General features: G+C 45.5%; 2 protein-coding genes across 4 annotated transcripts; both read left to right on the top strand.

The window, feature by feature from the left end:
* The first annotated feature begins 2,302 nt into the window (after positions 1 to 2,302).
* ATP2B4 (ATPase plasma membrane Ca2+ transporting 4) lies at positions 2,303 to 92,521 on the top strand. 3 transcript variants are annotated; one of them, XM_007166134.3, is made up of 22 exons: positions 2,303 to 2,723; positions 43,885 to 44,546; positions 56,089 to 56,286; positions 56,907 to 57,164; positions 57,631 to 57,756; positions 58,198 to 58,323; positions 59,468 to 59,503; positions 61,073 to 61,234; positions 63,980 to 64,194; positions 64,517 to 64,759; positions 65,499 to 65,740; positions 66,731 to 66,962; positions 67,901 to 68,080; positions 68,794 to 68,881; positions 69,532 to 69,638; positions 74,212 to 74,403; positions 74,860 to 75,073; positions 76,084 to 76,295; positions 77,294 to 77,401; positions 79,397 to 79,573; positions 83,255 to 83,362; positions 87,985 to 92,521. In XM_007166134.3, exons 2-22 carry the CDS (start codon positions 44,354 to 44,356, stop codon positions 88,297 to 88,299), a joined length of 3,732 nt encoding a protein of 1,243 aa, XP_007166196.1. In that variant the 5' UTR covers positions 2,303 to 2,723; positions 43,885 to 44,353; the 3' UTR covers positions 88,300 to 92,521. The 3 variants fall into 3 exon arrangements, with proteins under 3 accessions (XP_007166196.1, XP_007166194.1, XP_007166192.1); XM_007166132.3 differs by having other exon boundaries at positions 83,255 to 83,435; positions 87,985 to 88,153; XM_007166130.3 differs by lacking the exon at positions 83,255 to 83,362 and having other exon boundaries at positions 2,304 to 2,723.
* Positions 92,522 to 105,736: 13,215 nt separating this feature from the next.
* Positions 105,737 to 109,653, top strand: LAX1 (lymphocyte transmembrane adaptor 1). Its single transcript, XM_007166284.3, has 4 exons — positions 105,737 to 105,822; positions 106,236 to 106,346; positions 107,021 to 107,106; positions 108,910 to 109,653. Exons 2-4 carry the CDS (start codon positions 106,265 to 106,267, stop codon positions 109,651 to 109,653), a joined length of 912 nt encoding a protein of 303 aa, XP_007166346.3. The 5' UTR covers positions 105,737 to 105,822; positions 106,236 to 106,264.
* Positions 109,654 to 141,007: the final 31,354 nt, after the last annotated feature.

A 141,007-nucleotide genomic window follows, 5' to 3' on the forward strand; every position in this document is an offset into this window, starting at 1 on the left:
AAATGTCAAGTTGTTGCAATCCGGCAGGGAGCCTGACAAGCCATTAAATCTGAAGCTCTGTTCTGCTGATTCCTTTCCTTTCATTCCCCTGTCTTCCCCAACAATTGATCTGGGCTCCTGAAACTGACATGCTTCCAAACTCTAACAAGGTACCATCTCTATCCCTGCCATCAGTTCTTCCACTGAAATGCCCTGGGGAGTGGAGTGGGATGGACCAGAGGAGTTGGGAGAGAGGCGGGGAGTGAATGAGAGCACACCTCACCTTTGGTGTCCTCTAAATGCCAAAGAGGAGGAGACTTTCAATCCCTAGGAAAAAAGGACTGCTTGGAAAACAATCCATGATGGCTTTCAAAGAGGGTGACCCTAAACTCTCCTCCACACCCCTGGAACCTTCCATCTGCTGGGCTGGGCTGGAAAGGAGAGGCACAAGGATAGGCAGGGGCTTATTTTGGATTCAGCTCCCAAAATAGATGGCAGTAGGCAATCTCTAGCACCACATTAGGAAACTCTGAGCTCCGAGCCCAGCCCAACCACTCTAAAAAGTTTCTTTACTTTTATCTCTTTAACTTTCCCTGGCTCAGAAATAGGACATAGATGAGTGATTGAGAAATATTAGAATAGAAAAATAAAGAGAGGAAAGAAAGGACCCCAATGTTAGGACACGGGGAAGGGTGTTAATAGGCAGAGGGAAACCAGTTGTGTCTAATTCACAACTCTGTTTCTCCATGTGCACATGGTTCTTCATCCCAGGGTAGGGAGATCAGATGGCAAAGGAGGACAGGTGTGGTGTGAGGTGTTGAGTTAGGATGGGAGGATCAAAGAGGTCTCTTCCCAAACCCTGAAGTTGTGGCCAGTCACCTCTCAGCATAGTTTACAACTCTAGTTTGTAAACTCATAGTTTACAACACACTGAGATGTATGTTAACCTGCCTTCCATTAGCATATGAAGGGGTGTGTGTGTGTGTGTGTGTGTGTATGCGCCTGCTGAGGTAGGTGTGGGGATATATCAGTCAATGAAGACATGCAGCGAGAACCAGTTGATGGTGCATGTTTGCACCTGAAAGCCAGAATTTTTCAGGCAAAATCTAGGAGTGGCACTGTTGCACAATGCTGGTGGGTGTGAGGCTGCTGGGTGTGATTAACAGTTTACAGTCTATGTATAAGTGTGCATGGATGTCTGAGTGTGTGCAAACTAAAATGGAAATGTGTGCTGGAACATGATACAAGTGCAGGAGAGTACACAGGCTTTGGAGACAGTCTGACTTGGCCTTGCATCCTTGCTCTGTTATTTACCAGGTGTGTAATCTTGGGCGAGTCACTGATCCTCAATCTCCTCAACTCTGAAATGAAGATAATAAGACCCTTCAAGAGTGCCATGATCATTAGAAACCATATATACAAAGCTTTTGGCGCCATAGCCCACACATAGTTGAACTCAAAAGTAGGCAGCTATTGGGACTTCCCTGGTGGTCCAGTGGTTAAGAATCCGCCTTCCAATGCAGGGTATGCGGGTGTGATCCCTGGTCAGGGGAACTGTGGGGAACTAAGATTCCACATGCCGCAGAGCAACTAAGCCCGTGCACCACAACTCCTGAGCCCACGTGCTCTGGGGCCTGCGCGCCACAACTAGAGAAGCCCACCTGCCCCAACGAAGATCCCACGTGCCGCAACTAAGACCTGAAACAGCCAAATAAATAAATATTAAATTTAAAAAAAAAAGTAGGCAGCTATTATCATGCACGGTGGATGTGGGTACAGAGGCAAGAGGGAGCAAAATGTGACCTGGGAGTGTGTGTATGAAATCTGGGTGAGGACTGTGTACTAATGTGTGTGTATAAGCAAAGCAGTGTACAGGTGTGTGCATCCAAAGCAATGCCTTCGCCTTCTCCAGTGGGCCCCCTACTCAGACAGGGGCAGGAGGGTGGCAGGGGACGGTCCAAGTTTTCGCAGACACCTTGGGTTTCTAGGTCCTGGGTCTAAGTGAGTAAGAGGTTGAGAGGAGCTGCAGGAAGCCAACCGCCTGCAGAAGCTTCCTTTTTTCCCTCCACCCAGCAACAGTTGAATACCGCCACCCACATCCACTCCCGCTCCACCCACACCCTACTTTGCTTTCAACAAGGGAGAGAAAGGGCGGGGAGGAAACTCCACAGGAAAGAGGATTCCTCCCCTTCTTTCCCCATTCCGCCTTAAAACAAACCAGGAAGCAGCCGCAGCTCGCAATCGAGCCACCTTAACAGTGGAGTAATGGTCTGGCTTCTCGCCAAGTCCCACCCCCGTTCCGTTTCTCGCTCCGCCCCTTTCTCCTCCCGCTCCGGCCGGGCTGGTGAGCCAGAGTCTGCCGGAGTTGGCTGGAGCTGTTGCCATGACAAGCATTTTCTCAAGAAAGCTCTGCTGTTGAAACCGTCTAAAGCTGGGGGTTGAAAGGGGGCACGAACTTCCTGGGGAACCATCCCTCCGAGGAGAGTAAGACCAGAGACACCCGCCCAGCTCCCCTGCACCCTTTCCTTCCAGAAACCTGAGAGGTCCTTCCCTTTGGGAGGGCCGGGGAAGGAGACCCAGCCCACTCCCTGGTCGTGGCTGGAAAGGCCGAAGAGACCAGCCAGCATCTCCGGCGTGGTTGCCACATTGGACCGGTGGGTGGTCACCCCCACCCTACCCCTGTGCATGGAAAGCCAGAGGGAGATTCCCGCGTGGAGAAGCCCGGATCTTTGCTAGAAAGAGAGGTAGGCTTGCAGAAAATGAATTGAATCTTGATTTGTAAACTTAGTTTCTTTCTTTCCTCTCAATGGCTCTAAAACTCCCTGAATGGCTTCTAAAACTCCCTGAATTTCCTCTGACTAGCATATTTCTTGCGACTGGGTTCAGGGTGTGTATATGTATGTGTGTGTGTGTGTGTGTGTGTGTGTGTGTGCACAGATTTGTCAAATACTGTATTTCCTTCCTAGATTCAGCTCTTAGAAACCGTATAATCAAACAAGTGATTTCTCCTTTTTTCCCCCCTGGTTTTTGTCATTCCTGGGCTGTGGGGGTAGGGAAGTGGAGGGACTGTATTCTTCATACCCAAATTGAGCTTTTGGAAAAAGCATTTGTTTTCCCCCATTCGCTCCTGCCCTCCCCCTCCCCCCTGGCTTGGGAATGAGATGCAGAATGGAAAACTGTTGCAAAAATATTTTCCGGGTCTGTTCCCTTTCTTGAAAGCACCAAAGATAAACGGAAAAAAAAAAAAATGAGTATGAAATCTTCAACAGGAAGGAGGGACACCAGTGGGGACTGAGAGAGGGGCTCACTGGGGGGATGGCTGGAGGTAGGAGCTAGGAGAAGTTGGGGGTAGGGAAGGGGAATGTACAAATTAAATTTCCTTGGCTTTGTAGAGAAACCTCGCAATTTCTCTCTACCGCTTGCAAAACATCCTCAGACTTTCACGTCTATAATTAGTCGTGGAAAAAGCTGGGAGTTCCCTCGTACCGTTGTTGTTTGGTTGTTGTTTGAGTGTGTGCGGAGAGTCAAGAACCAACTGTATGAGTGTCTCTGAGGGCACCGCCCCATATATAGCTGTTCCCAAAGGGGAGAAGAGGTGAAGTTGGAAAGTTTGCAATTTCAAGGCTGGTGACTGTGGGGCTGGTGAGTGGTTGGGGGTTGGTCACAGGCATCCTTGGGAGGGTCCCTGAGCATCCTGGGCCACTGCGCTGTCTTGCTGAAGAGCTATAAATTAAGGCTGGGATTGTCCCTCCTGCTTTCATCCACAAACATACTCACTGAAACACTTGGCTTGCTCTTGGTGTGGAAGAGGCAGGCTGGCATCCTTTCCAGACGAGTCCAGCCTCGCACACGCTTCCATCTCACTGAAGGATCCACCACTCTTCTCTTGCTGGGTGTGGGGGATGCGAGAGTGGCTAACCACATCCTGGGAGAGAGTGGGCACTCTGCTGGCCAGAGACAGTACCCTCGTGGGCATTCCTGCCGGACTTACAATAACTTGCAGTAGGTGCCAGCCAGCCTGGTAGGGGGGAAGCTCAGCTGAAGAAATAGGCGGGCACTCAACTGGCACCGCTGGGGGAGGGGAAGTAAAATCCCACTCTACCAGGCTACCTCCTCCTCTGGGTGGGGTGTCTGGCAGGCAGTCTCAAGATCCTCTTCTCCCTCCTTGAGCCTCTCCCCAGAGCTGCCCCTTCTGGTCCTTCCTATTTGGAACCGCCCCCCCCCCCCCCCCGCCACTTCTTCTCCCTCAGCTCCAGGCCCTCTTTACGAGGAAGGAAGGGAAGGGAAGAGACCTGGGTCACCCTAGGCTGCGACAGGCCACGGAGAGGGACCTAAGGGGTTAGGAGGAGCTGGGTGGGGGAAGGTTTAAGAGAAGAAGGAGGCCAGGAAGGGTTGTGGAGCTGGGTTCCCTCGCTGGTTGGCTAGGGGTGGTGGCCTGGGAAGCTGACTCTGGGAGCGGGTTAAGGGTGCTCTATGAGGTGGGTCCTGTACCGAAGCTGGGGAGGGGGTTGTGCGTGGAAAAGAAGCACCTGCCCCCTGCCCCAGCTAGTTTGGCTGGAAGAGTGGTAAAGGCAAGAGGTTAGAAACTGGAAAGAAGGAAGCAAAGAATTGGAGGATAGCAGAAATGGGGGCCGGGAAGCAACAGGAACCAGTTTTCATCCTGAGGTTTTGGATGACTGGTCCGCCTGCACCCAAGGACAGACAGCTCCTCTCTCCCTAGATTCTGCTGGAGAAAGGAATGAGGCCTTACCCAGTGGGCAGGGGACCCATGGCAGGATCCATGCCTTGGTTCTGTAGAAAGCCAGGGAGGAGAACCCATTTCTTTGCTTCTGCCCGGGAGCCCCATCGTCCCTGCCACCATCTTGCAGAGGTACAACCCCGAAATCACACCGCCCGCCACCCCCCTGCTTGCGCCCTCCCATTCTGGGGGCCCATAATCCCACCGTTCCTGTAGCCGACCTTCCCGTTTTCAGTGCTCTGACTAGGGGTAGATTCTGGTAGGCTCGGGAGGACTTCTCCTTGAGAAGCAGGGCGCGCACCGAGGCGCCTGTCCCGTGGCCTTGAGTCGTGGGTGGGTGGGGCGGCGGGGGGGAACTCCCCACAGCCCCCTTCCTTCCCGCCGGGGCCGCGGGGCGGGGTCGGTGCTGCCTCACACTCTCGGCCCTCTCCCCTCGGCGGCTCTGCGGCCACGCCCGGTCGCAGCCACTCCTGCAGCGCCGCTCCACCCTCGGGCTCTGCGGGAATCTGAGTACTCCTTGCACCGGGCGCTCGGAGCTGGAGCGGAGGTTTCCTGCCTCTGGAGCCGCGCTGAGCCTGGGTTCCTTCCACTCCCAGTTACCATCTCCGTGTCCCTGGCTAGGTTCAAGGTCAACTCGAAGGAACACAGCTCGTTTTTACCTCTGGGATTCCTAGCACCTAGGCGCTTGGTCAATGTTGGAAGAAGGAGGTGGCATTTTGGGGGAGTCTGGGAATCAGCAGATCTGAGGATCAACCTCATCCGGGCTGACTCCTAGCTTGCCCTGTCGTCTTCGGTTTACCCCCTGCACGGTGGAAAGCCTGCTCCCGCAGTAATGGTGGGAGGGAGTGCTGAGTCAGATTTGTGGGATTTCTACGGTTTTTGGTGTCAGAGGAAAGTCAAAATGGGAGGGCGCAGTTAGGGGCAGAACTGGCGCAGTTTGCCTGAGGTGTGAGCGCCAGAAGTCAGGTGGTGTGGGGGAGGGGCAGAGGTCCCTGAGCAAGGGTCAGGGGGAGCCTTACTCTTTCCCACTCTGACTGCAGCCTCTTGAAAAGAAGAGGGATCCTGGGCCACTCAGCCCAGCACTGACCCAGCAATTCAAATATTACACAGGAAACTGCCTCTTATTCAAGAATTTAGCTTCTCTCAGCAACCCCCATGGCCCCTTTTCTCTTTTTTTCTATTCTCCTGGCCTTGGACCCAGCACCCAGAGAGAGGGATAAGGCCTGCCCATCTAGGGCATTCCAGATCCACCAAAGCCTTGGAGGGAGGAAAGGAGGTTGTTCATTCTTGGTCCCAGGACCTTAAGAATCATGTTTGGCTTAGGTTGACCCAGGTATTTGGTTTGACTTTGAAGAGGAATGCCCTACCCTAGGCCTCGCTGCTTTCCCGGAGTAATTCTTCCCGCCCTCTGACCTCTTCCCCCCAGCCTACCCTGAGACAGGGCTCTCTTCCCAGCCAGTTCCTTGCTCCTCAGACATGCATGCATTGACTTCTGTCATCTCTGATTGGTATTTGGTGGGTAGAGGTGAGAAGGAGGGAGGGATGAGAAAGGCAAGGTCTCTGGGTCACAAGGAAGGAGAACACCTGGGCAGAGTCAACTGGGATGACATCCTTTCCCCATTCATTTCCCCCTTCTGTAGAATGGGTCAGAGGAATAAAGCTGGCCCCGGGGCTGGAGTCCAAAAGGCTTGTGTGGAATGTTTTGTACTCTGCTTCCTCTCCCAGCATCTCTCTTTGTCTCCTCTTTCCTCTTTCCCTAGTATGAGCCATTCTTGTTCCACTGACTTATTTCCTCTGCACGTGTTAAAACAGAAATGACGGGGACTTCTGCCTCCACCTTAAGCCAGTCCTCTGTGTTCAGCCCACATAAAGGCGGGCTGAGGAGGGAAACCAGGCAGGACCTAGTTAGAACCAGAGGCAAGGACTCCCAGTCAGGGGGGGAGCTTTTGGAGGCAATTTGTGTTGGGAGAGGGGGTAGCAGAGAGGCCAAAGGAGAGAAAAGGGAGGTGAGAACATAGGTGTCAAGGGGCGAGGGTCCCTCCCTCTATTTGGACTCTCCTCACTCTAGTTCTTCTCTGGCTACAGCCTTCAGCCTCATCATTTCTCTCTGCTCTGTTTTCCCAAGTTAAGTAGAGACATCTTTGGGATAACTTAGGGAGATAGACTGCAATGAAATCAGTGAGATTCCTTTGCTTTTACCTTCTTGCCGGATCGCTAGGGCAGAGGGAGCTTGGGGTAGTGTGTTTATTGGTGGGGAGGTTAAGGACTCTCAGGTAAGTTCAGGGTAACTCTCAGCTCAGAACACTTCCTAGCATCTTGCTATGATCTTCCACCTAGGTTGCAAAATCCATGTCAGGAGTACAAATTAGTACGGCCCCTATGGAGAGCAAGTTAGCAACATCTAACAAAACAACATATGCATTTACCCAGCAATCCTATTTCTAGAAATTTATCCAGAAAATGCACTTTCACAAATACAAAAAGATGTGTGCACATTCTTTAAGACATATTTGTAATAGCCTTACAATATTTTTCTTTAAATACCCTTCTAACAAATTTATTCACTTTTTAACCATTCCTGTGTGGTAAAAGTCACACGTTTTGGTGTCCAGTTCTATGAGTTTGGACAAAAGTGATCATCATATAATCACCACCACCATGAGATACTGAACCACGGTGTTTGCCTTTCCTGAACGTCCTATCGATGGAATTGCACAGGATGTGGTCTTTTGTGTCTGACTTGCACTCAGCATGACACAGTTCAGATCTTCCCATGTTCTTGTGTGTCTCAGGAGTATGTTCCTTTTTATTACTGAGTAGTGGTCCATTGTTTCAGTTTGTTTATCCATTCACTAGTTGAAGGACATTTGGGTTGTGTCCAAATTTTTGGAGATTGTGAATAAATTCGCTATAAACTTTGGATTCAGGTTTTTGTGGGAACATCATTCACTTCTTTAGGGTTATAATTTATAAGAAACTGCCAAACTTTTCCAAAGTGGCTGTACCATTTTGAACCTACACTGTATGAGAATTCCATTTGCTCTACATCCTTACAAGCACTTAGTATGGTCACTTTTTTTTTTTTTTTTGGGGTAGTGTTTTAGCTAATCTCATAGGTGTTCAGAGGTACAAAATTAGTTGGTAATTAGACTTATTTGATGTCATCAGCCTGAAACGCAATCACCTAGTAAGAAATAAAACAGGCATCTCTGGATGTTATCAAACAAAAAACAAAAAAAAAGCAAAAAAAGCATCTGCTGGGGTAGAATGAGAGCCATCCAACATGACAACTGAGACTTCAAAAAAGTGAATTCGTTAAAAAAAAAACATTAAAATTATGTGTTTGGGGAGAAGGGTGGGGAGGCGGAAACCAGTCTAGATTTAAAGAAACTAAAGAGATATTATAGCCAAATGCAATGCAGAAACTTTAATTGGATCTTGGGTCAAAAAAAAAAAAGACCATAAAAGACATTCTGGGACAATTGGGGAATTTTTAATATAGATATTAGATGACATGTAATTTTTGTTAATCTTTAAAGGTGTGCTAGTGGTCATGACAATGGTTTTATAGGAGAATATCTTTATGAAAAAGTATTCAAGGGCACAGTGTCTGCAAGTGGTTTTCAAATGGTTCAGCAAAAAATGTATATATATACCTCAAGACAGGGCATACAAGATGCTAACAACTGGCGAATCTAAGTGAAGGGTCTGGAGTTGTTTATTGTACTATTTTTTTCAACGTTTCAAATTTGAAATGTTTCCTAATACCAAGGTATGGAGAGAAGTACATGCTAGGAAGGACTCCCGGATTCCTAGACTGCCCTCACTCATCGCCCTGACTCTGGACCAACGGACCAAACGGGGCATCTTTTCTCAGCTCTCTAGCCCCCACTCGCCACCCTCCCCGGGGAGTCTTTGTTTTCACTCTCACTGCTGTCAACATCTGGCTTTTCTTTCTGGGTGGGAGCAGCTGGGGCACAATGGGCTGGGCAGCTGGGCTGGCCAGGAGCAACGGGTGGAAGCAGGCACTTCCCCACAATGCCATGGGCCAGCTGAGGAAGTCTTCGGACTGAGGGCTTCCAGAATCACCCACCTGCCTTTTGAGGAGAGTCCCCAATTGTAAGAGGAGGAATCCACCAACAGTCCAGAAGTTGTTTCTGACCAACCTTTCACATCCCTTCTGAATTCTATAATGAGGTGCTTCTGAGAGAAGCCAGCTGTGCCTGCCCTGAGCCTTCATGTGTGGGCTAAGCAAGGGCTCCTAGATCCTCCCTTGCTGGAGCCTGCATAGCGGCTGCACTGTCACTGACCCAAATTACTGTGCTGTTCACCACTGCCTTTTCAGCCTGGTCCTAGCTCTGGGGAGATATCAGGTTTCCAGGAGGTGTATCTCTCACTCCCCCTCTCTTTTCTCCCTGAAAACCCTGGGACTAAGGCCCTGTGTGACTCAGGGTTTTTTTCATGTAGGAGAGGGCTCTTGATCCTTTAGTCAATTCACCTTCTGTCTTGCTTAGGGAGGCTGAAAGAGCAGAAACCAGGAAGTTGAAAGGGGGCAGACAGGGAGGAGTTTGTTCTCATGCGCTGCCAGGCCTGCCAGAAGAACATGGGACTGGGAGTCAGAAAACCGGTGATCGTGGGACTTCCCTGGTGGTGCGGTGGTTAAGAATCCGCCTGCCAATACAGGGAACACAGGTTCGAGCCCTGGTCCGGGAAGATCCCACATGACACGGAGCAACTAAGCCCGTGCGCCACAACTACTGAGCCTGCGCTCTAGAGCCCACAAGCCACAACTACTGAGCCCGCGTGCCACAACTACTGAAGCCCAGACGCCTAGAGCCCGTGCTCCGCAACAAGAGAAGCCACCGCAATGAGAAGCCCATGCACCGCAACGAAGAGTAGCCCCCGCTACAAGAGAAAGCCCGCACGCAGCAATGAAAACCCAACGCAGCCAATGAATAAATAAAATAAATTTATTTATTTAAAATAAAAAGAAAACTGGTGATCTGGGCTTTTGACTACTGTGTGACCTTGACAGAGGCAGGTGATGTCTCTGGGCCTTCGTCTCCCCCACTATAAATTGAAACCAAGCTTGGACAAACAGGCATTTCATTTTTTTTTTTTAATTAATTTATTTCTTATTTTTTATGTTTTTGGCTGTGTTAGGTCTTTGTTGCTGCGTGCGTGCTTTCTCTCATTGTGGTGAGTGGGGGCTACTCTTCGTTGTGGTGCACGGGCTTCTCATCGCCGTGGCTTCTCTTGTTGTGGAGCACGGGCTCTAGGCACGTGGGCTTCAGTAGTTGTGGCTCGAGGGCTCTAGAGCGCAGGCTCAGTAGTTGTGGCACACAGGCTTAGTTGCTCCGAGGCATGTGGGATCTTCCCGGACCAGGGCTCAAATCCATGTCTCCTGCATTGGCAGGTGGATTCTTAACCACCGCACCACCAGGGAAGTCCCAAACAGGCATTTCTGATTCAAGATTCTCTTTTTCTACAAAGAGGCAAAACTCTCAACACCCAAACCAAGCTCTTTATCATAGTCTAGCACAATGTAACAGCCTGTAGCTAAGTTCCATCCTTCTTCCCAGGATGACCAGACAAAAGGAGACCTAAAAAGATCTGCCTTGTGGACAACCACACCCTCAAGTTTTGGGACTAGAACAGGTTCTTAGAGTCCCCATCTCCACCTGTCTGTAAGTTCAATTGAGTACCTACTCAACACCTTCTAAGGCCACGATTCTGCTACGTCCTAAGCTAGAGAAAGAAAGATTAGCTAGAGATACAGAAATCCAAGCCTTCAGGTAGTTTACTATCTCCTAAGGAACATGATCCCCCCAAAGAGTTATTAGGTCCAACCATATGAAATTGCCAGTTTGCAACCGCTTTTAACCTATAAAAGGCAATTTAATGTGATTCAACATAATATTAATATTATTAGATATTGGAAATCAGGAGCTACAGTCAGTGCCATGGGATGGAGAGATGAGATTTTCATCTGAACAATGGATTGGGTTTGGAGAAATTTGGGTAAAGCCACCAGTTGCTAGGCCGGCCTATCCTACCTCTCAATCCAGACTTTCAGCCCTGGAGGTAGACACATTGGCCGAGCCCTTGTCCAGACTCTGGTTGAGATTTCAGCATTAGCGTTTCTGGTAACTGGCCAGGGCAGCTGCCCATGGGTAGAGAGGAGAGTGCTGTCCATCTATAGTCCACTATTCCTGTGCCCTGAATGCCCTGCTTCATATCTTGGGGATTGAGAATGGAGGAAACTAAGAAAGGAAGAAATAGGAAATATCCATCTAATATTTCCCCCCTCTAGTGGCAGACAACAGCGGGGACACACACTTGAAGCCTCATCTGGCACAGTGATATAGGAGCTGAAGGGGTATTAGTGGGAATGTGGGGACCAGAATTTGGCAGGGCTCACCTGAAAATTATTCTTGGGGGAGGTGATTGCCAAACAGGATTTGAATGAGGAGAGAAAATAGCTTTGATGAAGGAGACGATGGGGGTGGGGTAGATTGGGAGGAAGGGTGCTGCTGCTGCATCTGGCTGAGGACACTCAGCATCGTGGAGAGTCAGATGCTCTGGCAGGTGAGGGAGGCTGTCTGCTCCCTCCTGCTGAAATGCCTCCAGCCCTCTGTCTGAGCCAGCACCTGGGTCTCAAGCAGGATGGCATCTGGCCTCAGCAGCAGCCTGCTGCCTGCCTGCTCTCCTGGTGCTCATGGACCATTAGGATGATTTTTTGATGTTTTCTCCCCACTGTCTGTACTACAACCTTCTTTGTGGGGAGCACTCATAGGACATCTATTAGGATGCTAGGATAGGCAGAGCTGGCATCCAAACTTCCAGGGACTTTCTGACCTTGGTACAGGGGAGGTCAGTCACCAGGCTTTGGGTGGGGGGGTAGCTCATTTTATTGAGCCAGGCATTTGAGATGGATAGAGTTGGAGAGATGGTCCAATTTCCCTTTATCCCAAGTGAGAAAACTGAAAACTAGAGACTTGCCCAAGGACACCAGACTAGTTGGAGGCCAAGCCCAGTTCTCCCCACTCCAAGTCTGTGACTGGGCCCCTGAGCCCCTCAGTGCATCACTGCGTGAGCCAGATCAATACCAAACCGTGTTGGTACCCAATTTCTCTACCCGTGTAACTGGGAGAATTATTCCAGCCCCTCTTAGGATGACGTGTGACACGATGAAGTCATGTGCTAGAAGCTTTTTGGAAGAAAGATGCTAGAAACCATAAAAGTGCTGTGCTGTGATTGCTATTGTTGCTGCTATTATTAACAATTAAGGTCATTAGGACTAGAGAATATGCAAAGGAGAAGCACTTTTGGCACCACCCTTATCACTGTGTAGCTCCTGATGGACCTGGTTTTCTTCCACAGCCCCTCCCAGGCAGCTGGGCCTTGAGCTGAGAGAGGCAGGATAATGGAGAGGGGAAGCACAAGTCCTGGAAAAGGACCTCCTTCTGCCTGGGTGTCCCCAGCCCAGCCCTTTTCTCAGGATGTGGCCTCTTGGAAGGAGTGTAGAGGGGAAGCGCTCTGACCTTCACTTCTTCCTTGGCAGCTGACTAACCCAGGTTGGCTGGGAGCTCTGATTTTGGGGCTAAGAATCAGCAGGGTTGAGCCACTGTAATGGGACAGCACAGATCGATTTTATTGCCAGAGCCAATCTGTCATTCATTTGCTTGTTTATTTATTTATTTGTTCATTCAACAAACACAAAGTAAGCACAAACTGTGTGCCAGGTGCTATGTTAGTATTTGGAGAGAAGTGGCGTCCAGAAGTCAGGGAACGACTAAAAATCACCTACTTTCAGCTCAAAGGCAAGTATCCTGAGCCTGGGCGCCCACAGCAAGCTCTGATTGTAGCAGTGTTCCAGAGAACTTGCATTTGTGTTCTTGGAGAATACCTTTAACCCCCGAACTCAGGAAGTTAAGGCCTAGATTCCATGAAGGATTGAGCTGGGAGAGGCACCCCTGTGTTACCAATGAGACTGTGGCCTGATGATGAAGGACTTGCCCTTGTCCTTTGCCTTCTGGGCCAGGGCCTGGTGCTGGAGCTGGGTGTTGGTCCACCCTGGTATACCCAGTCCTTGGGCTGGCATCCCAGTGTCATCTGACTTTGTAACCCCCTGCTTATGTTCTCAGAATCTGATGGGGCAGAGACATTCTGTTGCAGGGATATGCAGAGTTCCATCTGAATGGAACCTCGGAATGAAAAAATAAACTTCAAGAGAAACCCTCCAGTTTCTCCTCCAATCCTTACTTCTCATTTCAGCCCTTCCACCCTACTTGGCAGTGTGATATTGAAGGATAAAAGAGTGAATTTAGATTCAGTTGATACATGTTATACACATCTTTATTGAACCTCAGTTTTCCCATCTATAACGTGTATATAATATCACCTTTCCTTATCTACCCTGTAGAGTGTTGTGATGGACAAATGAGATACGGTAGATGACAGCATTGGGTAAACGCTGAAGTGCTGGATGTATGTAAGGCTTATTATTCCAGTGCCCCCCTTCTCATTTTCCAGTTCGCATTTCGGTCGCCTCTACTGCCCAGTCGTTTGACGCCACTTTCCAGCACATCCTTCTCTGATCTCTCACTGTCCACTCCAGATTCTGCTATTACTGTGTCTTCTCTCCTTGCCTAGATCAAGATCTAAAACAACACTTGTTGCGTCTTAAATAATAACAACAGTAGAAATAATAGTCTGAGCTAACATCCATTAATTATGTGCTAGGTATTAAATTTGGATTACCTCATTTAATATTATTTTTTTAAATTAATTAATTAATTTATTTATTTTGGCTGCGTTGGGTCTTCATTGCTGTGCATGGGCTTTCTCTAGTTGCGGCACGCGGGCTTCTCATTGTGGTGGCTACTCTTTGTTGAGGAGCATGGGCTCTAAGCACGTGGGCTTCAGTAGTTGTGGCACGTGGGCTCAGTAGTGTGGCTCATGGGCTCTAGAGTGCAGGCTCTGTAGTTGTGGCTCAGGCGCTTAGTTGCTCCACGACATGTGGGAGCTTCCTGGACCAGGGCTCGAACCCGTGCCCCCTGCATTGGCAGATGGATTCTTAACCACTGTGCCACCAGGGAAGTCCCATCATTTAATATTCTTAGCAGACAATAAAGTAATACTAGTATTATCTTCATTTTACAGATTAGTAAAGATGTTCATAAAACACAGGCTGAGGTGCAACCCAAGTGTAGGCCATTTCTGAATTTCCTCTTTCCATTGCTGAATGACTGAGTGGTTGACAAGAATAGGGAGAGATTCGACAGCATTTGTTGAATGTCGACTAAATACGCTGATTTCAAATTATGTCACAATAACCACCATCTGAGACAGGTACTGGATTTTCTTAGACATCATCTGGTTGCAGAACAGAACCAACCCAAAGAAGCACAAGTAAAAGGGGGCTTTAGGAGGTTACAGAGAAATATCACAGGATTAGCATCAGGCAGTGCAGCGCCCGGTGGACCGCGTCTTTTCTCTGGAAGTGCTAGCACTCTCTTCTCTGCCTCCTGGTCCACATGCGCAGCACCCATTGTGGTTCACCAAGCAACAGGTTCAATCTCCAAATTGATATGACCTTCCTGCTTAGCTCTCCAAAGTAAATTAACTCAGTTTCTCCAATATGACCTTCCTGCCTAACTCTCCAAAGTAAATTAACTCAGTTTCTCCATCCCAATGTCAAGAGATGCTGATTTCCAGCTCAGGTCCAATGTCCACCCCTGCTAATTATCCGTGACCTGCTTGAGGAGAGTGTGGACTAATCAAATCATGACCACCCAGGTCTATCCCTTCAACAGGGGCTATGGGTGGGAGCAGATGTTTCTAGAGGGGAAATCCTTGACCTTAGGTAGATGCAAACCCACGTATGCTCTTTACCACACTGGACTGTCACTAAGGACATCGTGGAGATGATGCCCTGCATGCAGCCCCTAAAGAAGAGAGCATGTGAGTTGTCCCAGAATCTGCATGTTCAGGTGGGCCTGGAAAAATAAGAATACCATTTTTGAACTCTGCTATATGCCAGGCATTTTATGTACGTTATCTTTTATCCTTACAACATCCCTACAATGTGTCATTGTTTCATTTTATAGATAAGAAAACTAACACTCAGCAAGCTAAGTTAGGGCTAGGCTGATATTTGACCCAGGCCTGTCTGACACTAAGACCCTTTCTATTAACCAAGACTCACCAAAAAAAAGATATTTTATGTTGATCCTGCTGTAATGTATGTTCCATGAGGGCAAAGATCTTATTCTTTTTGTTCCCTTATGTATCCCACCTAAAATAGTATGTGGCATATAGTGAGTGCTCAATTAAAAAAATCGTTGAGTGGATTTTGTTTTAGTATCTTCTGTACTCCTGGGCTTCCCATGGTCAGAGGGAAAAGGGTAATATTCTAACTGTTGGAGGATGGGCCACTGAAATAACTGGGGTAACCCTCTGGGTGTGCCTCTGATCCCTGCTCAACTCTACTTTGATGGGAGACATTAGGAACAGTCCCTCAACATGGAGGAGTCTAAAGGAAAGAATGGCCCTATATCCATCTGTGTCTCCTGTCCTGTACATCTGACCTAAGACACTTAGCCCTGTGAAGGGAGCAGGTGAAAGGAGATTTCCCAAACACTGGAAAATTCACTTACTGGAACAGGATTTCCCAAACACTGGAAAATTCACAACCTGGAACAGGTTGCCAAGCTCCTCTATCCCTAGAGAAAATAATGCTAATTTCCATTGGGTTTTCAGCCCCAGGGTCCAGAGTTTACTAAATCCTGAATCTCTTCCCATGCCCTTCTCTATAGCAATGCTCTCTGTCTTCAATCACCCAGACAACCTTCCCAATCCCAGATTTGGGAGAGTCAAACGGAAATGGGTTCAAGTCTGCCTTGCCATCCTTGTGACCACGGACAAATTTTTCCATGTGACTGGACTCAACTTTCTCTGAAAAAAGCGAATAACATATTAATAAATAGTGCTACATGTTCTAAGGTCTTGGCCCATAGTAGGTCCTTGTTGAATTTCAGTTTTTCCTCTTCCATCCCTCCAGTTCTCCCTTCCTTCTCCATGGATCCCACAAGCCTGCCCACCTGCTCCCTGCTAACTTTTGGGCTGACTACCTTTATAAAAGGGTCATAGCCCATTGTCTCCAGGTAACTGAAAGGCCCAGAAGGCCCCAGCTTCCTGCAACTCTCCACCAAAGGACTTTAGGGGCTGACTGGGGACTCCCATCGTTTCCACATGGCAGGTTACCCTCTCAGTGCCAGTTCCAAGATTGTGCTTGATCCTTGCACAGCAAGAGTTCTGGCAAAATAAGGCAGAGTGGCAGGTGGAGAGCTACAGTCTCCTCACCTTGTTTGCTCCTGCCTTGCATTCCTCCCCCGGGAGGTAGATACTGTAAGAGCCATGCCGGGAAATCTCTTGTTGATGCAGAGAGCCAGACTGGGTGACAGTGCTCTACTTGGTTGTAGAAGCTGTGGCCCAAGGATGCCATTGCTATCATGCAGATCATCTGCCAGCTGCCAAGCAGGCTACTTAATAAACAGGCCAGGAGACTTCCCTGGTGGCGCAGTGGTTAAGAATCCACCGGCCAAGGCAGGGGACACGGGTTCGAGCCCTGGTCCGGGAAGATCCCATATGCCACAGAGCAACTAAGCCCGTGTGCCACAGCTACTGAGCCTGCGCTTTAAAGCCCGTGAGCCACAACTACTGAAGCCCGTGAGCCTACATCCCATGCTCCACAACAAGAGAAGCCACTGCCATGAGAAGCCCACGCACCGCAACAAAGAGTAGCCCCCGCTCACTGCAACTAGAGAAAGCCCGTGCACAGCAACAAAGACCCAATGCAGCAAAAAATAAATGAATAAATAAATAAATTTTAAAAATTAAACAGGCCGGAGAGTCCCAGTCTGGGATCTCCTCCTCTCTGCCCACTATGCACCCACACAAACTTTAGCTGGTATGAAGTGGCAGCTTGGCCAAGGTAATGCATGAACCAGAACTTGCCCTCCCTGAGCTGGAAGGGGCTTGGCAGTGAGAGGCTGGGTTCTTGCTCCTGCTTCCTATGGGTTACTTAAGTGCTCCAGGCTCTCTTGGAGTGGAGGAGATTCTCCAGCCCCCTCCCAGTCTCTCAGGGATGGCATCCAGTGACAGGAGATGCTTTCAGAAGAAGTGAGCATGTGAGTATTAACCAAGTTCGTGTGAGCAGGCCTATGGCAGTGTGGTTGCCGGGACGTGTCAACTTTTTCGGCTCTGGCTACAGCATCAGCCTAGCCCACGCACAGCCTGTGAGCTGCTTGAAGGGGGGAGTGGTGTCTTCGTTAGCTCTGTTTAGCCAGTGTTTAGCACAGTTCTTGGTTCAAGGAATGATCATCAGTAAACGCTGGGTGGATGAATGACTGAATAAACAAATAGAAATTTTTCTGTAAACTAGAGTCAAGATCACAGCAGAGTTTACCTTTTTTTTTCCCAGGGTCACCATCCCTGTTCAACACTTCATCATCTCATGCTGAATAATTGCGAAGGACTCCTAATGACGAGCAGGGTGGTCTAGAGGAACGAGTTCTAGATTAGAAGTTGCGAGATGTGGAATTTGAACCCTTTAAGTTGCTCTGTCACTTTGGGGATAGATCGGGGCTGCTGTTTGTTCAGGTGCAAAATGAATAGTCTGGCCTAAGTATACTGCAGGGATGTTTTAACTCCCAATTCTCCTCATACCCAAACAACCCTGCAGATTACTTAGAGCTGGTTAGCAAATTTTAAAAATAAGATTTCCCGTAGAAATCCAAATTTCTTGCCTCGTCTCCAAAAGTGGAAGTCTGACAAAAATCCTACCTTTTTTCCATGGCAACAGTTAGCAGGAACTGAGTACCTGCCGCCCCATTCAGACACGCATATGCTTTCTAGTTTGCCACGGACTCCTCCTCTCCCTGCTGCCTACTGCCTAATGCTCAGCCTGCTTCACTCATTTCTGTGCCTGCCTGGTCTGTGTAGGCATTTGAATTTGCAAACCTAGAATGGGGAAAGCAAAACTTCTAAGGGTGGAGGCAAGGGCACCTAGGAGGGGGTAACAGCTCAGCTGGGCTTGGTGGCAGAGACTGGGGGATCTTCCTGGGAGGTTGGTGACTGGGTTGTGAAAAGAAACAGTAGCCAGTGCCCCAGGAGACTTTGCTTAGGGACTTGGCCTCCAAGAATTGTTAAGCCTGTCTGAGGAAGCTGTCCCCACTTCACCTGTTTCCTTTTCCTCGGACCCCTGCTGGGAGATTGTGAGGCTCCTTGGGGCTGCCTCTGTATAACTTTACGTGGCCACTACAAGGTGGGGAGGAGGGCCGGGGCTCCATCTTAGAACCGTGGCAATGGTGGTAATTCCCTTTTCACTCCTTTCTGTTGTCCAACCTCCACTAGTGTTTTGGGCACAAACAGATCAGACCATTGGAATAAATACAACATGAGGCAACCCAGGATCCCAGCTGTATTCAGATTGGTGAAGTGCACGTTCTCCTGTTAACTTACTCAGCTTATCTCATGCACCTGTTGCTGTAAACAGCTGCACTTCAGAGCTCCCCAGGGCTGGCCAATTCCAAAGTCCCTTGTCTAACTGGAAGCTAACTTGTGCCCCAGTGTAAGTCAGGGCTGTTTCTCACTCAATTCCTTAGTTATCCTGTCTAAGCCCTAGGCTCTCTCTTACCCTAAGCAGGCAGAACATCCCCTGCATACCCACTCACAGAATCTGTTTTTCGTACTTTCTGGTTTGCATGCTTTTCTTAAGGGATACGTAAGACTTCCATAAGTCCAGAGATAATTGTTAACACTTTGGTGTATTCTCTTTTATTCTTTTATATATGTAGGTGACTCTAAACATTTTTAAAACAAAATTGGGACTACATTGAATATCAAGTTTCTGATTCAAATTTTTTCTTACCCAATACTAAGTCATGAGCATTTTCCTACATCCTAAGAAACTGGCCACAAGTCAGTTAAAAATATGGTCCATGGAATCAAATAATAGCAGGCAACCTGAGGCAAAAGGTTGATGTGATTTTGGAAGGGAAATAAAGATAATGTTGCCTGCACCCTTTGCCTTGAAAGTTGGCAGTCTGAAGCCAACCTAGGTGGGGCACAGGGGTCTGAACCTGGGATGAAGAGATCAGAGAGGGGAGAAAGCTTGGAATTCCTGAATTGCCTTTGAAAATTCTTTCCCTCTGTGTGTCTGGATCCCACATGAGGGTCCAGGCCAACTTGTGTTTGAAGTGAGAGTTAAAAATGTAAAGTGCCTTTTACACAGGCTCCGTTAAGGGCCGGGCTCTCTGGAAGAAGATGTGGAACACCCTAAATCAAGCCCCGTATAAACCTATGAGTGGAATTACTCATTAATGGCAGAGAGGCTGGCTCCTCCTCCTCTCACACTAGCCCCTGGTTGGAAAGAACCACATGGCTTTCCTGCCTTCTTTCTCTTAAATGGGTATGTGTGAAAGAGGCTGAGTATATTTTATCTTGGGCTGTATATATTTTTTATTATTTTTTCAATTATTTAAAAAAATTTTATTTATTTTTGGCTGTGTTGGGTCTTCATTGCTGTGCACGGGCTTTCTCTAGTTGCGGTGTGCGGGCTTCTCGTTGTGGTGGCTTCTCTTGTTGCGGAGCATGGGCTCTAGGCACGTGGGCTCAGTAGTTGCGGCACGTGGGCTCTAGGGTGTGCAGGCTTCAGTAGTTGTGGCACGAGGGCTCAGTAGTTGTGGCTCACGGGCTCTAGAGCACAGACTCAGTAGTTGTGGCACAAGGGCTTAGTTGCTCCATGGCATGTGGGAGCTTCCTGGACCAGGGATCCAACCTGTGTCCCCTGAATTGGCAGGCAGATTATTAACCACTGTGCCACCAGGGAAGTCCCATCTTGGGCTATATTTTTAAAGAAAAGAAATGGTTTTTTTTGTTTTTGTCTTTTAAATAATCATTGAGGACTAGATCAGGGAGGGGCAGAGAGAAAGGAGTTAGGAAGAGCAAGAGGCTGTCACCACCACCAAAATTAGCAAACGTAGGGCTGGGGACAAAGACAAGGTCGAGTGCATATGATGGAGACAGAAAGTCCCTGTGCTTTTGGTAGGCAGCTAGCTCAACACCCCTCAACAGTTAGGATGCTTTGGAATGAAAGCCTAAGATGTCAGACTCTTAGAGGTTGCACAAACCAGCAATTATACATTTGAGAGTGACAAAGAGTCTTGGTGACCACCATGATGGATATAGGCTTATCCGAAGAATGTTGGCACTTGTTCAGTGCAGGCTCAAGGGCTGGGACACGAAGTCTTGGGTTCATCCACGAGCTGGTGCCACCTCCCTACGTGACTCTGGGGAAGCCTTCCACCATTTTGTCCCCTGGCCCACAGGGAGGTTTCACCTTTGCACTTTCCTCCTTCCTAGGGAGGTTTCATCCCTGTACCTTCCTCCTTCCTAGGCCATCTTAGGGAGATAGATGAGGAAGATGGAGGGAGATGCTTTGGTTTCCATTATGAAATAGAGGAATCTTTGTTATTATACTAGTTACTCCAGAACCTCCTGCCATAACACAGGAAGATAACAGACTGGGTGTTATCATTGCAGGTGTCACCCAACTGCTAAACTTCAGCCTTTTCATTCTCCTTAAAGTATCAGATAATATAATTCTGAATACCTTACAGGATCATTACAAGAATCATATGAGACAATGGATGTAAAAGTACTTTGTACAACGAAGATCCTTGAGTGGGGAAGCCCCTCCTCACTCATGTGACTCCTCTGAGGTTTGGAAGGCCTTTTCTCCAGCTCATCTAAAATTTGAGCCCTCTTTCTTAGGTAGGGTGGGTTCTCTCCATGCTGTAGATGGAGGGTGAGACCCAGCAAGTGTGAATGGTTTGCTCAAAGTAGGTAAAAAAGCTGGAACTCTAGAGGCACTAAAAAGAGCCCCTTAATGGAGTTCTACTCGACCATGCCACTAGCTAACAGCATGACCTTGAGCAAACCCCTTAACCTCTGAACCTCAGTTTCTTCATTTGTCATTTGTTTCTAACCATGAGAATTGTTAATAGATAATCTAGGGGGACAGTGTAGAATCTAAATAGAAGTGTTCTGAGAAGTTAAAAGCACTATACATGTGTGAAAGTACACTGTTAGAGCTCAGAGGTGTTCCTGAGGATGTCAAGATGAACCAGTGTTTAAGACTACAAATCCTAGAATCCTATTATATCAGAACTGGAAGGGGCTATCACTCAACTCCCTCAATTTTACAGACGAGACAAATTGAGTGCAGGGAATCCACACAGTCCCCACTTGTACCCTGACCAGGTCACACTCTACTCTAGGGCCCAGGTTCCCCACATGAGTGCGGTACCCTCCAGTTTGACCTCTCCCTCATCCCAGCGCGGAGGAGTGAGCACTGGAGATCACGCCCTCTGCATACACACCATAGTGTCCTGTGTCACAGGCTCTCAGATTTAACACAGCCTTCCCTTCCACTGCGATGCTAACATCTAGAATCACCCCAGTATTTGTCCCTGACCTCTGACATCATGCAGCCGCTGAAAATCAACATTCGTGAAGCGCGCGTGCTGGGCAGAGTTGGGAGCTCGGCCCTGCGCCCAGCGGTCACAGCAGTGCCGGGACAGGGCTCTCTGGAGGAAACTGTGCTGAGCAGCCGGCTGAGCCATTGAAACCGCAGGGTTGAGCTCTCGAGTGTTTAGGGAGGCTAGGTGAAGGGCGGGGTGAGACCTGGGAGGGTTCCCGAGTGTGAAGGGTGGCGATTCCTCCCCGGGGTGTGGCACGGGGAGGACAAGAGTCCTGGGGGAGGACCGGGGGCTGCCCGGCCTGACGGCGCGGCGCGATGAGTCACTGCCTCCTCTGAGCAATCCCGGGCGGAGGGGTGGAGGCGCCCGCCTTCTCCCGGGCTTTGGTGCAGAGCCAGACTTGGTAAGGGCCGAGGCATTCGCTGCCCCAGCTGCTGCCGGGGCCGGGCCCGGGCGCGTTGGGAGCCGAGCTGCGACACGTCGGAACCCGGCCGCCCCGGGCCAGGGCGAGGGCGAGGGCTAGACCGGCCCAGCGAGCGGAAGGGGAAGCCCGGGCAGCTGCGGCGGCCCAGCTTGCTACCCTGGGGCTCCGCCCGCCTACCGTACAGACGCCGGCGCGGCAGCGTGTGGAGGCTGGAACGGGGATTTCGTGCTGGCGGAGGCTCGGGAGCTCATCGCTGGCCTCCCGCGCCCAGAGCCTGCATAGAGCTCCCTGTCTGGGTGGGGTTGGTGGCAGCAAGAGGACCCAGGAAGTCTCGGCGGGAAGGGGTGTGGGTTCTCCCCGAGCTATTTTACTTTGGATCCAAGAGGAGACTGGCGCTTAGGCCTCTGCCCCCAGTTGCTGTCTCCCTCCATTGTGAAATGAAATGCCTCTCTTCCACCTCTCCCCACCCAAAGCGGGGGACCAGGTCACTGCCGACTTCTCCCTCCCACCTTCCTTCTGTGCCCCTCCCGTCTTCTGGCTCTCTGGTCTCTAGAGGAATAATGCAAATCAGCCCTCTGCCCTGCTTCACTTTACTCCCACCTCTACCCGCCACCGCGCCCGCCCCCCCACGCCCCCCCACGCCCCCACGCCCAAAATCAGAATTTCTAAATTGGTTGATATGTTACTAGCTAACATGGTCAAACGCAGTATATTGACTGTGTTGTTAAATGGCAACTTTAGACCGTGAAATCGACAACAGAAAGTCTTATCTAAAAGAGTCTTGCTAACTTAACTTTTGGTAGATCCATGACTTTGATCACGCAGATTAAAAACTGTTGCTGGCGGAAATACTGGAAACATTTTTCTTTCTTCTCTCTCTGATCTCTAGCTCTTATCTTTTTCTTCCTTTTATTTCTCTGGTGCACAAAAATGGATGGTTCATGATACATTTTCTTCACTGGTTTATGCATGTCTCTCTTTTGCTACTTATTTATATAGGTTATTAATGTATTTTAATAACCTGTTAAAGACGCCTGAACTCACAACCCAATCCAAAAATGAGATCACTCCCATATTTTGCATCCACCTGTAAGCCCTTTCTATGCTATCCCCCTACCTCATCACCCATCCCAACCACTATCCAGAATTTTGTGTTTACCATTCTTTGGATAAACATACGTATGCCTAAACAAATATATTATTTAATCTTCATATTCTTTATTAAAAATATATACTGTGTACAGTCTTCTGGGGCTTGCTTATTTTCATTCAATATTATAATACTAAGATTCATCCCTGTTGAGTGTAGCTGCAGTTCATTCATTTTCACTGTTATGTAATATTCCATTAGCGAAGCTATCACCCTTTTTCACCATAATGAAAAGTGCTACCACAAACTTTCCTGTTCATGTTTTTCTCTGCAAGTCACTCCTACGTATCAGTCTCAGAAGGGAACTGCTAGGTCTTAGTATGTGAATATTCAGCTTTATAAGATAATGACAGATTGTTCCCAATATGTTTGTAGTGGTTCTGCCTCTACCAGTAAAGTGTAAGAGATGCTGTTGGTCCATGTCCTCTCAAGTGCCTGGTATCATCAGACTTTCAAATTTTTGCCAACTGAATGGTGTAAATAGTGTCTCTTAGTGGTCTTGATTGGCATTGCTCTGATTACCAATGAAGTTGAACAGCAGAAATAACACTTCACAGATCAGACCCACAAAAATTGCAGACATTGGAGTTATTGGATATAGAAAAATTTAAAATATATTTAATATGTTAAAAGAAATAGGAGGGTATTGAAAGAATGATGCAGGGACAGGAAACTCAATTGACCAGGCAGATATCCAGAGAGAACTTCTAAAAATGAAAAAAATACAACAAAAGAAATTAAAATTTCAATGAATAGCTTAAAGTAGTATTTTGCAGCTAAAGATAAAATTAACGAGTTATAAGATATTTCTGAGTAACTATAGACAATGGAAGATGGAAGAGATGAAGATGGAAAATGTGGGAGAGGTATAGAGGCATAGAAAATAGATCAGAGATTGGCCACATAGTAAATATTTTAGGCTTTGTGGCCCATATGGTCTCTGTCATAACTACTCAACTCTGCTGTTGTAACATGAAATCAGTCACAGACAATATATAAATGAATGGATGTGGCTGTGTGCCAATGAAGCTTTATTTACAAAAATAGGCAGAAAGCCAGATTTGGGCCAGGTTGTATAGTTTCCCCACCCCAGGAATAGAGTAAAAAAGATCCCAATATACACTTAATTAATGCTCCATAATGAGATAATAGAGAAAATAAGAGTATGACAATGTTTAAAGCAGCAGTGGTCAAGAATTGATGAAGTATAATCATTATATTTGTGAGGCCTAATGAATCCCAAGAGGGATAAATAAAATTCACCATTAGACACACAATAATGAAACTACAAAACACCAGAGATAATTTTAAAGTAACCCAAAAGATAAATTATCTTCAAGGGAATGACAATTACACTGACAACAGATTTTTCAACCTCAACAGTAAAAGCGAGAAGATAGTGGAATAATATCTTCAAAGTTCTGAAGCAAAAAACTGCTAACACAATATTCTGTCATCAGTGAAAATCTTCCAAGAATGAGGGCAAAATAAGGCCCTTTGTAGACAAACAAAACCAGGTTTCTACCAATAGGCCTTCCACAAAAGCAACTTCTAAGGGAAATAGTTCAAGAAGAAGAAAAATTACCCACAAGGAAGGTACAAGGAAGAATGATAAGCAAAGAAAATTGTAAACATGGTGCTAAATCTAAATATTACTCACAAAGAAAATAAAGATAACAGTGTCTAATTTATAGCAATAAAGTGAAGCTGTAATTAAAATTGCCAGTAACAATAGCATATAAATTGGAAGATAAGTAGAGTTTAAGTGTTCTAAGGTCTGAGTATTGTTTGGGAAGAGGTTAAAGATATTGATTATCAGAAGTTTTTAAGTTAAATATACATTCTAGGATTCTTAAGATTTCTAGGCTAACACTAAAAAACTAGGAATAATATAACTTCCAAACTAATGGAGGGGAAGAAAATGGAAAGAAAGAAAAGAATGAAGACAATAGGAAATGTGACAGTTTAAAAAGGTTAAGGCTATGCTATGGAAGAAAATAATAACTGTTACCATTTTTTGAGTAGATGTCATGTTAGTCATTGTGAATCATTAATCTTCATAATTTCAGGTAATATACAAAAGAGTACCAGGCACAAAGCAGGCATTAAAATGTCAGTTTCTATTATTGCTATATGTCTGTGCTTAAAACAAGATCTGGAACTTAGTAAGCACTCATTTATTGAAAAATGAATTAAATGGGAGTGAATATTGATCCCTATCTAAAGGTGAACAAACTGAGTCTCTGAGAAACACGATAAAAAGAAAAGCATCAGGCAGCATGAGAATGAAACTCGGCGGCTCTTCTACTTAGGAGCTTTGTGGTTTTCAGCATAAATGCCCCTCAATTTTCTTATCTGTGAAAATAAGTCAAACAGTGATTGACACATGACAATGCTCATTAAATGCTTAGTGCTCACTAAATGATAGATACTATTGGTAGGGAACTTGTGCAAAGTCACAGAGCTTGGATTCCAATCCAGGTATTTGGAATTCAACCACACCTACTTTCCCCTCTACCATGTAGTAGACTTTCCCTCTCTTCTCTGATGCAGAAGTATCCATATAATAGCTGAGAGCAGGAGCTTTGGATTCAGGCAGACCTGGGTTCATGGCTGGGCTTGACCACTATAGGACTTTAGTTAACTATAGGACTTTGGGCCTCAACTTCTGCAACTGTTGAAAGGGGATAAAAAAAAAAAAAAAGCTATTAAAAAAGGTGGTTGTAAGATTGTGAGACTGCATGCCAATCACTTTGATGGTGGAGATCACAAATTAGATCCCAGTTTAATATAAGAGAGAGTAAGAGCTTTAGGGAGCAGTAAGAAGAGAATGGTTTCTAACACTGGAAAAGAGATTAGTCTGGATGACCTTAAGGTGTTCATTTCTTCCTTAAGCAGAAGCAAAGGAAATACTGCAGTGCTTCTCCACTCACCTTCTGAAGGTGAGCAGGTCTCTAGTGACTCCAGACCCAACAGTTGAAATGGGCTGATTGATAGTGTTAAATAATAACCACAATAATTATATTTGAGTGCTTACTGTGTGGCAGCACTGTGTGCCTTTACATGGATTATTCAATTATCTCAAAATCTTTTGAAATATTTTAAGTGGGGTTACTCTTATCATCCCCATTTTATCAGTGCCAAAATGGAAAAACAGAGACATTAACTAACTTTCCCAAGGTCAAACAGGTAGTGATGGTGGATCTGGGGTTTGGGCCCACCTGCCCACAGAGCCTGTGCTCTTGATCACTGCACTATACCTTAAAAGGTGACTGGTCCCTGAGAAAAAGAACCCTCATGTCTGGAAAGCACCTTCAAGGCAGTAATGTGGGAAAAGTACGGCCTTTGCCAAACTCGGGTTTGGATTCTGGCTCTGCTTTACTGTGTGGCCCTAGACAAGGTATTTAACCAGTTTTCTTCTCTGTAAAATAAGGGTGGTAGTATCCACTTAGTTTGTTGGATCAAATGAGATCATATATGAGGTCCTTAGAAAGACTGGATACCCTGTATTTCCATCATGGGTCAGGAAGGCCTTAGCTGTACCTGTTCTAAGCAGATGCCTATGCCTATATTTATTTTTGGCTGCGTTGGGTCTTCGTTGCTGCACGCGGGCTTTCTCTAGTTGCGGCGAGCAGGGGCTACTCTTCGTTTCAGTGCGCGGGCTTCTCATTGTGGTGGCTTCTCTTGTTGCAGAGCACTGGCTCTAAGTATGCGGGCTTCAGTAGTTGTGGCACGCGGGCTTAGTTGCTCCGCGCCATGTGGGATCTTCCCGGAGCAGGGCTCGAACCCGTGTCCCCTGCATTGGCAGGCGGATTCTTAATCACTACGCCACCAGGGAAGTCCCTGCTCTCTTTTCTTTAATCGAATTTCTTTGGGCATATCATAATTTGCAATAATATGGAGAGAACAGCCTCTTGCAGCAGAACACGGAGGGGTGTCACTGTCCCAGATGGTGGGAGAGGGTGCAGCCAAGTGTGCTGTTTGTAAACTCTGCTCTGAAGCCTCTTCTGGGGTTTCACCTTTCCAGAGGTCTCTTCCCAACAGGTACATAATGTGCTGACGTCACCTGAACCCAGAAGTGCTAGTGGCAAAGGAGAGAAGGGATTATCTGGGGCTACAAGCTTGCCTTTGCCTGCATTCTTGGGTCCAGAGCCTACTGCTGCCCCAGGGATGCTCTGTTTTCAGTGCTGTAGGCAAAGGGTCTAGAGACTCTAGAGCAACTTTGGTTTTCCTGTTTATATTTTTAAGTTTTTGTTCGTATGTTTTTGTTTTTTATATTTCTTCTCATCACTCTCTGTCATTTCTGGTCTCCTGCTTGACACGTCAGTATTTCTGTGTGTACTATACTATAATCGTAGGGTTTTTTAATAGAGACGTATCCTGTCTTCTTTATTTAGACTTCTGTATCTGGGAGTTCCCTTAAGGGAAGGGCTCTCTTCCTTTCTCTGAATCTTCCTCCACCTTTTTTTGTTCTCCCTTCTCTGCTTCTCTCCCTTTCACACCCCCTCAATGCACCAGAGCTGCATAGCCTGTATGTGGACCACAATCTGTACCCTCAAGGTGTCCGTGGCTAAGATGATGACACACACCATCATCACACATACCCTCAGCATGTCTCACAGTTACTTCTCAGGGGAAGTGGGAGAACCTATACTAATCCTCTGAGCTCATCAGGACAGGAATCTCCCAACATCCTGGGTTGGGCCTAAAATCATCTGACTGTTTTATATAGGCTGCTCTCTTATCTCTTATTCCTGTTTCTCTCCACTTTCTTTATAGGAACTTGTAGCATGTAGTATGTCTTAGCTTCTAGGCTCTTCCTGTGGTTGCGTGGCCTTAACTGAGTCATGTCACCTTTAAGACCATGTGTTATAAAGTCTGTAGAAGGAATAATATCATCAGTCCTGTTTATCTTAAAAGACTGCTTTCAGATCACACATCAAAGTGCTTTGAAACTACGAGGCAGTACCCGGATGTGAGTTCTTACCACAATCTTCTTTGACTCTCATGAACTTTTCTGCCTTTCTCCTCAGTTTTCCTGACACCACTTAACAGAAAACCTCAGGCAGACAGATTCCCAAGATAAAAATGCAAAAGTTGGAGATTATGGAGAGGTCCATGAATGGAGAGTATCAATGTCTTCCTGGCACACAGAGCCAGGATCCAGACCCAGTACTGGGAGGTATAGGAACAAGGTGGCCAGAGGCACTGTGAGCCTCTGACAAAGGGGCAGCCTTGGTTGCCTCCATTCTGCAAAAGCTTCTTAATGCAACTGATCTTCATCCAAAGGCAATGGGCCTTTGGATACAAAAGAAGTAATAACCCTCTCAACTTCATATGAGGCCAGTTACTCTCATTATCTCCTTTTTTCAGATGAGGAAATTAAGGCCTAGGCAGAATGGATTTGGAGGAGAGTGTGCTGAGGGGAAGGCAAGCCTAGTGCTACTTGGGAAGAACTGTTAAGGGAAAGCCTGTGAGCTGTGAGGGGCCGGAGCCTGGCCAACAGTGGGCAGATCTGGCCCCCAGGCAGAGCTCCATCAGGGCCTGGGCCCACAGGACTGGCTGCTTCTGGTGTATCCTCTGGTCACACTGGATTCACTTCTGATTTTCTTCTTTAGATATTTCTTAGGGTCTACTGACCCAAGGCAGTGTGCCAGGTTGACGGTTAAGCGCAACTGCCAGCCCGTAAGACACCTTTATAAAGATGTTAGCAAGATGCTCCCTTCAGATGAATGCAGCACATGGGTGCATAGCCTACCTGGCAAAACTTAGCATGTCTCATCTCCCAACCCCCTCCTTACCATGGCTCATCATATTCAGGGCACACTCTGCACACCTGTATGTAGCAGCTCTGGAAAGCTGTAAGAAACCTCTGCTTTGCTCAGGGTGTGGGCTGAGCGCAGAGTTGGGGGGTGGGGGTGCTGTGAGTGAGCGCTCCCTGGCAGTCACGTGATGGCTGCAAGCTGGCCTGCAGAGCAGACCCTGGAGGTGTTGGATACACACAGGTGAATGGGTAAGTGAGGTATTTCCGCCCTTCATTTGACACCTAAGACAGATTTCTTTGCATCATCTGCCCCCCGCTTTCCCATCTAGATTTTTTTAAATTAATTAATTAATTATTTTAAAAATTTATTTTATTTTTGGCTGCGTTGGGTCTTCGTTGCTGCGCGCGGGCTTTCTCTAGTCGTGGCGAGCGGGGGCTACTCTTTGTTGCAGTGCGCGGGCTTCTCATTGCAGTGGCTTCTCTTGTTGCGGAGCACGGGCTCTAGGCGCGTGGGCTCAGTAGTTGTGGCTCGCGGGCTCTAGAGCACACGCTCAGTAGTTGTTGCGCACGGGCTTTCTTGCTCCAAGGCATGTGGGATCTTCCTCGACCAGGGCTCAAACCTGTGTCCCCGGCATTGGCAGGCGGATTCTTAACCTCTGCGCCACCAGGGAAGCCCCTAGTTTTTTGTGTTTTTTTTTTATATTTACTTATTTGGCTGCGGCAGGGTCTTAGCTGCGGCACGTAGGATCTTCGTTGCAGCATGCAGGATGTTTTAGTTGTGGCATGTGGGCTCTTAGTTGCAGCATGCAGGATCTAGTTCCCTGAACCCAGGCCCCCTGCATTGGGAGCACAGAGTCTTAACCACTGGACCACTAGGGAAGTCCTCCATCTAGATTGTATAGTCTTTTTGTCCTAGTGCCCAGCACAGTGTTTGACTCATAGAGGCTTCAGTGTAAAATGAGGGGATTTGTATTAGGCTTTCCCCAAAGTTCCCTGCCGGGCTGTGATTCTGGGATTCTGTGAGGTGTTTGCTGTAGCTGGTAGGAACTGCAGAGGATCTGCTCCCTGAAAAGCCGAGGAACTTACTCTTGAGTGCAGTTACTAATAATGAAGTTGTGATTAGGTCTGGCCTGCCTCCTAGCTTGTGGCCAGTCAACCCCTGGCCCCACTCTGCTTTGAGAAGGTAGCGGGGCATACATGGTACTTAACCTACAAAGGTGCTGCAATCACTGCTTCTGGGTGTAGTGGAGTCCTGAGCAGGTCTGTCTCCTTTCCATCTCTCCAGTGTGAGTCAAGCTGGCAGCAGCTCTAGAGGAGGCATCCAGGGGGTTCTTGTACAATGCAGAGAGCTGCCCACGAGCATGAAAGGGAATTCCTAGGCCAGGTGGCCCCATTCACCTGCCAGCTCCTGCTGGAAAGACATGGTAGCATTTTGGCACTTGACACCACTTTGCCCCAGCTGGCTCCTTTTGGAACGAGAGTAAAGAGTCCTGACCAGGGGGCCTGGAGAGGCAGTACACTGATGCTGGTGTAGGGAGCGGCCAGTGGGGTGGGCCTCAGTTCTGGGGAGCAGCACCTCTACGCATCACTTCTGGGAATAGTTGTCTCACCTGTCCTCTTGCAGGCAAAACTCAGAGGCTTTGGAGGTCCTTGCCTTTCCCAAAGCAACTCAGTTTCAGCCTCTGTTCTCCTTGCCTCCTAGGTTAGGTTGGCTGGGCATTTGATATAGAAGAGAAGTTGCTCATCTTCCTATGTAATTCCTAGGTTTATTTCACCCCCTACATAGTGCCTTATCCTAAAAATGGGGCCTTCACCCTAGCCTCCCCAGGAAGAATGGGGACTATCAAGTCCATTTTCTGTCCCCTGTAACCTTCTGTAAACTTCTCTTCATTTTACGATATCCCCCTCCTGTCTTGGCTCTTGAAACTACTCCCATTGGAAGAAAAAGGCAGTTTACCCTCCTACCCCTCTTTAGGACCATATTCTGTTTGTTCTCTTGGAAACCATGGCAACTTGGCCTAAGAGGCCACTTCTACCACCTTGGAAGTTAATGCTCCAAAGCCTTGTACTCACAGCTGCGAGGTCTCTAACACGTTTTTCCAAAGTGGGACAGGAGCCTCTGAATTTTCAGTTCTGCTAAAGGAAGAAAGTTTCAAACAAACCAACCCCTATATAATCCTTTTACAAGTTGGTTAGGAATGGGAGAAACGTTCCCTGTGAGATCCAGAGTATGAATATAGGCAGCATTAGCTGGGAATCCTGAAGCATATTCTGGAGCGTCTGGTCCACACTTATTTTTCTTACGCTCTTTTCTCCTTTCCCTTCTCACAACTACTCGGTTGCTTAGAAAACTCTGTTGGAGGTGCTTATCTTTTAGCTTATACCAACTTTTTTTTCTTTTTCTTCTTGACATGTTTGTACTTCTTGCTCTGGTGCTACCTTTTAAAGCCCCAAGTAGGGAATCCAGGGAGCTGTGATGATTAACTGCAGGAGCCCGGTAGAAGAATTCCACAGCCTTAGACGGCAAAGTTTCCATAGCCTCACTGCCGAGGGACTTCCCCCACGAAGGAGTCCTCTTTCTTGAGTTGGCCACTGGAGGTGGGAGGGGAGAGAGTGGGCTGGCCTGTCCTTGGCTTCTCTTTGGACTTGGAGGCTTGCCATGGGAGGGTTTAGTGGCTGAAGCCTTGAAGGAAGGGCACTGACCCCTCCCCCCATGCTGAAAAGGATTTTCTCTGGAGATAGCGGTCTTAACTGATTTGGAACAGCTGGCCAGGGCATGTGAGACTGGAGCTCCCACAAACCTTTGCAGAAGCAAATGTTAGGTAAATAGTGTGAGATGCCTACAGAGTTCTGGCTCTGCTGGGTTAGGATGCCTTCTGCTGCTCCTCCTCTGGTCCCCTCTGCAAATCCTTGAATCCTTGCACGGTGGTGGGGAGAGCTAGGAGAAGGTGGCCATGTCACCAGGGAGCTGAACGTTTGCCTCCATCTGTCTATTCCCAGCCCCAGTTTTATAGGTTCAGAGTGGAATTCAGGTGGAATAGTGGAGCCACCTTGCAGCTTGTGGTTGGGGAAGACTAGTTTATCATGTTCAGTTCTGAATTTTCACCTTCTGTGGGAGTACTGAAAGGAGCCAGAGTCCAGTTGTATTTTACATCTGTCTGATCTCCCAGCCTCTTCCTCCATCAGGCCACTTCCTATTTATACTGGATTGGGAACTTGGCTGAGCATACTAAATCCTGACTTTACTTTTTAATCCATAAGAATAGTCTCATATCCTTCCTCTCCCCCCATCTCTGTTAGGGCGTCTCACTTCTGAGTCCTCAGTGTTTGCCTCTGCTTCAAGCATGGTTAGATACTACATATTTGACTTATCCAGGCAAGCTCCAGGTAGATTTGGGAGAATGCAGATTGGTTCAAAGTGTTCATCCTGTGTGCCTTTGGGCCCATCATCCATGACCCATGACACAGATCGGCCCTGTGTTGGCGCTAGCTGTGGCAGCCCCATGAGTGCCCGGCTTGCCTCTCAGCACTTCCATACTCTTTCACTATTTGAGCCAATGTGGACTTGACAGGGCTGATTGGTTTCAGAAATTACCCAGGTAAGGAGAATGGAATTCTGTCCAATTAGGTTGTCCCCGGAGATGTGGAAAAGAGAGAATGAGAGAGATTTTGAGAATGAGATAGATAGATAGATAGATAGATAGATAGATAGATAGATAGATAGATAGAGGAGGTGAGAGGAAGAGAGAGAGAGAAGGAAGGAGGCAAGAAGAGAGGGAGAGATGGGGAAAGGGATATACAGAGATGTGAAAAAACAAAGTGAGAGGCTTGGAAATGAGGTATAGAGAGAAAAATGAGGAGGTGGAAAGAGATTGGTACTGGGTATTTTTCCCATGATTTCTGGTAGCTCAGTGCTTCAAAAATAATCCAGAAAACATCCTTTTTTGCCACTTCCTACAGACCTCCCCCCAACCACCATCATCATAGTTCTCCCAGGTTTTTCCTTGGAGGTATGGCAGCGATGTTCAAAATGCTGTGTGTGGGAGTTTAGAATCAAATGGGTGTTAGGAGAACTTGAATTCTTTATAGTTTACCTTTGCTTCTGCCTAGAGAGCGGATGATTCCTACAGTGATGGCTGGTTTCCCTTCTGTCTGCACCAGAAAAGCCCCGTGACTGTGTCTTGGAGAACAAGGGTGATGTCCCTCCAATACACCAACACGATATAGCCCCAGAGGCAAGAGGGGGAGATGGGGCCTGTGCTGAGGGAGTGTTTCTTGGGACTTACAGACAACTGATTCTCTGTGCAGATTGGGTGTCCTTCTGGGCCTTCCGTCTTTCTCCTTCCCTTAGAAACAAAAGCATACTGGAGCAGAGAAGGGTGGTTCATTCATGAACTCCACATGTTAGGTTGGACACTGGGACAGACACTGGGAGAGAGAGGTGATACAACCTTTCTGCTCGCTCAGAAGAATACACAGTACCTTCCTCTTTCTCTCCCGTGAGATTTCCATAAACAGCCACCAGCTGGGGCTGAGTCACCTCTCTGCCTGCCCGTTGTTTCTTTCAACAATGGGCCCTGTGTCCATCACTGTGGATCTGAGCCCTTTTGAATAGATGCTCTTTCTAACCATGATTTTTGGAAGCTTACTCTACCTTGGGGGTTCGGAGACATGTCTGTTTCTTTGTCTTTTATGTATTCCCAAGTAACGGCCACTCAGCCTGAGTAAATACCCTGAGACTTAGGAACAGAAACACTGGTGTCTATGATGCTATCAGCCTACTCCCGACAATCCAGGACGGTGCCCCATATTGGGCCCTTTCCTTACCTCCTCCCTGCTCCCTTCCTACCCTACAGGAACAACGGGATGCTGATGACAGTTGGTTTGACAAGCCTAGAAACCATGCCTGCTCTGCTCTTTTGACCTCAAGGTGCTGCCAAGACTGATTTGTGTCCCAAGTTCTGATTTTCCCAGCAAGATATCAGCTCAACCAGCTGTCAGTTAGGACTTTGACCTTTCCTGGGGCAGCAGAGGGTGCTTCCCTTGTGGAATCAGCAGCAGCTTCCCCCTTCTTCCTCTCTCTTCCCCTTGGGGGCTGTTCTCATTGATAGCCTTTCTGAGCCATAGTGGTATCTGCAAGACATTCAGTTATAATCTGAGATGGACAGAATTGAACAGTGTGAGATTTGCTCTTCTTAACGCTGCCCTAACTTTATTTTTTAATCTGATTAATATGCCCATCAGCAGTGGGGTTTTTTCTCCTACTAAGTGTATAACAATCCAAAAGGAACTGGAATAAGGTGGAGAAAGAAGAATGGTAAAAATCCTGCAGCATCTTTTGTATTCCAAGCAGCTGTTTCTGGAAGGTGTCTCTCTATTCCTTAGATATCATTTAGTGGCTGACATATTTATCAGTCAGCACACACTTTCAGCTCAGTTGTGTATGTGTGTGGGTGTGTATATGTGTGTGTGTGAGATTACCACATGGTAATCTTCCACTCTCTTGCCCCTCTTGAGCTGCCTATGCCTGATGGCCCATTTCTTTGTTCTCATTTGTTACTCTAAGTTTGACTGGGCAAGTGGAGAAGGTAGGAGGCTATAGTGCCCCATCCAGTAGCTGGAGGTAGGAGGTACTCGCTATTTCTACCAAAATCTTTTCCCAAGTGCCTAGTGCCCTGGAGACATATGTGTCCAAGGATAAATCAACCTCGCTTTTGGTCATTCTTCAGCATCTGACTCCTTGGTGCTGGTGAGAGGTCCTCACCACCCTGACTAGAACCTTGAATCTTGTTGTGCAGGAGTATCCCTTCACCCCAGAGCTCCCTGAGGTGTAAGAATTGGATGCAAGTTCTCTGTACAAGTGGCGGAAACATGTGTCCCTTCAGAGGTACCTCAGAGGTCATTTCCTGCAGCCCTCCAGCCAGGAGTGACCAGGCTCCATGCTGGGTGGCACTGCGCCCAGGTTGTAGGGGGTGGGGCTTGCTTTGAGGCTCTCTTCCCACGACCCCTGGTGGAGGTCTCCGTATCTTCATCCTGATGATACAGGCAGCCAGTGGGGCTTGATGGGGAGTAAGGGGCTGCAAGGAATGCTGCTGGCTGGAGCCAGCCTTTGACAGGAAGGAAGAGGACAAAGCGCCTTTGTCTCTTCTCAGTGTGAGTGGTGCAGAGGTGAGAAAACCCTGAGTTTGGGCCTTTCTCCTTGATGAGCTGAGGCAGAGGCATGTAGGGGCAAGAAGCCATACATCCCCTTCTTCAAAGGAACTTACTTACTCTACTCCTCACTTCGGTGTTCCCCTTGCTGGCTCAAACCGCATGCTCTATATAGTCTGGCCATACTCTTTTTGTTCCTGAGAAAGTTGTGCTGACTCTTTTTTTTTTTTTTTTTTAAGCTGTTTTAGGGGGTTGGGAAAGGAAAACTTTAAAAGTAAAATAATACAAAACAGACCACTCTGCCATTACAGGCACATAAATAGCTGCACCATAGCCAGGCTGCAGACTCACTTTGCCATAGCAACCTCAGCGAGTGTTTATAGCAGCCTGTCGCCCCAACTGGAAAACAGCAGCTGCCTTGGCCTCAGCACAGCAGGCAGGCACCCCCCCGAGAGGTGTTGCAGGGGCCACAGGCCAGCCCTTCTGCGGGGACCGTGGGAACTGACAGAGCAAAAGCAGCATGGGGGGCTTCCCTGGTGGCGCAGTGGTTAAGAGTCCTCCTGCCAATGCAGGGGACACAGGTTTGAGCCCTGGTCCGGGAAGATCCCACATGCCACGGAGCAGCTCGGCCCGTGCACCACAACTCCTGAGCCTGCACTCTAGAGCCCACAAGCCACAACTACTGAGCCTTCATGCCACAACTACTGAGCCTTCGTGCCGCAACTACTGAAGCCCGCGCACCTGGAGCCCGTGCTCCGCAACAAGAGAAGCCACAACAATGAGAAGCCTGCGCACTGCAACAAAGAGTAGCCCCCTCTCACCAGAACTAGAGAAAGCCCGCGTGCAGCAACGGAGACCCAACGCAGCCAAAAATAAATAAATTAAAAAAAAAAAAACAGCATGGGGTTCAGATGTGCTGGGGGGCAGTAATATTTGGGGAGCCTGAAGTGAGTGGTGGGTCTCTTTTGTGTCCGTTTTTCCCCACCCCTGGGTACCACACCGTCTCTCATCTCCTGCCAAGTAGGAAACAGGAGTGCAGAGGGTGCGTAGCTGCACCAGAACCTGAAAGGGGTCTGGGTTTTCCTCTGACTCTCACCAGGTATCTTGTTTTAACTTTCTGAATAAATCTTGGCTTCAGTTGCAGCCTGTTCAGGGAGGTCCTCTCAAGTCTAATTTTCTCAAGGACTCACAGGAGAGGAGCTTTCCTTGGGAGGATCATGGGTCTCTCTGGGAAAGGGGGCTGCCCCAAGATGAATGGAAGCAGAGATCAACATTCTGGAAGGACTAAAGGAGGGCGAGATGTGACGAGAGCCTCCTGTGCGTCCCCTGTCAGGCTGGATCTGAGGACAGTGTCGGGACTGGGCCCCCAATCGAGGCTCTCAAAGTGCTTTAGCCTGGTGTTGGCTGGAGATTCTCATGACGTTGGAAACTCTGCATCGTTCTCAAGTGTGGTACCCAGACCAGCATCAGCATCCCCTTGTTAAGGAGCTTGTTATAAATGCACATTCCCAGGCCCCACCCCAGACTTCCTGAACCAGCAACTCTGGGAACCCTCCTGGGAGTCCTGAGGCTCACTCAAGTTTCAGGATCACTGCTCCAAGGCACAACAGAAGTGCAAGAGAGTATGGTCTGCCCACTTTCTAAAGACCACAACTGACTTAGCGCCTCCTGTGTGAAGAAGGAAGAGTGAAGCTGGGGGATGAGGCGACAGCTATTCGGGAATGCTCCCGGCTCTCTTTCCTGGTGAACTCCATCTTCTCAGCATGGAGCCCTTGTCCATTCGCCTGGGAATCCCGGGAAGCAGCTGGGCTGAGAGAGGCTGGAAGAGGCAGTGGCGGGGGCTGGCTCTCTGTACGCTGTACCGGCAAGACTGCCGTGGAGCGGGGGAGGCGATGGGACGCCGGCAGGCATGGTGTCCAGGGGGTGGTACTCTGGCTAGTGTCTGGGTCCCACAGGAATGTTATTTTGCTTCCTCTCCTGCTGAGCCCCTGGGACAGCTGCCCCGGCAGTCTCTTTTGGTAGATGCCATGTGGCCTCCTCAGTCTGAGGCCAGGCAACTTCCCTCTCACCCCGAGGCCTCCCCAGAGCCTGCGGCCCGGGAGCCGCGAGATCCTGACTGACTCCAGTAGTCAAGGGAGATTGGCCCTCCCCCCGCCTCCACGAGCATGGCGTGATTCTGCTGAAATTTGTTTCTAAAAATAACACAGGATCCAATCCAGCTGCTAAAAAGCCCCTTGCTTCCCTTGGGACGAAAATGTGGAAAAACCGCCGTAGCCCCAAGAAAGGCAGTCTGTGTTGCCCAGGAGAGTGTGTGTACTCGATATTTGAATGCTGCTGCCCAAGGGTCTGCCTCTAACCGTCCCAGTTTCGAGCAGCTGCACCTTAGTGTTAGAGGCAGGTACCCTTCTAACCCATATCCTGAGCATTTCCCACAATCTGGCCAGCACTCCCTTCATTAGACAACAGACCTTCTGGATGGCACTGCTGCTCCCAGCTGAAGTCAGCTCTTGTCCTCCTTAATCAGCTGAAGGAGTGGGAGGTTGCTCTTCCATCCTCTACATTTTTTTGAGCTCTGGCTTGCTGTGAACATTCCCTCAACACCCCTGAGTCACAGGAGGCCACGGAGGTGACCCGGGCCAGTATGACTCATAATATTTGGAAAAGAGGGTATATTCCCTATGGCTCTAGGCTCAAGGGACTGCCCATTTTCATCTTGACCTATTGATGCTATTATTAGGATGAATGCAGGGGGGTGACAATGCCCCACTAGGCACATGCCAGCTTCCGTTTCCCACCTCATGCTGTGAAGCTTCCTGTCTTCATCTTGATGGTTCCTGGAGTCTCTGAGAGGGGCTGGATCAACAGGCCAGATGATCAGGAAGAGACTGTCATCAGCCTTGGGTCAATTCTTGGTATCAATGTTTAGAGAAGGCTGTGCTATCTATGCGCTTGACCTTCTCCCTGCCCTCTGAAGGCATCTGGCCAGAACTGATAAGTTTTGTCCTCATTGTCATAGCATATCTTAGACAGTACAGCCCCTCCAGGCTTCAGCATCATAGTATGTTTTATTTTTTTTAGACCTCAGGTACAGACTATTGAGTCAATCATACTATGGATTTATGGCCCAGTATTATCGTTGGTCCATGCAAGGCCCTTCCTGTGCTCACTGTTTCCCCGTATCCCATGTCTTTTCCCTTCCTTGCCTAGGAGCAGCATTCTAATGTGTTAATATGTATCTTTTTGTTTAAATACATCCCTTAAAGTGTATAGTTTTGCTTTAGATGCATGTGTTTTTAACTTTTGTTAAAGCACCTTTTTTACCCCCACTAAGCACTGTTTTTAAGATAGCAATATTGTTGTATGTATATCTGATCCGTCTTTCTAACTGTGGCATAATATCCCCCCTTATCTAGCTCACATATTTTACCTGTCCATCACTGGGAGAGGGGATTCCAGGTTGCCTTCAACGCTCTGTCACCACAAATAATGTCCCAGTGAACATCCTTACACATGCCCCTTTCTGAACCTGTGTGAGAATTTCTTTGGGAGATGTACCCACTTGATGACTGGATCCAGGGTATGCATAGACTTAGTTCGGTCAAGTACGAGGTGGCTCCAAGGAGGAGGGGAAATTCTGGATCCCTGAGACCCAGGGTTGAGGACAAGACATTTTCTCCAGATAGATGCTTTGATTCTAGCACTGCATTTCTGCTGCTGAGTTGAAGAAGACACTCTCAGGGTAGCAGACTTGGGGAGGGGGAGGGTAAGGGAGGGAGCCTCATGTATACCACCTCCTAACCAGCAAGTGATGTTTTCTCTTTAGGAAGGGAGTACCCACCAGAACCCAAATCCTAGGGGCTGACTGAGAATTAGCATCGAGTTCCAAGACCAGGAGCAGAACCACAGGCTACAGTGTGCCATGCTGTAGTCAGTACAGAGGCGTGGTTTTGGTGCCTCAGCCCTCACTTGGCTTCCTGGCACCGGCATGGCTATTGCTGAGGATGACAGGTGGTGCCGCCCACTACCTGAACTTTAGCCAACATCCTCTGCCTCTGACCTTCTTCCCATATGCCTCCAAAGGGCCTCAGTAGACTGAAGGAGGGTATGTGCGCAGGTCTGCTCTGCAAGTCAGCAGGCATTAGGGGAGCAATTAGGGCAGGGCGGGCATGGGGAGGGAAAGAGAACCTGGGACCACGATGAGGATGGCTGCCACACCCAAGTGGTGGGAACTAGCACAGGTGGGCTAGACTCTGGGTTATGGGAATAAGGGGCCTGTAATGAGGGGGGAGCAGAGCAGCCTTTGTGTAGAATTTAGACCTTCAGAGAGAAGGGCCAACGAGGGATGTTTCATGCTGGGCAGCCTGCCATGTTCAGGTGCTTGCCAGCTTTCTTGAAAGCCCCTCTAAGAGGTATGACAGTGCCGAGAAAAGGAGTGAAGCTTAAGACACTGTAGGTAATGGCTGAGGAACTGCCCCTGCTGGAGAAAGGAGGGAGAGAATCTAGAGCCGGGGCTCTCTGTGCCTCTCCCCAGTCCCTACAGGCTGCCAGGCCCTGGGTGTGAGATGAGGAGTGTGGGGAGCCCTCAGCCCCACTCCTTCAGTCTCTAGGTGGGAACTGGATATACTTGGAATCATGCCAATCCAGAGCTAAGGGCATTCTGGCTGGGGGGATACGTATGTGTGGGGGTGGGGATGGAGTGGGGAGTGTCTGCCCCTCACAAACTGTAGCTCTGCCCCTACGCCTGCCCTGATGTGTTGTAGAGGCTTCAGGGGTTGTGGGCCAGGGACAGATAGATAGGTTTATATGGGCCTTCTGATCAAGCTTTAGAAAGTAAATCTGTAGCTTTGTTTCCATTTTTCTTACAGGATTGTCCTTGTACTTGATGCAGGGTGGCTTTGGATTCAGACTAGGACACAAATCCTGGTTCTCTGAATCTCTGTTTCCCTGCTATAAAATGGGGTGCCCTCCTTATAGGGCTGTTAGTGAAGATTCAGTGAAGCAATATGTAGAATAATGATAAATAACTACTATTTATGGACCAGCCACTACATATCAGCTGCTATGCTAGGCTGCTGCCTATACAGTACACACGTGTGTGCGCATGTGTGTGTGTTTACATATATGATTTCTCTCGGGGAAGTGTGGGCTTGAAGCAGGTTTCATATTTCAGTTTGGTGCAATCTAAGGTGGGACCAGCCTACTCCTGTGCCACCCCCCTCCCCACCCGCACAAGGTCTTCCCTTCTTGGCACTGACGCTCCAACCACAGCATCTCCAAGTGCTACCAACTCACTTCTGAGCAGAGGCTCCCAGCCCAGCGAAGAGGACAGGGCATGAGAGTCCGCTCCACTGAACAGCCCCTGCCTGCAGCCCAGAAGCCAGAGTTGAGCATAGCTACTTATTATTCCAGGCAGGTCTGGCTGCAGTGCTGCACCAGCCTGAAGCCCTAGGCCCCTGGCCCCTCCTGTTTCCTTTCTCCTCTTTCCATTCATACTTCATTTCCCATGCATCATGCCAGATTCATTAGGAGCCTTTGGCAGGGGAGATTCAGGGGGTGGGTTCCTTTCAGATTCTCAGAATACCCTACTCCCTACATAGGGAGTTACCTTTTTTCCTCATAGCCTGGGGATGCACCCCAGGACAGTTAAGAGTAAGGGATTTCTTGACAAAATTGGAGGAAACAGTGTCTGACTGTTGTTTATGGTTTGGTGACTTAAGGCATGAGGTTTCTGTCTCTGGCAGCGCCTCGGTTTAGAACTTGCTAGGGAGCTCAGCTGCACATTGAGTCATCAGGAAGTATAGGGTGGTCTGCTTCTCAGGTATGTGTAGGAACAGGAGGGGGTCTCTTTCACCCTCATTGCCTGTGATGTGATGTAGTTGATTCTGAAAGAGAAAGAGCAAGTGTAAGAGTCAGCATTTCCTCTACGTGGTTATGTGTATTCTCTGTACCCCAAAGCTGCCTACTTTTTAAAGGACTTATATTTGTCAGAAAATGGGGAGGTCCAGACTTGAGGGAAGGAGTAAGGTATAACAAAAAGAGGACCAGGCAGTCAAGGCCACTGACTTGCCAAAGAACAAATCACTTTTTATGTCTTTGGACCTCAGTGTCTTCATCTGTAAGGTGGAAGTCACAGCTGTCCTACCTAAAATTGATGTGACAATCCTTTTACATGTCACTGCAAGTTGTAGAACAGATGTTGCAGAACTTTAGGAGGAAAAAAATTAAAATGATTTAATGATCATATAACTAGTATGATTTCTTGCCCCCGCAGGAAGGGATGAGAGTTTGCTCTTCCATCCCATCATCATTAAGCTGGCAAAATGCTAGAAACGGGGAGTGAGAACATACCTAACCCAGGAGACCCTGAGCCGAATGACTGACTAATCCTGACCTGACAAGAGGTGGTACCTCCTAGGCATCTGAGCATTGCATCTGAGGCTGAGCCTGTGTGAGCATTTACATACTATTCTTTGCCAGTTGCCTAATAAGGTTAGGGGCTAGGCAAGCTCAGCAGTTGCAGAGAGCTCTTATTCTAAGAGCTCAGAGAGAAGTATTGGCACCAGCTATGCCTCTGAATTCTGGAAGAACTTTCACGGAGAGCCCAACTTAAGAAAGGGTCCCAAATGGGCACTGTCCCTGTGACTTTGTGCCAGCAGCTTAGTGCTTGACCTACATATGTGTCTCTAGAGCAACCTGAAGCAGACAAACCTCATTCCTTTCTACTTGTCCCATGTGTTCTAATCTTAAGTGACCTTTTCTCATTGGTTGTCTACGTGAGTGGAAGAATCTCTCCTCTTTGATGTCTTCAGACTGCCCCTACTTGTCTAGAGATCCCAGGCCACATTGCCTAGTGGTTATAGCTAATGGTTCTAACCTAGCTAATGGTTACTGCTAATGAAGCTGCCTTGGAATTTTCCATTCTTTTGGGGGTGTGGGAGTTCCCCCTGGCAAGGAAAGATGGAGGGGCACGTGGAAATTATTGCTCTTCTGCTTTAAGGGCCAGATTTAAAAAGTTCATTAAGATCATATCAAGCTTTTTCGCATCACTTGAGTGTCCTATACTGGACACTGGTCATCTTTCATCTAAGATTTCAAAGCACTATTTCTATTTATAATCCCTTTCCTTTATCAGTTTCTTAGGATGGTGTGAAAAGGTAGGGCTGATTCTTCCCCCAGATAAAGATGGGAGGAGCTGAGCCCTAAGAAAACTGAGCACTAAGAAGGCCAAGTGACTTGCCTGAGGGGTACCTGGGAAGATGGTGAATCTGGTTCTGAATCTACTACTGGTTTTTCAACCAAAAATATTAGCTGAATGCCTGCTCCATGCAGGTGGTCATCTAGGCACTGGGGAAAAAGCAGTGAACAAGACACATGAAAAATCTCTGCCTTCATAGAACAAACATGGCAGTGGGTAGAGAGTAAAAAAAAGTAAAATCTTCTGATTTCCAGTTAAGCTCTCAATCAGCACTGTCCTCAACATCCTCTTGAAAGGTTAAGGTGTTCAACTTAAGGGTCAGCTGGGCTTCTTGCTGCTATAGCCCTTCCCACTGCTTCCAGACTTGGAGAAGAAGGTGAATTGGAGAGAAAAGTCTGTGGTACTGTTTATCCCTATGCCAGTATGATTGAAGGGAGTTTGACACTCTGCCTCAGGTTCTCTCCAGACCTCCTTGTTCCCCAGGATTCTCTGATGACATCTAAAAAGAAAGGGAATATGATGTTTAAAAAACAATAGCAACAACAACAAAACAAAACCCTGCTTGTGTAACCCTTTGTAAGTCAGAGTAGCTCTAAAAATTTATAGTAGAAGGAGGAGGCAGAGGGCAGACTGGGAGAGGGAGGGGTTTAACCACCTCCATCCCAGTGGAACCTGCCAGGAACAGGATTGATTATAATTAGCAGGAACTTTGGCCACATGTGATTTTTGGAAAATTAATTGATAAAAGAGTCAAGTCCTTATCTGATGGTCCTTGTGCTCCTTTGTTCACCTTCTAGAAGCAAGGATGTCATCCATTTATTAGAGAGGGGCTGGGCCCCCAGTGTTTGGGTGCTGTGTTCAGGAAGAGCCCCTTCACATTTAAATAGCCAATGTGTGGCAGTCCTCCTGCATGCCACACAGCAGCCCCTTTCTGACGCTGAGAACGGAGCTCAGGATAAGCCTTTTCACCTTCATCCTCCCTGTTTTCACCTGTACATACTCCTGACCCTCTCTCCCTAGTGAGCACGTGTAAGAGGTAACACATGCCTTCCTGGGGAGAAATGCTGGTTTGAGACCCTCTGGTGTCACTCACACGCAGACTAACTTTGCTCCCCTACTCACCCTGTTGTGGCCCTAGGCTCTATCTGAATCAGTAGCTGTCGTATTCCTGCCACCTCAGAGGAACTTTAACACTCATAGGCTTCAAATTCACTATCTTTCCTCCTCAGAGGTCCTTCTGTCCCCTTTATGTAAAAAGGTTCCACCCTGTATCGCCTACTGACAGAGCATTTTACTCATCCTTTACCCCAAAAGCTTTTTGGAGCAGTGGGGGGCTTAGCTCCTGATCTATGGACAACTGCGGCATCCTGAAGAATTTCTATACAGCATCAGGCTGAGTATTCTGAGGGGCTGCAGAGGATTGGGCATCTTCTACCAGGTTGTCCTCCTGGTTTGTAAATGTGTGTATTAGGAGTAGGGGAGGGTGCAGGGTATGGGGGAGGGTGGCAGACTGGCAGGCCACCCTCCAGATCACTCTGGTCTGGACTCCTTTTCTGACCTCTTCTCACCTCTTAGAAGTAAGGTCAGACTAAAAGATTCTGTAGCAGGTCCCTCAAATAGACAGGGAGTGCATTAGAACAATTAGAGGTCATAACCTTTTATTTCCAAGTTTCTGAAGTTGTAGGATTTTTGTTGCTTGGTTTGGAAGAGGTGAGGTATGAAGACTGGGGTGTATCTGAAATTGTTGGAGTCTACAGGCTGCTGGGGCCTCCCAGGGAGGAAGGGGCCTCAGCTCAGGCCTCAGCTATCAGTTCAGCTCAGACATCAACTGTCACCTAAACCCTGTGCTAGAATGAGTACCTCTTGCCCTTGCAGATGCTGGATCTCCATGCTGCTCTAATTGTTTCTTTTTGTCTATCTTTGAATCTTTATTCCAGAGATCCCGTTGTCATCGGTATCCAGGGAACCCTCCTCTTCCTCCTCCTCCTGCCGCCTCTCTACCACTGCAGTCGCTGGTTGTTGCTAAGGTTGCCTCCATGGTAACATGCACATCCTGTTTACACCTCCATCTGGGCAAGTTGGTCTAAGCTAGGAACCTACCTACCCTGGACAACCACTTCCATCACCACCTGGGGACACCAATCATCGTGACACGTGGTCCGGTTCCACTCAGTTCCCCCATCCTCTTCCTCCTCCCACTGCCAAGCTTCATACTCAGAAAAGGATCTGGGCTACGGGTTGCTACTCTGAAGCTTATTGCACAAGATATAGTCGATCTATTTCCCATCTGGGCTCCCAGTGAAGCAAAAAGTAAGAAGAAGTGAGGCAGAGAGGCAAGAGACCCTGATCAGTGGAAGGGAAATTTCACATTTTCTCTGGTTGAGGGGCTTGGTAACAGCAGGCAAAATGACGAACCCAACAGAACACGCCTTGCCAGGCAACTCGATAATTGAGAGCCATGAAGGGGAATTTGGCTGCACAGTAATGGACCTGAGGAAGCTCATGGAGCTGCGTTCAACTGATGCAATAAACCAGATCAATGTCCACTATGGAGGAGTAATGAATCTCTGCAGTAGACTGAAAACCAACCCTGTGGAAGGTAAAGGCCATACCAGGGGTGGGGAATTGGAGGAAGGTGGCTAGTGTTAAAATATATTATTTTCCCAACTTCTAGAGAAGGAACATTTCTGGAGACCTTGCTGGTATATCTGTGTCTGGTGGGTAAAGTATAGTATCTGAAGAGCTGAAAGGAGGTGCGGCTATGGAGAGAAATGTCATTTCTTTCCCAGAGATGATGTTGAGTGACTGTGGTATTCTCTGAAGATCATTCTTTCCTCCTTTTTCTGTATCAATGTACAGAAGGCAGAAGATCTCTATTTTATAAATGCTTATGTTAGAGATGCTTTTATCAGTGATCAAGTCCCTTATTCTGTATCAGTCTTGATTGCGAAGGGTTGAAGATATAATTCTTCCCCACACTGATCTTACAGTGTAATATGAAGAAAAGTGGGTGAGTCCATCTACCTAATGTAGCACTTCTCTATGGTACACAGTTACAAACAGGATGGTAAGTCATAACCTAGAGAGTTGTACCCACCATATCTTTGGATTACTCACTCTGTTTTCTTTCAGGGAATTATTGATGACTTTTTCAACCCTGTCCTATGCACTTTTAGTATAGTTGTTCTTAATCTATTCTTAAAAGAGAATGAAAAATCCAGCTTCATGCTTACCTGGCTCAGCCCAGTTGCCCAGTGAGCCATGGTAATTTTGCCTCATTGAAATGGAGAGAGTACCAGAGGAATCTTATTTTCTCCTTTGCCTGGTTTCAGCATCTGTTACAGGTCCTTGCTTGGTCCTATCAGTCAGGCAGGCCACGGTTGAGTAGCTTGAGATAGAGCAAAGATCTTGTCCTTTAGATGCCTTCAGCCTCTTGAGGTATACCATTTCTGACCCTTCCTTGGAGGCCACATCATACTTCTTGCCAATTCTACGAAGTTTTGACCCCTAGCCAATGTTATAAGTTAGTGACTTGGAGTCCGGACTCTCTAGGATTAAAAAAAGGAAGAGATTTTTATCTAGATATCTGTACATTGCCCATGTCTTATTTTATTTTATTTTATTTTTTGCAATCAAAGAGAGCTGCCCTACACGTTCTCTGTACTTCTAGAATTCAGTTTCTTATCTCATAGGCTCTAAGTTCAAATATTAGCTCTACCATTTACTAGCTGAATAGCATTGAGCAGTTTGCTCAGCCTGCCTAAGTAAACATCATTTTCTTCTTGGAAAATGATGTTAGTATCTAGCCTGTAGAGTTATTGGAATTAAATAATGTAATGTTATGTACAATGCTTACGCTTATAATGGGTGTTCAATAAATTAGTCGTCTCACATTAAAATGGAGTCCATGTGTCTGAAGATATTTGCCAGAATATGAGTGCCTATGGAGTGCAATGTGTTATTACATCTGGAGAGGCTGCTGCAGTCTACTTGCAACCACTGTCCATTTTCTCCATTCACCTGTTGATGTCAAAAAGCTGTTTAAGATGGCAGTGCTTAGTTGCTTTCATGTGGCTTAGCAAAGGCCTTCTGTTTAGTATCTAATGACTGCCCTTTGGATAATGCCTACTTCTTGTCAGCTAGATTTCTTTATTCTGCCACTTTCACAGTAGCATTGACCTTAAAGAGAGGGTATTCTATTATGTTTAACTGAGATACTGCAATACTTTCGAAACATTCATCAGAATTTAAGCAGGATCTTTCTTTTCCCCTTCCTCTTCTGTTCTTATCCCTTGGGTCAGTTGTTTCTCTCACAAAGTGAAACTCAGAAGTCCAAATAAGCTGGAACCTAAGAAACTCCTAAGAACAGGGTCCAGACCTTCCTCCCGATTTTCCAAACCCTTTCTCATAGCTGTTATTGTTAACTTCCTGATTCCCAGAGAGCTTCCATTCCCAAAGGCCAGCATATATATTGTACTTTAATCTCAACATCAGATATCAAATGCTTAGATTCATTCCCAGTCCTGGTTTCAGACCTGTAGTCGAAAGTCACCCTTCTGATGTCAGGTGCCTCTGTTGCTACAGACCCTGGCCATGCCTATATCCCAGTACCCCTACCATTGTCACAGTTGTCCACTGCCATTCTCCTGCTTCCTTAGATCACAAATATGTATCCTGATTTATTTCAATATTGCGACTTACCCATAGGGCTGGTCCTGGAGCTGCTGAGGCAGGGTGTCAGAAAATAACTTTTCTGTGAGTAATTTTTAGCCCCCAGCGCCAACAATGACCCCCTCATGTGTGAGAAGGGTAAAGGGATAGGCAAAGGAGACACAGAAGAGCTATGACACAGAAGTCTCTCCCCAGACAGGGATGGTGCTGAGCAGTTTGGTTGGACAGGCTGAGAAAAGAGCATCAATATCCAGGTGCCATAAAAAAACCGCCTGTTCACAGAAGACCACTGAGGTGCCTGACAGCCTAGCATAGCTGTGGGAGGCCCCTGCAGGCTAATAATAAGAATAAAGAAATTTTCCCGGTGTTAGAATTCTGCTGATTGGAAACCAAGGTGAAGTAAGATAGGGGGGATTGGTTCCTAGAATATGACTCTTCCCCTTAATTTTCTGTTGGATTGATAGTATCTTTAGTATAGATTGGTAGATTGTTTTAAACCATAGCTACTAAGGGGTCTTATGGAACTTGGAGTTTATAACATTTCAAACACTAACATGTTTTTTTTATTCTGTCTCTCTCTCTCTCTCTCTTGCTCATAACAGACCAAAAGGTTTAAATGACTTGCCTAAAGTCTTACCACAGGGTAGAACTCGATGGAATAATTCATGTTTTCTGATTCACAGTCCATTAATGTTCTGCTGCCCCTTTGGCTAGAGCAGCAACACGGAGAATCTCAGAATCACAGATAATTGTACAATTTGTTTTGTATTCCAACGCCTGATAAAATGTCTAACCGTGACCCAATGCTAATGTGAATTTAATGTTGGCTTGTGTTCCTTGAGTACAATGGCTAGTTGGAACAAGAGGGTATGCCCCAGTGGCCAAGAGTTGGTTACATTCGAGACGACGTGGAGGTGCTCAGCCTCCATGGCATTCAGCAACGACCAGACACAAGGCTGAGTGTGAGCAAAAAAGGGAAGGAAAGTTGGGGAAACAAAAAAGGGTGGGGGAGACGTGAAAGACGACACATGCTTTCATCTAAGCCACTAAAGAGTTCAGCCTTCATGGCCGGGTTAAAGAGAAGCAGAGAGGCAGAGGTGAGGCTCTAGTTCCTGGATAAGTGGTTGTGTTGCCTGAGGTTTATCAGTAGGGAAAACCTGAGCATTTTGCGCCAATGGAATCTTTTTAGTTTGCTTGCTTCTTTCCTCATTCCAATTTCTTTATTCCCCCTCTTTCTATTGCCTCTTCTTTCCCCATTACATCCCAACCCCAACCAATCTCTCCAATCCCCAAAGAGCTGAGCATTTTGGATGATACCCGCTAGAAGATAGCCTTTTATCTTCTGATCAGTTTTGTATGCTATCTCCTGGCTTCCAAGAGCAAGCGAAACCTTTGTGAATCTGGAATGAGAATTACCCATGGCTTAAGGGGAAGAAAGGAGAGGTATTTTCCTTAGTCTCAGTCTCCCTTTGTGTGCAGGAAGAAGAGAGAATCCTAGTTGAGAGATTCTTTGGTCTAGATAGAAAGTTGTATGAATTCTTCTTCCCCATAGAACTTTTCCACATTGGTCCTCAGCTGTGTTACCGTTTTTAGGAGGAAGAATGATGTTTTCTGAGGAGGAGCTAGGCCAGCAGTTAGGGGGGAGGTCTGGGCCCAGATGAGAAAGGGCAGAGAAGGGGAGCCTTGACTAAACAATGAATCATTACCTGTGGGCTTCTTTCAGAAAGCTAAAGACTATTTATTTTGAATTTGGATCTACAAGAATGTTGGTGGGAACTTCTGTTTCATGTTCCCTCTGTACCCTGCTATTCCTTTTCTCCTCTGCAGAGTTGAGGGTGTGACAGTGGGATACAGAGCGTTTCTAATTTCTTTTCAACCACATTAAACAAATATTTAATGTCCAGCAGGTGCTGGGGACACAATGGTGAACACGACAGGGACAGTTCTTCCTTCCATAGAACTTACAGGCAATAAGAGGATACACAAAAATTAAGGCAATTTCAGAAATATTGTCATAGTGCTATGATGGTATTATGGGAGCACATAGTACAGGGACCTAAGCTGAGGGGATTGTAGGGAAGGAAAAGGGGGCCTAGGAGTCAGAGATAGGACTCCTCCATCATGTGATTGCCTAGGGAAGCTCTGGCCTGGCCATGCTCTGTGGTAATTGCTACCACTTACTAAATGTTCCTGGCATAAGATGCAAGCATCTTTGCCTTGCCTAATTACTGAGCACCTACTAGGTTTTGGGAGCTGAGATTCTTTGGGGAGTAAACAGCAGGAGGGGGAAAAAATCTGTTTTAAGACAGCCCAAACTTTGATTTTGGTTCATTAACTGCAGGATTTAGGTTAATATCTCCTGCCATCTTAAGGTCTCTGGGGTTTAGCTGTGTTCCTGTTGCCATGCCTTTTGAGGTCAGTGGCATGTTCTACCAAGAACTATCCATTTTCCCATAAGCTGGGACATACTGGGATTGGGCTCTTCCTCAGTGTGGGAGATTGAAATTTCTAGTAGCATTGTCAATCTGAAAGAAAATTGCACACGTAGCCCCAATAAATGTTCACCTACAGTACTTCTAACACTAATATTATTTACATAATGGGATCTACAAGAAATAGAAATGGATGAAGTAATACAAAAAGTTCCAGTACCTTTCCCATGCTCTAACAGATGAATGCATGCCCCCCATTTAGAGACCACTGCTTTAGAGAATGTTGATGTTGCAGGGGATGTAAAGAAATGGGCAAGTGGATATGGGATGGAACGGATATGAGAAGAAGATGGGCAACTGGCTTCTCTGAGATTTTCCTCCCTATCTGTAGGGCTTATAGTCTGTTTTAGAAAATCCACTTTTAGGAGTCCATCAATTTCAACTTAGAAGCATAGCCAAGCTACCTCTCTTTCCTCATGCCCTCTGCCCCATAGCCGTCACCTGGAAGATGCCAAATAAATTATTCTAAAAACAATTCATGTGGGCATGACTGCTGAGAATAACAATCTGTGGTCCTCTCTGCCCATCACACTTTGGGCAGACATATTAAGTTTAAGGTATGACAGAGACTCATGCCAAAAGAATATCTTAGAGGGAGGAGAAGGGGTAGAGATGGGCAGACCAGCTCAAACAGCCAGAGAGCAGCTACGCTGTGATGTGAGTAGCTGTGAAATATTTAGTACTTGGCAGAGGGGTGGGAAAGGTTTTCACAAAACCTGGGGGAAGCAGCATCAACAGTGGGATGGTAGATGATTGAGAAAGACAGGAGAGAAAAAGCGCCCTCCCTCAGTCCCTCCTCCCCCTGCAGGGAATTCCACGTTGCATCCTGGGAGTTCCCTGTCTGGTTTGAGTTATATGCCTAGGGCTGAATTAAGCCAACCGTGCGTGACAGCTGTGGGCCTGCTCTTTCCCAGGCCAACCCCAGGCTCTGTGAATTCTTTTCTATCCAGCTCCTCCTTGCCCAGAGTTGGGCTTCTGGCTTAGCTGGCATAATGCTACCAAGCAGGGGGTAGAGAAGTCTGGAGGCAGGGAGAATAGTTACATCTCCTGAACCTGAGAGCCCTCCCTGCTTTCTCCCCTTCCACCAGGCCTAGAACCTTTTGTGCCACATTCCTTTGGCAACTCAGCAGAAACTCTTGCGAGTTTTGTTTTGCTTTAAACCTTCTTGTCATTGCCTTGCACTGAACCGTCAGCTAGGGGAGGGAAGAAAGATAGCATTCCCTCCTTGGCTGAGGCAGATGTTGCATCCACCCTTGGAAGTGGAGCTTTCGCTCTTTTTATTTAGCTCTGAGGTGTGAGTACTGGGGGGTGTGACACCGGAGGGGAGTGTGTGCATGCAGCGTGGGAGAGGGCTGCCGAGCAGAGGGTGAGGAGGGCACTCCGGGGAGCTGTCTCTTCTCTATGCCGGAGTTGGAGTGTTCAAAAAAGGCATACAGCAGAGGGCCAGATAAGGGGAGACATTCCCTGAGGAAGCTGTCCACCTAGGGCAGGGCTTTAGGATTGAGAGTGAGAAAGGGGCATTCTTCTCTAAGTCCATCATCCTCTCGTTGTGACCTTAGGGAGACTGCCTTCTCTCTGGGGGCTGGAAGGCCAGCAGGTACAGAGCACATCTCCAAGCTGTGGGTGTGTTAAGCTAGAGATGCAGAAGCAGGGAAACTGCTCTGAATCCTCGGAGGAGTGGCAATGGGTTAGCAGCAGGAGCTGTCAGTCCTTATGTTGATTTTAGGCTACTCTTCCCTTTTGCCCCCTAATCCAGGGTTTTTAAGGTAGGACTTGAAAGGTATTCTGATGTCTGTTCTTATATACCAAATAGGATTGCCTTCAAATCAACCCAGAGAAACCTCTCCCTTATACTATTTTTGTAGGAGAAGATTCTGCTGTCCCATTGGCAAGGTATCATAACTCAGACAGCTGGGAAGTCCCTCATGATGTCTAACCTAGCCCCACCCTTTCTGGGCCTGAGCTGGCTCTGATAAGGGGTGCCTCTGCCGACAGTCCTCGGCCTCCTAGGGAAGCTGGCCCTGGTCCTTCCCCGCTGGAGCCAGGCCACTGAGGGCTGGGCTGCCGCTTCTCTTCCCAAGCCCTGGGTCCCCGCACAGGCTCATAGCAGACACAGATTTTCCACTGCTGCTTATTCCGTCTCCCGCCAGCCTGGGCAGGGCTGTGTAATTCCCCAGCGTGGGGTGGGGGCGATGACTTCACAGACTGACATTCTTGTCACCTCTCCTAGCTCATGTGTTAAGTCTGGCTCTTGGGGCCAGATGTACTCCCGATTTGGGTGGATTTTCTCTCTTATGTTCTTGGGGACAAGGTTTCTTCTCATTTTCTTGATGTATTTTTAGGGGAAACCCTTTTCCAGTGTTTCCAGCATTTTCTCCCTGCCAAGTCTTCCTTCCCCTCTTCGGGAAGCGGTATATTTTAGAAGCAACTGTGGAGATAAGGGACTAAAACCCCCTCCTGGGCTGGACAAGTATTTATGTGAAATCACAGCTGCTGAGATCAAGGCCTGAGAGCCTCTTGGGGGCAGGAAGAATGGGAATGGAAAGCCCCAAACTGGGGATTGGCCGAGCTCCCGGTCCCACATGGCTTTCCTGTGCCATGCCACATGTCAGAGAGGATTCCCAAGGCTACTACGCTGACAGCCCCAAACTGCCCCTCCCTGCCACACGGCATGCCGGGAACTTGAGCAGCCACTTGACTTCTTAAGGTAGCTATTGTAAGAGCGTAGGGTGACTTAAGGTGGAGCAGAGAGATGAGAGAAAATGGCAAAAGGGAAGTAAATGTGTGACTTTGAGGGCATCTAGGTAAGAGCAAGGCCTGACCTTTTTTGTTTTCCATAACCTGTCTTGTTTCATTTGCTTGGGTCCAAAAAAGGCCAATAATGAACCTTTTATTGAATACAAAATTCATAGGTTAGAGTCTGACAGACCTGGTGTCACCATCCCTGAGGACAGGAAAAGATGGGACTAATTCACCCCGGTTGTAAATAAAGAGTGGGAACAGGACTGATTTGCCTAGAGGTGTAGAGAAAAGCAGCATGTGGGCCTGCCCCGAGGTAAATAAAGGAGGGTGGGTGACCAACCATCCCTGTTTGCCTGGGGCTGAGGGGCCGTCCCAGGAGGCAGGAGCTCCAGTGCTAAAACCTGGAAAGCCCTAGACAAACCAGGACAAGTTAGTCACACCAGAATGAAACCTCAGCTGAGTGCAGCTGCCTCCACACCCCAGCCCCACTGTGTGTAGGCTGGCATCCAGCTGCTTCCTGTAGAGCGGTATAGACTGCCGCGTACTTACTTGAGTAGTTACAAAACCTCTCCAGGCCATAGTTTGCTTATATGTGAGGTGGGGTTAATAGCAGCTACTACATAGGGCTTTGCAGTGTTTCAGTGAGAAGACACAAATGTGCCTGGTGAAGCATCTGGCACAATTGTGATCGCTTAAATGTTCACAATCTTATTTATTACTCATTCATGCAGTTCAGTCAATAAATTTGTGTGCATACTATGTGTCAAGCACTGTTCTAGACCTAAGGAACAAAGGCAAAAATCCTGCCCTTGTGGAGGGGGATAGACAAATGTAGGATAAATATATAATCTGTTCTGAGAGAAGACCTGTAGAGGGAAACAGTTAAGCAGGATAAGGGGATCAAATGTGCTAGGGGCAGAAAAGTCTGTGTTAAATACGGTGGTCAGGGTGGGCCTCATGAGGAAGGTGGCATTTGTGCAAAGACCTGAAGGAGGTGAAAGGATGAGCCCTACCTAGTGAAGAGGAATCTGAGAAAGGAAACGTGTGCAGGGGCCCTGAAATAGAAACGTGTCTAGTGCACGCAGAGAATGGCAGGAAGGCTAACTTGACGGCATCTCAATGAACAAGGGGAAAATGGTAGGAGTTAAGGGGTGGGGGGCTGGGGGCTCATAAAGGGGGCTTATAGGCCATCGTAAGGTCTTCTGTACCCAGTTTCATTCCAAGTAAAAGGCACCAGAGGATTCTGGGTAGATGAGTGTCATGGGTTGGGCTGTAAGAGATCATTCTGGAAAGAGAAGAGACTGAGAACAGAAAGGCAAGGGTGGAAGCAGCAGGCCAGTTAGACAGTCGCAGTGGTCCAGGCGAGGGATAACCGTGGCTTAGACCAGGATGGGAGCTGTGGAAAATGAGAAGTGAGGGGACCTTGGATATATTTTGAAGGTAGAGCTGACAGATTCCCTGACTAAATGGATATAGTGGATGAGAGAGAGAGAGAGGAGTCAAGGGTGATTACAAGGCATTAATATGAGAGCAGGGAGAGGCAGGGCTACCTCAGATGGGGTGCTTTTAGCTAGACTGTTCTTGTTGTTGTTGATGTCATTTTGGCCTTCATTAGACTTATTGGGATGTCCCTTGATGATAACCTCTAATATCTGATGTCTTGATTTGCCCTCATAGTCATCTACTCACCTTTGTTAAGGAGGGAATAACATCTCCTTCCTTTACATTGTGAATCCTGCTTTCTTGAGAAACATCCTAGGTAGATTAACAAATTAGCAGAACTCCTATTTCCCTCCAGCAAGCCTGGCCGTCCAGCACAGCAGTTCCAAGTTGGCACAGACTTGCTATCTCAGGTCCCTGAGAGAGAGAAGCAGCAAGGCCCTGTCCCCTGGCACCTCTGCCTCTGCCTGCCTGGGGATCAAGATGCCCTGCCCAGAAACACTCCTTTCCCAGGCCCTGGATTTTCTTTCCTGCTGAGAACTGACTCCTCAGAGTGGTGGAGGCAGGGATTCTCTGGCAAGCAGCCCAGCTTGCTTCTAGTGCTTTGGCCAAACCTGCTCCCCTGCAGAGCTCTGCTGTGCCTCTCAGATTTCCAGCCAAGGTGGTGCTTTTGGGTCCAAGGAGGCAGGAGGCCCTGGATAAGAGCATCAGGTGCCACTTCCCCTGTTTCCCTCTTCCGAGCACTGGCAAGAGGAAGTGATCTGCAGTCCCCACTCCACAATCGTGGGTGCCAGTGCACACCCCCACTTTACCTCCAGGCAGGGTCCCCAGGTAGATTTCAAGTAACTCTCCTGATGGTTTTTGTTTTTAGGGTGGAGAAATGGACCCTACAAACAATACTCCCTTGGGTACCTATTTTCCCATTTTCAAAATCTTGCTCTGTCTTCCTTAGTTCTAACCCAAATCTCTCTCCTTGCCATTTAAAGTAACACTCTTGCATCCTATTCAGTGGAGATGGAGAATAGATGTCTGCCCTCCTGCTAAGCCCCCATTCCCCACCAGTGGAGTAGCCCTTCACGTTGACCAAAGTGTGAAGAAGTCCTCTGGCATCAGTATCCCCATTTTCTCCTTGCAGCTTCCGGTCATTTGCTTTTCTTGCACCTCTGTGTGAAGCTGTGTTAAGTGTCCCCATCCTTTGATTCTAACCCTCCTCAGCTGCTGATCTTTTTTCAAGACAAAGGTTGCCTCACCCTGCCTGTGGGGAACCCACAGTTAAGCCAACAATGTCCAGTGCCAAAACCAGGGCTAATTTGCTAATCAAGTTGTGTAAACAACTTGATAAATGTCACCTGCCATTAATTAAAGTTAGAGGCTGTCTCCTCTACCCTTAAAGTGTAACACCCCTGGGGCCCAGGAGAAGGGCCTAAATATAAGGAAGACACTGGGAATAATTCTGCCTCACTCTTCTTCTCTCTGGCAACATGCCTGGACTATGTGTGCACACTCACACAGGTATGTAAGCACACGTGTGTTAGTGGGGAGCATGCTGATAATCAAGGACTGAGTACTAACTCAGTGGCTTCACCTTCATTGTTCTCTTTTTATTCAACCTGAATAATAGTGCTTCTCCTAGTACTTTGTCTAAGTAGTACTTCTCTTAGCACCTAGTACATCTCTAAGTACATAGTACTTAGCAGAACAGTAGTACCTCTTAGCGATGTGTGTGTGTCTATGCATGTATGCCTCTGTGTGTGACAGAAAAAGACGGCTGTGTGCAAAACAGGGATGCCCAAAGTTGAAGTCTCGAAGCCTCTACTCTGTTGATCTCCTGAAACCACTGAAACTTGGACAGGACAACTGGTTGGGCTCTGTCTCCTAGCCTCCTAGCATGACCTTGGGCAGATAGCTTATTCTTTCTGGCTTTTGTGTATAAGCCAGTGGGTGGAAGCCAGCTCTGCTTTTATTTTTTTATTTTTTTTAACATTTTATTTTATTTTATTTTATTTTTTAATTTTTGACTGTGTTGGGTCTTCATTGCTGTGCACGGGCTTTCTCTAGTTGCGACAAGCAGGGGCTACTCTTCGTTGCGGTGCATGGGCTTCTCATTGCGGTGGCTTCTCTTGTTGCAGAGCATGGGCTCTAGGCACACGGGCTTCAGTAGTTGTGGTGCGTGGGCTCAGTAGTTGCGGTGTGCAGGCTCTAGGGCGCGTGGGCTCAGTATTTGTGGCTCACAGGCTCTAGAACACAGGCTCAGTAGTTGTGGCACACGGGCTTAGTTGCTCCACGGCATGTGAGATCTTCCCAGACCAGGGATCAGACGCATGTCCCCTGCATTGGCAGGTGGATTCTTAACCACTGCGCCACCAGGGAAATCCCAGCTCTGTTTTTAAATCATGACCAGCATTTACATGTTAATGTGAGAGGAAAGTTCTGTGTGAGTCTCAGGAAACATTTTAATGTTTGTGCTCTTAGAGCTGGAGCCTGGAGCAAACTCCATGAGGAAGAGATGAAGTTTTAGGTCTAGGTTAGCTTACCCTGGAGACCAAGAGGAGGTAACCAACTTGTGACCAACTTGTCTTGGTTTGCCCCCATTTTTAGACTGAAAGTTTCACACCCCCTGAGTCTGAGCAAAAAGTCTGTCAGCCACAGAGACCAGTCACCGTAACTGGATCTCATACTTGGGCAGATCGGGAAGCAAGGGATCTTTTTTAAAGGGATCTTTTAACTGCCTTCTTCTGCCATTCATCCCTACCCCTTTTTTCTCACTCATTTGCTCCACTCTTATGTCTTTTTCAGGCCTATCTGGAAACCCTGCAGATCTGGAGAAACGTAAACAAGTATTTGGACAAAACTTGATTCCCCCCAAAAAGCCCAAGACCTTTTTAGAATTAGTGTGGGAAGCCCTTCAAGATGTCACACTCATCATCCTGGAGATCGCAGCCATCATCTCCCTGGTCCTGTCCTTCTATCGCCCCCCTGGGGAAGAAAATGAACGTGAGTATCTTGAACAGACCAGCATGACTCTGATCTGGGTTCTTTCCAGCACCACCGAAAAGCACTTATTATTCACGTTGACAGATTATAGCTTAAAAATGCCCCCCCATTATCCAGAGTGGGTTCTCCAAAGGAAACTAACAAGTAGCTAGTAAGCTATTCTTCCAACCTATCCTGATTCCAGGGTCTTTTCCCCCTTTTCCCATCAAATCCTTATTCAGAATGTCTTAAATCCTCTATGCTCACTCAACCAACAAAGCCCTGCATCTCAGAGTTCCCCCGGTTGTGTGAGCATCTTAGGAAGTAGTAGTGGGAGCTACCATGTTGGCGGTCACAAGTTCTTTATATGTGACTTGCCTGTAATTTGTATTGACATGTTTCATGCTATTTAGTCATTTGCTTCTTTTGGGTAAACATAAATAGTTATATTGGTGGTGAGATGACGCCCAATCCTGCTGTCCTCCAGTATCCTCAGAGGAGAGCTATTCTACCCAAGAGAATAGCTGTTATTCTCTTTCCCTGATTTTCTATCCTGGGGGGTTGCAGAAGCACAACCCCCATTTTTAATGTCAACAAAAGCCCCTAGGTGACCCTTCTTTTCTCTACTTTCCCTGGGCTAGAGTGTGGTCTAGCCGTAACTAGCCCAGAAGATGAAGGGGAGGCAGAAGCCGGCTGGATTGAGGGGGCAGCCATCTTATTCTCAGTGATCATCGTGGTGCTAGTGACTGCCTTCAATGATTGGAGCAAAGAGAAGCAATTCCGGGGGCTGCAGAACCGCATTGAAAAGGAACAGAAATTCTCCGTTATCCGAAATGGTCACATCATTCAGCTCCCTGTGGCTGAGATCGTGGTGGGTGACATTGCCCAAATCAAATACGGTGAGAGCTCTGTGTTTCTTGTACCTGTGCCACCCTCCCTATTTGAAGGCTAGGTCCTTTGGCATAAGGGGGCTGCTTGGAATTGCTGAGGACCCAAAAAGATAAGACCCCAAATTGTGTTAGCTTCTAGGTTAGAGTTTAAGGAGGTTATGGGAGAGAAATTCACAGAAAGCAGTAACTGAAACTCCCAAAGACTGTTAGACTGTACCCTGTGTGTCTTAGATTAAAAGTATATAATATTCAGTCCATGGGAAGGTGTTTGGGGATCAGTAACTGTTTGAATTTATAATACCCGGAATGGAGTCTTATCCCAGGTTGTCAGAGCTGAAGTTGTCTTTCAAAGGCTCTCCAGATTCTCCCTGGGCCTTTGCCCTGTAGGCAGGGCCCATGGGAGCAGCCCTGAGATGGGGTTGGATGGTCCTTACCTACCCTCTTTCCCTGTTGCCCCTTCACCTCTGTGTACTAGGTGACCTGCTGCCTGCAGACGGAATCCTGATCCAGGGCAATGATCTCAAGATTGACGAGAGCTCTCTGACTGGGGAATCGGACCATGTCAAAAAGTCCCTGGAAAGAGACCCCATGTTGCTCTCAGGTATGGCCTCTGGCTACACCAGTTCCTATTCTACCTCCCCCCCAGACAGTCAGCCACAGAGACCATATCCAGACCTTGCTCTCCCTTCTGGCCCTGCCCCAAGGTTCAACTGAGGCAGTAGCATATTAGTGGGTTGAATACAAGGATATCAAGCAACCTAAAAGAGGTTGCCTATGAAGCAAGTGCTATAGGGACCTTGGAAGGGCTCTGCTGGCTGGGGATGGGTGGTGGGAAAGGAGCCTTACCCTAAAGCAGTTAGACACATTGTTTTCCTTACCCTCCAGTTTGCTTGTTCTTGATCTTTTCCTACTATCTGCTGAGTATATCACTATCCATGGGAGAGGAAGAAAGAGGGATTGCTTTTTTCCAGGTTTATGTTTCACACCAAAGAATGGCCAGGTATAAAAAAACAACACATCTCTCGTCTTCTTTCTCATTTAGGGACCCATGTCATGGAAGGTTCTGGCCGAATGGTAGTGACTGCTGTGGGTATCAACTCTCAGACTGGAATCATCTTTACCCTCTTGGGGGCCAGTGAGGGGGAAGAGGAAGAGAAGAAGAAGAAAGGTAAAGGGTTTTCGGGATGAGAGTCTTTTCCCTCCCACCCCCATGGACAAACTAGGAAAGGGAGCAGATCTGGATGCAGTACCTGGTTGGAAGAATCTGCAGGATGATGAGTGCAGATATCCAAACCCCTTGTTGAGCTAAGGGTATCATCCCTGGCTCTCCACGGTGCTCTAATGAAAACCAGATCCTGACTCTAGGCTCCCCAGTCAGGTTGCATTGATTCCTGTGTCTATTGGTGGATTGTAAAGGGATGAGGTAGAAAGCCTGCCCCAAATGAGCTGGCGAGGTGCTCAACTCCCCTCTGTGTAGTCCTCCAACCCTTGCCCCTTTTTGCCTCAGACATGGGGGATTATATGAATCATCAAGGCTAAGGGAAAACTGTCCAGGAGAAGAAACTGGATTCCTGCTGAAACTATGGGCTGTCAGTGGAAGAGAGACACGGCCAGGAGAGTGGGAACAGAGAGGGAATGTCTACCCCGAAGTTAGCCCTGTCTTTGCCATTCACTTGTTCCTGAAAGAAGGAAAAACAGAAGGCAAAAAAGATACCAAACCATATCTACACCTTTCCCTAAGCATTCCTTCTTCCCTTGGAGGAGAGAAGGATTTCTACCAGTTGGCTGGAGGACCATCTTGGGCTGTTTAGAGAAGGGCAGTTAATGAGAAGGAGACAAAACACATTCACTCAGGAACTAGACTATCCGTTTCTGCAGCTGCCTGCAAGTGAATAAGGAGGCCGCTTGCTTGGCGCTGGTAAACTGACATGGAGGCACCTTGCAGGGCCTTTGCCACCAGGCAGAAACAGTTCAAACCTCTCGCTTCCTAACCCCCACCCCATTTCTCCAAGTGGTGTGACTCGGGCTGGGAGCACCCTCCCAACAGCAACTGTGCTCCAGAAGAAAGCAACTCAGAAGTGGGTGTGCACTCACCTGCATGAGTGGCGTGGTCCATACCCCAAGGAGTCATGAGAGCCCCTAATGAAGATGGAGGTAAACAGATGTGAGCTTCCTTTACATTCCCTTTCCTGCAACTCATCCCCTTTGCTGTTGCCCTTTTGGGCTCTGAGCAGGACCAAAACATTGGATATCTGATCTCTTAATAGTCACTTTGGGTCTCCACCCCATTTTTTTCTTTCTTGTTCAAACAGGTAAAAAACAAGGAGTCCCTGAAAATCGCAACAAAGGTAACCTTTCCACCCACTCATTTGCCATCTCTACCTGCCCACACTCAAACCAGGCCTTCCCAGGCCATCTGCCTCCTCCCTTTTCCTCTCCATAAATTTGTTATCTGCTGCTGTGGCCCAGATGCCTTATCCTGAGGAAGGTGCAGAGATTTGGGGGTGGTCTCAAGCTCTCAAACCCAATCTAAGATGGGACAACAGCATCCTCTGCTGTTGGCTCAAGGAACCTCATGTCAATCTTGGAGAGCCTGTGAGATTGATCTGCTCTTCCCAGGGTGCTGAACTCTTTGCTTCACTGCCCTAGGCCAGATGTAAACAACAACGGTCATCAGTTTCTGGGTTGGAAGACTTCAGGGTCCTTATGGTGGAAGGAGTTGGGATGGGCAGTCCCTGCACCCTCCTCTTGTTGGCTTCCTCATCGGTGTCCTCTTCTGATCTGGATTCCTTCTCAGCTAGTCTTTTCGGGGCTGGAGAGAGCCCTTTCTCCATAACCTCGCTCCCCACCTCTCTCTTTGTTCTCTCCACAGTCTGTTTTCTTCCTCCTAATCTGATGTGTGTTGCTTTTTTGGTGGCTGTGTTTACATCCTGTCTCTGTCTTGTTTGTGAGTCTGACAGCAGAGACAGTATCTCAGGAAGGGCATCTAACCAAAGGGGTCGAGCTCTGCAGGGGTGAAACTGGAGGGGTGCCAGGAACCAGCAAGAACTGCTCTCTTGAGACGGCTCCTAGAGATTTTTTCCTTTTGTAACCCACATCATAGTAGTTTTTAGAAATAAAGGCATCATGTCGGAGAACCAGGGCTCCACAAAAATAATTCTTTAATTTTAGATTTCTTTAACTCTTCTTTTTAAAGCAAAGTGGATTTATATGTCTGTCTTTATCCTGGCTTTCTCTTATTCCAGGGAGTCCCTCGCACCAGCTTCTTCCCTTTTCCCCTAGGTCCCACTCTGTACCTCCCTACCTTCATCAGACAGGGGAGAAAAGAGATTTCCTTCCATTATCGTTCAACTAATATGAGAGGGAACTGGAAAATACCCTGTGTCTGGGGTCTGTGTTTCTTCCTTGACAGTCTATATATATATAGATATAGCTATAGATATAGTGAGAAAGAGATGAACCTTTCAAAGAGCTGACTAGGACCCTTATGCTCTAGGAATATCTACCAGCCTTCCCCTTCAGCCCCTTTCTGCAGTAAAGATTCACTATATTAAGCACTGAATTCCAGGAAGGATGGTTGTTGGTAATAGCACTTAGTGGCAAGACTAATCTTCTTGCTGTAATAAACATGGCTTGGGGCTCTGAGGTAGTGCCAGGAAGCTGCCACTGAAGTGGAAATCCATACCCTAAAAGCACCAGATTTCACCTCCAGTTGTTAAGATATCATTCCAAAAGCCCTAATAGAGGGTCAAAGTCAAGTTCCCTGTCTGGCATGGGGTGAGGGTGGTCAGATCTGATGTCAGGGGTCCAAGGTATATTCCAGGAATAAGACAGAAGGATTTGTTAGTTTCCACTTGCCTGCTACTCAGTGCTACTACCTTGCCTGCTTACCTGTCCTATTTGTGTGTACACCCTAGCAAAGACTCAGGATGGAGTGGCCTTGGAAATCCAGCCACTCAACAGCCAGGAGGGGATCGACAATGAGGAAAAGGAGAAAAAGGCAGCCAAGCTGCCCAAAAAGGAGAAGTCGGTGCTGCAGGGCAAGCTGACGCGCTTGGCTGTTCAGATTGGGAAAGCTGGTGAGTAGGGTGGAGCCTTCTTGGTTTGTTTATCAGTGCTATTCTGGATCCTGGCTACTCTGATTGCCTTCTTTCTACACCAACCAGGTCTGGCAGAAAGAAGCTAAAAATTCCAAGTGGCTAGTGCAGTCCAGGTAGCTGTGTCTGTCTCTGCGACTGTTTAGCTTTTGCAGAGAGAGATGTTTTCCTGTGAGTTAGGGTTAAAGGGGCAAACAAATGGGAGATTTACATTAGCAAGAAGGAAGACTTTAATAGCTACTCACCTGCTTGTGTATTGGCTTATAAACTCCTTACATAGGAATGGCCAGGCATAGAGCAATCAGTTCAGAATAAGGACTGGAGGGAAAAGGAAGACAGTGATTAAAGAGGTGCTTTGCAGAGCAGAGGTCAGTAAAGGCACTCCTGTGCATCGTGAGAGGAAGCAGCTTCTCCATCGCTTGCCTCTGCACTCTCCTCTCTCCTGCCTTCTTTCAGTGGTGGGGTGGGGCGGGGGATTTGGAGGAGGGAACAAAGGAAGATTGCTCCTTCAGTGTACATATCCCTTAAACTACAGTCTTTTCCCACGGTTTATTTGCTGACCTCACCTCTCTGTTTACTACAGTCAGAGTCTAGTCCAGTACATTTCTGTGTGGGGCCTGAGAGTCTGCGTTTCTAACAATCCCCCAGGTGACGCCAGTGCCGCTAAGCACACATTGAATAGCAAGAACCTATGCTGTCCACTACTGCAGCCACTAACGATGTGTGGCTGTTTCCATTGAAATTAATGAAAATTAATGAAATTAGTGAGAATTAGATATAGTTAAACATTCAGCTCCTCAGTCACATTAACCTATTTCAGTTGGTCAATAACCACATGTGGCTAGTGGCTGCCATATTGGACAGTGCAAATAGAGAACATTTTAAGCACCACAGAGAGTTTTATAGAGCGTCAGTCTGGCCTATTCATCCAGTTCTAGTACCTAGCTAATTTTGACCACCATGAAGTCTCTTGCATATAAACAATACACAGATGAGGGACTTCCCTGGTGGCGCAGTGGTTAAGAATCCACCTGCAAATGCAGGGGAAATGGGTTCAAGCCCTGGTCCAGGAAGATCCCACATGCCGGGGAGCAACTAAGCCCGTGCGCCACGACTACTGAGCCTGTGCTCTAGAGCCCTCATGCCACAACTACTGAAGCCCGCGCGCCTAGAGCCTGTGCTCCACAAGAGAAGCCACCTCAATGAGAAGCCCGCACACTGCAACAAAGAGTAGCCCCCACTCGCCACAACTAGAGAAAGCCCACGTGCAGCAACAAAGACCTAACACAGCCAAAAATAAATAAATTAATTAATTTTTAAAAAAACAATACACAGATGAGATAAATTGCAAGTGTGGAATCAAATTGCTGAGCCTGGCACACGGGTTTGAAACATTAAACAGATCCTACTGTTGTGCTCCTAATCCCTACCTTATTCTTTAGGGAGTACAAGCTACCTGAGGGCTAGCCACTGGTCTCCTCTGTTTATTCATTTCGCATATTATCTAGACCAAGGACCGGGGGAAACGAGTGAGGTGCCTTGCACCACCCTGAGAGTGAATGCCTCCTTAAATTTTGCAGCCTAGGTGCCTTGCTTGCCTCACCTCTTAGGCCTGACCCTGATGAAGCAAAGTACAAAAGAATATGCTTTCAGTGATACAGTCACCTCTAGCCTTGTTCTGATTCCTCTGAATCACTGGGCCCTCAGGAAAAGCAAAGACACAAATCAAACTATGATTTGAAGTGGAACTTTTCCCAGATATTGTGCCACAGGTAGATACAGATGCCCAAATACTGATCCCCTCAGCCCTCAGAGTAGCCAGGCAGCACCCAAGGCAGTTGGAGCCCCTAGACCAGTTGTTTTCTGATCTTGAGCAGATTCTTCCATTGTAGGATATGTAGGATGACCAACTATCCCAGTTTGCTTGAGACTTTCTCAGTTTTAGCACTGAAAGTCCCGCAGCCCAGGAAACTGCTCAGTCTCAGGCAAACCAGGATGGTTGGTCCCCCTCCAGTGTGCCATACCAAAACCTCTCTGTGCCTTAGAGAGACACATAAAAGGGGCTGATAATAGTAACATCTCACAGGATTGTTGTGAGGATTAAATGAGTTAATACCTGTGAAGTGCTTGCCTGACTCATAGTAAGCACTATATTAGTAGTTGTTATTATTGTCATCTTCTGTCTATGCCATGTCAGGAGAAAGGTTGGGAAGCACCGCTCTAAGGGATAGTTATGTAGGTGATGTGCTAACACCATAGGGGCAACACTGTGAACAAGTTGTGAATTGCCTGACATTCTCAGGCTACTAGGGAAGAAGTTAAAATTGATAAACTACTAGGAAATAGGCACCTGTAGTCACTACATTATGATTTGTAGGAAGAGAGTAGGTCTGAGATAGAATCATAGAATACTATTTTAGAAAACTAGACCAATCCTCTTATTTATGAATGAGGAAATAGGCCCAGAGAGGGTCAAGACCAGTCCAAAGCCACGAGTCAAGTTGGTGCAGTGCTGAGAATAGCACCCATGTCTTTAGAATGCAAAGCCACCTCTTTCCCCTACACTGTAATGTACAAGCACCAGAGAATGGATAGGGCCTTTGGGTATGACTTAGATAGTCATTTTAAAAATGGATAGCAAAGGCTACAATTTATGCTAATCCATCCCTGACTAGGGCCCTAGGAATACCCTGAAGCCTGGGTTCATTTGACTTGTTTCCTGGACAGGTCTGATCATGTCTGCAATCACAGTTCTCATCCTGATTCTGTACTTTGTGATCGACAACTTTGTGATACAGCGCAGACCATGGCTGGCTGAGTGTACTCCCATCTACGTCCAGTACTTTGTCAAGTTCTTCATCATTGGCATCACTGTGCTGGTGGTGGCTGTGCCAGAGGGGCTGCCACTGGCAGTCACCATTTCACTGGCTTACTCTGTGAAGGTGAGACTGGAATGAAACTGTGTCTTCTTTCAGAACAGAGACCGGAGGGGAGGGTACCATGTAGCCTCTGGTGAAAGGATGGGCCACTCTGTCTTCATAAACTCTGGGTGATGCCTTCAGGAGCAGAAGCCACTGGCACTTTGGAAGGACCGTCTGGATCAGTTGCATCAACATTTAAGTAACCCAGTAGAATCTTAAGAGTATTTACAAAAATGGTATCCTGCATTTTTGTGTGGGACCAGAGAATGAAATGTGGAGAGATGCTGGCTAGGAAATGGCCTTTGACCTGTATTTGGGAAGTCTTTTCTCTTCTCCTTTGTAGAAAATGATGAAAGACAATAACCTGGTACGGCACTTGGATGCTTGTGAAACAATGGGCAATGCCACAGCCATCTGCTCTGATAAGACAGGCACGTTGACCATGAACCGCATGACTGTGGTGCAGGCTTATATCGGAGAAACCCATTACCATCAAATCCCAAGCCCTGATGTCCTCGTGCCCAAGGTCCTGGACCTTATTGTCAATGGTATTTCTATCAACAGTGCCTACACCTCCAAGGTTCTGGTAAGCGTTTCCTTTGCCAGGACACTTAAAATGGGTAGGTGGAGGGAACCATTAATTTTTTCTTGTTTATTCTGCCTGAATTGCCATCCCACATCCCATTTTCCACTCCCCAGTGAACATGTTTGGGGTGAAACTAGGAAATAATCCGTGGGAGTAGATTGGGAGATGGGAGGGAAAGGGGGAGGCAGGTAGGAATCTATAGCTATGAAATGACTTCCAATCACCAGGTAAAGGCACTATCTCTAAAAAGATCTTGGGACTCCTCTGGCGGTCGACTGGGCAAGACTTCGCCTTCCAATGAAGGGGGTGTGTGTTCGATCCCTGGTTGGGGAGCTAAGATCCCTCCCACATGCCTCGGGGCCCAAAAACCAAAACAAAAAACAGAATCAATATTGTAACAAATTCAATAAAGACTTTTAAAATGGTCCACATCAAAAAATCTTTTAAATAAATAAATATATAAATAAAAAGAGACCTCATGCTGGTCAGGAGTAAATGACTCAGTTTCTAGAAACTAAGAGAGAGTGTTAGAATAAGACCCACACAGGGTGAGACACCAGCACCACCCCCAGGGCAACTAAAAAATCCCCAAGCCCTGGGTGGCTCAGGGACCACAGTCAGCACCCCCACGGGCCCTGGGTACATGTGTGAAAGCCTCGAGCGGAGTCCTTCCCTTCCTAGGTTCTCTCCCCAGCTTCGGCACCTCATCCAACACTCCCACGTGTGTTTTTCCTCTCAGCCTCCAGAGAAGGAGGGCGGCCTGCCGCGGCAGGTGGGCAACAAGACCGAGTGCGCGCTGCTGGGCTTCGTCACGGACCTGAAGCAGGATTACCACGCCGTGCGCAGTGAGGTGCCCGAGGAGAAGCTCTACAAGGTGTACACCTTCAACTCGGTGCGCAAGTCCATGAGCACCGTCATCGAGAAGCCCCGCAGTGGCTACCGCATGTACAGCAAGGGTGCTTCTGAGATCATCTTGCGCAAGTGAGCGCCCCTCCCCCGCTTCTTCCTCCCTTCAGGATCCTCCCCTCAGGGAGGTCAGGGTGCCAGGCCTCACGCTGAATCCACCTGGATGATGAGCAAACCCTCCTTCCAGGCGGTGACATCGTGACTAATATCTGAGCTTGGTTCAGGCCAAGCCTTGCTGTTAAGTACTTTGGATACTGTACTTACTCTTCACAGCTCAGCGAGGTAGATGCTGTCATTATCCCTGTTTTACGGATGAGAATTCAGAGGTGCCTGGAAGTTCAGTAACTTGCTGGAAGTGATACAGCTCTTAGTGGCACAGCCACGGTTCAGACCTAGGCAATCCAAACTTCCATTTCCTATTCTGAAAAGAGATAATAATACCCACCCATCTCACAGGGTTACTCTGATTAAATGATTCAATGTATGTAAAATGCCTTGCACATAGCAAGTATTGATACTAGAAATGTTAGTTCTGTGTTCCCTTCTCCTTTTTATTCTCAATTCTGATCACAGGACGTTGCATAATCAAAGTGGCTAGATGATCCATAGGTCATTAAAAGGTGACCTACGTGGATCACCTACGTGGATATAGGGCCAGTAGCTAAAAACCAGTGCCCCAGCTTGGCTTTCGCCACCCCCTTTCAAGTGACACGTTCTTGTTGAGAACACCCTCTGCACTGAGCACTCTAGATACTGAGGACTGAGGAAGTGTCTCCACCTTTGCGAAGCTCAAAAGAGCAGGCGATCCACAAATGAGCCTTGATATTGTATTCACATATGAGTAGGAGCAGACAACATGGGAGAATCAAATGCTCTGCCCACCTAGACATTACCCACCTACTGGCCACCCCACCTTGGAAAAAGGGGCTCAGCTTTGGGTTATGAGTGGAGATTTATGGCCACAGAACAGTGTCTTTAGGAGTAATGCAGAGTGGCCAGAATGTCTGTAAATGACTATGCAAGCACATAGGGGGGATGCTGCTTTCTGACTGTGTGCCCTGCCAGGTGTAATCGAATCCTGGACAAGAAAGGGGAAGCAGTGCCATTCAAGAATAAGGACCGAGATGAGATGGTCCACACCGTCATCGAGCCCATGGCCAGTGAGGGACTCCGGACTATCTGCATAGCTTACCGGGATTTCAATGACGGAGAGCCCCCATGGGACAACGAGAGCGAAATCCTCACTGAACTGACCTGTATCGCAGTGGTGGGCATTGAGGATCCTGTGCGCCCAGAGGTGAGGCTTTGACTTGAAAAAAGGGCTAGGAAACATGAATGGAAGTCTTCCAGTGGCCCCGGTCCATGCACCAGCCCAGTGTGACCTAATGCGAGGCCACCCAGGAGTCGCAGGAACTGGGGTACTAGCTCCATTTCTAGTTGTAACTTAGGAAACTTAGGCAAGTTACCTGTTTCTCATTTGCTGGGATAGATGTTTCTGTGCTTCCTGCTTCACAGAACTGCTGTAGAGTACTTAACTAATAGAAAGTGGCATTCCTACGGTTCATGCTGTCTGACGGGTAAGAAGCATAGGTTTTACTGGGCTTATTGTTTGGTACTCAAGAATCATCAGGAGATGGAATTAACTGGAACAACAACTTTTTCTCTAGCCACCTTCTTTCAAGCAACACATTCTTGTCGAGCACCCCTAGAATAGCTGCGCGTTACTCTCAATTCTAGAGCATTGAAAGAGTCTCTGCTTCTAAGGAGTTCAGACCAATGGACTATCAACCATCAAGACCCAGAGGCATGACAGTGTGTCATGCATTTGGGAAACTTAAAAGAATTGATATTGTTGGAGTATGTGCCAGGGGGGTGGAAGGTGGTTAAAACTTCTGCTAGAAAGGAAGGCAGTAGCAAAATCTCAAAAGGCCAGGCGTGCCCTGCTAAGAAATCTAGATTGTAAGTGGGAGAGTAAGCTTTTACATCTGGCTCCTGAAGCAAATTTCCCCTTCAACTCATGGTACAATAAGGCAAATTCAAATGTGAGTATCATGGATAGGACAGAAGGGAGGTGGCACCAAGCAATATAAAAATGACCAGACTTAGCCCATGCCCCATGGTTCTGCTTTCAGGGTGCCTCTCCCCTGTCCACAATGAAGGGACAACTGAACAGGAGCAGCTTACCAGGCCTCACCACCCCCACCTCCTCCATTCCTCTTGCCTCATTCTCCACAGGTACCGGAAGCTATTGCCAAATGCAAGCGAGCTGGCATTACTGTCAGAATGGTGACAGGTGACAACATCAACACAGCCCGGGCCATCGCCACCAAATGTGGCATTGTGACACCTGGGGATGACTTTCTGTGCTTAGAAGGCAAAGAATTCAATCGACTCATCCGAAACGAGAAGGGCGAGGTGGGTCTTGGGTGGGAGGAATCAGGGCCTCTTTTATTAGCGGAGGGCTGGTTCATGTGTAAGGCATCTGGGACAGGTGGGAGAAAGTGGGTGGTTTTTAAACTAAAATCTATTCATAGTGAGAGGTCCCTTTTACCAAAGCTGTTAAGACAGTAAAATTGGATTTTTTTCTTCTATCTTCATTCACAAGCTATCTTTTGAGACAGTGTCACTAACTTTTCATGTCTTTCCATTTTTTTCAATTGTGGGATGATTTTGTACTGATTTCCTTCTACCTCACCCCTCCTATGTCACTGCCTTGTGACTGACAGTGGCACAGGTTGATAAGAGGACATTGTCTGGGTGTGGAGCAGGCCAAAGCTTCCTAGTCAATGTAGAAATTGAACCTAAGACCTCAGAAGCACTACTTTAGCCACCTGAGCCAACAGCTAACCCTGGCCCACCTCTATCAAGGGTCTAAGAAATACGGAATTGGCTCCCAGGTAGGGAATTGGTAGGAAAAAGAAGACAAGCAGGGCCTGAATAGTCACCATCCATGAATCCGCCCTGGAGCCTGAGTTGGCTGCTTCACCTCCACTGGAGGCCAGGATAACACTCCCCCGGGGGCCATGGAGTACCAGCTCTCCCAGAAGCTCAGCATGGGTAAAGAAGTAAGATTTTCCCAGATGGCTGTTCTGAGCTTGACTGACCCAGGTGTGGTCTGGTGTTGGCAGGTAGAGCAAGAAAAGCTGGACAAGATCTGGCCTAAGCTCCGGGTGCTGGCGCGATCTTCCCCCACTGACAAGCACACACTGGTGAAAGGTGAGGTTGGTTCCTGAGTAGGTGCCTAGGATAGAGGAAGGCAGGCCGGGATGAGCACAGATAAGAGCCATCAACCAAAGCAACTCTCCCGTCCTGAGTAGGGGGGTCCTGGGAGAGCTTCCCCGCTCATGGGACAGTTTAGCAAACATCTGAGGCCCTGGTGAGTATAAGGTATATAATATAATAAAGTTGTTTTTAAACATTATCCTATCTTGTTTGTTGATAGTACTGTGAATTAAGCAGTACAGGTTAAGCTAGTCCCATTTTGCAAATAAGGAAGTTTGAGGCTGAGACAACAAGTAACCTATCCAAATTGCCCAACTGGTAAGTCGAAGTGTTACCATTCAATCCCTGGGTCTCTGCCTTCAAATCATCCAGTGCTTTTTCTACCACATAATAGCTGCCTTGGGGCACTGGACAGGATATTCAACAAGGTCAGACTTTCTTAGCTTAGAGTGCTACCCGTGAAACAATTTACTGCCATCGGGTGACACTATAGAACCTGTAGCATAGGGAAAAAAAGAAGGAAAGAGCGTAGAAAAGGAGGTGGTGGCAGGGACCGGAGAGGAAGACCAAAAAACTGCCTTTCATGGGGAAATGGCCTCAGATGGCACGTGTGGAACTCACTGTAGTGTGTCTGTCTTTCCCAGGCATCATCGACAGCACTGTTGGGGAGCAGCGGCAGGTGGTGGCTGTCACTGGGGATGGCACAAATGACGGGCCGGCTCTGAAGAAAGCAGATGTTGGTTTTGCCATGGTAAGCAGCTCAGCGTAGTGTCTCTCTCTGCTGCAGGCTGCCTCCTCCAGTGGGAAGCCAGGACAGGCTTCTGGTAACCTGATGCTTCCTGTACCTTCACATCCCCCTTTGTGCTCTTTCTCTAACTCCATCTCGCCTACCTACCCGGCCAATAATAATATGTATAATGAGGGACCCATCAAGTATAAAGGCAGGGAAATCATGAGGTATCATTACCCAGCAAAGCAAGACCAACTGAAACTTGCCCATGAACATGATGATATTGTCTGCCTAGGCACACTAGAAAATTCACATTCTATATGGAAAATGTGCACTCTATAGTTAGCACTGTTCGTCACTCTGCTTTTCACTTGTGAGGCCCGGAGCATCAGAGTCACTTGGAAAGTTCATTTAAAATCATATATTCCAAGGTTCCACAGTCGGCTATCTTGATTCAGTAGCATCTGAGCTGGGTCCCGGAAGTGTTTGGATTTTCTGAACAGGCACACTTATTGATTCTAATGCTCAGGAACATTTAGAAGTCCCCGGATTGCAAAGTACATTCTCACACTCAAGTAACTTATGATTGTAAGCTTCCCATACACATTGAACTGTTGGTGATTTTTAAGCAGGGGAAGAAGATTCAAGAAGAAATCTGTCTTTAGGGTGCTCTCTTTAACCAAAAGATAAATTTAAAAAGTTTTTACTCTAGGAAATTTCAAGAATATACAAAAATAGAATAGTTTATTGAATCCTCATGTATCTGTCACCCAGCGTCAAATATCAACACTTGGCCAATCTTGGCCCACACATACACATTTCCCCATCTCCACCTGAATTACTCTGAAGCATATCCAAGATATTATGTCATTTCATCCAGTATGTGTCTCTGAAAAATAAATATGTATCAATAAAATATATCTAAACGAATCATAGTACCATTGTCTCACAACAAAATTGATTCCTTACTATCATCAGATACCTAGTCAGTGTTCACATTTCCCCAAATGCTTCATAAATGTTGCTTTTATAGATTATTTGTCTAAATCAGAATGCAAACAAGATCAATACATTGCAATTGGTTGATATATCTCTTGAATCTATTAATCTATAACAGTATTTCCTGAAGTGTGCTCTTCCTTCCAACTCTACCTGGAAACCTATAGAAATGCAGATTCTCAGGCCTCACCCCAGATCTACTGAATCAGAAAGCTTGGAGTTGGGGCCCAGCAGTCCATGTTTTAACAGTCCCTCTGGGTGATTCTGACACATCCTAAAGTTCGGCAGCCACTGACCCTATAGGATCTATGTGTTAGGGGTCCCCAAGACCACCATTTACATTTGTGCATTCACTGGAAGGACTCAGGGGACTCAGCATATAGTTGTCCTCATGGTTAAGATTTAGTCCATTGGTACAGTAAGAATCTAGTAAGGCAGAAAGTCACAGGTAGAGTCTGGAATCCACACACAAGGTCCCTTACGATCTCTTCTTCCCGTGAGGGGTCACAGAGAGCACCTTCTTCCCCCAGCAATGAAAATGCAGCAATACATGTGATGTTTCTGCCCAGAGAAACCCACCAGAGACTTGGTGTCGTAGGTTTTTATTGGGGTTGGTCGTATAGGCACCTTCTGCCTAGCACGTGCTAAGATTCCAGACTTCCAGAAGGAAGCAGGTTTTCAGTGGAAACCATATGTTTGGGCACAGTCTAGGCACAGTGAATCACTAATTAATTTTCAGTTAATTGTTGACTGAGGGCCAAGTTTCCAGGTGCTAGCCGAGGGCCAACCTTGCAAACAGGACTTTCTCAAGAAAGCAGTCTCAGGCCTGCTATGTTAACTCTTTTCTGCACAATCCCTTTCCATCTTTTTTTCTAGCTACTTAGTTTTGAAGGAATAAGGTTGTTTTTCTACATAGAATATACCATGGCAGGGATTTTGTTGATTGTATCCCTATAGTGTCCTTTAACCTGTTCTTTTAGCTCTTGTATTTCCTATAAACTAGTACTTAGTTCTATGAGCAATCAGATTCTACATCCCATCTTTCATTAGGGGCTGCAAAATGACAATTTTCTGATTTTCTTTATTTATTAACTTGAATACTTCTGTAAAAAGAAATTTGCCCTCGTCGACTATTTGGTTACCGTGTGGTTCAGTTCCTACATGAAAGACAGGTTAAATGCTTGATTTTTTTCCCTTTATTTACCAGTTTTCAAAATAATGAGTTGACTTTTTAGGATCCTCCAAAGGTGACCAATGAATTGTTCACTTTTTAAAATTTACTAAACTACTCTACTAAAAGTTAATTGTCTATTTTTTTTAAATATCATTATGAGCTCATGGTTTTAAGTATATGTGATATGTTTTTATCCATTGCCCTTATTATTATTTTGATGTTTATGCTGACCCATCATTAGCCTCTTCAACACTGCTAAGTACTTTGGGTACAACCTCAGCTGTCTGTCTTTAATAGCTTTCTTGGTCTCTTGTATGATAAGATGTTCCAGATTCATCATGCATATTTCTTGTCCTAGATCTAGAATCATCCACTTCTCAAAGGAGTTCTGCTTCATTTCAGTGAGAAATGATATTTAGAGAACACAATCTGAATGTCAGGATGTTCCTTACTTCTGAGTAAATTATTGTTTCTAGAACTTTTCAGTGGACAAAGCTAGGAAATATGTCTTTTATGTCTCTTTTTGTTTTTGTGTTTCTTTGTTTTAAAGATAAATACTTCATGAATTCATATTGGCATTTCCAATTCAAATTTAGAATTCTAGAACTCTAACTTCCTATTTTACTTCCCTGATTTTATATTTATCTCTTAAGCTGAAAAGTTTGATTCCTAACGGCATTAACATAATTATTATTTGCTTTATCCTAAAATATATGTAATAGTCTCAAAATAGCAATAATAATACAATTACTCTACTAAAAACAGTTAAAGATTTTTCTTGTAGTTCTTTTTATCCTGTAGGTATATCCTACTGTATCCTAACATCAAGTTACTGTGTTTTTCAAAAAGTCATTTGGAACTTTTCCCTTGGTATGGTTGTGCTACCAACTGGTTATATACCAGTTCATTTATATTATGGGTTTTTTTTTTTTCTTCCATTTTTGAGATTGCTTCTTTTAAACTTAATTTTGTTTTATACTTGTATAAAGTAGTTACATAATTCTAAAGTAAAATATACCAACAAGGTCTATTCATAGAAGTCTAGCTTCTATCCCTATCACCTCTACCCTGTTGCCTCCTTCTTAATCCCACAGATAACTTACTTCTTTGATTTTTGGTTTATCTTTCTGTTTGCTCCTTTAAAATACAATCAAATGTGTAGTTTATTTATATCCCACTCTCTTAGATAAGTGATACTTATCTATATTTATCTATATACACACCATATACTCTTTTTTCCACCTTGCTTCTTTTCATTTAACAACCTAACTTAGAGATTATTCTGCAGTAGTACATATATAAAGATACTCTTTCTTTCTTTCTTTTTTTCTTTCTTTCTTTCCGTCCTTTCTCTTTCCAGTGCATGGTACAGCATTGTGTGGATGTGTTAGAGAACTTTTTGATGGGGAAATTGAATTGTATAGTCTATCTGACAGATATTCATTTGTTGCAATCTGGATAGGAAAATAATACTACCAGGTAAACAGTACAAATAATCTACTAGTGCAGGTCAGATTCACAAACAAGCCCCTCTGTAGGTTATAGGGGTGGTAAGACATGGAATAGAAGAATAGGCTGGGGATGTTAGGGACAGCTTTGCCAAGCAAGCAGGGCTTAATTAATTTAATGGAACCTTAAGGACAGATAGGATTTAAATAGATGGGGAAAGAGGATGTTCCAGGCTTGGAGAAAAGGGTGTAAGTAGAAGACTGGACTCTAGAAGTGAATGAGAGATTCAGGGAATTGTGAATAAAGCAGTAGGTTTTGAGCAGAAAGATATAGCAGGTTGGAAAATGAACCAGAGTTCACTTGTTGAGGGCTTTGACTACCAGACTAGAAAGTTTATTGTTTCTAAAACACTGCTTTCAACCACTGATCTGTCTATTTAGAAACCTTTAGTGGTTCCCCAGTGACAGGATTTTGGATAAGGACAGGACATCTGAACTGTACTGCCAGACTACTCCTCCTGGGAAAAAATGTAGAGTAACTTCAAGGTGCGGGGGAGATAAGGATTTAAATTAGATATTGGCAGTGGCAAAAGAAATTTTAAAATTTAGAGGTAGAACAGATAGGACTTTTCCCCTATCTTCTAATTATTTTCTAAGATGGGGAAGTAGGAGGGACGGGAGAAAGGAATATCAGAGATAACTGTAATTTCCAGTCTGAGTTCAGGAGTAAGGTGGTGGCATCATGGCCCAGTCCCCTTTCCCACAGAGTGACAGTGACACATTTTCCCTTTATTTTCTTTGGGAGAGAAGACCGCTCAAAATATGGTGGTTTAGTCTGTAGGATTTGTGTGGCTAGTGTGCCCTCTAGTGTTTATGCTGAGTTCTGAAGCTTCTTGGAGGTCAAGATATGAGTTCAGAATGTACATGAATTTTGTCCAGTTCCTCACTGTTTTCCTTCCCTTTCTTACCTCAGGGTATTGCAGGCACGGATGTGGCAAAGGAGGCCTCTGACATCATCCTAACAGATGACAACTTCACCAGCATCGTGAAGGCAGTGATGTGGGGACGAAACGTCTACGATAGCATCTCCAAGTTCCTGCAGTTCCAGCTCACTGTCAACGTGGTGGCTGTGATTGTGGCCTTCACTGGCGCCTGTATCACCCAGGTGAAGGGAATGTGGGGTGAGCTGAGATGGGAGGGATGAGGCTGGGGCTAAGGAACAGGGGGTGCGGGGTACAGTATGTCGACTGAGGAGTAAGGACCAGAGTTTCCGAAGGGGTGTTGGGGCAGGAATTAGCTCTACTAGGTCTCCATCTGCTCATGTGGGATGATGATAATTTATCTACCATTAATGTAGCACTTACATGTTAGCCAGTGTGATGAGCACTTATATGTAGTTTCTCTGTTCTTCAAAAACAACCTTGCAAAGTAGGTATTATCCCCATTTTACAGGTGAAGAACCCAAGGCTCAAAGAGGTTAAATAAGTTTCTCAATGTCACTCAGCTAATAAATGGTGGATAGCAGGAGGTAGGCCATTTCAAGGGCAAAGATGAGGCTGATGAGTGAGGTGGGGGGTGGTCTCCAAGGAAAGCTAAAAGGAGTGGTTCTTCTTCCCACCAGGATTCCCCACTGAAAGCCGTGCAGATGTTGTGGGTTAATCTCATCATGGACACTTTTGCCTCATTGGCCCTGGCCACAGAGCCTCCTACAGACTCTCTGTTGAAGCGTCGCCCCTATGGCCGAAATAAGCCTCTGATCTCACGCACTATGATGAAGAACATCTTGGGTCACGCCGTCTATCAGCTCACTGTCATCTTTTTCCTTGTCTTTGCTGGTGAGCCGAGGGGGGGTGGGCGGCGGCGTTTGGAGTGCTAGAGGGAGATGGGGGCAGACAGCGGCCCAAGGAAAGAAAGTAGCAGGGAGCAAGCTGAGCACAAGATGGGAATGATAGCAGCTTCACTTAGTGAGTGCATCCTCTGTTCCCGCTACGTGGTGCATTGTGCCATTTTATTACTCCTTTTAAGAATCTCCAAAGGGTGGCTTTATGTTACCTTTGTTTTAGATCATAAAACTGAAGCTTAAGTCACATATTGAGTAAATAGTGGCACAAAGATTCAGACCTATGTCTTCCAGACTCTCGTGCACATAGTTCTACCGCAATGCAGCACTACGAGAAGGCAAATAGTGATGGAGCAAACTGAGAGAGAGGGTCAGAAATGTTGAGGGACTTCCCTGGTGGTCCAGTGGGTAAGAATCCACCTTCTAATACAGGGGGCACAGGTTCGATCCCTGGTCGGGGAACTAGGATCCCACATGCCACATGGCACAGCCAAAAAAATTAAAAAAAAGGGGGGGGGGGCTTCCCTGGTGGCACAGTGGTTAAGAATCCGCCTGCCAATGCAGGGGACACGGGTTCGAGCCCTGGTCTGGGAAGATCCCACATGCCGCAGAGCAACTAAGCCCATGCGCCACAACTACTGAAGCCCGCGTGCCTAGAGCGTGTGCTCCGCAGCAAGAGAAGCCACCACAATGAGAAGCCCACGGACCACAACGAAGCGTAGCCCCAGCTCAACACAACTAGAGAAGGCCCACGCACAACAACAAAGACCCAACGCAGCCAAAAATAAATAAATAAATAAAATAAATTTATTAAAAAAAAAAAAGAAATGTTGAGACCAGGGCTAACACTGAAAATATTTGATGACTGTTGTGGTTCGGATACTGACCAGTTAGAATGGACACCAGTCATAAGCAACCAGTGAGGTCATACTCAAGTGTTCTGACTCAACCTGAACCCTCCTTGAGAGCATACTTATCCTCCGATGCATCCCTTCTCCCAACTAGGTGAGAAATTCTTTGACATTGATAGTGGGAGGAGAGCACCTCTTCATTCACCACCCAGCCAGCACTACACCATTATTTTCAACACCTTCGTGCTGATGCAGCTCTTCAATGAAATCAACTCCCGCAAGATCCACGGAGAGAGGAATGTCTTTTCGGGCATCTTCCGCAACCTCATCTTCTGCTCTGTGGTCTTGGGCACATTCGTCAGCCAGGTGGGATTCTAGCTGGAGTTGGGATAGGAGGTCTGGGAGGATAAAGGCCAGAAGCTGGGGGCCAGGATTCCCTGAGCGCCCGGGGAAAGGAGTGAGGGAGTGATGGGGACTCAGGCTGTGGGTTGAACACTTTGGGGTTCCCAAATGCTTCTGTTTGCTCATTGCTCTAGAATTGGATCCTGCTGTGTCAAGTGCTCCAGTGCAAGGCAGCATGTTGGTAGTGAATAAAATAAAATTTGTGGAATCCTTTCCTTATCTTTCTAAAACACAGCAATTTCACATAGTGACCAGGAGGAAGATCACTGTCTTCTAACCCCTTTCCATGCCTCCTGCCAGCATACTTGAAATGTGCATGCAAGTGCTATATGGGATCTCTCCCTGTCCCTCCTTGCCCCTTTGTTCTGAAAGGGCTCATGGTAGATAATGGTACGCAATTCAGAGAAAAGGAGAAGACATGGAATGTTGCCATATGTAGTTGACAGATAAGCCTGATGTAGGCTCCTTCTGTGGGAAGTGGGGTCAAGGGCATGGCTGCCCTGGTGGTGAAAGGATTGAGCCCCTTCCTTCTTGCCCCAGTCAGAGGTACACTAAGACATCTGCCAATACAAGAGATTATGAGCCTGCCCTGTAACAAATGAGCTCCTGCCTCACTCTTATTTGCCCGCTCCTAAATTCCTCTTCTCTATCACTGTGCCTTCTCTTTGTCACCTACTGGCTTTAGTCACAAGAAGCCTCCAGCTCCCCTTGATCCCCCAGCCTTTGCATTAATAATGTTCATAGTAGCTGTATCTGTCTCCCCATCAGAGTGCTCTATAAAGACTGTGTCTGTCTTCCCTTCTCCCCACCTGGATATCTTCTCTCTCCTTTCCCAACAAGCAGATCAGGGTTTACACCACAGGGATCCTGGGGGAGGGGGCTGACGTGGCTTTGATGGCCTTGACTGGAGGGCTGGCTACCTGTTACCTCCCAATGATGGGCTGCCTCTCTCTCTGTCCTAGATTATCATTGTGGAATTTGGGGGGAAACCCTTCAGCTGTACGAACCTCACCCTGTCCCAGTGGTTCTGGTGTCTCTTCATCGGTATTGGAGAATTGCTGTGGGGCCAGGTGAGTACGGGCACACCCTCCCCGTGCAGTCACAGGGCCGGCAGACCCCCCCTCCCCTAGATGAGATGGAACGAGCAACTGTGGAGACGCCCAGCTCCTCGCCTTCATATTCTTCTTCCCTCTTCTCTCTACCACCAGGTTTGCAAGTTCTTTCCATCTTGTAGGATCCCAAAGCAGAATGATCAGTGCCCACCACTTCAGAGGCTTCTGTTCTCTTCTCTAATCATGCCTGGAGACAGACAAATCTCTTAGCTTCTCTGAGATGGAAGTGGAAATTTTCAATGGAATTTTGCTAAAAAAAAGTTAAGGGTCTTAGAAGTAGAAGAGTTTGCAAAGCATATGTCTTCAATGAAGCCGCAGTCTGGCCGTGAGCTGCTGTGCTGTCATAATGTAGGGCTCCCTTGCCTCTTCTGTCTCTCACCATCGCCTTATCCAGGATGGGTGCCTGACTGTCATCTAAGATAAATCCAGACTCACAAGGTCTCTAGAGAAGCAGTATAGCATATGGTTCAAAGCACGGACTTTGGAACCGACTATCTAGGTTTGAATCCCGGTTCTTCTTTTTACAAGCTGCATCATAGTGAGCAAGTTTATTAGCAACTCTGCCTCAGTTTCCTCAACTCCGGATAACAGGATCATTGTGAATCATTGTTAATCAGCAAATCATTTTCAATACAGAAATGACTTAGAACAATGTCTAGTACCCTGTAAGTACTCAATATATGTTAGCTATTAATATTATAATAATATAATCAGGTTTGATAAGAGTTTCATTCCTTCCCTAATACCACTTTGCGAGTCCCTCTCATCCTCAGCTCTGGCCTGGCCTTTACCTCTGCTTGCAGACCCCAGGTCTCTACTGATTGGTGCCCAGCCACCTGGGTAATGGAGGCTTTGCTCTAACTGGCCCCAAAGATCCCTCCCTAGAGCTGCAGGCTTTCCCCCATAGACCTGCTAGTTGTTTCTTTCATAGCTCCTAGATGCCTCCCTGATTAATCCCTGTCCCCGTTCCTAACAGGTCCTTCCACCCTGCTCTGTTTGCTGAAGTTTATTTACCAGTGGGTCCCTAAAGCACTTCTACACTTGGGTGGAGCTTGATTATTTCACGTACTGTTTGAAACTCTCACCTGGGTCTAGTCTCACATGTGGCCATGTGGCCTTGATGCCAGGTAACAACAGCCTTCCTTCTGTATCACAACAGCTCCTTCTAACATCTAAAAGCAGAACGTGGACATTCTTTCTATTTCAAACACTTGACTCCATGTTGGACTGCTCACACAGTCCCCCTTTCCCAGCTGAGCCCTTGTCTTATTTGTAAAGGAGAACTGACTGACAGCTTATAGAGTGATTTATTTTGAATTGCAAGTCCCAACCTACTGCTCCATGTCTTCTGATAATACTCATATGTCCCTTATTCTATGGGCTATCCCACCCAGTTCCTCACCCCAAGCCCAAGAAAACTTTTAGTATCCTCTCACTATAGTTTTATAAAAGAGGAATTACTTAGCATATGGTAACTAAGAAGAGGGTCATTCCCCTCCAACACCCTTCTTTTCCCCTTGCCCATGCACATACATTTTGACCATCCTGTCTCCAGACTTGTTTTCTCCTAGGTCCTTGTCTCTGTCTCTTCCTACTGTGTATCATGCATTATGGTTCTACTTCCTTTAAGAGACAGATGGCAAAATGCAAAGAAAGAACTGAGACAGGAGGAAGAGAATGAAGTATATAACAAGGCAGATGGCTGGTCAAATACTAGAATATAAGTTCTCCTTTGTACGTCCACAAATACAGAAAATCTTCCTGAGGGCCTGACAGCTGGTAGGCACTTGGCAAACGCTTGCCTGAATGGGTTGGCACTTTTCCCACTGCTTTCCCAGTGGGAAGGTTGATAGGGCAAAGAGTGACCTACCCAAGGGCCTGACCCATAAAGTTGAGTGACAGCTCTTCTTGCCGTGATTCTGGTGTCTACCCTTTTGCTGCACCTGTTCTCAGGTCATCTCCACAATACCTACCCAATCCCTGAAGTTCCTAAAGGAGGCTGGGCATGGCACCACCAAAGAGGAGATCACCAAGGATGCTGAGGGGCTGGACGAGATTGACCATGCAGAGATGGAGCTGCGCCGAGGCCAGATCCTCTGGTTCCGGGGCCTGAACCGTATCCAGACTCAGGTACTGTGATAGTGGCCTATCCTCGCCCTGGGAGAAGGAATCTCCACCATCTTTCTTGAGAGGTGTTGGGAGGGCAGCAGTTCTTGCTGGCCAACGTCTCTCCCCTTCCTAAGGCCCTCTCACTGGTGGGCGGCCCGAGCTACCTTGCTTCAGGACAGACAGGCAGAGGCAGTGGTATGGGCTCCTCTGAGAGGAGAGTGATCATGGGGGGCCGAAAACACGGGACACTAAGTGCTAGCATCATCCTCTAGCTTTGGGTTCATCTGAAGCCCACTTCCCACCCTCTGTCGGGTGGGCCATCTTCCTGCATAAGGTCTCTTGTAAGCACTAGGCCTAACCTCAGGGTGGGAAATGTTCAGAGTCTTTCCTGACCCTGCAGAGGGAAGGATTTAGACAATATCTCTATGCCAGCATCCCCAGCAGACATTTACTGTATATCCTCAAGCTGCTATTAGGGGAATGTAGGTGTTATCTGGATTGATCTTTGTAAAAGAAACTCGCTCTCTTATGTCTTCCCCACTCAAAATTTAAGGCCATGATGGGGAATCTGATGGCTAAGTGTATATAAACGACAATAGTCTCTAAGTGCCTGAGTATCTTTTACAGGATTCAGACTTGCTTCCCAGAAAGGAAGAAGCTATAATTTCTTCAAACCTTTTCCCTTCCTGCAATTTCTAAAATGGGATAGAAGCTGCTCCTGCTGCTATTAAGTCCCCTCCTATAGCCCTACAGTAACTTTTTTTTCCCCACTGCCTGCGCAGCAACTGTAACTACCTTCTCCTGGGTAAATGGGCTGGTCTAGACATTGATAATCCTATCACTTTCCCTGTTCTTACCCCACATACCTCTATTGTGTTAGTCCTGAGATTTCCCATCTCAAGGAATTGTAAATCTCCAAGTTCTCAAAGGTATTCACCAGAGAACAGGCCTATCCCTCTTTGCTGATTGGCTAGAGATCCCAGAAGTAAATTTCACTCTCTAAAATTAGCCTTGCAGATAGATTCAAAAGTTCCCTAGTGGAGCCCACCACTTCCTAGGGAAGAGGTGAAATGAATAGTCTAAGCTAAATACAGTAGTACCCCGCTTATCCGTGGCTTTGCTTTCCTTGGTTTTAGTTACCCGTGGTAAACCACAGTCTGAAAATATTAAATGAAAAATTCCAGAAATAAATAACTCTTAAGTTTTAAATTGCATGCCGTTCTGAGTAGCTGATGAAATCTCACGCCGCCCACTCTGTCCTGCCCTGGACATAAGTCATCCCATTGCCTATCACATCCTCGCTGTATACACTACCCACCCATTACTCTAGGACAAAAACATAGTATATACAGGGTTCAGCACTATCTGCAGTTTCAAGCATCCACTGCGGGTCTCGGAACATATCCCCCATGGATAAGGGAGGACTACTGTAGCAGCTGGGAATTTGCTATAGACAAGACAACAGATGGAAATGGGAAAGCAGGGCTAGGGAGGGAAGCACTGGGGCTCCTTTCCCCTCTCTTGAGTTCCCCCTCCCAGAGAGGGAAATCACATGGGACCTGCAAACACTACCTCAGCATGTCCAGAGTTTCCACACACACTCCACCCTCCAGGCTGCCAAGTCCATCACGAGCAAGGGCCTCACGTGCCCAGAGAACTTGGCATCTTTGGCTCATGTCTCTAAGGCCTCGGTGCTTCCCTGTAGGTCTGCTCTTTTCAGAATAACCTGTCTGCTTTTCTTCCCTTCAGGATCATCTGCCTCCTCTTCTACTATGTAATTTTTTTCCTAGCCAGAATGCCCTCGTTCCAGTGTCTCCTGGCTCCTTCCCAATCTTCTCTCCCGGGGCTGAGATTCATGGATCTTCCTTCCCCTCCACTACCAATTTCCATTCCCTCGACTGTATACCTCTCTAGTTTCGCTGTCTACATAGCTTTAGGTATACTACCTTTCTCTGTTGGAGCAAAAGGCGGTTGGACCAGAATGACGTTAAAGCCTAAACTTAGGCAGCAAAGGCAACCTGTTAAAGATGCCATGATGAGCATATCTATGCCATCCCACCTGACTCCATAAGCAGATGACGGTGCTAACCTGCATCCTGGATCCTAAAGCTCTCTCCTGGCATCAACTCTTCACCTCAGAAGGGTTCTAACGAAATTCCCTGCCATCCGATTGTTGTTCCTTGTTGTCATTCTTGCAACACTTATGGGTGGGAAGTGTTGCCAGGCTATTGTCCCATCCTGGTCCCTTTAGCTGTGGGAGAGCTAAAAGCACTAGAAAGGAGAAGGTTGGGAAACTTGAGGTCTAGAATCTTGGGAAGGTAAATCTAGGGTCCAGTTTCATTGTGGAGGTTGAGACCTTGTGACCCTAATAAGCACTGAAGAAGGTGACTCTCCAGCCCCTTCTTCCGTGTGGCTGAACCCTCCCCACATGCAGACCTTTTCCTCTTATAGCATCAGGCTCCTCGGTCCCCTGGAACTGAAAACTGTATCATGTGATGAAGAGTGGTATTTTAGCTCATACTTGGTCTGAGTCCAGAAACTAGCCGTAAACATTTCATGGCTTCTCAGGAAGCTTTATAAGTAAGAACAACTATCTGACTCACAAGGTACCTGCTTTCCCACCTTCTCACCTGGGGAAGTAAAGTTAGATGAGTGAAATCAGCACCTTTCCTACATCCCTGGTCAACTGGCCCTTGGTCAGGCAGAGGTCAGGGATGAGGATGGTAGGTTTGACTGAGGCCCTAGATCAAGACCGCTGTCGGAAAACAAATGGCATTCATTGCCTCTGTCTCTGAGGAGTAGGACACTGAAAACCAGAGACAACTTGTATGGGGCTGGACTTGCAGCTGCTGACCACTGCCACCACCGCCAACCAACTCTTCCTCCCCCAACCCCGTCTAACTGCTGAGTTCTCATCTGCACTTGTGCCAGCCTCTCAGGGTCTCCAGTGCGCGAATGCTGCTAGTGACATTCTCTCCACAGAGCCTGGCCACTGGGTTCCTGAGCTCCACTTTCAGGGGCCTTGTCCACTTCTGCCCAAGGACAGGGAGTCTCAGAGAAGAACCCAGAAGAGGGTGAGCCCAGCAACTCATGGTCCAGGAGCCTTTCCACCATGGCACCTGTGTATGGACTACTACATGCCTCTGTTTAAACACATGAGTTGTTTTCCTGGAAAATCTGCAAAAATAGGTAGTCAATTTAATTGGTTTAGAGGTTCCTGAGCCTCAAAATTCAGTAATATATACACTTTGCCTACTATCTTAAATTGCATGCCTTATTTTTTTAAGAGTACAGGTCAAAAACAAGAAGACAGTACAGGTCAGAGCAATGAATAAGCTGTCACTCTCTGTCAGGAATCATGAGTGGGAAAGTCCATTTAAATTTTTAGATACTTTTGGATACTAGCACACCTAAAATGTCCATCATAGGCTAAAAGGGAAGAGAAGACTGGATTCTGGCTGGGTATTTAGACTCCATGGCAAATTGTTCCTTAAATGAAGTGTGATGTGCAATTAATATTTTTTCCCCTTCTCTTCACCATTGTTTTGTGTGTAAGGGACTCTCTCTCTTGCTCTCCGTCTCCTGTCCCCTTTTCCCAGCTCTTTCCATCCCCCTCCCTAACCTTCTTGGACCCTCCCTTCCTCTTTCTTCGATTGTTTCTGACTGTGGAGCAAAGCTGTCTCACTTTCTGATTCTTTGCAGATCGACGTAATTAACACATTCCAGACGGGAGCCTCTTTTAAGGGAGTCCTAAAGCGCCAGACCATGGGTCAACACCTTGATGTAAAACATGTTCCTAGCTCATCCTATGTAACAGTTGCACCAGTCAAATCTCCCCCCACCACTTCTGTTGCTGCTGCTGTTTCATCTCCTACTCTGGGCAGTGAGTGATGGTCTATTATGATGCATGATTTGCTAAAATGACCACAAGAGAGCACGTGGCATTCACTTTAACCAGCTGTGGTTATCTTTTCCTTTTGGTTTTTCCCTTTGATCTTTGACTTAAGGGAAGAAAAGCGGGGCAAAAATTCCACTCCAGAACCGGGCTGTGTGCCATTTTATTTAATTTTATTATTTTTTTTTAATGTTGAAAAGCTATTAAACCGTAACCATTTTAAAGACAGTAATCCTGTTTTCTGATTGTTCCTCTGCATTGCCTGGTCCTTCCTTGAGTTTTGTTTGTTTGTTTTACTTTACTTTGTTTGTTTGTTGCTTTGTTTGAATATGTTGTTGTTCCTCTTCTCTCCTTCTGCTCCTTTGAGTCTCAACTCTATCTCCCAAGGTTAGGTGTAAGGTTAAGCCAAATGAAGACTCAGGAAGTCTTTTGTTTTCTTTTAGGAATTTCTGAAGAGCAAACTTTTTTTTTTTTCCTTCTCCTTTCCTCTAGTTTGTTTTACTTATAGCCAGCACTTCGTATCTTATTTTGCATGTAAAGTTTTAGGAACCCCTTTCTCAGCCAGCCTATCAACCGGAAAGCTGTGAAGGCTCAACCTAAGATCTGGTGGATTGTTGGTAGATTATTGGATTCTTGCTAATGCTTATGCCTTCCTATTCCTGATCTTTTTACCTTCCCCAAGTGGGACACAGAGAGGAAATGGAAAGCTCTTTGCTGATAATGCTATTAAGTTATTTGGTGGGGAAGGAGTCTCTCTGTGTTAAGTATATTGTGGGCTTCAAATATCTGAGTGTTTAGTCTGTTTCTTCCTCCCCCACTCCCAATCACCACCACCGTAACCCTGGGATGGGGGATAAAGAAAGAACAATTGCACTATCTGTGGTTCACTTGATTGTGAGGGTGTAGGCTGATCAGACTTAGCTTATCTGTTTTCTTTCTAGCCAACTCTAAGTGTTCTCGTGTGAGATATGAGGGGCAGGGGGAGAGGAGATTTCTATAGATGCATATTCTTTAGGCTCAAAGGCAGTCAAAGAACTAAGTAAGTCTTACCCTACAAATATACAAGAGCCTCTCATTCTAGTCCTTCCATATTCCTCTCATTTCCTTTTTTCTTCTAGTTTTGTCATGTCCTTCTAACTAGTTACTGTTCTTTCTTAAATCATGCCTCTCTGTTAGGAAGGGTAGTGTCAGCTGCCCTGGTAACTTGAAGGTAGAAGGAGACTAAGGAAAAGACAGAGCCCACTGGGCTCATGTAGTAGAGTTGCTGGTGGAGGATATGGTGCAAACCCTCAAAGACTAGAAACTCAGGAGAGTCAGGCCGCACCTGCTCTTTCTCCAGCTGTACCTTCCTATTGGAGGGCCTAGAAGTTATAGTCATGCATTTTAAAACCCATTTCCCATTCCAGAGTTCCAAATGAATTCATTTATTTATCTAACCTTCCAGTAGATAAATCTCTAAGATTTCTCTCTGTAAGAAGGTCCTAATCCCTTCTCTTCCCCTGGTTTCTGACAAAGGAGCAGAAACCTACAGAATACCAGCTGAGGAAATGGAGTCTTCATCTGCCCATTCATTGAGCTCCAGAGAGTGGTCTTTAGTGCTCATACCTAACCTAAGGTCCAGCCTGGTTTGGGCTTCTGAGCCATGAGAAAGGGTTGTCCTTCAGTCATCCACTTTCACCTGTAGGATAGGGGCCACAGAAGAGACATTTCCCAGAGACTTTGAGAGATGATGACTGGGGAAGGAAGGGTTGATTGACTGAGTGGAGAGGACCTGAAGCTTTCACAGCACCCGCCTCACTATCTGTGTCTTATTCCCCATACACTGCTCATGCACGAGGCACCATGCATCAAGAAAGGAAGATGCCACCACTTGGGGTGGATTGGTGATGATGCAGCTGTGTGATTGTTCATCGGCACGTACTATATAGTCTCTGAGGCCAGTGTTGGAGTTGAGGAGCATTCTGGCGCAGCCCCACCCTTCTCTCCACCTGCCAGGCCACAAGATGGTGCTTCCTAGCTCTCTGACTCCTCTTCTCTTGAGCTTCCCTTACAGGTGGCTGCTTTCCCTTTAGATTCCAGAAGCCCTGTTATCTAGCTGGATGACTGTTCCTTGCTCCCCCAAAAGAGAAATTGTCCCTATCTTTTCCATCTACCCATCCCCAATGCACTCTTATCTCCCTTATTGTTTACCTGTAACAGTGATTGATCACCCCAACAGGTGAGAGGAAAAGCCAGCAAACAGGGCTCCAGACCCCCATTCCAACTCCTATTTTTAAAAATCTGTTTTCTAGATAGGACTTCACATATAATTATTTTAACAAAGTATTCAATTGCTTCAAAAAAAAATAGAAGCAGGAAGTTTGGAAATCACTGATATTGAAGATGATCAACTCATGGTATAAAGGTACCTGTTCTCCTGTAGCACTTGTTAGAAATGTTGAGATCTAAAGAGTGAGTGAAAAGTATGGGCTATATTATCACTCCTACAGGGGGTGGTATGGCTTTGAGCCCATTTCTTGACTAGGGCCAGGGGAGAAGGCACTGGGTTTGGGCTCACTTAATCCAAGTTGCCTTGCTCTAAGATGTTTGACATAGATCCATTAAAACTTGGGATTTCCTGAAAGCCAGATGGAACCTATATTCCATCTGATCTCACCTAAAGATGGAAATGTAGGTCCTAACTTTCTGTGCAGCATGGTGAATGTGTGCCCAGGTTCCTTGATTCTTCTTGGCTGAAGCGTTGAGTGGATTCCATTGGGTGACAGAGTCCTTTGCCTTCTGAGCTCTGAGCACCCTCCATCCTGGGTGAGTCTGCCAGTCTGTTGTGGAGTGAGGCAAGGTAAGGAAAACCTTAGCCGGCGGAGACACAACTTTAATGAACCTTCTTTGTGCATTACTTTTGAAGGTTCTGTACAGTGATAGGAAACACTGAGACAAGCAATCCAACCAGTTTATTTGCCTGCCTCTTTGGGTGCTCTGATGTCTCCATATTCTTGCCTCTTTTCCAGGAACATATTCTTTGCTTAAAGAGCAGAGTAATGAAAGATGTGCCCTACCCCAACCCTCATCATTCCTCCTTATCCCCCTCCCCACCTCAACAATTTCTCCTGCATTACTTCCATTTCTTTTCTGAGGAAAGAACTTTGGGGCAAGACTAGGATCAGCCACCTCCCAACAACTAAAACTGTCCTAGGACCACTTTCTTTTCCCCTGGCCTCTCTCTCCAAACTCTCAGGATCCAACCTTCTCCCCTCCTCCAATTCTACCAACCCAAGTTGCAAAGCATCCCTCAGCGAGGCCCCCAGTTCAGAAAAGCAGCTGCCAAAGGAGCTGCTCCCTCCCTGTGGATAAGGTGAAGGCTAGGCCCAGGGATCAATTATTGTCGATTTTTCCTCTTCTCTAAACTGAATCCCTTCCTTTGTTGTGCAGTAGAACAAAGACTTTGACACTTATAGGGCAGTGCATTTCCCTTTGCCCAGTCAAACTGCAAATTGTTTCCTTTCCCCCATCCTCTTGGTCCACACCATCAGAAAAGCCTCTTGTTTGTAGCACTGCCTGCTGGATGGGGTGTTTTCTGTCCTGGTCCCATCCTTTCCCTTCTCCACATAAGATCACATTCCTCTTCATAATTTACAAACAGCTGGAGAAAGCTGCATGACTGGACACAGCTGCTGTGTGTCAGAGACATGGCCACGCGTGTCCGGCCTCATCTGAACTGAGAGAGCGGGCCTTCTGTCAGCGTCAGGGGGAGGCATCTTTTGATGCCTGTATTCATTCACCTCTTCCAGGGGAGGGACTGAAGGAATGGAGTTCTACTTTCTTTGGGGGAAGAGGACATGGTGGAGGCTGTGGAATATAAATATATGCATGTTTCCTGACTGAAAGAGCAATTATTAAATTGGAGAGTATAAGAGTTTTCATTTCTTGCATGCTGCTGACACAAATGAAGATTGGTTTGTCTGCCTTGCTGAATGGTATTCATGGTCACTTATCACCCAAAGTGTATTGTGTGTGAATTGATATGTGTTTGGCTCTTTGAGGGTTTTAAACAGATAACTAAACTTCAGTGTGTAATTTTCCATTCCACATTCACAAAATGTTTGGCTTCAACACAAAAATCCACATGTCTGAATTATCTTTTAAGTTCGGCTATTAATTTGCACCTAGTTCCAACGTCCTTGCCCTCCATCCAAAAGAACTAATGAATCTTTTTGTTTCCTGTTTCATTTTAAGAATGGATTGTTTGGGAATGCTAACTTTGCTTTGGGTTTTCTTCTTTTTTTTTATGCAGCTTTTGAAATATTCCAGTTGTTTGCCATTACTCACTCTCCCCACCCCACCTCAATGCTTGAAGTTTGAGCCACGTGATGTTTCTAGTGTTTCATGATCTCCTCTCATATGTTTGGTTTTGGTTGTTGAGTAATAGTGTTTTGTAGTTTGGGTTTTGTTTCTGTCCTCAAACCCCCCAGTTCCTTGTTCTACTAACCAATTCTTGCCTCCGTATTTTCTCATCCTCCTTTTCCTTCCCCTGGTGTAGATCAAAGTGGTCAAAGCATTCCATAGTTCCCTCCACGAAAGCATTCAGAAACCCAAGAACCAAAACTCCATCCACAACTTCATGACCCACCCTGAATTTGCCATAGATGAGGAGGGGCCACGAACACCACTCCTGGATGAGCAAGAAGAGGAAAATTTTGAAAAGGTCTCTAAGCCTGGGACTAGGATGCTTCCGTTGGATGGTGAGGTCACTCCACAAGCCAACAAAAACAACAATGCAGTGGATTGCTGCCAAGTGCAAATTGTTGCCTGCCACTCAGACAGCCCTCTACACAGCCTGGAGACATCAGTTTGAACTTCATTCTCTGACTCCCATTCCTGCCTTCCTTATTTCCCTTTTCATCTACCCCGTCACTAAGGGGATGATGGGACTTTTCACTGTCATGTCAGCTGCTCCCAAGTATGTGTGAACCCCCACCTGGCCATGAAGAGGCAAGAGCACAGACCTACGAGGACTTCAGCTGAAACCTGAGTTGGGGTTTGTAGCAGGACCCAGTTAGACCCCAGGCAAGTAATGAATGGTAGATCTACTCCTTGCCTGTATCAGTTGTCATTTTTAAAGAAATGACAAGAATCCTTTTGGCATTTACCCCAACCCAAATTCTCACCAGTATTCATACCTGTGTCATCCATCTCCTCATTTCTGGATTTTTACCCTATGAGTCTGTGCTGTTTACAAGCTCAGTTAAAAGTTCAGAGTGACAAATATCCTCAAATGAAATGTGTTGAGGTAAGAATGGAAGGTATAGAATCAGCCTATAGAGTGATTGTTTTAAAACAATTTTTCCATTTTGAAAACTTATACCTAAAGCCCTTTACCTCTTTCTGCCCTTCCAGTCAAGCCTCCCCATGGTCTCTTGGTCTTTTGTGACCATTGTCTTCCTTAGCTTCACTATTTTTTTTTTTTTAAGTTGTGATGATTAGAAAATGGAAAGGACTTGGATGAGTTAAGTCGACTTTGACCATTCTCCCTTCTGGCCCCAGTGGAGCCCTTGATTTAGTTCTAGAGGCAGATAAGTTTCTTTGCTAACAGGGTCCTTTGGAAGCAATTGAGAGCTAGTAAAAATATATTCCTGTTGTTGCCAGGTTATCTACTTCTAAACTGCCATCTTGTCAGGTGTGTGTGGTTTCTAAGTGCCAGGGAGATCAGCATTGACGTGAAGCTTGCATATATGCGGTTTGTAGTTTTTACTTGAAGCCTGACCTTTCTCCTGTTCCTAAAGTGGTGGCAAAGGAATGAATTAAGAATGACCTTGCCTCCTAACTGGACTTGGAAAACAGACCATCAAAGTCAACTCTGTGGAGTCCTCCTCAGGGTGACCACTACTGCTTTCAAAGCCATCCACCAAGGCTCTTCCAGGGCAGGACCTGATTGTTGGGAGAGTAAGTACTGAGCAGCCTTGGGAGAGACCAAAGTGCCATTCCAGCAGCATCTGAGCAAACCTTCCTCTCAGAAACCAGAAACCTTGAGCTTAGATGGCTGGGGACCAGCTTTGACATGCCCTTTAGTTTTCTAATTCTACTCTTTGCCATGTCCGCTAACATCAGTCTCTGAAAAGGCCCCAGCCTTTCTCAAATATTCTGATTTTGAAAACATGTATCCAAAGTGGGAGGCTTCAGTGACGCTTTGCCGACTTAAAGGAGCAAAAGACCCACCCTGTAAAGCTCGCCTCCTTCCACCCTCCCTCTTGCACACCCCACTCAAGCCCCCTCCAGAATGTGCTCAATGCTGCACTGTTAAGCCCTGTGCCTTCTCTCCCTGAACACTGCCCAAAGCATCCCCTTCCCACCGGTCTCTCAGGAGCCAGGGACTTGGCTAGGAGATTTGTTAAGTGTTCCTTAATGCAACAGGGTGGAGCCGCGTTTGCAGGATCTCCATTTCTATCCCTACCATGCTGCTGTAAGCTCTTCCGTGTAGGGGTCAGCTCATGTCTGCCAATTCCCATCTCCCACTGGGTAAATGAAGCCTACCCCCTCTTTCTAGAGTGATGGGAGTAGGGAGAAGGGGCTTGAGGCTGTTAGGAACTGCCAAATTTCCATTTGGGAGTCAGGTGACCCGAACCTCTCCTCTCCGGCCTTTTCTTCTGGATCTCTCCTCCCTCACCCTTTCACCTGAGCTGCCCTAGGAAGGAAGAATAAAGAAACAGTATCCCCTGCACATCCCTATTACTACATCAGCTACCGATCTGATTTTGGTTTTGTAAAGGTTACATGTTTCAGTGATCTTTTCTCTGTCTTCAGTACTAATGGGGGAAAAAATAGCTCACCCGAGGCGTTAGGTGTTCACATATATATTTATTAAGTACAGTGGAAGATTTAGTTCTGTCGAGTCTTTTTATTACCTCAGATCAGTTTTTAAAACAAACTTTGGAGGCTATTTTATCATTCCTGCTCCCAAAAGACTCTCATGGTGCCTGACAGGTTACTTGTGAGGGCTTGTGTCTACTTGTTTAAAGTCAATGGGGATTTTGTGTGTATTCTAGTTTCCATAGTAGGAGAGAAAATATAGACATATTATGCAAAAAAATATAGTTTTCTTTAGATGAGAAACTGATATTTTTTGAGTCAGCCATATGTACTTTGTTTAAAGGATTTAAAATAAAGTGCTGTCATGTAACCCTGTGGAAGGGAGCACATAACCAGCTGTTAGACATGGCAGGTGACTTATAGTATATTTGCAATTGGTTTTAAAACCAATGCACCAAACTTCCTTTCTCCAAACAGCCATCTTTATACTTAGGGGAAAAAAAATTTGTTGGGTTCTAGAATGTTTTTAATATAAATTTGCTGATGTGGAATTAAGTTTAAGTGTTTATGTGCATATATTTTTTATATAAATTTTTTTTTCCTGTTCAGTTTCAGTGATCCAACTGGCAGTGAATAAATATGGCATAAGTTAATAAAGCTTTCCCCAAAAACGGTGCTTTGGATTTGAAAAGGGTCTGATGGGGAAAAGGGGGAAATATTTTCCTAGATTCCTCTCTTGATAAACCTAGAAGAATGGGCAGTGGGTTACGGATGGGAAGGAAGCCATCCAGGAAGAAGGGACAGCCAGCAGGAAATGAGTGTGCACCCCCATGGAAATGGGTACCAGGAACTCGTGATCAGGATCAGGGACCTCAGATAGATTTATATTTCTTGAAGAACAGCTGGCAGAGTGGTACCCAAGACACTGGGCTGCAAGGATACTCTCTCTGATTTGGGGTTTGCATTTTTTATGGTTCTTTTCACCTCCTGTTTCCCCTGGAGTTTTCCATTAGCGACTTTTTGTGCAAGGATTTGATTTGAGACTTCCTTCCCTGCCCTAGAAAAGTTTCACGTAATATATTAGTTGGGAGGTAGAGCTCTAAGTGGAAAAATAAAGGCTGGTTCTAGCCTGGGTGACAGTCTTGACTAGATCCTTCCCACAGGTGCCCTCTGCCCTCTGAAATGACTCTCCAACTCTAAAGGTTGTAGAGAGACCACCGAGAAATCCCGCCAGCACTTGTGAGTTCCTTAGAGTTTGCGTTCCTTCTTCCCGTTGAGCTTCAGAGGGGGGAGTCTGCACACTTAAATCTGAGTGATGACCTTACTGCCAAAAACCAGAGGGGTGTGGCAAGCTCACATGTGCCCTGAAACCTCTGAACACGTCACTTCCTTTCTTTCCTCCTTTCCCTGCCTAGTGATTGAAGCAGCCCATGATGCCATCACGAAGTGCGTACTTCCTCACTCTTCCTCACTCTCCGTATCTGAGGACCACCCCACTACTGTGGTGGGGGTGGGGCACTTATAAATGTCTGCTCTTCTTAAGCCATTCCAGGCTCTTCCTCAGAAAAGACCAGACACCCTTCCATTTAGCTCAGTGCTGTCCTTTGCCTTCCCAGCCCTGCTGTTGGGCCTGCTGTCCCCTTTCCTCCTGATTAGGAGAGATGGAGGGAAGTGAGCTCCCCATGGCTGAATTGGCCTTTCGTTCATGTTTCTCCCCATATGTATATATGCCATATGTGAATATGCCATATATATGTGCCAACAAATCTATCTGTGTTGTTCTTTTCAAATCAACAGATAGGAATTTTGAGTTTCTTCTTTTTTTTTTTTTTTTTTTCTTCAGTAACTAGTATAACAGGCACTGGTATTTTTGTATAAAAGGAAAAAAAAACAAAACAAAAGATTGACTATTGTGATCTGCATGACATAAACAAACAAATGGTGATATCAAAGCAACGTGTACCCCACTGTGTGTTGCCGTAATCTGCAGTTCAGCTAAACTGTGCACCCAATCTGTATTTGCATTTTGATATTATTTAAGCTCTCTGTACAATGTTTTGCATGTATTTATAGGGTTCTTAGAAAAAAAATGCTATAAACTGGCAAATCTGAAATTCAAATATGTTGTTCCATTGAGAAAGGAAGAATAGAAGGGGAGTTTTAAAAGAAGGGGGAAAAAAAGGATAATTTTTTTGGAACCAATAAAGCTGTTGCTGACGAGCAGAAACCAAACTGTTGTGCACTGAGAATAAAAACCCATGCCCACTTGAGACTGTGCTGTGCTCAATGTGTATCCACTTTTGGGTAATGTCAGTGGTTGTCAAAGTTGAGAAGGGGTCTGCCACGGCTACGTGGAGAGCTTACCTGTGCAAGCCCAGAACTTAGCCTGTCACTGGACCCTGACATGCTTCTCTGCCAACGCTTGCCTCTGGTGACTCGCAGCCCTGGTTGCCAGTTTCATTCCCTTGGAGTACAAGCTTTGCTCTGCCCACCTTGGTTAGAATCTGCAGTCAGAGAACTGTGAAGCTGAAGCTTTTGAAGAAAGGATGAATTTGGAAGGATGAAAAAGAGTCAGGCTTGGCAGTCCTTTCTTTCTTTTCTTTGTTTTATTTTTTTTGTTTTTAACAAAACGCTTATCGGGAAAATTAGTTTCCCGTATAGCAGCTATTCCCTGTCTTCCTTCTGGGGTTCTCCAGTTCCCACCTCCCCAAAGATTTTTGGAGAGGTTGGGAGTTTGTTTGTTGTTTGTTTTAGCTGTTCCATTCACTGGGTCTCTAGCATGACCAATAGTAGGCCTTAGTTTCAGGTCAAAACAGCTTCCTGGCAGGTCATTTAAGTTCTGAGCTCTCATATCTGAGAAGACAGAACTCCTTCCAGCAACTCTCATCCAGGCACACAATCAAGTCCCCTTCTCTCTTTTAAAATAGCAAGGAGGATTTCCCTGGTGGTGCAGTGGTTAAGAATCCGCCTGCCAGTGCAGGGGACACGGGTTCAATCCCTGGTCCGGGAAGATCCCACATGCTGTGGAGCAACTAAGCCCATGCACCACAACTACTGAGCCTGCGCTCTAGAGCTTGCAAGCCACAACTGCTGAGCCCACATGCCACAACTACTGAGCCCACATGCCACAACTACTGAGCCTGCACTCTAGAGCCCGTGCTCCGCAACAAAGAGAAGCTACCACAATAAGCCCACGCGCCGCAACAAAGACCCAACGCAACCAAAAATAAATTAAAAAATAAATAAATTTTTTTAAAATAAAATAAATAAATAGAACAGCAAGGAAGGAAAGGACTTTGTTGGCTCCCCAAGGTATTTTAGGAAAAGTATGATGTTGAAGAATAGCCCAACTCTTCTGGCTGTTTGAACAGGCTGGTTCCGAAGGAGGAACGAGCCCTTGAAAGAGTCTTCTGTAGTGAGAAGTGTTATCCCCACTTTTCCTGCCTGTCCCATGTTGCTCTCCACAGGCACAGCCACACTGCCTTAGTTTCTTTGAAACATGTTGGGGAGAAAATAATTAATAACCAACCAAACAAACGGGCTGGGACTTATTTGATAACAAATCATTCACAAAACAGAACTAAAGTCTCTTTCTTTCCACTGTAGCTTCCATCCCAAATACCCTTGCTTAAAAGGGGTGCAAAATACACAAAATACACACACACACACACACACACACACACACACAAAACTAGAGTCCTTTCTAAAGCTTGGCCCTATATTTCCCCTCTTACTCTCACCTTGTCTTCGTTGGGCCCTAGAACTGTGCCTCTCTGCTACGCCAAACAGGATTTTTTTTTTTTAATTTATTTTTTGGCTGCATTGGGTCTTCATTGCTGCGCGCGGGCTTTCTCTAGTTGTGGCGAGTGGGGGCTACTCTTCATTGTGGTGCACGGGCTTCTCATTGCGGTGGCTTCTCTTGTTGTGCAGCACGGGCTCTAGGCGCATGGGCTTCAGTAGTTTTGGCACGCGGGCTCAGTAGTTGTGGCTCACGGGCTCTAGAGCGCAGGCTCAGTAGTTGTGGCTCACGGGCTCTAGAGCGCAGGCTCAGTAGTTGTGGCTCACGGGCTTAGTTGCTCCACAGCATGTGGGATCTTCCCAGGCCAGGGCTCAAACCCGTGTCCCCTGCATTGGCAGGTGGATTCTTAACCACTGCGCCACGAGAGAAGTCCGCCAAACAGGATCTTAAGGATCCATACCTCCTAACCCCAGTGTGTGGTGAGGCATGAAGGAGAGCTACAAAGTAGCTTTCTGGCAGATACCAGTGTTTCCTAAGACATTGGTTTCATGGGGTGTAAAGCCAGCTCAGCTCCTTAGGCCTAAATTACCATATGGAAAAAAAGCATGCTCTTTCCTTCCATCTTTTCCCTACCCCTGCTTCTAAAACAAGTAGTTTCTTTGCCCTCCATCTTTAATAATGGCTTGTGAATCTCCTCTTTCTCAGCTACCATATCCTCTCCCTGTGGCCATCGGGTTTGTTTGAAACTCTCCATCAAGACTGACTGATTTCCCCCACCCCCAAGTATATACACACAACTAGGAACTCCCTGACTTGAACTCTGCGCAAATCCAAGGATTACTCACTGGATTTGAGTGAGTAAGCTGGTTACCAACCAGTATGCTGGTTACCAACCCCCTGACCTGGGTCCATGTCACTGCAAGCAGGATAAAAATGCTATGTCCTTTACCAGCAAACTTTGAAACCCTGTTGTAAATAAAACACACCTATTACTATCTCTGTGTTATGTTGTTAACATCCAGTTGTCCCCAACATGCACCTAAGCCCCGAGAAGTAATAACTAGCTAGATTCATAGACCAGAATACTTTTAGCCTTGACTCTTAGCCTTTTAGGCAGTGACTTCTGGGTTCTGGGCTTGCCCATATCTTGTTGGAACTAACTGTAAATCTTCTCTGAAATTTATTTCAAAGAACACCTCCCAATCCTCAGTAAATACACACATAGAAGGGAGTGGTCTCTTGGGAATGTCCTCCCAGTGTCACCTCCTGGGAGGCTGGTGTCAAAACCAAAATGCCACTTCACACTTACTTGCAATGAGAATTTAAATGACCCACGTATTTGGAAGCCCAAATTAGAATCAGAAGTTTAACTGATGCTCATGAAGTACTTGAGCTGTGTGAGTGGCTGGCGCCATCACATTCAGAGCCAGTTGCACCGTCCCTACTCGGCTAGACCTGGCCCCTGCGTTCAGGCTCAGGCCCCACTTGGTTTCTCTGATGTCCCCTGGACTAATGGCCATGCAGACCATCCTCCAAACAGCACGGTTGATTAGGTTAAGTTTCTTGTTTTAATTCCAGATCTTCATATCCTGGCCTTATTTAAAGCAAATATAGGGAATTCCCTGGCAGTCTAGTGGTGAAGACTCCATGCTTTCACTGCCGAGGGCATGGGTTCAGTCCCTGGTCGGGGAACTAAGATCTCACAAGCCGCTTGGCGTGGCCAGAACAATTAAATTAAAAAAATAAAGTAAATATATATGAAAACTTTTGAAAGAGAACGTGAAGGTGAGGAGGGAAGGTCTGGAAACCAGTGATTGTCTTCAGCCACGGTTATCCAAACCCTTCATTTGAGTCAAGCATTCCTGCACCTTTTGCATTAAACCTTTGAATTGAAACTGCTGCTAATCAGGTAGGAGAGAAAAGGGGTTGGAATGTTCTTCTGCTCACCCTTTGGTGGAGGAGCTTAAACAGAAAAATTAGATAGAGTAAAATCCTGATGTGAAGTCTGCTTCTTGACTGGCTTGATTTTCCATCTCTACAATGAGAAAGTGGAACTACATCAATCATTTTCCAGTTATACTTTGAAGACCTGAAAGGGATTCCTCAGCAATGATTCAGAGCCCACGGTGTTCATTTTTTCTTTTTTTTAAGTGTTTGGCTTCCAGGTCAGCTGTAGCTTTAAAAAATGACTTAAAAGCACTATGAACTAGTTATCTCTAAGGTCCCCCGGCTCTGGAATGCTAAGGTTCTAATTAACAAATCAAATAATCAGTGCTGAAATGATCCAAACTTAGGTGACAATGTCACAAGTTGTGTGATTAAACACACAAGCAAGCCTAATTGGGTTCCTGTCTTCATCGTCTCCCATTATAATTATCAACGTTAAGCATAAATAATATAGAGTAAAACTTAGTGATTACAGTGCATTCTGCAGAGATTGTTATCTGGCTGTTCTGCTTTGGAATTTGCTGTGAAGAAGAACAGTAGTTCGGGAATCCAGAGATCTAACCCAATGGAATGGCATAAAATTAGAGAAGCAAAGTAGCTCATTTGAGCTTTGGTGGAAAGAACTGGCCTGGGAATTAGAAGGCCTGTGTTATAATCCCAACCCTGCTGCTAATTTACTGTGTGACCTAAGGGTCTCTCCAACTCTGACACTCTTTCTTGCTCTGGTGTCTAAAATTGCTATTAATAACCATAAGAGAACGTCTAGATGGTGTTTCTCCATTGCTTTATCTTCCCTGAAATGCGGCACTGTGTGTGCATTGAGCACTACCGCATACTGGGACAGTACCTGCAGGCTTCACTTGGGGCTCAGCCACTCACACCTGCAACAAAGACAAATTGTTCCATAGCCCCTAAAGTACAAGAAATCTGTTTCTCTTCTTTTCTAAATCAAGTCAAATCTAGCACCAAAATAGCTAGCACTGGCCAAGGCCTGTGAGCGGCCTCTGCTAGTCATTTTTTATGGTCTCATCTCCTCCACTTGAATATTGGTCCATTCATTCATTCATCAAGTATTTATTATGCCAGACACCAACGTATGCACTGGGGATACAACAGGGAACAAAACAAAGACCTTGACCTTTTTGAATTTAGTCTTGTGGAGAGAGCCAAAACAAACAAGTAAATACAGAGCATATGGAATGGTAACAAGGACCAAGGAGAAAAGTAAAGTGGTGTAAGGAAAATAGGGAGCACAGGGCAAGAGGGTTGCTCTTTTGTAGAGTGGTCAGGGAAGCCCTCTCTGACAAAGAAGACTGTGAAGAGAAGCGAAGGAAGTGAAAGGGTGAGCTAGGTAAATATGGAGAGGAAAGAGATTCAAAACAAAGGGCATAGCAAGTGCAAAGGCCCTGAGGCAGGTGCTCTTGCTTTGTTTGAGGACATGCAGGGAAGCCAGGGATTGGCACTGAGTGACCAAGTGGGAAAGTGAAGAGATAAGTTCGGAGATAGAGGGCTGGAAGTGGACGCAAGAACCTATAAGCCAGTATAAGGTTGGCTTTCATGAAACAGGAATTCATTGGAGGGTTTTAACTGAGGATTCCAATGATCTATCTTACAGTTTAAGGGGATCACTTTGGCTATTGTGTGGCTGCAATCAAGGGAAAATGGAAGGACAGTAATGCAGCTTTAGCTAGCACACATGCCACACATGGGCCTAGGCTAATACTAAGGGATACAGGTAAATTCAAGCCCCACTGTCATGCTGTTGTCCTATGACACACAAAATAGTGAAAAGAAAATGCTTGTTCAGAAAAACTTGCCACCCCAGCTTGTTCAGGATGTCCTAGTTAATGAAATGATTGAAATAATATTTTATTCACTCACACAAGAAGGAAACAAAGAAAACCATCTTGACCTGTGCCTTCCCCATTCCAGCTTCCCAATCCTGTTGTCATGCTGCTGCCTGGTCCCCAGGCAGGCCCTCTGCTCTCAGCGCCTCCTCTGACCTGCGCTGTGCTCTAATCTGATTCTTGATGTGACTACCCACCCTGCTCCCTCTGCTGAGGAGTCATCACCCTCCTGCCAGAGCCTCTCTGCCTGTATGGGCTCAGGGGATGGAGGCCAGCTCTCTCACAGCTCTGGGGCTGAGGGAAGACCGGGCTGTCAGCCTCACAGCTATCTATGCTCCGTGGCTCTCCAGCTGCCAGGACTCAGGGGGAGGCTGCCAAACGAAGAACTCCAGAAGGACCAAGCTGGCCGAGGTCGGCCTTCTCTCAGGACACCAGGCTTAAGGAAAGGGCTCGCTTACCTGTCGGCAGTGCCAACCCACCTCCTCCACTGGGGCTTAGCGGAGGGGACAGAAGCTATCCCCTAGTCTGGTCACACTCCTTGCTTCCAAATTCTCCTCACTCTTCCCAAGGACCTTTGGTTGAGTGGGGGCAGGGAGAAGAGAGGTGAAAGAAATATTTCCGTACTTTCTAAATCGTTTTGTCCTAATCCTGCTTTCTCACAACGTTAACTTAAAAGGAAGGTATTCTCTGCCTTTGTTCTGTTTCAGACATGCCTGGACTGGAGAAGGCCTCCAGGACACGAGCAAATGAGCATAGAGGGGTGGGATTGCTGCCATTAAGGCTCCAGCTGTCATCCTGCTCCACTGTCCCAGCCCCCAGACCTTCAAAAACAAAGCCTGACTGCAGTTGTCTTTCACACAGGGCAATTTTGGCATTCTGGGGGGCCCAGAAATACAAAAGCCACCGTTAACCCCTTCCCAGGACAAAGGAGACCCAACACAGGACCTCAGGTTGCCCTTCCTGTGAGGTGCAGGGAGAGCAGTGCAGAGATGGCTTTGTCCTTTGGCCCATTAGTGCACAGCAGGAAAAAGACAAGGACACTCATTTCTTTCTCAATATCTCACCCTGTTACGCACTTAAGTCATAAATTCACAGCAGCAATAAGCGCCTGAGAGAACTTCTCCAGTCAGGCACCGTGCCAAATGCCAGAGATATAATAAATTAAAACACAGTCTCTGCCCTGAGAGGGTTCAAAGTCTACTTGGGGAGACACACATTTAAACAACTAATCCCAACAATTGAGAGGTGCTGTTACACACGGTGCCACGGGGACACAGAAGACCAAGAATCCAGTTCCAGGTGCAAAGGGCTTCACAGAAGTGGTGATGCTTAGGGCACATTTTTTAAAATAATTTTGTTTTTTATAAAAATGACACTTGATCTTTGCAATAATTCAAACAATGGGTCTGAAAAAGAAAATAACAAAATACCTCAGGCCCCACATCCCAGAAATAACCAGTATAAACTCTTAAAATGTGATTTTATTGGAATTCTACAAGAGAAAAAGAATCTGCTGGTAAAATGAAGGAACTAGTGCAAAGGCCTAGAGTCCGAAAGTAACAATGAGCTGGGTCTGCTTGGAGTGCAGAGTGCCTGCAAGGGGGTGGCCATCCGAGACTGACCACGGCAGGAGAGCCGGGACCGCTTCTGTTTTATGTGCAAAGCCAGTGCCTGGTACTGTGCGGTGGGAGATGTCCCAGAGATATGTGCTTAAAAAATAAAGGACCACGCAGAAGGTAGGCAGACTAAGCATCGAGAGAGGAAGAAAGGCCTGAGAGAGCAGTCCATTAAGTGTAAAGAAATGAGTCTCATGCATCAGGAGATGACATGATAATAGCAGCCCCATTTAATGAGCTGTTGCATAAGCCAAGCATTTTTCATTGTTCGACCAATTAATTCTCACAACAGCATTACCTAAACACTATTTTTATCGTCATTTTGCATCCAAGGAAACAGCCAAAAAGATTAGAGGACCTGCCCGACATCACCCAGGTAGTAATTTAAGATCTGATACTCTTAACCCAGTGCTCTGTCTTTCCTGAGAGGATTCTGAAAGATTTTTGGTATTAGCAACAACGCTTAGCGTGTAGCCCCGCCCCCTCAAAGGGCTTTGCTTGCTTGGACACGTAAGTTCTGTCTATTTAAAACCAATCTTAACACTTTAGAATCATATGTCACATTCAACCCCTCAAGTCATTAAGAGTGATTAAAAGCCAACACTAGAGCAATCAGGTTTAAAACACATACCCTGTCACCCAGGAGTGAGTAGTTTTCTTCCGCTATCACGATGAATAACTTCAGGTATCTGTTTTGTGTTTTGAATGGTGGGTTTGATTGGTTTACGTACCATGGGGAGGGAAAGGAGAGCAGGGGAAAGTGGCGCAGCCAGGGCCTGGAAACCCAGAGCTCACTGTGAAGCCTGGGAACTTTCTATGTGGAGGCTGTCTCACTCAAGCGCGGGGGCAGGAGAAAATCATAAGACCGGAGAGATTAGTCTGACTCAAGCTGACTGGGTAGATAAGATAACATAAGACCTTGAGATGATCACAGGCAGGGGGAAGTGCTTGAAAAAAAATTTTATTTTAAGTAGCTGTCAGTGTGCTGAGGTTTGGTTCTATCTGCGCTTCCCATGTACCATCTTCCAAGTTCCCAGTTCACACACCATCCCCTATTGGCACCAATGGCTCCAGACAGGCCTGTAGAGCCGTCTCTCTTCCTTCGGTCCCAGCCACAAGTGTGATGCAGCAATGGATCTTCTTCCCCTGTGAGGAGTCCTAGTTCTTACTCAGACCCATCCAAAGGAGAGGTGGACAGAGACCCAGGTTCCAGCTCCAGAACCAGCTGCCTCTGAGTCATCTCTGCTTCCTGCCAGGTAAGGCTACTTGGAGGGAAGGCAGCAAAGACCTGCACTGGCAGAGGCCAACCTGCAGGCCTTTCCCCTGGGAACCCTCTGGGAGCCTGGACACCGGGCAGGCACCGACACCTCAGGGAAGCTGAGGCCTCAATGTCCACTGGGATGACATAAGAGAGAAGCATGTGATGAGGCACTGGCTGGCTTCCCTGCCATCCAGCTGGGAATCCATTTCCTTGTGGAAAGTGACATCAGAGGCTCTTCTTCACTAGTAGTCTTAGTGGCCCCTTTTCCTTGGACTCTCCCAAGACGAAAGAGTGTCAGGAAATGCGTAAAAGGAAGAGGGGGAGAAAGCTAGAAAAAAAGCTTAGAACAATCTTTGAAGGGACTTCCCTTGTGGCACAGTGGTTAAGAATCCGCCTGCCAATCTTAACAAAAAAAGAAATGGTTCTGAAGAACCATAGGGGCAGGATAGGAATAAAGATGCAGATGTAGAGAATGGACTTGAGGACACAGGGAGTGGGAAGGGTAAGCTGGGACGAAGTGAAAGAGTGGCATGCACATATATACACTCCCAAATGTAAAATAGATAGCTAGTGGGAAGCAGCCACATAGCACAGGGAGATCAACTCAGTGCATTGTGACCACCTAGAGGGGTGGGATCAGGAGGGTGGGAGGGAGACGCAAGAGGGAGGAGATATAGGGATATATGTATATGTATAGCTGATTCACTTTGTTGTAAAGCAGAAACTAACACACCATTGTAAAGCAATTGTACTCCAATAAAGATGTTTAAAAAAAGAATTCGCCTGCCAATGCAGGGGACACAGGTTCGATCCCATCCCTGGTGGGGGAAGATCCCGCGTGCCACGGAGCAACTAAGCCCGTGAGCCACAAGTACTAAGCCCACGCTCTAGAGCCCGCGAGCCACAACTACTGAAGCCCACGTGCCTAGAGCCCGTGCTCCGCAACAAGAGAAGCCACTGCAATGAGAAGCCCGTGCACCACAACGAAGAGCAGCCCCCTCTCGCCACAACTAGAGAAAGCCGGCGTGCAGCAATGAAGACCCAACGCAGCCAAAAATAAATAAATAAATAACTAATAAATTTATTTTTAAAAAGCTTTGATGTTTGGGACACTGGGTAGACACGGGGAGTGAATCTTCCAGCTTCTGAGACAGGTGCACAACAGGCCAGACTGGGATGGATCTTCTCTTGAAGAGCCCTGTAAAGCAAGCTAGCCAGCAGCCGGGGGCCCCGAGGGCAGGCCCCCGGGGCCAGGCCCCCGGGGCCATGTCAATCCGGCTTCATTCTGGGGCTTCATTCTGGGGCTCGTACCCAGAGCAGAGGTCCTCAAAATGTGAAACACAGACCAGTTCTGTCAAAATCACCTGGGAAGTGTTTATGAAAACCACCGGTCCCCCTCTGCACCCTCCGCCCACGAATCAGCAGCGGGTGCCAGGGATCTGCATTTGTTTCTAAAAAGCACCTCCCCAGTGCTCTTTAGGTCTGCTGAAACAAACATGGTAAATCTGGAGGCTTATAAAACTCAGTGTCTCAGAAACCCAGGGCGAACAATCACAGATCCCTCACCACATTGCCCCATCTTGAATCACGCTCCGCCCAGAACACAGCGCGCCGGCCAGCCCAGGGAACGGGGTGCAGACATGATTGCTTCTACCTTATTAAGAGCTGAGCAGCATTTCCTGGGCCCCGTGCTTCATTAGCACGTTGGCGGTGTTGCTTCCTGTAGCTGACTCTCTGTTTCCATTCTGGCAAAGTGTTTGCTCTCTTCTCTCTGCTTTGGGGGTTGGGGGAAGATGAGCTTCTCACGGAGCCTGTCTCTGCCTTCTTGGCAGTTTCCCCATCAGTGCTCCTCACATCCCCGCAACAAGGCAGAGACCCTGGCTTCCCCCTGAGCCTCTCTGCGGAGCACCACACCCAGAGGAGCTTGCCCCTCCTGCAGTCGGCATCGCAGCTACATCCAGGTAGAACCAAACCTGTTGTTTCATATTTTGGGTCAAGTCAGCCTGACATTTAAGGGATAGAGGCAAGGTAGGGAGTTGATTGGGCGGTAGAAAGTTCTAGAGAGATAGATGGGAAACTTTAGAAAGAAAGAAATAAAAACCAATAGACTTTATTTGTGAGGGACTTTGGTAAATAAAGATTTAAGAAGATGAATTTTGAGAGTAAAAAGTTGTATGTTAGGGAATGTTCGGAAGACATGGAGACCAGGAGGAGTTCTGTCATTCTTATCTACTACAAAAAGTGGTTATACCACACAGGATTATATGTAAAACACAAACCAATTCTGCCTTTTCTCCTAGGAGTCAGCAATTTAGGAAGAGCCAGGGAAAGTGGCAGACAGGCTGGCAAGCAGATGACGATTAAGAGAAGGCTTAGAAGGAGGAGCTGAAGCCAGAGACGATCCTGGGATAATGGATGTCACCATACCGACCCGCTCAGAAATCAGAGGGAGGACCTCACAGCCCAGCACTCTGCAGGGAACCCTCAGCAGCCCAGACAGGTAAGTGGCCCGGGTGGTGAGCTCTCCCCTCCCCTGATTTAGACAGAGGGCCCTGGTCTACCCTGGGAGGCTTCTACCCCAGCAGTATTGCCACCCCTCACCAGAGTGGTCCCCTGAGACCAATAAACTCTAGGCTCAGAGAAGTTTACTCAGAACTGCTTGGAGGAAAGAAATGGGTATTGAGGAGAAAAAGGAGTTGATAGGAGGAGACGAAATATGATAACACTGCATTTCCTTAGAGCTGTCTGCCTGCCCTGGTTGGATTTCTCATGCTCAGAGGCCCTGATTGCTGTCCTCGATCATTTCTGTCTCAGGTCCCACCAATCACTCCTCAAAGAAACAAAAACAAAAACTAGTTCCCACTCTGATGGAAACAAAAAGCCCACTTTTTTCATGTGTTTTAGGCCCTAAAAACTTGCCATGAATAAAAATGGAATCATAGATATGATAAAGATATATCCTTAGAACATAAAACCCCACAGAACTAATCGTAGATATAAATTTTACAGCTAAAAGCTTCAATATTATATTAAATAAAAAATTCATCAGCCGTTGAAACTTTGACAGTGGGAGGTATACATTTCAGTGCTATCATAACAGCACAGCTCAAAATAATAAATTTTAAATCACTGTAGTTTGGGGAGGTAAATATCATTACCATGACAAACAAATACATGTCACTTGCAGGTGGACAGAGGCCTTGATGGAGAATGAATTCGTAAAGTGTCAGAACCCTGCAGCTCCCCCGGCAAAGAAATCCTATTTCTATATTCATTCATTTGTTTGATAATTTACTCATTCATTAATTTAACAAATATTCATCAGGCCCCTACTGAGTACCAGGCACTGTTCCAGGCACCAGGTGAACCGGACAGACAAGTTCATAACCTCCTGGAACTTACAGTCAAGTGGGAGAGTCAGATAGAAACAGATGAACAAATGCATGGATAACATAATGTCAGTCAGTCATAAGTGCTATGAGGAAAAACCAAGGCAGAGTAAGGGGATTGAGAGTACCAGGGAGGCTGTGGCCAGGGAGGAACTGTCTGAGGAGGTGACATTTCAGAAGAGACCTGAATGAAATGAGGGACTGAGCTATGGGAGAGGGAGCAGCAGGTCTGAGAGACCAGACTGCTTTGCCAGGAACAGCACGGAGTCCTGGCGGTCAAGGTCAGAGGGAAAGTGGTAGGAAATGAGGTCAGAGGCAGGCAGAGGCCAGAATAGAAGAGGCCATGAAGTCCTCACTGGGTAGAGACTATGGATGTTATCCCAAGTGTGATAGGAAGTCATGGAGGGTATCATAGCAAGCAGAGGAGGGACGTGATCTGATTTACCGTTTAGAGGATCACTCTGGCCCGTGTGTGAAGATAGTGTGTTGGGGCCAAGAGTGAAAGCAAGGAGACCCATTAGAGAGGTTCTTGCAAAGGTCCACTTGGAATGCACGGTGGTTCGGACCAGGGTGGTGGTAATGGAGGAGCAAGAGGTGACTGGTTTGGATAGATGCCCAGGGAAGAGCAGACAGAATCTGCTGGTTTACTAGAAGTGGGGTGTGAAAGAAAGAAAACATTCAAGGATGGCTCCAAGGTTTTTGGCCGAGTCATTAGATGATGGGAAACACCAGAGGAGCAGGTTTGTGGGGGGAGAACAGGAGTTCTGTTTCAGACATTTTTGGTTTGAAATGTCTATTAGGCAACCTTGTGGAAATGTCCAGTACAGAGTTGGGTAAACAAGCCTAGAACTCAGGAGGACAAAAATCTTCCCTGATAGATGACCTGGTTTCTAGTAATTGGGGGAGCAGGTCTGCTAGTGAGTCCTTCTGTAACCTCAATTGGCTGCTTCTTATAGGCAAAGCAGAGCAGTAACTCCGTGCCTGCCTGGGAATTGCATGTAACCCAGAACTTGCTCCATGCATTTGCATTGGTTAAATTCCGCAGAACACCAGAGTGTTGCTTAGAGACCAGCTCCACAAGTTGGTGCTACAGGGGTTATTCAAGTGCAGGCAACCTGGACTCTTGTCCCAGAGCTGCTCCCTAATTGTAAATTGGGTAATCTTCTCCTTCGAGCAAGACAGAAAGCCCAGGAGCAGGGAATGGGGGAAGCAGGAGCAGGTGGACTTGACATTACAAGTTTGGAAGACAGCGTGAAGCCATAGAAAGAACAGTCTTTGGGCCCAAACAGACCTAGACTCACGTTCCATCACGCTCTTTCCTACCTATGTGATCTTTGACATGTTACTCTACCTTTCTGAGTCTAATTCTCGGATTCCTTGGTCACAAAGAGAAATGGGATTGTTGTACAGATTAAATAAGGTTCACATGCAAAACACTGGCATCCAGTAGGCATTCAAAAGGGATAGATTCCTTCTCCCATGTCCTATTTCCCTCTCTCCAAGGGAAGATGACCCTCTCTTCCACCACCCAGTCCATCCCACCTCAGCTTTCCTTCCCCGGGCTCTCATTCCAAATCCTCGAGCCCTACCTCCTAAAGGAAGCATCTTCTCCAACTTCCCACCCTCCTATGGCTGGGTCATGGCACTTGGTTTTCCTCGCAGAGCTAAAGACCACTACAGCAGCATCTTTTCTGGGTTGGCGGGACTCCTTGCCATCCTCCTGGTTGTCGCAGTTTTCTGCATCCTGTGGAACTGGAGTAAATGGAAGAAGCGTGAGTCCCTTGTTTGTCCAAAGTTGAGACACACTAAGATCAATCAACTAGCCTGGTATTTAAAGCCCAGTTTACCCTCCAGAGATAAACTGTTGGGCTGGGTAGTCCTCTGTTCTTACCTGGCACACGGGTCATGGTCTCCCCTGGGATCCTAAGCCGTGGCTCCACAAGGCTCAGTGCTGAGTGGAGTTCCATTTTGAAAGTCATTGCCCTGGTATCCCTGTGCCCTGCTTCTGTCCACCGAGTCCCCTATGCTTCTAGCTCAAAGGGAATTGGTCAAGTCTGAAAACGTATTTTTCATGATACATGGTGAGGGTGGGCAATATTTTCAGGGACCATCTCATCCCCAGGGGGCCCCTCATTCTGTGTAGCTGGGCCCAGCCATGACCTCCGTGTCTCTCATTGCCTTGCAGGGCAAGTTCCTTACTTCCAAGTCACCGTCATGCCCTTGCTGACTCTGCCTCGACCCAGACAAGGAACCAAAAATATTTATGACCTCTTGCCCCGAAGACAAGAAGAGCTGGGTAGGTTTTTCTTTCTAATCCCTGGAGTCCAGACCTACAGAACTTCTACCCCCAGAATGTACCTCTCACCTGGAAGCAACTTTCTCTAAAGTTGCAGACCTTTCTGCCCTTCAGGGAGCATGAGAGAGAATGGGATAGATAGACTGCAAGATGCAACTCCAGTGGGGGCTTGGAGAGCTCGAAGAAGGGAGCGGGGGGTCATCTGGGTTGGGGGTTTTGTTTGTTTCTTTTTCCGATTTCATTGATAAAAAATGGACATACATCACCGTATAAGTTTATGGAGTACAGCATGATGGTTTGATTACATAGACAGCAGCTTTGGTTTTTCTTGACGTAAGTTAGCAGGCGACAGCTGGGTATGTCTAGCGTTGGGAAAGACATACAGAAGGAGAAAATGGCCTCCAGCCTCAAGGCAGGGAGGGTTCGCCCCAGGAGCCTCCTTCCCAGCCTCCTCAATTCCTGTGCTAGTGTCCTTTTGTCCTCAGCTAGCTGAGGAGGGTTCCGGGTCTCCTAGCACATCATCCCTGTAGCCCTGACCCTCTCCCCACAGAACGCCAGGCCCCAAACACCAGACATCACACAAACCCACTTCACCCAAGATGCAGGGATTGTACAGGCTGAAGCACTCGGAGGACTGGCTGACTATGTTCAGGGTTTGTTCTCTGTCCTTTCAGGAAGACATCCGTCAAGAAGTATTCGTATTTTCAGTACCGAGAGCCTCCTCTCCAGAAATTCTGACAGCCCTCCCTCTGAGCATGTGGTAAGAGTCAAGAGAAATGACAACCCGTTTGGGAGAAATGATATGTCTCTGGCAGAAGAGCTGAAGTGCAAGAGTTCTAGGTCTTGGCTCTTGTTTCACTGCAAATAGCATGTCCTTTGGCACACACACTCTCCCCCTGCCCCCCGCCCTCGAGGCCCTATTAATAAATTGGGACGACCTAGCCTCAGGACTTCCCTCCCAACCGAGGCAAAAAACTTAGAAAGAGAGGAGCAAGCACTTGGGATTTTAGGAAAGGCACCAGGGCACATGTATTCAAGGACACGATGTTAGAACTGAAATGTGTTTTCCAAATGAGTGTTGTCCCCGTCAAAGTCATCACCTTGGGAGGGTACCTAAATATTCCAGCAGTGCTGTTCGTGCTCAAAATACTCTTAAAGTCCTACTTTGGCAATTACTTCTGAGCCTATGTCAAATTGTTTCAATCCTCCTCCATAGCAGAAATACTCGTAAGTTCACTCAGCACTGTAACTGGTGTAGAAAGCACTGAGCACGTCGGGGATACCTTTGAGGTTACAAGGGGACTATTGCAATTAATAACAATAATCCCGTGTGTCTTGTCGTCTGGCTCTGAAGGCAGCTCCCCAGGAGGAGTCACACCAGGGACAGTAGAGGGACTGTTTTGAAGATCAGGGTGCTTATTTCCATAGATAAGTTCTCATTAGCTTGTGAAAAGAATCAGTTCCTTTGGTTTTGTGACCGTCCTTGGGTAAGTACAGCCATGCTGCAGCTGCTGCTAATTCGGTTGTTACCCAGCCTTTCTTTACTCAGGGGCTTAGGTTGATTACCATGCGGCCACTCCATGTCGCCACCTTTGCTTCCTCTTCCTCTTGCATGTCCCATCCTTGGGCTCTGCTCCTGCTTCTAAGACTTCCTGGGGCAGAAAGTCTAAGTGGCTTATAAAAGGAAGAGCAGAGGAAACTCCATTGCTAAAGCTACTTCTAGGACTCAGGTGGGCCCTGAGGGAATTTTGCATCTAGAGTTTAGATCTCAAACTGGCTTAAGCCCACAAACGTGTTTGGATTGTACTCTGTAGTGTTTGAAGGACATTTTGAACCAGTTGGCAACATTTAAAAACCTAAATGATTTCACATTAAAGTCCAGATGTCCAGCTTTTCTTGAAAATCAGAAGTTCTGGAAACAACAGACTAGCATCTCTAATTGGCCATAATCAGCTGATCTGCGTGTCAGCTGCCCCTATACTAATGTAACAACAAGCATTTTTTAGTGTTTTCTTGTTCCAGGAGTTATTCTAAACACTTTACAGTCAGTAATCCATTTACTCCTCACAAAACCCTCATGGTGTAGATATTATTATGATTATACCCATTTTATAAGTTAGGAAACTAAGGCACAGTGAGATTAGGTGACTTTCCCAAACTCAGCACAGTGTGGTGAGGCCTGGGACTTGCACCCTCAGTCTGAGCCTAAGCCTCTACCTTTAACCACTATGCCATGCCTCTCAGTGTGCTCTGGGGTGGCAGGTTCTCTCCAATTCATAATACTTCCCCCACTCCCCATTGAAACCCCACAGTGTGGCCAAAAAACAGTTGCAATTTATTGTCAAATTTACACTGCTGCTTTCCTTAAACTCAACCTACTTCACTTATTCCTACCTAGCATCTGAAGCCTTGAGGTTTGAGACCCCTGATTCAGACCTTTTCTCCAGAGTGAAGAACTGAGAGAAAGAACCATTAGATGTAGTAGTACTGGGCGGGGAAGAAGAAAGGTTTTGTCCATGTTTCTACTTCTATCCTGTCACTGGCTTTCTCTTCTTACTCATAGCCCTCCCAAGCAGGTGATGTCCTCCATGTGCACAGAGCCCATACTCATGCCATGGGGTATGCAGTGGGCATCTATGACAATGCCATGGGGCCCCAGATGTGTGGAAACCTCACTCCCTCAGCGCACTATGTCAATGTCAGAGCTTCAAGAGATTGCCCAAGCACTTCTTCAGAGGATTCAAGAGATTATGTCAATATCCCCACAGCAAAGGAGATTGCTGAGACTTTAGCTTCTACCAACAGCCCTCCTGGGAACCTCTTCATCCTGCCAAGTACCAAGGTGCTGGAGTTGACTGAAGAAATAGATGAGGGCTGTGGGAACGCCAGTGACTGCACCAGTTTGGGGTCTCCAGGAACTGAGAGCAGTGATCCACTCAATGATGGGGAAGGGTCTTCTCAGACCTCAAATGATTATGTCAACATGGCAGTGTTGGATCTCGAGACCATCCAGGGGAAGCAGCCCTGGGGAACTTTTCAGTGCTGCAGAGATTATGAAAATGTACCACCAGATCCCAGTGGAAACCAGCAGCAGGAGGAGAAGGAAGCGACATCCTCAAACACAGACCGTGTAGAGGGCAGGACAGATGGTCCCGAGACCCACATCCAACCTGTCGTGCAGTCAGGGAGTTTCCTGGCCTTAAAGGATTATGTGACCTATCAGTCATCTGCACAGAGTGAGAACAGTCAGATGAAACATGGAGAGGAGATGTCAAATGAAGACTCTCATGACTACAAGAATGTGTGAGCTGCCAAGGTAGGAGGTAGGGACTTTGAGCAGGGGCCTGACACATGGCTCCTTCCTGATGAATTAAGACCCAGCCACCCAGCTGGAAAGCCACATGGAGTGGTCTATCCTGCCAGATCCATAGCCATTACAGGGTCTAGTGAAGACCCTTGACCACCCTTGTATTTCAGTGGATTCATTTGGTTACGCTAAATAGAAGCTGAAATGAGTAGGGAGCTAAGAGGCTCACAAAAGCAGAGGTTTGAAAAAGTCAGAAAGAAATTCTTCTCAGGCAGGGTGCTGTTATCTCTCATACCAACTTAAGAATGCTGAAACTGCCTTATAGGACTGTGAGGAGGTTAAAAATGGAAGAGTACTTTAGCAGACAGTGGAAACATGAAGTAGTCTAAAATCATTACCTTCACTAATACCAGCAGGCTGCAAAGCAGGAATACAGATTATTTGGTAATCCAGGCAGAGGCCAAAAGGAACGAGGAAGTTGGGTTGGGGTGGGGGGACAGTTGCCGCTCTCAAATGAGTGTGGACAACCAAACGCTGGAGAAAATGCAGAACAATAGGAACTCTCACTCATTGCTGAAGGGATTGCAAGGCATAACATTCACTCTGGAAAACTGTTTGGCAGTTTCTTATAAACATAAACCTATTATACAACCCAGTCATTCCACTATTAGGTATTTATCCAAGTGTGAAATTTGTATTCACAAAAAAAAACCATACATGACTGTTTATAGCAGCTTTATTCATAATTGCCAAAACCTAGAAATAACCCAAATGTCTTTCAACAGGTGAATGGATAAACAAGTGTCCTATATCCACACAATGAGTTTATCCACACTCAACAGGAAAAAGGAGTGAAGTAGGTTCATGCAATAACATGGACAAATATTAAACGAATTTTGCTAAGTGATAGAAGCTAGACCTAAAAATCTACATATTGTATGGTTCCATTTATATGACATTCTGAAAAAGGCAAAACTATAGGGGTGGAAAACAGATCAGTGGTTGGCAGGTTTGGGGAGAGGGAAGGGGTTTACAACAAAGGAGCTGTACAAGGGAATTTTTAGGATAATTGTTCTGTATTGTACTATGGTGATGGATACATGATTGTATTCATTTGTCAAAACACACACAAAAAAAGCTGTATAGCACAAAGGGTGACTTTTATTATATGCAAATTTTTAAAAAATTCACCAGGCTGTCAGGGGAACCCACAATAAAATGCAGATTCTAAAAAATGAATCTAACTGCTTCACAAATGTATGACATAATCTGACTGAAGGGAGTGGGGGAAGAAATGAACGGGCCTAAGTAACTTTGGAAAACAATGTTTTGCTTGAAACTGTAAGATAAAGACACAAAGAACTGAAAACAAACACTGCAGTCTAGTTGGTAAATTTGTAGGGCATACTTGAACAAATAAGTAAATATATTACAGGTAGAGAGAGGCAGGTTTCTTACTGTCAGAGAAAGAAGTGACAAATAAGCAAGTAGAAAAGGAAATATAGACGTGTATATACACAGGCTAGTATACATATATATTTCCTAACTGTCCACTGGAGGGTCTAGAAGCAATCATGGTCCAGTAGCAGTGAATGCACTTAGCTCTCAGACCTTGGTTTCTAAACTTGGTAGACACCACCTTAACCATGTGATCAAGGTCAACTCACCAGTAGTAAGTTATATTGCTATATGATCAAGGAGAAGGGTACTTCACCTCTGTGGTATTCTTCCCCAAAATCCACAACCCCAGTCTTATCATGAGAAACATCAGAAAACTCAAATTGAAAGACGTTCTACAAATACCTGACTGGAACTCTTAAAAGTGTTAAAGTCATGAAAGACAAGGGAAGACTGGAGAAACTGTCAGACTGGCGGAGACTAAGAAGACATGACGACTAAAATATAACATGATGCCTTGGATTGGATCATAGTACAGGAAAAGGGCATTAGTGGAAAAAATAGTGAAATGAAAAAAAAGAAAGTCCATATTTTAGTTAATAGTATTGTATCAATGTTAATTTCTTAGTTTTGATAAATGTACCATGGTTATATAATTAACATTAGGGGAAACTGGGTGAAGGGTATACAGGAACTCTCTGTACTATCTTTGCAACTCTCCTGTAAGTTATGGCAAAACAAAAAATAATTTTAAAACATGGACAAAGCTGGAAGTGAAGACATCTAGGCTCATTCCACTTAAGTAAATGTGCCTTTGTTCCTTTTTCTGCAAAATGGACATAATATAAAGCATATGCTACTGTAATTGTTCTGGATATTTGTCTGTTTTCTGCATTGTTCTCTTAATGTATGTACTCAGTCTCTCCTATCAAGCTGAAATCACTTTGCCTGTAGGAAAATATAATTAAATCCTTTGTATTCACCCTAGTTCTTGGCACAAGGCCCAAGATAAAGTCAGGTTATCGATGTGACAGTTGATGATGTGGTTTCAGTGCATGTCTTTATAAAATGTTGAGTGAGGTTTTTCTGTGGTTCAGGAATGGAGACTAAGGCTTAAAGCTAAGTACCCAAGGTATAAAAACATCCCACATTCTGAGTTCAGAGCACCACCAGCTGTTAGGGGTCTGCCAACACCACTCAAGGCTTACTGAGAGTAGGAAAATTAGTCCTACCATGTACTGCTCTCCACCACATCGCATCCCTGCTCCACAGGAGAGGACTGAGATGTGACTGCGATTAGCCTTTGAGGACATGCTGGTCAGGAAGAGTTTCTTTCCTCCTTCACTGCCCCCATCCCCAGGGATGCTAACCATCTCTTCTGCAGAGTACCTGATGCCCCAGGAAAGGGAGAAAGAGCAGTGTGTTGCCAGAATTGAGAGAAAGGGCTGTGGAGCAGCTGGCCACCCACCGTTGGCCATGGCAACAATAAAAGTGTCACCAGAGGAAGGCATCTGGACCTGGGTCATTTTGTTGGCACCACCTCAACAGGGTGCCAAGGCAAGGGGCCTCTAGGATAAATCTGTGAGGTATAGACCATCTGAGGTGGCTTCACAAACACTTGGGTGGGTGCTATAGACTGAACATTTGTGTGCCCCCAAAATTCATATGTTGAAACCTAATCCCCATTGTGAGAGTAGTAGAAGGTGGGGCCTTTGGAAGTGATTAGGTCATGACGGTTGAGTTCTTGTGAATGGGATTAGTGCCCTTGTAAAAGAGGCCCAAGGGAGCTCCCTCACCCCTTCCTCCCTGTGAGGACACAGCAAGAAGATGGCTGCCTATGAAGCAGGTGTCAGGCTCTCACCAGACACCAAATCTGTGAGTACTTTGATCTTGGACTTCCCAGCCTCCAGAACTGTGAGAAATAAATGTTTGCTGTTTAAGTCACCCAGTCTATGGTATTGTTGTCATAGCAGCCCAAGCAGACCAAGACGGTGGGATAAAGACAGATTTTTACAGGAGCTAGCTCTCTCATACCTGGTGGCTATATTTTGGGTAGATTTCTTCATTGCTCTCAGATTCACTCACCATGTGACCAGCATTTAAATTCCTGCCACACAGAGGGCACCACATCAGTCTGATATTGATGGCCAGTAAAGGTTGGCCTGGGAAGCAACAATAAGCACAGAGGGAGGATGGCAACCTCACTCAGTCAAGTAAGGAGAGATTTATGTCAGATGTGAGATGAAGATTCAGACAGAACTGAAAAACACTGGCATGTAAGGATTCTCATAACCAAGAGACAGTTATGTAGTTGAACCCAAGTCCATGTGCCCGACATACAGTGAGGCCAAACAAACTGAAATGTCAGCGTTTGGAGCAGAAAAAGGTTTATCGCAAGGGCCATGCACGGAGAATGGGTGGTTCATGCTCGGAAGACCTGAACTCCCCAGTGGTTTTCAGGGAAGAGTTGTTTTGTTTTGTTTTGTTTTGTTTTGGCTGCACCGCTTGGCTTACAGGATCTTAGTTCCCCAACCAGGGACTGAACCTAGGCCACAGCAGTGAAAGCGCTGAGTCCTAACCACTGGACCGCCAGGGAATTCCCAAGGAAGAGTTTTTAAAGGCAATATTTGGGGTGAGGGCTGCAGGGTGTACAACTTTCTTCGGACTAGTTGGTGGTGAGGTAAACAGGGTGGTGTTCCAGGAATCTCAATCATCAACCTTCTGGTTCTCACCAGTCTGGCGTCTCAGCATGTATTTACCATCCTCCAACTGGATGGGGGTCTTAGTTCCTGCAGAACAACTCGAAAATATGTATCAGATTGTTATGTGTATTCCCTGAGGCAGAACTAGGACTCTTCTATCACTGAATTATTGTTTCTTGACTGCTTTTCCTGTGTTTCTGCATTCTTTAATTAGTAACTGCTTGAATTTGAATCTGTTCTTTGGAACTCAGGGAAGGCCTAGGAGACTAAAGCCTTCTTCTATAAACAAGAAGTGGGGGGTTATCTTTTGTACCTGGGAGGGCCCCACAGGATCCTGCTCGGTGTCAATCCTCGCTTTTCTTTGATACTCCTCAATCTTGAGGGGAACAGGGGCGGGACAAGAAAAGGAATAAAGTTTTGGATAGAGAGGTTAATCATAAACTCAGCAGAGGAACTCAGTTTTAGGGGGACTCAAACCCAGCCAAAACCTAGATGGGACTTGAACCCAGGGTCTCTTTTTTTTTTTTTTGTCTGTTTTTAAATAAATGAATTTATTTATTTGTTTGTTTATTTGTTTATTTTTGGCTGCATTGGGTCCTTGTACTGCTCACAGGCTTTCTCTAGTTGCAGAGAGCAGGGGCTACTCTTTGTTGCAGTGCGCGGACTTCTCTTTGCGGTGGCTTCTCTTGTTGCAGAGCACGGGCTCTAGTCATGCAGGCTTCAGTAGTTGTGGCACACAGGCTTAGTTGCTCCGGGGCATGTGGGAACTTCCCGGACCAGGGCTCAAACCCATGTCCCCTGCATTGGCAGGCGGATTCTTCACCACTGTGCCACCAGGGAAGTCTGATCCCACAGTCTTTTAATTGAGATCACACACCTGGTCTCAGGACTTAACGGAGCTCAGGTTCTTAATGTCTCATCACAGAAAGAATTTAGTGAGAGACAAAGTGATAGGTAAGAAGTGGATTTATTTAGAGAGAAACACACTCCACAGAGTGTGGACCATCTCAGAAGGCGAGAGCGGCACCAGGGTATGAGGTTGCCAGTTTTTATAGGGGTGGGTAATTTCATAGGCTAATGAGTGGGAGGCGTATTCTAGTTATTTTGGGGAAGGGGCGGGGATTTCCAGGAACTTGGCCACCGCCTACTTGTTGACCTTTTATGGTCAGCCTTGGAACTGTCATGGCGCCTGTGTGTGTGTCATTTAACTTGTTGATGTGCTACAATGAGCGTATACTGAGGCTCAAGGTCTAGTTGAAGTCTTGTCTGCCATCTTGGACCTAGTTGGTTCTAACCAGTTTATGTCATGTCCTATGGCTTTGTCATTCTTTTAAAGGTTGTGCCCTGCCCCCCTTCCCTCCTGTTTCAGTTTCAGTTATGAGATGAAAAATTATGGGATCAAAATGAGTTGTTAAGAGAGCTACCACCCAGTAAGAAAGGGAGGTTCAACCTACAACTTGGGTGGCAGGTCCCAGAAAAAAAAAGCCAGCTCATGCTTATACCCCAATGAGCTGGACACCTCAATAAAAAAGAAATAACAAGCCCCAAATGGAGTCATTTGCCCTCCACTACATCAAACCACGGCTTAATTGCAGTGTCAGTTCTGCCCAGAAATGTGACCTGTAAAACAATATGAAATTTCCTGATCAGTACAAGTGAGGTAATCTGCATGATAAAGATCCTTGCTATTCCCTTCCCCTCAAAAAGAAGAGGACCTGGCCCAAAGTAACCTTTTTCTTTTGCTAATAGCTTTCTTGTCCCACCCTGCTTTCTATAAAAGCTTTCCATTTTGTACCACTCCTGGAATGCTAGATGGGATGCTGCCTGATTCTTGAATCGCCCAATAAAGCTAATTAGATCTCAAATTTACTTGGCTGAATTTTGTTTTTTTAAACATCAGTTACCCTTATATACATTCTCCCAAATTGAGAATAATTAATAAATTATTTTCTCAGATAGGTAACCTTTCTGTTTATTTCTTGTTCTGAGAATTTTTACAAATGAATGGATGAAAGACTTTATTATAATTCTTTCCCCTTACAGTTTTGTTGCAGGAAGGGGGACCCCTTCCATGGCCCGAGAGTGGGCTCTTGTCTAACACTCGGAAATGAATTATCCAAGGAGGCACACATGCTGACAGAGCAAGAGACTTTATTGGGAAGGGGCACCCGGGAGGAGAGCGGGAGGGTAAGGACTGCTTTGCCACCTGACTCACAGTCTCGGGTTTTATGGTGATGGGATTAGTTTCCGGGTTGTCCCTGGCTAATCATTCTGACTCAGGATCCTTCCTGGTGGCGCGTGCATTGCTCAGCCAAGACGGATTCCAGCGAGAAGGATGCTGGGAGGTTGGTAGGATGGACTGGCATCTCCTTTTGACCTTTCCCAAATTCTTCCGGTTGGTGGTGGCTTGCTAGTTCTGTGTTCCTTACCAGGATCTCCTATCATAAAATAACTCATGCAAATGGTTACTGTGGTGCTGGCCAGGGTGGGCGGTTTCAGTCAGTGTTTCCCCAACAGTTTTTTTTGTTTGTTTTGTTTATTTTATTTTATTTATTTTATTTTTGGTTGTGTTGGGTTTTCATTGCTGCACACAGGCTTTCTCTAGTTGCAGCAAGCGGGCTTCTCATTGTAGTGGCTTCTCTTGTTGTGGAGCACAGGCTCTAGGTGCACAGGCTTCAGTAGTTGCGGTGCGCGGGCTTAGTTGCTCCGCAGCATGTGGGATCTTCCCAGACCAGGGCTCGAACCTGTGTCCCCTGCATTGGCAGGCGGATTCTCAACCACTGCGCCACCAGGGAAGCCCTCCCCAACAGTTTTATTTTCTCACATTAGTTGCCAGGAAATTTTGAGTTAAATTGAATGCCCAGTTGTGAAACAGGAGCGAAGGGGGGAGGGCACAATCTTTAAAAGAATGACATAGCCATAGGACATGACAAAAGCTGGTTAGAACCAACTAGGTCCAAGATGGTGGAAGATTCGACTTCCAGTAGATCATGAGCCTCATTATACACTTATTGTAATACATTAGCATGCTAAATGACACACCCATCAGCACCATGACAGTTCTGAAGCTAATCATAAAAGGCCAAAAAGTGGGTGGTGGCCCAATTCCTGGAAATCCCCACCCCTTCCCCCAAAATATTTGGAATAATCCTCCCACTCGTTAGCCTATGAAATTACCCAGCCCATAAAAACTAACCACCCTGTATTTCGAGGCCTCTTGCCTTCTGATGGCCCACACTCTGTCTGTTGAGTGTATTTCTCCCAAGGTCACTCTCACCTTTTGAGATGGACCACATTCTGTCTATGGAATGTGTATCTCTCTAATTAAATCCATTCTTACCTATCACTGTGTCTCTCACTGAATTCTTTCTGCAATGAAACTTAAAGAACATGAGCTTCCTTAAGTCCTGAGACCAGGTGTGTGATTTCAATTAAAAGACCGTGGTTTCAAGCCCCAATCTGAATTCTGGCTGGGCTTGAGTCCTGGCACATGGGTTCATGTCCCATCTGAGTTGTGCAGTTTCAGCTGCAGTAATTGTCCCATCTCATATGCCTGATAATGCTAAATATGAAGAAATTTTTTCAAGATCAGGATGAGAAAGTAGATATAAAAATAACTTATTCATTATGAGTCCTTAATTAGTTAAATATAGTAAGTTAATTATTCAAACTTGTAGCATATAGATTGTGACTTCCTTCAGAGTACTGTTTAGTATCAAATACAGAAGCTGGCTATGTCTCCTCCTTCTGTCTCTATCATTCACCCTCTAATGGTGAGCAGAGGACATTCCCTCTGGCATGTCTCCTTCCTGAACACTCCATTAGTGTCACGGTGCTTTATCGTCACTTCTGGTTTTCCGTTGGGCTGAGAGCCTGTATGAACTTGCAAATACTTCCAGAAACTCTCAGTCTTAAATGAGTCAATAAGCTGGTGTCACAGAAAGAAGGCAATGGTGTTCTAGGAAGCACAAACAACCAAGGAAATCTATCATAGCTATTCTTACTTCTGTTACTATTACCCAAATACTGGCTTCACCTCTTTGTGGGTGTCAAGCCAAAAGACTCAACCAAGCCAAGGAGCAGGAGAAGGAAGGATTTATTACTTACAGCAAGTAAGGAAAACACTGGGGATCTTTCCCAAAGCAGTGTCTCCTCAAACAGCAAAAGTGGGGAAGTTTTTTGTTTTTGTTTTTGTTTTTGTTTTTGTTTTTTTAACATTTTTTATTTCTTTAATGTTGTATCTATTTTGTTTATTTATTTATTTTTGGCTGCATTGGGTTTTCGTTGCTGTGCGCGGGCTTTTCTCTAGCTGTGGCGAGTGGAGGCTGCTCTTTGTTGCGGTGCACGGGCTTCTCATTGAGGTGGCTTCTCTTGTTGTGGAGCACGGGCTCTAGGTGCAGGGGTTCAGTAGTTGTGGCGCACGGGCTTAGTTGCTCCACGGCATGTGGGATCTTCCCAGACCAGGGCTCGAACCTGTGTTCCCTGCATTGGCAGGTGGATTCTTAACCACTGCACCACCAGGGAAGCCCAGGGGAAGTTTTGAATTGGGGAAAAGTTTAGAGTCCAAGACTTAGTTGATTGAAGTCACGAGGGCCAGAAAAGGTCAATATCATCATTCTTTAGGTTCCAGCCATTTTGGGGTCTTAGCAAGATTTACCATCCTCCACCTGGCTGGGAGCCTTAGTTCTTGTAGAACAACTCAAAGATGTGTATTTGTTATATAGAAACAGTTCCATGAGGAGGAACTGTTTTTATATAACTCTGTTTTATCACTGAACTATTGTTTCTTGGCTGCTTTTCCTGTGTTCCGTTAAGATCATTCATTACTGAGATTTGTTCAAGGACAAGAATTATGGCCAGGCTTATATCACAAAATGGCTTTGGCCAAAATGGCTTTTCTTATGTCAAAAAGCTATATCTGGTTCTTTTCCTCCTGGGACCCCCTACCCTATCTATGTACATTATTTCCTTGTATTGGTTAACCACTTATGTTTGTAGGGGAGCAGAATTTTGCCACCACAAAATATGCCCTTTTGTCATAAGGATTATTTTAAACTGGTTATTTTAAAGAAACTGCAGACACAGGAGAAGCTCTGAAAACTGAGAAAAATTTACCCCATTGTAAGAGACATTGACATTTATACGGGAAATCTCCAATGGAAGGGTGTCTCCCTCACTGTACCAGGAAGAGGGGGATGACTAAATCTTTAGAAACTCTTATCATTGGAGAAGACAGCAACTTAAATCTGCATAACAACCTTACCCTTGTTTACTGTGCTTTTCCTGGTGATCGCCCATAACTGACTCCCCATCACCATGTCCTTTGTCTTTAGCTGAAGATGGTATTTAAAGTGCCCTTTTCCACCATTTTGGAGAGTTACTCACTTTTCCTAGGTCTGTCCCAAGTATACATGTTATTAAACTTTTGTGATTTTTTTTTTCTTCTGTTAATCTGTCTTACGTCAGTTAGGCCAGCCAAGAAACTTAGAAGGGGAGAAGGAAAATCTCCCTCCCTGCCCCCACTGAAAAAATTACATTATCAAGAAAGGGAAAAATAGGGGAATCCGTGGTTTTTTCTTCTGTCTGCCCTTACTCATCAAGTCAAAACTGGAGAGTGTTGATAGAGTGCACGTCTATCCAGCAGTGGAGTTAATTTTTTTTAATATTATTTATTTATTTATTTTTGGCTGCATTGGGTCTTTTTTTTTAAACATCTTTATTGGAGTATAATTGCTTTACACTGTTGTGTTAGTTTCTGCTGTATAACAAATGAATCAGCTATATGCATACGTATATCCCCATATCCCCTCCCTCTTGTGTCTCCCTACCACCCCTCTAGGTGGTCACAAAGCACCAAGCTGATTTCCCTGTGCTATGCAGCTGCTTCCCACTAGCTATCTATTTTACATTTGGGAGTGTATATATGTCAATATTACTCTCTCACTTCGTCCCAGCTTACCCTTCCCCCTACCCGTGTCCTCAAGTCCATTCTCTACATCTGCATCTTTATTCCTGTCCTGCCCCTAGGTTCATTAGAATCATTTTTTTTTTTTTAGATTCCATATATATGTGTTAGCATACGGTATTTGTTTTTCTCTTTCTGACTTACTTCACTCTGTATGACAGACTCTAGATCCATCCACCTCACTACAAATAACTCAATTTTGTTTCTTTTTATGGCTGAGTAATATTCCATTGTATATATGTGCCACATCTTTAAACATTCATCTGTCAATGGACACTTAGGTTGCATCCATGTTCTGGCTATTGTAAATAGTGCTGCAATGAACACTGTGGTACATGCCTGTTTTTGAATTATGTTTTTCTCAGGGTATATGCCTAGTAGTGGGATTGCTGGGTCATATGGTAGTTCTATTTGTAGTTTTTTAAAGAACCTCCATACTGTTCTCCATAGTGGCTGTATCAATTTACATTCCCACCAACACTGCAAGAGGGTTCCCTTTTCCCACACCCTCTCCAGCATTTATTGTTTGTCAATTTTTTGATGATGGCCATTCTGACTGGTGTGAGGTGATATCTCATTGTAGTTTTGATTTGCATTTCTCTAATGATTAGTGATGCTGAGCATCTTTTCATGTGTTTGTTGGCAATCTGTAAATCTTTGGGAAAATGTGTATTTAGGTCTTCTGCCCATTTTTGGATTGGGTTGTTTGTTTTTTTGATATTGAGCTGCATGAGCTGCTTGTATATGTTGGAGATTAATCCTTTGTCAGTTGCTTCGTTTGCAAATATTTTCTCCCATTCTGAGGGTTGTCTTTTCATCTTTTTTTATGGTTTCGTTTGCTGTGCAAAAGCTTTTCAGTTTCATTAGGTCCCATTTGTTTATTTTTGTTTTTATTTCCATTTCTCTAGGAGGTGGGTCAAAAAGGATCTTGCTGTGATTTATGTCATAGAGTGTTCTGCCTATGTTTTCCTCTAAGAGTTTTATAGTGTCTGGCCTTACATTTAGGTCTTTAATCCATTTTGAGTTCATGTTTGTGTATGGTGTTAGGGAGTGTTCTAATTTCATTCTTTTACATGTAGCTGTCCAGTTTTCCCAGCACCACTTATTGAGGAGGCTGTCTTTTCTCCATTGTATATTCTTGCCTCCTTTAGCAAAAATAAGGTGACCATATGTGCGTGGGTTTATCTCTGGGCTTTCTATCCTGTTCCATTGATCTATATTTCTGTTTTTGTGCCAGTACCACACTGTCTTGATTACTGTAGCTTTGTAGTATAGTCTGAATCTGGGAGCCTGATTCCTCCAGCTCCGTTTTTCTTTCTCAAGATTGCTTTGGCTATTCAGGGTCTTTTGTGTTTCCATACAAATTGTGAAATTTTTTGTTCTAGTTCTGTGAGAAATGCCATTGGTAGTTTGATAGGGATTGCATTGAATCTGTAGATTGCTTTGGCTAGTATACTCATTTTCACAATGTTGATTCTTCCAATCCAAGAACATGGTATATCTCTCCATCTGTTTGTATCATCTTTAATTTCTTTCATCAGTGCCTTATAGTTTTCTGCATACAGGTCTTTTGTCTCATTAGGTAGGTTTATTCCTTGGTATTTTATTCTTTTTGCTGCAATGGTAAATGGGAGTGTTTCCTTAATTTCACTTTCAGATTTTTCATCATTAGTGTATAGGAATGCAAGAGATTTCTGTGCGTTAATTTTGTATCCTGCTACGCTACCAAATTCATTGATTAGCTCTAGTAGTTATCTGGTAGAATCTTTAGTATTCTCTAGGTATACTATCATGTCATCTGCAAACAGTGACAGTTTTACATCTTCTTTTCCAATTTGGATTCCTTTTATTTCTTTTTCTTCTCTGATTGCTGTGGCTAAAACTTCCAAAACTATATTGAGTAATAGTGGTGAGAGTGGGCAACCTTGTCTTATTCCTGATCTTACAGGAAATGGTTTCAGCTTTTCACCACTGAGAACGATGTTGGCTGTGGGTTTGTCATATATGGCCTTTATTATGTTGAGGTAGAGTCCCTCCATGCCTACTTTCTGGAAAGTTTTTATCATAAATTAGTGTTGAATTCTGTCAAAAGATTTTTCTGCATCTATTGAGATTATCATATGTTTTTTCTCCTTTAGTTTGTTAATATGGTATATCACATTGATTGATTTGCATATATTGAAGAATCCTTGCATTCCTGAGATAAACCCCACTTGATCATGGTGTATGATCCTTTTAATGTGCTGTTGGATTCTGTTTGCTAGTATTTTGTTGAAGATTTTTGCATCTATGTTCATCAGAGATATTGGCCTGTAGTTTTCTTTTTTTGTGACATCTTTGTCTGGTTTTGGTATCAGGGTGATGGTGGCCTCATAGAATGAGTTTGGGAGTTTTCCTCCCTCTGCTATATTTTGGAAGTTTTGGGGAAGGATAGATGTTAGCTCTTCTCTAAATGTTTGATAGAATTCGCATGTGAAGCCATCTGGTCCAAGGCTTTTATTTGTTGGAAGATTTTTAATCACAGTTTCAATTTCAGTGCTTCTGATTTGTCTGTTTATATTTTCTATTTCTTCCTGGTTCAGGCTCAGAAGGTTGTGCTTTTCTAAGAATCTTTCCATTTCTTCCACGTTGTCCATTTTATTGGCGTAGAGTTGCTTGTAGTAATCTCTCATGATCCTTTTATTTCTGCAGTGTCAGTTGTTACTTCTCCTTTTTCATTTCTAATTCTGTTGATTTGAGTCTTCTCCCTTTTTTTCTTGATGAGTCTGGCTAATGGTTTATCAATTTTGTTTATCTTCTCAAAGAACTAGCTTTTAGTTTTATTGATCTTTGCTGTTGTTTCTTTCATTTCTTTTTCATTTATTTCTGATCTGATCTTCATGATTTCTTTCCTTCTGCTAACTTTGGGGTTTTTTTTGTTCTTCTTTCTCTAATTGCTTTAGGTGTAAGGTTAGGTTGTTTATTTGAGATTTTTCTTATTTCTTGAGGTAGGATTGTATTGCTGTAAACTTCCCTCCTAGAACTGCTTTTGCTGCCTCCCATAGGTTTTGGGTCATTGTGTTTTCATTGTTATTTGTTTCTGGGTATTTTCTGATTTCCTCTTTGATTTCTTCAGTGATCTCTTCGTTATTTAGTAGTGTATTGTTTAGCCTCCATGTGTTTGTATTTTTTACAGTTTTTTTCCTGTAATTGATATCTAGTCTCATAGCATTGTGGTCAGAAAAGATACTTGATATGATTTCAATTTTCTTAAATTTACCAAGGCTTGATTTGTGACCCAAGATATGGTCTATCCTAGAGAATGTTCCATGAGCACTTGAAAGTGTATTCTGTTGTTTTTGGATGGAATGTCCTATAAATATCAATTAAGTCCATCTTGTTTAATGTGTCATTTAGAGCTTGTGTTTCCTTATTTATTTTCATTTTGGATGATCTGTCTATTGTTGAAAGTGGGGTGTTAAAGTCCCCTACTATGATTGTGTTACTGTCGATTTCCCCTTTTATGGCTGGTAACATTTGCCTTATGTATTGAGGTGCTCCTATGTTGGGTGCATAAATATTTACAATTGTTATATCTTCAAATGGATAACTAATAAGAACTTGCTGTATAAAAAAATAAAATTCAAAAATTCAAAAAAAAATGTTATATCTTCTTCTTGGATTGATCCCTTTATCATTATGTAGTGTCCTTCCTTTTCTCTTGTAACATTCTTTATTTTAAAGTCTATTTTATCTGATATGAATATTGCTACTCCAGCTTTCTTTTGATTTCCATTTGCATGGAATAACTGTTTCCATCCCCTTCCTTTCAGTCTGTATGTGTCCCTAGGTCTCAAGTGGGTCTCTTGTAGACAGCATATGTACGGGTCTTGTATCCATTCAGCTAGTCTATGTCTTTTGGTTGGAGCATTTAATCCATTTACATTTAAGGTAATTATCGATATGTATGTTCCTATTACCATTTTCTCCATTGTTTTGGGTTTGTTTTTGTAGGTCTATTTTTGTTCTTGTAGGTCTTTTCCTTCTCTTGTGTTTCCTGCCTAGAGAAGTTCCTTTAGCATTTTTTGTAAAGCTGGTTTGGTGGTGCTGAATTCTCTTAACTTTTGCTTATCTGTAAAGGTTTAATTTCTCCATTGAATCTGAATGAGAGCCTTGCTGGGTAGAGTACTCTTGGTTGTAGGTGTTCCCCTTTCATCACTTTAAATATGTCCTGCCACTCCCTTCTGGCTTGCAGAGTTTCTGCTGAAAAATCAGCTCTTAACCTTATGGGGATTCCCTTGTATGTTATTTGTTGCTTTTCCCTTGCTGCTTTTAATATTTTTTCTTTGTATTTAATTTTTGATAGTTCAATTAACACGTGTCTCGGTGTGTTTCTCTTTGGGTTTATCCTGTATGGTACTCTCTGTACTTCCTGGAGTTGATTGACTATTTCCTTTCCCATGTTAGGGAAGTTTTCAACTATAATTTCTTCAAATATTTTCTCAGACCCTTTCTTTTTCCCTTCTTCTTCTGGGACCCCTATAATTCGAATGTTGGTGCATTTAATATTGTCCCAGAGGTCTCTGAGACTGTCCTCAATTCTTTTCATTCTTTTTTCTTTATTTTGTTCCCTGGCAGTTATTTCCACCATTTTATCTTCCAGCTCACTTATCTGTTCTTCTGCCTCAGTTATTCTGTTATTGATTCCTTCTAGAGTATTTTTAATTTCAGTAATTGTGTTGTTCAGCACTGTTTGTTTGCTCTTTAGTTCTTCTAGATACTTGTTAAATGTTTCTTGTATTTCCTCCATTCTGTTTCTGAGATTTTGGATCATTTTTGCCATCATGACTCTGAATTCTTTTTCAGGTAGGTTGCCTATTTCATCTTCATTTATTTCGTCTTGTAGGTTTTTACCTTGCTCCTTCATCTGTAACATATTTTTTGTCGTTTATTTATTTATTTTTTAGATGAGTGGTGCTGTATCCCTCTCTCACTGGTTGTTTGGCCTGTGACATCATCCAGCACTGGAGTTTTCAGGCTGTTGGATACAGCTGGGTCTTGGTGCTGAGATGAGGACCTCCGGAAGTCCTCACTTCGATTGATATTCCCTGGGGTCTGAGGTTCTCTGTTAGTCCAGCGGTTTGGACTCAGAGTTCCCACCACAGGAGCTTGGGCCTGACCTCTGGCCTGGGACCAAGATCCCACAAGTTTCGTGGTGTGGTTAAAAAGAAAAAAAAAGGAAGAAAGAAAGAAAAAAAGGAGCAGTACAATATCAAAGAATAAAAAACAAAATAAAATTAGAAAGATAAAAAATATATTAGGAAAAAAAAACTATAATTGAAACAGCTGCAACAGGTAAAATGAAACCACAATAGAAAAAGGAAAAGAAAGAGGGGTGGGGGGGGAAACAAGCCAAAAGGAGAGAACAATAACAAAGTATAAAGAATACGATAAAATTAGAAAAATAAAAGATTTGTTAGGAAGAATAAAAATATAAAAGAATCAACAACAGTGAATCAACAAGGTAAAACAGAACCCCAATCTAAAAGAGGAAAAAAGGAAAAAAAAAAGCCTTGGCTAGGGGGGCAGAGTTTAGGCGGGGGTGGAACTTAGGCAGGGGTGGGGTTTAGGGAGGGCCAGGACCTAGGCGGGTGGGTGAGGGTGACGTTTGAGCGTGGGGCGGGGCCTAGGTTCTGGACCCATGTAGCTGGAAAAAGCCCTGGAGGCAGGGCCTAGGCGGGGAGACGTTCAAGCGTGGGGCAGGGCCTCTGCTTAGGACCTGAGTGGAAGGAGAGAGGCGGCACGATGAACGGAGGGCGTCTGGAGTGTGGAGTTCTGGAGTTTGGAGGTAGGGCCCTGAGTGAGGATGTGTCAGTGGGGTTTAGGCCCAGTGCCGTTAGAGGGGGTCTCAGAGGGGGTCTCCGAGTGTAGAGGTGGGGCCCTGGGTGGGGGTGTAGGGGTGGGGCTTGGGTTCTGCACTGCAGGAGGGAGGCTCCGAGGAGAGAGGATTAGGCCCTGGAGCCCAGCAGGGTCCCCAGTGCCTAAGTGGCCAGGGAACGCACTGGCCGTGTTCCCTTCCGTTCCTTTGCGCCCCTCCCCCACTGTCTCCCCCAGGGTCTCCCCCATCACCAATGGACCCCTAACCATTTGTGGGTCCCGCTGGGTGTAGGAACACCTCCCCTCCCCCAGCCACCCCTCAGGGGTGCCATTCCTGGGAGTCCGGCCTTTACTTTTGCTCCCCCTTCCTCCCCTCCCACTCCCTCAGGACCAGCATAGCTGGAGGGCTCCTCGGTGGGCAGAGGATCAGCCCCGGGATCTCAGCAGGTTCCTGGGAGCCCAAGTGGGCAGGGGAACCCTGGCCATGCTCCCTTTTGATCCTCTGCCCTCCCAATGGTTCCCCAATTTACCCCTTTTGGCGTGGGATCCCTTCCCCTCCCCCAGCTGCCCCTCAGGGGCGCCAGTCCCATCTCGCCTCCACTTCTCCTCCCCCTTCACTCCCCCGACGCTGCACGTCCTACCCGGTTGCTGGGGGTTCCTCCTGTCCCCTTAGGTGTCCATGGTCCCCCACCGGTGCCTGGTAGATACCCTAGTTGTGAAGAGATGCGAATTCCACATCCTCCTAGTACACCATCTTGACTCTACCTCCCTGCATTGGGTCTTCGTTGCTGTGCATGGGTTTTCTCTAGTTGCAGGGAGCAGGGGCTGCTCTTCGCTGTGGTGCACGGGTTTCTCATTGCAGTGGCTTCTCTTGTTGTGGAGCATGGGTTCTAGGCGCACGGGATTCAGTAGTTGTGGCAGACAGGCTCAGTAGTTGTGGCTTGCAGACTCTAGAGCACGGGTTCAGTAGTTGTGGCACATGGGCTTAGTTTCTCTGTGGCATGTGGGATCTTCCCGAACCAGGGATGGATTGCATGTCCCATGAACTGGCAGGCGGATTCTTAACCACTGCGCCACTAGGGAAATCCAGAGTTAACAATTCTAATCACCGATTACGGCATGTGGGGAGTTTCTGCACACCAGGCAATTCTCCAACAGAGCTTGGTATCCTACAGTTCAATTCACTTCTGACACTATCTACCCTGAGATAACATCAGTTCCCACAGGTTAAGGGTTCAGTCCTACAAGACCGCCTTCCATTTCCAATGCCAACTGCAAGTCCTGGTTGTTACCCGTGCTTCTGGTTATAAATCAGAGTTTCTCACAACTGCCTTCTTGGGTTCAATTAGTTTGCTAGAGCAGCTCACAGGACTCAAGAAACTAGTTAACTCACTAGATTACCAGTTTCTTACAAAGGGTATTAAAGGATATGATTCAATAACCAGATGAAGAGATATGCCAACTAAAGAAGTTACTCACCATCTGGTTCTGAAACCGAGCAGGACCCTGTGGCGCTCCTGGGCACAGAAGCCTTTCTGTGTCCCCCATTTCTTGTTTGTAGGGAATACCCTTCAGCCTCCATAAACTTCCCTGAGTACCAAAAGGCAGGCTCAAACAGTTGCTAATCAGGGAAGGGAGGGGATGCAGAGACAAGGGAGGAGGAATCAAGAAAATATAGTGCGGCCTTGGGGCAGAGTCCTGGTTCTGCCTCAAGGGATACACATAACAACATCTTTGAGCTCTTCTGCAGAACTGAAACCCCCAACAGTTGGAAGATGTTAACTACTTGACGAAGCATTCTTCATTCCAGAGAGAAGGACACAGTCTGATAACCTTGAGAATCATAGAACCTCATCAGGAGACCACCTGAGGCCAGATTAAAGGAATGCAGGCCCTGCACACACCCTGATCCTTATCAGCAACCCTGCCCTTGAACCACTGCTATAAAACTCCTCACCAAATCCCCCCTGGGTTGGGACACATAGTTTTGAGGGCATGAGCCTGCTGTGTCCCCCTTTGCCTGGCAAAACAATAAAGCTATTCTTTTCTACGTCACCCAAAACTCTGTCTCCAAGATTCAGTTTGGCACCGGTGCACAGAGGCCCAGTTTTCAGCATCAGTTCTATAAGAATTAAGTCATTAGCCTCTCAGTCACTGACCTTCAACACACCCTGTAAGGAATTCAGGGTGGAGATCAGGAATTAGGCATTCCGTGCTCTGGAAAAACTGGCAAAACAGGCCTTCAGATAGTTAGATATTTTCAGGAGAAATTTGTTATGAATCTGCAGTCTTGCATCTTCCCATTCTTAGAAAGTCACTAAAACTGTTAGGGGAAACACTGACCAAAACCGCCCACCCTGGCCAGACAAGATATTAGCTGTTTGCACAAGTTATCTTACAACAGGAAGTCCTGGTAAGGAACGCAGAACTAACAAGCTACCACCAACTGGAAGAATTTAAGAAAGGTCAAAAGGAGAGAGGAGACGCAAGTGAATATATCCTACCAACCTCCCAGAATCCTTCTCGCTGGCTGAGCAATGCACACACCACCAGGAAGGACCCTGAGTCAGAATGATTAGCCAGAGACAACTGGAAACTAACCCCATCACCATAAAACCCGAGACTGCGAACAACATGGCAGAGCAGTCCTCCTGGGTTCCCTTACCCTCCTGCTCTCTGCCCGGTGCCCCTTCCCAATAAAGTCTCTTGCTTTGTCAGCACGTGTGTCTCCTCAAACAATTCGTTTCTGAGTGTTAGACAAGAGCCCACTCTGGGGCCCTGGAAGGGGGTCCCCCTTCCTGCAACTAAACTGTTAACTAAGCTGTCTAAGCTATCTAAGTTCCTTATGACTAGCAGCAACCTTCTACTGAGATGTGTGCTTGATTGCACCTATACCCTTCGCCAAAATCACCTACACCCTTTGCCAAAATCACATACATACTGACCTCCCCCCTTACCTTTTGAACAGTTTCTCAGAGCTATCTGAGACGCTGTCTCCCAGGCTATAGTTGTCAGTAAGACACTGAATAAACTCAACTCACAGCTTTTACATTGTGCATGTTTTTTTCAGTTGACAGACATCAATACACAGGGTGCCATCCCAAACAAAGGAGCTTCTATCATCATGGTGGAAGCACTCTGGTTCATCAACCTGAAAGCTCTCCAAACTCTGTCCTTCTGGGGCTTTATGGAGGTTTTGTTTCACAAGCAGATTGATCAAATCATTGATGACTGGTGATTGATTCAACCTCTAGCTCCTCTTTCCCTCCCTTCCCTTCCCTCCTTGTCCTTTCCTTCCCTCTAATCACATGGTTTGTTCTCCTGACAATCAGCCCCCTTCCTTAGGTGGGGTCCAGTAGTCACCTCATTAACATAACAAAAGGTATCTGTCATTCTCATCACTTAGGAAATTCTGAGAGTTTTAAGACCTCTGTACCAGAAATGGGGACAAAGACCAAATATATATTTCTTATTATAGGTCACTATATCACAGGAGTTAAAACAGTTGCGTTAGTTTTGTACAGGGTCTCCACTGCTCTGGTAAGAACAAAATACAATTGATTCTTGTTATTCACAGTAGTTATGGTCTAGAAAGTTACCACAAACACTGAATTGGTGAATACTGAACCACAGTGCTCCCAAGGGAAATACAGAGTTCGGTTCCTGCAAGCTTCTGATCACATTTTCGTCAACTGATCAGTACATAACCTTCTTTTATGTGTGTTTCTCTTTAAAGACACTTTATTTAACATACAGTATTGATTCGTTACCGTTTGAACTCACAGTCAACTGCACTAACTCATGCCTAAAGGAGTCTTATCTAGCACACATATTTTCTCCATAAGGCACATCACAGCTTTCTTGCCCTTTGAACCCTAGACAGCACTTCAGCACTACTCCTGGGGGTCATTTGAAACAGTGAAATCATGAACAAAAAACACAAAAATGCAAAAAATGTGGCACTAAATAGACCACAAAAAAAGACACCTGTTTACAGTTTGAGACCTAAAACAAGAAAGCAGAACTTCACCTCTTTCAACCTGTAAAAAAATAAACAGAAACCTCAGTTGAATAGAGTGGGGGACGAGAAGGGGAAGCTCTCACCCCTGGGATGATAGCAGAGCCCAAAAGGAAAAAGGAAGACTCCTCATCTTTCTCAGCAAGGAGCCAATGAAAAGCCGTGGACTCTTTGTTGGCTACAGCCCTCCCAATTTCCTTTTCCTCCTTGTCAAGTACCCTTCCATGGCCATGTGGGGACTTGCACACGGCACACCATGTTCACAGACCTCGAATTGCAATTCTCTGCTGTTTCCGAATAAACCCATCTTTGCTGGAGAAATATCTGGCCGTCTATTTGTTTTAGGTCAACAAACCTTGGGAGGGAACATGCATGTTGTCCAATTCCAGTTTTTCCCAAACTGTGCATGCACATGTCCATGAATGACCAAAAGTGCTGAGAGTATTGATTTTGAGGTTACAAATAAATTTTAGCTAGTAGGCAAATTCACAAACACACAATCTAAAAATAGTGAGGATCAACTATGTGTATGCATGTACAAATTACAAAACAAAAGTTGTGTAATTTTGGTGATTCCACTGATGAGTTAGTTAAATGCTGATATGTTTACATTTAAAACTGGCATTTGTACAATATAAAGTTGAATGGTAAAATTATGTTAACAATTTAAAATTCAAGCTTTACTTAGAATGACATTAAGTAGTAAGTGAAAAAACACAAGTCAAGGGACTAGAAGAAAGGAAAAAGTTTTCTATTTTAGCACCTCTGACAACACTTTTTCTTCCTGATTTTTGAATAAGGGGTCCCACTTTTTCATTTTGCATTGTGCCTCACGAGTTATCTATGTGGCCCTGTTCCCAGGGGCCTTCTTTCCCTGTCCTCCAGTTTATGTGCTTGCCCCAGTGTTGTGTATTGGTTTGATATGATTTCAAATCCAGGTGTTTATGACCTAAGTGAAGTTGTTTTAATCTACTTGTTTATGACTAAGACAAAAAATGTTGTTTTTAGAAGTAAAGTTGTTTTGACATGAGAATGAAGTAAGCTGTGTCAGGATGTCATCATCTCATCTGTTGTTGATAAGCAGTCAGTAGCTTAGTGGCTGAAGGATCTGGAAGGGGGCTTTTCCATAGAACATGTGGAGAAGGAACTATGGCCAGGGAACATTTAGACTATGAGTACCGAGATTTTTGTCTGGGCAGAGCTACTCTTTATTAACCTAGTTCTCCAAAGACCTTGGGGCATTGGCCCCTGCTTTGGTAAAGGCAACTTCTTTATTGGCAGTGGTGACCAACTGCTGGGAGACCAGCCAGCCTGCCAACACAACCACCATCGTTCCCTAGCAACGTGCTTTAGCAACCAGGGACTTTTATTTTTGCTCTGGCGTCGGATGTCAACTCTTCCAAGAAATCAAAACTCATAGAAAAGGTATTCCCTCAACTAAATTTGGACTTTATTTTTTTCATCTCCCCTTGCCTGGAGCAATCTATCATTGGTTTGGAGTATGTTGTTTCTTTCTTTTTTTTTTTTTTTTTTAATTAATTAATTTATTTATTTTTGGCTGTGTTGGGTCTTTGTTTCTGTGTGAGGGCTTTCTCTAGTTGCGGCAAGCGGGGGCCACTCTTCATCGCGGTGCGGGGGCCTTTTCATCGCGGTGCGCGGGCCTCTCACTATCGCGGCCTCTCTTGTTGCGGAGCACAGGCTCCAGACGCGCAGGCTCAGTAGTTGTGGCTCACGGGCCTAGTTGCTCTGCGCCATGTGGGATCTTCCCAGACCAGGGCTTGAACCCGTGTCCCCTGCATTGGCAGGCAGATTCTCAACCACTGCGCCACCAGGGAAGCCCAGTATGTTGTTTCTTTACTGGCTTATTAAGAGACACTCTCCTGTATGCTATTGGCTTGTGAAATCATTGTAATTCCCACAGTGAACCTGTGTTAAATAAAATATTTAACAAGAACAATCTCAGTCTCTGAGCATAATTTGCCACGCCCAAAGCACTGAGTCTCTTTACCCCAAGAAACACATCCTTTACCTCTTTACCTCAAGAAACACATCCTTTCTAACAAAGAGAGCTCTGGCTCCCTCAGTCCTTCACTCTCCCCAGCACTCTATGCCCCAAGCCTAAGTTTTGCAGGCTTCAGTGTCAGCTGGACAGACAATAAATGACCATCCCTACCTATGCTAGTAGATTCCTATAGAGAAAGACAGGCCCAGTCCAAAGGTCAAACAGATAAAGACTCTTCCATTTATGTTTCCTTTTTCTATTATATCAGTACAAGATACAGACCTCTGGCTGGTTCCTTTAATTAGTCAATCTATTAAAGTAATAAAATCTAAAACCATGTAAGTTTCAAATGAGACATGGGGAAAAGGTTTATAATCTCAGAGTGGCAAAGGTCTTTCTAAACATGAACCCAAACTTAGAAAGCTATAAAGAGAAAGATTGATAAATTTGACTACTGTATTAGTTTTCTGAGGCCATAAACTTAGTGGCTTAAGACAACATAAATTTATTATCTTACAGTTCTGGAAGTCAGACATCTGAAATGAGTCTCACAGGACTAAAATCAAGGTATCAGCAGAACTATATTCCTTCAGGAGGCTCCTTGCCTTTTTCAGCTTCTAGAGACTGACTGCATTCCATGGCTCATGGCCTTTTTCCTTCATCTCCAGAGCACACACTCCAACCCTGTTTCTGTTGTTGTATCTCCTTTTTTTTGGCGGTGCCACGCAGCTTGCGGGATCTTAGTTCCCCGACCAGACATTGAATCCAGGCCCAGGCAGTGAAAGTGCCTAACCACTGGACCACTGGGAAATTCCCTACACCTCCTTTTCTGATTCTCACCTCTCTTGTCTCTTGTCTCCCTCTTATAAGGACCCTTGTGATTACATTGGGCCCACTCAGATAATCCAGGATAATTTCCCCATCTGAAAATTATTAACTTAGTCACATCACATAGTCCTTTTTACCACGTGGGGTAACATATTCACAAATGCCAAGGATTGAGACATGACCATCTTTGGGAGGGACATTATTTTGTCTACCACAACTACATAACAGATTAACATATCTGATGATAGATGAAGCTGATAGCATCTGAAACTCTGTTATAAGATTCAGAAAAGTAAAATGATATGTGCACACATAGGCATACACACACACATCTGGGTTTTAAAAGAAAAACTGAGAGTAGGAAGATGGCTGCTAGGCCTGGCACATTTGCTGGTTTCTTGATAAACTGATTTAGATTATGTACCAGATAGGGTATTAATTTAGTGGAGGTGCTTCCTTTCCTGGAAGTCACAGCAAACATCAAAGCAGAAAGCAACCACGTAGAGCCACCAATGCCCTGGGAGATACCAGGCAGACACATCAGGGGAGGTCTCCAGTTGGCTAAATTTATTAAAAAATCCCTGAGTAGCTTACACTTAGATGCTTAGAATCTCTGACAAAAAGCTTGGGTTTGTCACAGGTGTGCTGGCTAACCCTGATTCCCTATAAGAGGTATGTGTTCTTGATAATCTCAGATCAAGACATAAGTCTCTAAGTGTGTTCTAATTTTGCAGAATCTCTCACACAAAAAATACATATTCATCTGCTGCTGAGTGGAGTGCTCTGAAAATGCCAGTTATGTCAAATTGGTTGATAGTGTTGTTTAGGTCATACATATCCTTATTGATTTTCCTTCTATTGGTTCTATCAACTACTCAGAGAAGAGTGTTGAAATCTTCAAATGTAATTGTGGATTTCTCTATCTATCCTTTCAGTTCTACCCATTTTGTCTTCATGTATTTTGAAGCTCTATTGTTAGTTGCATGCATGTTTAGGATTGTTATGTCTTCTTTTTTTTAAATTTATTTTTATTTATTTATTTTTGGCTGCTGTGGGTCTTCATTACTGCGCACAGGCTTTCTCTAGTTGCAGCGAGTGGGGGCTACTCTTCGTTGTGGTGCGCAGGCTTCTCATTGCAGTGGCTTCTCTTGTTGCAGAGCACAGGCTCTAGGTGTGAGGGCTTCAGTAGTTGTGGTGCGTGTGCTTAGTAGTTGTGGCTCGAGGGTTCTAGAGTGCAGGCTCAGTAGTTGTGGTGCACAGGCTTAGTTGCTCCGCGGCATGTGGGATCTTCCCGGAGCAGGGCTCGAACCCGTGTCCCCTGCATTGGCAGGCGGATTCTTAACCACCGCGCCACCAGGGAAGCCCCTGTTATGTCTTCTTAGTGAATTGACTCTTGTCATTATTTAATGTCCCTCTTTATTGCTGGTAATATTCCTTGTTCTGAAGTCTACTTTATCTGACATTAATATAGCCACTACCTACCCCCCTTCCTTCCTACCTTCCTTCTACCCTTCCTTCGTTCTTTCTTTCCTTTCTTTCACTTAAAAAATGTTTAACCCTTTTTATTTTGAAGTAATTTTAGACTTACAGGAAAATTCCAAAAATAATACAGAGATTTCCCACATATCCTTCATCCAACATTCCCTAATATTAACATCTTGCATAACTGTGATATGACGATAAAAACTGAGAAGTTAACCTTGGTACAATATTACTGACTAAGCTGTACACTTTATTTGACTTTTATCAGCTTTTGGCCAATGTCCTTTTTCTGTTCCAGGATCCATTCCAGGATCCCACAGAACATTTAATTGTATATCTTCTTAGGCTTCTCCAGTCTGTGGAAGTTCATCATTCTTGCCTTGTCTTTCACGATTTTGACACTTTAAATGAACAGTACCTGTCAGTTATTTTGTAAAATATTCCTTGATTTGTGTTTGATGTCTTCTCATCATTAGATTGAGGTTTTACATCTTTCAGCATGATGTGCCCTTCTCAGTACATTATATCTGCAGGTACATGATGTCAATATGTCTTATTACTGGTGATGTCTAACTTGATCACTTGATTTAGGTGGTGTCTGCAAGATTTCTCCACTGAAAATTGACTGTTTTCGGCTTTGTAATAAATAAATATCTGGGGGAAGATACACTGAAACTACTCTCATACCTAATTTCTCCTCAATTTTTCTCCCATTAATTTTAGCATCTATTGGTGAATCTTGTCAGTGACAATTAATACAGTCATCTCATAATGATAATTTTCTATTTCCTTCATTCCCTCTACAATTATTAACTGGCATTTATCTGTAAGGGAGAGCCATTCCTTTTCTCCTACCAGCTTTCGTTTCGATTAGTGTTTGCAGATTATATCCCTTTCTGTACTTTTACTTTCAACCTATCTGTGTCTTTATATTTAAAGTGGGTTACAGTTGACCCTTGAACAATGTGTGTTTGAACTGCATGAGTCCACTTATATGCAGATAATTTTCAATAGTAAATACATGGTCTGTGGTTGGTTGAATCCATGGATACTCAGGGCCAACTCTAAGTTATATAAGGATCAACCTCCTCATTGTTCAAAAGTCAACTGTATTTGTATGTAGCCTATGTTGTGGTAATTTTAAGAAATCACTTATTGAAATGAAATATAATAATATAAAATTAACACTTTTAAAGTGAACAATTCAGTGATATTTAGTACAATTTACAATTTACAATGTTGTGCAACCGTGATGTGGTCTTTTTAAAATACAGTCTGACAATCTCTGCCTTTTAATTGGTATATTTAGACAATTTACATGTAATATAATTATTAATATGATTGGATTTAGGGTTACCATTTTATTATTTGTTTTCTGCTTTTCCTTTCTATTTCTTTTGCTGTTTTTGTCCCCCACTGCTCTGCTTTCTTTTTGATTATTTGAATATTTTTTTATTATTTTACTTTATCTATTGGCCTTTTGGCTATATTGTTTTGGATTTTTATTCTAGGGGTTGCTCTAGGAAATTCAGTATATATATCTAACTTTTCACAGTTACTCAGAGTAAATATTTTACTACCTCAAATAATATGTAGAAGCTTTTAACCATATAGGCCTCCTTAACCTTTCTCCTTTATACTATAGCTGTCATATGTATTATAGGAACATTTGAAAACTCCAACAGACAATGATATAGTTTTTGCTTTCACTCAGTCATATATATTAAAGAAACATGAGAGACAAAAAATAGACTTTTGTATTTACCTAGCTATTAACCACTCCTGTTGGTCTTTCTTTCTTCTTAAATTTCCAAGTTTCCCTCTAGCATTGTTTCCCTTAAGCTTCAAGAACTTCCTTTCTTCCTGTTCTTTTAGAATAAGTCCGTTGATGACAAATTTTCTTAGTTTTCTTTCATTTGAAAATGTCTTTTTTTTTTTTTGGCTGTGCCGCACAGCTTGCAGGATCTTAGTTCCCTGATCAGGGGTTGAACCTGGGCCATGGCAGTGAAACCACCAAGTCCTAACCACTGGACCATCAGGGAATTCCCAAAAATGTCTTTATTTAGCCTTCATTACTGAAGAATATTTTTGTTGAATGTAGGACTCTGGGTTGACAGATATTTTAGTACTTTAAAGATTTTGTTCCACTGTTTTCTAGCCTCCACAGTTTCTGTAACAGAGATGAACAAACCTGACTCCATATTGTATCTATTCAATATGCTCTAACCTTTGTGCTCTGTTGCCTGTGCTTAGTCATGCTGGCTTTGCACCTTTTGCAAAAGAATGTTGCCTATAGTCTGAAATATACAGGATAGTCCATTCTCAAGGCTCTGACCTTTAAAGGTGTAACATTTTTCCTTTAAAAAGTTGCAGAACAGAAAATAACATTTGTCTTGTTGGAGGTTTATAGGAACATTTTGACCAGACCTACGTGGACAGCTGCAAGAACAAGGGTTCCAGCACCAAGAAGTTTGCAGCAACTAACTTCACTCCCTCCCCTTTTAGTATAAAAGAAGCCTGAATTCTAACTCAAGTAAGATGGTTCTTTGGGACACTAGTCCACCATATTCTTTGTCTGCTGGCTTACTGAATTAAATTGTTATTCTTTGCCCCAACACATCATCTCTTGATTTATTGGCCTGTTGTGCAACAAGCAGTACAAGGTTGGACTCAGTAACATTTCTGATGAGATATCTGCTGTAATTCAAATAGTTGTTCATCTCTGTGTCTGCTATATTTCATTTTTCTCTAGCTGCTTTGAAGAATTTTCTTTATATTTTGTTTTTAGCAGTTTAATTATGATGTGTCTTCATGTGTGCAGTTAGGGGTTTTGGGGTTTTGTTTTTTTTGTTGTTGTTGTTGTTTTAGTTTTTCCTGTTTGGGGTTCACCAAGCTTCTTGAATCTGCAAATTTATATCTTTCATTAAATTTGGGAAGTTTTAACCTATTATTTCTTCTAACATATTTCTGCATCAATCTGTCTTTCCTCTTCTTTGGAACTCCAATGTCATAAATGTTACAATTTTTTTAATTTTTTTTATTCCACAGAAACCTGAGATACTGTTCATTTTTCATCCCAACTGTTTTTCTCTTTGTTCTCCAGATTGAATACATTCTATTGATCTATTTTCAGGTTCCTTGATTCTCTATTTTATAATCTCCATTCTGCTATTAGCCCATCAAATGAATTTTTAAATTTCATGTGCTATATTTTTTCAGTTTAAAAAATTTTCTGTTTGGTTCTTTTTTACAGTTTTTATTTCTCTTCCAAGAACTTCTATTTTTCTATTCACTTCAGGTATGTTTAGCTTTAGCTCATGAAGCATGGTTACCATAGCTGCTTTAAAGTCTGTGTGATAATTCCAACATCTGGGTCCTCTTGCGGTTGACATTTATTAATTGTCCCTTGAGAACTGGTCACACTTACCTTTTCTTTTTATGTAAAGTAATTTTAGATTATATGCTAGACATTTTTAATATTATGCTGTATAAGGTCTGGGTCCAGTTAAAATCCTCTTAAGAATGTTGATTTTTTTTCATTATAGCAGACAGTCAACCTAGTTAGGGTCAGACTGCTAGTTCTGCTTCACCTTCTGTGGGCAGTAGTTTCAATCTCAGTTCAGTTCTCAAAGCCTTTGCTGTACTGATTTCAGTCTGTCCCATGCAAGCACAGTTCAACATCAGCCCATGACATGTATAGGTTCATACACAGAGTTAAGTGATCCCTTCTCCAGTTCTCTCCTCCTCATGAGTCCTCTCACACTCTCAGGCCCTCAGGGCCACCTTTTCCAGTTCCTCTGACCAGATAGGATTTTAATTGGGATTTTAATTGCCTACATTACCATCAAAGTACAGCTTTGGGCCCCATTTCCACAACTAGGGCCCCATTTCAAAGAAAAGGTAAGAGAGGAAAAAAATGAGGATCACATACACATACTCTCTTCAATCCTCTTTTCCTGTTTCTTCTTTTTAGAAAGATGGGGTTTCTACTACAAGTTTAGCCTCTTCTGCCACCACCACACAGTTTTATAACTGGTACCTGCCCTCCGGTCAAAGCTATGAGAAAAAGGAGGAAATTTTTTAAAAAACAAAAAATTCACATCTGTATGCCTCATTTCTCTAAGTTTTGACTTCTCTTGACAATTTATCTTCTTTTGTTTACTTTCCAGATCCTCATGTAGTTGCTTTTCATGTTGTGTCCAGAGTTATTAGCTGAATCCATAGGAGACGGAGGATGTAGTGGTCTTATTCCATCTTGGAAAGAACCAGAAGCTTCACCTTTATTATTTTTTATGTTTGAGTTATTTGATTAAAAAAAAAAGTTCTGGCTTATTCAGCCTGATACAGAGTTCATTCTGCAGTCTCTTGTATCTTCTGTCAGATATAGTTTCTCCCAGGATTAAAGCAGGTTTGATAATATTCATTGAAATGTGATGGTTGGGATGTTACATAAAAAGGTTGAGAACCACTGAGCTGACAAGCTATAGTTCATCTTCAGTTAGTTACAGCCACTCTGTTAGCCAAAGGTCAGCATAAACACATTCAGCTGGCCACCTCACTAGGGTTTGGGCCAGTGTTGATTTTTTTTAATGTTATTCTCAACAGGCTTAGCCTCTTAATTAATTAGAGAATTAAAATTTTTTGTTTGGTTCTTTTTTATATATCTTAAGCCCTATTAGGTTGTATTGTCTGTGTGCCCAGGGATACCAAGCAGTTCTTAAAACAAACAAACAAAAATAATTAATTAATTAACCTTTAATCGACTCCCAGAAGCCCATGTAAGGAAGAGAGCCTGTTTTATGCCTTTGCACAGTTACTCTTTGCACAGTTAGCCTGTGTTCAGGTCTGGATGATGGGGAAGAGAAGACTCTTCATGTATCAGTCAGTCCATCAGATTCAATCAGCAGACCCCATCAACACTGAATAAGTCATCTGATGCTCACTGTCTCACATGACACTTTGGCAATACATGGATGGGTCTGAGGGCTTAGAAAACCAACTGCTGGTAGATCTGTCCTGCAGTCTTGGGGTATGTCTGAGCAGTCCCAAGCCCTCTTCACCATCACACTTCCTGAAGCACTGTAGTAGGCACTTTCACAAATATTATCTTGTTTCATGGGCAAAGACTTATCTGGATGCCAATTTGTGGGGCCTTGGATGGCCCTGGGCTACCTCACAGTTGAAAAATCTGCTTGAGCTAATATGCAAGTTGACAGCCAACACTTGGGGCAAATTTTTTACCATTCTTTTTACCAAAAATCCTTGATCTCTTAATTGTGGGAAAAGGCTCCACCTTCGATGCAAAGTTCTTCAGGAAACCTTTGCCTTTGGCAGAGTCTATATTCTCAACAGTTATACTAGTCTTAGAGGATATCAGGGATGACTCCTGGGTTTGGGGCCTAAGCAAATAGATGATGAGTAGATGGTATGTCATTTGCTGTGGTGGGGAAGACTGAGGAGAAACAAGTTTCGGAGTGGGGAATTAAGAGCTCTGCTTTGAATATATTATGTTTGTTTGCTATATTTTAGAGAGCCGAGTAGAGATGTGAAGCAGGTAATTAGATGAAAGTTTGGAGTTTAGGGAGGCACAAGCCCGTAGACAGTATTTAAAGCCATGGAAGGGGAAGTGGTCCCCTAGGGAGAGAATCAGGATAGAGGAAAGAAGGAGATGCAAGTCCCAGTTTTGGAGCTCCATCATTTGAAAGTTGGAGAAAAGAGCCAGGAAAAGAGACTGATTGCCTGATGCTATAGGAGGAAGACTATGAGAGTATGTTGTCATAGAAGCCATGTGAAGAGAGTGTTCCCAAGAAGGAGTGGTCATCCATGGCCAACGATGCTGAGAGGTTAAGTGAGAAGGGGCATGGAGATGTTCTTTGGATTTGCCAACATAGAGCTCATAGTGACTTCAGTTTCTCTGTCAGTAAAATGGGTTGTTCTGAGGATTATAGATTATAGAAAGTCTATATCTAAGATGTCATTAGCCTGAGTTCAAATGATTTTACTTTTTAATTGAGGTATAGCTGATGTACAATATTATATAAGTTTCAGGTGTACAACATAGTGATTCACAATTTTTAAATGTTATATTCCATTTATAGTTATTATAAAGTATTGGCTATATTCCCTGTGTTGTACTATTTATCCTTGTAGCTTATTTATTTTACATAGTAGTTTGTACCTCTTAGTCCCCTTCCCCTATCTTGCTCCTCCCCCTTTCTTTCTCCCCACTAGTTTGTTCTCAACATCTGTGAGTCTGTTTCTTTTTTGTTATAATCACTAGTTTCTTTTATTTTTTTGATTCCACATATAAGTGATATCACACACCGTGGACAAAGAATGTCGCCTGCCATTTCAGTAAACAAAGGATGTTGCAGCCATAAAGCCATCGGCTACTGCAGCAGCCCCTGATGGTGCAACCTGAGGGGAATTCAGGATGGAGAAAAACAGGATATTGGCCCTAGATAGTTAAAATGCATATCAAAAGAATAATTTCAATGAGCCCAGACTCTTGCATCTTCCTATACATAGAAAGGTACTAAAATCATTGCTTAAGATGTCAGTAATCTTTTGATGTTTGAATACATGGCGGGTTTTTTTCCAGCAAAAACTCCTATATATACTGGCTCCTCTCTTTCCTCCTTGGAACAGTCCCTCAGAGCTATCTGAGAAGCTGTATTCCAGGTTTAAGTCCTCAGTAGGTCTGCCAAATAAAACATAATTCTCAACTTTTAGGTTGTGCAATTTTTTTTTCAGTTAACACAGTGTTTGTCTTTCTCAGTCTGAATGATTTTACTTTTGCAGTGATGTTCTATCAGTGATTCTCAAACTTTAATATTTATTTGAATCACCTGGAGGGCTTGTTAAAATACAGTTTTTCTGATTCAGTAGGTCTGAGAATTGTACTCCTAACAACACTCCAGGTGTTGCTGAGTCTCTACCTGTTTGACAGATAAGAAGCTACAGCCTTTTCCAGGGGTTACTTTCTGCTCCTGCTTTTGAGAATGCCCATGATGCCTATATGTCCATAAATTGGCCTGGTTACTGCTTGTTACTGCAGCCCATTGGTGAAAAGGAGACTAAAATACACTTTGAGCTGGGCCCAA

Source organism: Balaenoptera acutorostrata, chromosome 1, assembly GCF_949987535.1.
Source record: "Balaenoptera acutorostrata chromosome 1, mBalAcu1.1, whole genome shotgun sequence".
NCBI lineage: Eukaryota > Metazoa > Chordata > Mammalia > Artiodactyla > Balaenopteridae > Balaenoptera > Balaenoptera acutorostrata.

Bases quoted from the DNA above. Each gene is read 5' to 3' on its own strand.
- ATP2B4 (XM_007166134.3), top strand. From the start codon at position 44,354: ATGACGAACCCAACAGAACACGCCTTGCCAGGCAACTCGATAATTGAG. The intron at 61,235-63,979 runs GTGAGTAGGGTG...TTTCCTGGACAG, and splicing joins TGTTCAGATTGGGAAAGCTG to GTCTGATCATGTCTGCAATC. The intron at 64,195-64,516 runs GTGAGACTGGAA...TCTCCTTTGTAG, and splicing joins CACTGGCTTACTCTGTGAAG to AAAATGATGAAAGACAATAA.
- LAX1 (XM_007166284.3), top strand. From the start codon at position 106,265: ATGCCCTTGCTGACTCTGCCTCGACCCAGACAAGGAACCAAAAATATT. The intron at 106,347-107,020 runs GTAGGTTTTTCT...CTGTCCTTTCAG, and splicing joins CCGAAGACAAGAAGAGCTGG to GAAGACATCCGTCAAGAAGT. The intron at 107,107-108,909 runs GTAAGAGTCAAG...TCTTACTCATAG, and splicing joins GCCCTCCCTCTGAGCATGTG to CCCTCCCAAGCAGGTGATGT.